General features: G+C 41.9%; 1 protein-coding gene across 1 annotated transcript; it reads left to right on the forward strand.

The window, feature by feature from the left end:
• The first annotated feature begins 26,744 nt into the window (after positions 1-26,744).
• On the forward strand, positions 26,745-108,696 carry LOC117554767 (ephrin type-A receptor 5). Its single transcript, XM_034229277.1, has 19 exons — positions 26,745-27,003; positions 33,176-33,240; positions 42,700-43,417; positions 61,758-61,913; positions 62,369-62,707; positions 77,946-78,070; positions 79,145-79,234; positions 79,791-79,860; positions 80,014-80,116; positions 84,624-84,691; positions 85,808-85,933; positions 93,900-94,085; positions 94,549-94,610; positions 97,679-97,746; positions 97,833-97,974; positions 99,510-99,659; positions 103,659-103,852; positions 104,939-105,103; positions 105,702-108,696. The coding sequence occupies exons 1-19, from the start codon at positions 26,904-26,906 to the stop codon at positions 105,811-105,813; spliced, it is 3,039 nt and encodes a 1,012-aa protein (XP_034085168.1). The 5' UTR covers positions 26,745-26,903; the 3' UTR covers positions 105,814-108,696.
• The last annotated feature ends 8,888 nt before the right edge of the window (positions 108,697-117,584 follow it).

Here is a 117,584-nt window from a genome sequence, read left to right on the forward strand (position 1 = left end):
TCCCCTGCTTTATAGCTCTGGGCCATGTACACTGGAGAAAGTCACGACCCTAAAGCAAAGAGCATGGTGTGAATAACAATGAGTTTTGGACTGAGATGGAGCATTTGTGATAGTGCATGTGTGTCTCTTAGTCTTTGTTTGTATGCAGGAGGACGGGCTCGTGTTAACGTATGGAGCACAGTATTCCTTTGGGAGCTGACCGGAGAAAAAAAACCAGAATGCTGAATTGCGACAATGACACACAACCCTGATACACAGCGAACCACCCTTGGAAGAAGTGCAAGTGTAGGGCAGAGCAAGGTGACCATGTTTAGAGCTGGAAAAAGGCTAAGCATCTTGGCACCTGCTTCCATATTGCCATGCCATTGTGTTGGAAATAAGTGCATAAAAAAGCTTGGAGATGTCCTCGGAACGTCTTGTTTTCATGTCTGACAATCCAGCTTGAAGAGGTGCTCTCATCAACAGGTTGAAAAAGAAATAGCAGCCACCATCTTGAGGTGTTGTAAAGCACAGACACAGTTGAATCATGTATCACATCCTCCATATAATTATTCAAACTTAGATGTACCTTCATACTGTATGTTTGAGTCTGACTCCATGTTGTTTTGCCCAGACACATTGCAACATGTTATCGCCTCCTAATCGTCTCAAACGGACATTTGGGCAGGACCTGTTGGCGATATCTTTTGACGCATTGCACCTTTCAACGTGCAGATCAACACATGGTTGTCATGATTCTGGTGTTATGTTTCTCAGGTGCCAAACAGAAAATACTTACTAAATGCATAGTCATTACTTCATGGTTTAGTTATTCCGCACCATGACCTGCTTAGTAAGAGCCCATGGCATTGTAATCCCATGAGCACATCTCTGTGGTTTGCAAAAGCTTCCTGATTCCTGATTCCTGATCTCTTTTCCATTTAATATGTTTCCATGTATACACATATTATTCTATGCCCTGTATTGTATTTTGAATGCATGCATATTGTATAAGTCCTCGCCTGTGTGCTACGCAATATGAAGACACTGTTCCACATTTGAATATTTCCATTTTCTGTTTATGATAATGTGTGTGTGAGACACAGTGAAGCATTAGGGAAAGTGCACTGTGTTTTTCGCTCATATTACAGTGTAAGTTACACATAACAGTGCTGAAAGTAAGCAGTGTCAGACTTCCGGTGGCTTCACTGAATGCCATTAAAACAAAGCAAAAAATAATTACTGTGATCAATAATCCTACATGACAATTAAATAGTCTTTGAATCCTATGGGAAATAGGAAAATATACATATAGATTTTAACATGTAGCAATCCTGCATTATATCTGCAATCGTAGCTTTCTTATGATGTCTAAGGTTATATGCCAGGGGGCTGTAATTATTTATGTTGGTGTTTTTGGGCTTGCTATTAAATTATAATTTGACAATGCTTTTATCAATAATTGTCAAGGACACTCATTACAGTAGGTCATCTCCAAAAGAGGCAGATCTTGGGGTCATCGTGGGTCATTAATCCTTAGAAAAGGTCACATGGAGAGACAGAATGCACCTTAGGTCACGAGTAAAACTCCAACCTTCACTTGATTTATCTTGTGTTATTTGAGAAGTGCTGTTTCTTCCGTCATTTACCTAAAAACCCTCGGATCTGCACTCAGCTGAAACTTTAGAGGATCCTCTGGCTACCCGCGTACCCATTTGGAATCAATAGCAGGAGACACTGCCACTAGATCAATAGAGGCACTTAATGGAGGCTTTTGGTGAGGTCTTCTTTTAAGTTTGGCGCTCCATCCTTTTTTGCATTTTTGCAGAAAAAAAAGACTGAAGTAAATATATATATAACAACCAATGATAATTGAAAACTAATTCAATGTATGCAGATGTGTATGGTTTGGGATATACATCTTATTTTTTTCATTATACTAGACTCTATATTTCACGTTTTATGACCAATAACCAATGCATTGAAAATGTGACATACAGTAATTGGCTTTGAAATAGAGTTGGCTGCTCTCCAAACTCTGCTACAGACTATAACCCCAGCAGGGTATGTCTTGCACTTAATAGGGAGTGAGAACACAGCTTTAATGTAATATGCTAGGTAAAATAAGAGTTTATTCTCTAAACCTCAGATTCATTTAAACAGATTTGCCTTTGCATCAGTGCATCCACACTCGGACAGGAGAAAGAGCTGATGGCGAACACCATACTGGCTCCTGCAGGGCTTTACTTGGTTGAACTCAATATAACATGGACTCGGACTAATTGGTGTGCAGTATGAGGTTTGTGTGCTTGTGTTTTTGTGTATTTGCGTGTATACAGGTGAGGGCCTATTGTTTTTAATTTGGAAAAATGCGTTTTTTAAGGTGCAATCTTTCAGACAGCCAGCAGGGGACAACTCATTTGGTGCAGAACAAAGTCTGAGTGTAAATAAGTCAATGAAAAAGGACTAAAAACGAAATACTTTCACAATGAGTTTATAGTCTCAATTGGTAGTTTCTAGTCTTATATATATATATATATATATATATATATATATATCCTATAGTCATATTACGAGAAAAATAAAGAAGTATAAGGGGATTTGCTTTAATGGGATGAACTTCTAAATGTAGAAAAAAGTATACACAGAGCTTCTTCATATCACGGCACAGTTGCGTTGAATCGTCGCCTCACTCTCACTTTCAGCTCTTTAGTGATGGTGTGTTTCTTCTTGCTGCATGATCTGCTTGGCTTCTCTGTCTTTGTTGTCTCTTTCCCTCTGTTTTTGTTATTTCCTCCCTGATCCCTGTGTAGAAGTAGGTTGGCACCCCCTCAGAGGACACTTCATGTAGCATTTCAAATGATGACTCAGTTGTCAGAAGAAAAAAACTCCCTTTTGTGTGTGTCAGTGAAGCACATGCACAGTGCAGTATGGATGTGTGTGACTGAGGTTGTTTTAATACGAGTGTGTGTGTGTTTGTGACTTGTGAGTGTGGGTACACTAATCGTAATTAGTTGTATCCTTCCTGTATCAGGCTGTGAAGTACAGACTCTGCCAAATGCCCTGGGTGTGCGCGTGTGTGTGTGTGTGTGTGTGTGTGTGTGTGTTTGTGTGTTCATCCTTAATGAAGCTGTCACCAAACCTAGTGACTTTTCACTCTCGCAAAAAATATTTTATCTTTTACCCGCTCAACATCCCATGTCTTGTCGTCTGTTTTTCTTTGAACCTAGATGGGTTACCCTTTTTCTTTTCAAGTCAATCTACTGTACCTCCTCTCCTGCTTCTTTTTGGTTTGTTATCTCATCTCTGACTTGATCTAATCCATCTCATCCCTTCCTCTCCCCACCATCATCTTCCTCTCAAAACCCCTCACTTTCAATGTCTATCGTTTGCTTTTTTGTTCAGTCTCTCCCTCTGCCTGACACTCAGACTCTCTCTGCCTCTCCTCCCTTTAGGAAAGGAGGGATTATGGAGATGAGAATGTGTATTGTTCGGGACAGGCCCTGTCTGTGATCCTCTGGTAAAAAAAATGTCTCAATGCAACAGTCCAAATGGAGAAAGCTGCATCACCAGGATAAACAGCGTGTGGCTGTCAGACATGCAAACACACATAGGCCTACTCATTATTATGCTGCTGTTAATGAATCCTCATATTCAAAAAAGCACAGACAGCGAAATTCATGCATATAAATCCAGGTATGGGTATACTGTATACGCACCAAGACTTCATTTACATACTTATGACAGTGAAATGTATACTAAAATAAACATACGTAAACAAACACCTCCTGCTAACAAAGCTGTCAGAGTGGCATAACTAGATGTGGCAACAAACGTGGGGGTATCAGACCACATGGGGCGGTTCTCTCTCCCTGCATTAACTCTTTTGAAGTTTTAATGTCCCTCTCCTCATGTGTGCTGCCGTGCACATGGGAGAGGAAACAAGGGAAGCAAACAGACAGAGAAATTAGATGTAGTGTGTTTTATTTAGTTACAGTTACAGGCTCCACTCATGTTATGCTGTATTTTGTAATCCAATATAATGTTGGATGATTAAAGACGATACACGGAACATGAATCTATAACCTTTGTAATTAGGTGTGGGGCTATTCTAAAAGCCATGAAACTGAATGTGATTGTACAGGAACATAAAAGGCCTCTAACAAAACATAAAAAGTTAAATAAATTGTACGCATTCACCAGAATTGGGCAAAGGATAAAATATGGAACACCATCTTCCAAAAATAAAAGACAAAATGGGGTAAAGTGAGTTAGAATAAAGGTATACGTTTAGGATGGAAATGAACAGTCAGAAATGCATTTGGTTATATTGCATTATTTTTTGGTCTACAGTACCTACAATTATTGAAAAAAGAGAAAGCTCATTAGAGTTTGCACACAGTTTTGTCTGAAGTGTCTAAGGAATGTAATCTGTAACCTTCTCACAAATATCTGTAAAGCTCAATTGCATGTCTTTTTGAGACGGCCCCTTACTCTACATCAGCACACAAGTTCCCATGATCTACTGTCAAGTCATCAAGGCTCCAATATCAGAACCGTAGGTAAAGAATAAAGCTCACTCATGTGTTGTATAATATATGAAAAGTAGGAAAATAGAATAATTACCTTACATTTTCCCCAAAACAGTCAACAGTGTAACAGGAAGTTGATATCAATGTCCTGGCCACAGTGTGTCTTTTGGACTCAACTGCCTTATGTTAGACTCAAGGCCTAAATGTGGCACTTCCATTTGATTCTACACATAATGACTAGTTAGTGTTATTGACACATTGGATCCATGGTTTGTAATACAGATGAATGTTCCCCTGGTGTTCAACAACTCTTTGTGCAACAGGAACTGTATAGTAAATCGGTTTCTGCATAACTGACTCTTTTTATGACAGCGTTTGGTAGCTGCAGTGCAGAACATAACGGAGGGCGACATAAGAGGGTCCAAGCTGGTATGTGAATTGTTGATGAGGCATTTAATCTTCTTCTCTCCTGTTCTTGTCAAAATGATGGAAATGAGCATGACATTCCAATTTGGTTTACATATAAGGATCAATAATAGAATCTGGCATGCTTAGACTTTTAATTTTTCGACGCTCAGACACGGTTTAATTCCACATGCACCCCTAATTAGAACAAGTAGAACCATCCATCTGTCCATTTTCTAATCCACATATCCTGTTCAGGACACACACACAAACATACACAACCAGTGGCAATGTTCTTTGTTGTTTTTGTTATTTATTAAGAACATATTGGACGGTAAATTGGAAGGAGAGCTCATCAGCCACCTCTTTTATACTTGGGTAGCGAGGACAGATCCCTGCAGAGGTTACATCGAGGGGATTGGAATAAGTTGAGAGAGGAGTATGGACTGTTGTAGCTGTGAAACGTTATTCTTTTATGCATTATTCCTGGCCCTGTGCGTATCTAATTCTGTTAATAATGGAGCTTAGATGTTGATTTTATTGCAAACCGCACTGCACCACATCATTGTGCAACGTCAGGGTAAGGAAATGTCTCAGCTATCTTTGTGGAAAGTAGATCAATAAACATTTTATTTGTATTTTCTTGGTTTAAAGGGTCTGTAGGTAATGTAAACGTTTCATTTTTCTCAATGTAAATACAGTTTCAATGTGCTATTTGCCATTTTGCTGTATTAGTAGTACCTGAAAGACCCAATGCATCTCATCTGGGTCAATGAAGGTTCCAATTGAAACCAGTGGTTTCAGCATTTTTGGGCCAGGGTGTCTCCCAGCACATGAAAGAAACATAAAGCCATGAGGCCTTTTTATGTCTCTTTTCATTGCTGTCCTATATGTCTGGGTGCAAGCTGTTCACCCGGCACCGCTGCAGTGTAGCCAGCTGTGCCGCTGCTCCCCTGGCACCGGACTGACGAGGCCTGATGAGACCAGATAGCGTCGTAACAGTGAGCTTTTTAAGTAAAAATGTGTTTTGCATCCCAAGTAGCTTAATTTGAATAATATATGGATAATATAATGTGTTATGGCATATGGCAGAAAGACAATATCAGAAACATGAGAGAAATCACCCTGTTGACCTTCAGGAATCCTTGACATGGCAAATAGACCAGTTAGTTGAAGCAATGGATTTCATTGCTGAAAAGACACTCCTGGAGAACAATGCCGTGCATAGTTTAATTATTTATTGTAGTGTTGAGTGTTTTCCAAGCCAATTCTCACCTTCAAAATAACCACATTTCTTTATGTGCCCTGTAGCAGCTTGTTCGACTATCTGTAAAGCAGCTGAATGCCAAGTAATGAATGACCTCTTGAGCACAACAGCCGTAATTTTTGGGTGCAATGAGAATCCAGTGAGCCCATATACAAGCTGCTGTGAGAGAGCCTCTAAAGTGTCAAGCAGCTGTAACAGCTCTTTTCTGGCAGACGGCATACAGTCACAAAACCATCTGTGTCTGCGGGCATCAGGCAGCAACACTAGCACTATATATATGTCCGCCTTTACACTGGCATGGTACCATTAATCCTCCACAGCCAGGGAGATAGAACAAACGCATTTTTTCATGCTGCTTATAAAGTCAAACAGTTAAGTACTGGCTCTGTCTTTTCTATTTTGGTTCAAGAACATTTCATATTTTTCACATTACATCATCAGATCAAGTGCAGTTTTAACCCGAAATGCTGAGACGAATATCCTCGTCCTTCTTATTTCTGGCAATGTAAGGTGGATTGAAATAATAAAACTGCAAGGCAAATAAGATCAGTTTTATTATATATATATTTCAAAAGCAATGCTGGGAGGTAATCTGCTGAAAAAGATTGCCCCTGACCTGGCTATAGTGGCCTTAATTACCGGAACTCTTTGCTACACAAAGGCGTGATGAATTCATTTTGCAAGGTGTGGAAAATATGGGTCCCATGTGGAAACGACAGACAATCCTGGATATGAGATTGGAGTTAAATCCCAGACTGTGACAAATTGTAGTCTGTTGTACTCAGGAGGCTCCCTGCATGACGTACAGTGCGCGTCCACCTAGTTTAGCAAATGTGCCTTTTGAGGGAAATTTCATGGGTTCATTGTTTTCAACTTAAAGTCATTTCCACTTTCTTTTTTTTCAGTATTTATTGTAAGAACATGAGATGTGCTGTCTGAATTCACACCTTGCATTTATTTTTTAGAATACTTTATGTCGATATGTGTTGAAATGGCTGGTCACTGAGGGACAGTTTAATGTATAAGAGAGCTAAAGCCTGTCTCTTTAACTTTTCAAATTCACGATTATGTTCTGACTTCCCCTACTTTATATTCCCAACCCTTCTTCTTTTCGCTGTAGATTTCATAACGTTTGGTCTTAAAGAAGCTCAAGATGTTAATAATAATACATGGAAATTATTTAGGTGCATACATGACACAAAAAGGATTATATGGCAGAGACACAAGTAAAAACAGGTAGTGCTACACTTTTTACAATAAATGGGGAGTAAAATGTTTGGAATCAGATTCAGTAAAAATATTCAATTTTAGATAACATGCTTTTACATTATTCTTTTATGGCAACTGGTTAGAAGTTCAACAATGTCTTAGCGGCTCGTACCAGGTTGTAGCACAGTAGAGGTTTCTCAATACTCTAATTTCCCCTCCTCGACTCCTTTCCTCGACTCCTATCCTCGAGACTTAGTGCCGCCCACAGGAGATGCGAGCGGAGGACTGAGGAGGGGAGCCGAGGAGAGAGGAGGGGAAGCAGCAGGCGGTTAGAGAAATGAGAACTGTCATGAAACGGTCATTTTAAAGAGACGTCCATCAATGATGACAGGAGGCACAACAGCCCTCTGTCTGATGGACAGAACAGAATTGACTTTTAATTAATTGACAGTGCGGTATAATGAGACAATAACAGGCTACAGATGCGGACATATACACACACATATATTTATATAAATATATACAATTTCAGAATCAAACAAGTATGAGAGCACTCTCATAATAACGTAACACAACCAGAGACTGGATATATCCCCCCCCCCTGCCAGTTAGATCTTTTTAATCCAGAAAGATAATACAATCACAATAAAAGGTAATTAGTCTTATTTCAGGTTTCTATATCTTATGCAATTGAGGCAATTTGTGTTAACCTTTTTTAAACAGCTGTCCCAAGTCTCCACATTGGGCGTCTGTGAAATGATAATGGGAGAAGGTGTGAGGGTGTCTTTTTATAATGGAAGGTGGGGCTTACTTATGGAGAAATTAGGTGATACATTTGAAACGAGTCAATCAATTGCAAAAATAGATGTAATATGTGGGCGCTTTACGTGTGTCATCTTCTAAACAACAGCTGTTCATCTCCTCCCATCAACTCCCCTCACCTCAACTTATGACTATAATTATGCACACAGGTCTACAAGCACTGGTGGGAAATACAAAAGACCCTCGAGTGGGACTGGAAGGCTATACTATGATATATGTTTATTCCCCAGGGAACCTCTTTCTCACACACACACACACACACACACACACACACACACACACACACACACACACACACACACACACACACACACACACACACACACACACACACACACACACACACACACACACACACACACACACACACACACACACACACACACACACACACACACACACACACACACCTTCTCAATAAAGGCCCGCATGTTTATGTAACATTCAAATTAAGCCGCATGTATTAGCAGGGGGTCGCTATGGGAGATAAATACTGGGAATGTATTTACGTGAATTCTGTAGGAGTTAGAGATTTGTGAAAAAATTACAGATGTGACTGGTCGGACAGAATATGCGTTTTTTTATATAGAATAAGGTTGCTGATGCTTGAATATAAAAATGAGTCCAGATAGTTACTCTACTATCACCAGTTATAAACACATGGTGTCAGGATTATTTTGTCATGTCACGTTTCTATGTCTAGGTGTGGGTGTTTTTCCGTTCTCCTTGTCATGTTTTCCTCCCTGTATATTGTCTGGTCTCTTTTCCCTGTGTTTTCATGTCTGTCTTAGTTCCCTGGTGTGTCTAATTTCCTGATTGTTTTCACCTGTCACTCCTTGTGTGTCTCCTGTGCTCATCAGTGTCAGCCCCGCCACTGATTGTTCCCACCTGTGTCTAGTTACCCTGTGTTTAAATTCCCCTGTCTCCCAGTGTTCAGTGTCAGTTCGTATTGTCTCTTGTCATGGTCAGGTCTATGCTCTTTTATGCTCAAGAATAGTTTTGTTCCTCACTACGTGAGCGATTTTCCTTTTGGTCTCATTTTTTGTCATCTCATCCTGAGATTAGTTAGTGACCTCCTGAGACACCGTTAGTGTTCATCGTGTTTTTTTTGGAAAAACAAAAAAGTATCTTACCAATACTTTACCTCTGTCTCCCTGTCTGCAATTGGGTCCAACATCCTAAGTGCCTGAGATCATAACAGAACGAACTGACCAGAAATGGACCCAGCAGATGATCCATTTGAGGTGGAGCTACAGCATTTTTCCTTTTGTTTGGCTTGCTGCTGTGATTGGTGGAGTGGAGCGTCCAGTGTTCGGCAGAGGGAGGCCGCTCTGGTAGAGGCGCACCGGTTGGCTATGGAGAAACCAGACTTGGTGAAATTCGTACCTGGCTGGATGTTGAACTTCCTCTGGATGTGTGATTTCCAGCCTGCTGACTGCAGACATCTCGGTGTGTTCCGTCTGGGGTCAACCCATGCTTCTGCCCCAGTTGCTGCTCCTGTCCAGGAGTCGTTTTCTGGAACTCGTCTGGCTTTTGGAGGTCCACGGAGCCTTCAGGCTAGCAGCCCGAGCCCCAAGAGCCATGATTCCGGTCCCAGTTCTGGCCCCAGCGGCCATGGTTCCGGACCCAGCAGCCATGGTTCCGTGCTCCAGTACCATCCCACATAGCCATGGTACCGTGCTCCAGTACCATCCCACACAGCCATGGATCCGTGTTCCGGTTCCTTGCCCAGCAGTCATGGTTCCGGCTCCAGTGCCGACCCCAGCAGCCATAGTCCCTGCTCCAGAACCGGACCTTACAGCCATGTTTCCGGCTCCAAAACCGGCCCACACAGCCATGATCCAGGATTCAGCTCCGGACCTTACGGCCATGTTTCCGGCTCCAGAACCGGCCCCAGCAGTCATGGTCCGGACTCCAGCTCCTCGTCACCTGTTGACTCATCGGCCGACGCCAGCTCCCCGAGTTCTGTCGGCATACCGGCCGACTCCAGCACCTCGTCTCCTGCTGGCTCTCCAGCCGACGCCAGCTCCCCGTGTCCTGTCGGGTACCGGCCGACTCCAGCACCTCGTCTCCTGTTGGATCTCCAGCCAGCACCAGCTCCCTGAGTCCTGTCGGCGTACCGGCCGACACAAGTCCCCTCTCCAGTCTCCTCTCAAGTCCCCTCTCCAGTCTCCTCTCAAGTCCCCTCTCCAGTCTCCTCTCAAGTCCCCTCTCCAGTTCCCTCTCCAGTTCCCTCTCAAGTTCCTACCCGAGTCCCCTCTCAAGTCCCCTCTCAAGTCCCCTCTCAAATTCCCTCTCGACTCTTCTCTCGAGTTCCCTCTCGAGTCCCCTCTCGAGTTCCCTCTCAGGTCCCCTCTCGAGTTCCCTCTCAGGTCCCCTCTCGAGTTCCCTCTCAGGTCCCCTCTCGAGTTCCCTCTCAGGTCCCCTCTCGAGTTCCCTCTCAGGTCCCCTCTCGAGTTCCCTCTCAGGTCCCCTCTCGAGTTCCCTCTCAGGTCCCCTCTCGAGTTCCCTCTCAGGTCCCCTCTTGAGTCCCCTCTCGAGTCCCTTCTCGAGTCCCCTCTCTAGTCACCTCTCAAGTTCCTACCAGAGTCCCCTCTCAAGTCACCTCTCAAGTTCCTACCAGAGTCCCCCTCTCAAGTCACCTCTCAAGTTCCTACCAGAGTCCCCTCTCTCGAGTCCCTTCTCGAGTCCCCTCTCAAGTCACCTCTCAAGTTCCTACCAGAGTCCCCTCTCAAGTCACCTCTCAAGTTCCTACCAGAGTCCCCTCTCAAGTCACCTCTCAAGTCACCTCTCAAGTTCCTACCAGAGTCCCCTCTCAAGTCACCTCTCAAGTTCCTACCCGAGTCCCCTCTCGAGTCTCCTCTCAAGCCCTCTCTCGAGTCCCCTCTCGAGTTCCCTCTCAAGTCACCTCTCGAGTCTCCGATCAAGTTCCCTCTCGAGATTCCTCTCAAGTTCCCTCTCAAGCCCTCTCTCGAGTCCCCTCTCAAGTTTCCTCTCGAGTTCCCTCTCAAGCCCTCTCTCGAGTTCCCACTCAAGTCCCTATTCAAGTGTCGTTGGAGATTCCACTGGGGGTCCTGCCAACTCTATGTCCTGTGCCGTTGGAGGCCCCGCTGACTACTCTTCTGCCGGGGGTCCTGCCAACCCTGTGTCCTGTGTAGTTGGAGGCCCCGCCGACTGCTCTCCTGCCGGGGGTCCTGCCAACCCTGTGTCCTGTCCCGTTGGAGGCCCCGCCGACTACTCTTCTGCCGGGGGTCCTGCCAACCCTGTGTCCTGTGTAGTTGGAGGCCCCGCCGACTGCTCTCCTGCCGGGGGTCCTGCCAACCCTGTGTCCTGTTCCGTTGGAGGCCCCGCCGACTAATCTTCTGCCGGGGGTCCTGCCAACCCTATGTCCTGTGCCGTTGGAGGCTCTGCCGACTACTCTTCTGCCGGGGGTCCTGCCAACCCTGTGTCCTGTTCCGTTGGAGGCCCCGGCGACTACTCTTCTGCCGGGGGTCCTGCCAACCCTAAGTCCTGTGCTGTTGGAGGCCCCGCCGACTACTCTCCTGCCGGGGGTCCTGCCAACCCTGTGTCCTGTCTCGTTGGAGGTCCCGCCGTCTACTATCCTGCCGGGGGTCCTGCCAATCCTATGTCCTGTGCCGTTGGAGGCCCCGCCGACTACTCTCCCGCCGGGGGTCCTGCCAGTCCTGTGCCGTTGGAGGCCCCACCGACTACTCTCCTGCCGGGGGTCCTGCCAACTCCTTGTCCTCTTCCGTGGGGAATCTTGCCGACACCTGTTCCACCGGCTCTGGTTACTGTCCGGTCAACACCGGCTCCTGCCCGGTCCCCTGAGAGCTGTGGTCTTCGCCCCTCCTCGAACTCTGCCTTGCCCCCGGGCCGTCCGCCCGAGACCCCCTTTTTGAACTCTGCCTTGCCCCCGGGCCGTCCGCCCGAGACCCCCTCCTCGAACTCTGCCTTGCCCCCGGGCCGTCCGCCCGAGTTCCCCTTTTTGAACTCTGCCTTGCCCCCGGGCTGTCCGCCCGAGACCCCATCCATGGTCTCTGCCGTGCCCTGGGCTGTCAGTCAAGGCCCGTCCTCCGGACCCCCTCCACCCACCCTGCTGGACCTTTTGGATTTTTTGTTTTTTTGTTTAGGTATGTCTAGTATCCGTCCCTTGAGGGGGGGGTTCTGTCAGGATTATTTTGTCATGTCACGTTTCTATGTCTAGGTGTGGGTGTTTTTCCGTTCTCCTTGTCATGTTTTCCTCCCTGAATATTGTCTGGTCTCTTTTCCCTGTGTTTTCATGTCTGTCGTTAGTTCCCTGGTGTGTCTAATTTCCTGATTGTTTTCACCTGTCACTCCTTGTGTGTCTCCTGTGCTCATCAGTGTCAGCCCCGTCCCTGATTGTTCCCACCTGTGTTTAAATTCCCCTGTCTCCCAGTGTTCAGTGTCAGTTCGTATTGTCTATTGTCATGGTCAGGTTTATGCTCAAGAATAGTTTTGTTCCTCACTACGTGAGCGATTTTCCTTTTGGTCTCATTTTTTGTCATCTCATCCTGAGATTAGTTAGTGACCTTTTGTTGTTCATCGTGTTTTTTTTGGAAAAATAAAGTATCTTATCAATACTTTACCGCTGTCTCCCTGTCTGCAATTGGGTCCAACATCCTAAGTGCCTGAGATCGTAACACATGGAAACATACATATCACTTTGTCATTAGCAATATTAGCTCTTTTATGTGCTATTATGTCACCACTGTATTGCCACATTATACTATATAAAGACATCATTATGGTTACGTTTATCTGCAGTAAACTCTATTGATTGTATTTATTTTTTGGGATTCCTCTTGATGCAGATACTCTTGCTGGCATCAATTGATAAAGGAACCTACTAAGCCAAATGAGCTTGTAAGGAAAATCTTTAAAATCAATGTGTTGTGTGGAAAGATGTCTATCGTTACTAGCCGGCGGCTAATAAGTGTTTTGACTTAGGTGATTGTCAATTCAAGGCTTTGTTTTGCATCCACCTCATCCCCTCTGAAGCTTATTTGGGGATGATTTCCAGCCCTTTGTACATTCTTACCTGTATATCGTATAGCCTTACTGTGTGAAGTGAAGGAGTTCCATCTGTTTGGCAGCATTAAACTGTAGAGACATTGTCAAAGTAGTGGAGCAGTGTATCCACACGTTCTCTTGGTACCTCTCAAAATCTTATGATGTACTTCAATGTACAAATCTGCTGTTTTCTGTCTGCCTCATACCTGGAAACCTAAAGCTAGGGATGCATCTGTTTGTTATATTTTCCAAAAAATATGGTATTTTGTTGAAAAGGTTTTGCCTAGAGACTGAGATGGACAGAAATGGAAAACAAAATAAAGAGAGAAGCTAACATTATGCTAACACTATTGGACTGAACAAACATTTAATTGGATTGCCCTAGACCCCCAGGGTGTGTGTACGTCACCAGCATGATGTGGAAGTTGTAGGTTAATAGGAAGAGGAAATACAGGTCTATAGGAATGGGAGGGTGTGTGTGCATGCTTGTGTGCACTCATGAGGGCTAAACGTACTCTCAAAGGGCTCAAATGGTGTAAAATATACACAGCGGCATAAAATAAAATGCTCAGACTTTCCAAGATAAAGATAAAGTAAATCTACATTTACAAGATTAACTGCATATTCTTCGAGATTCAAGTGGTAAATTGAAAAGAAGAAACTGCTTATTTGTCAAGTTTTCAAGGTTTGCACTTTGCCACATCATCACACCTCAGACTGCTTATGGTGTATCATATGCACAGGATGAACTATACATTTAACAATAAGGAAATATAAATATATATTATTAGCATATTTAAGCTCAGAGAAGATTCAATTGTTTTTTTCTGAAAAGTGAGAGTTTTCTTCTTGTACATTATATATGCCACTTTAATCCCATACAATGAATTGTGATTTTTGTGAACCCTTTGGATTCTCCACGCATAGCGTTGTGTGTTCCTTCCAAACAACTCAACTTTGGTTTCATCTGTCCACAGAATATTTTGCCAGTAGTGCTGTGGAACATCCAGGTGCTCTTTTGCAAACTTCAAACGTGCAGCAATGTTTTTTCTGGACAGCAGTGGCTTCCTCCGTGGTGTCCTCCCATGAACTCCATTCTTGTTCAGTGTTTTACGTATCGTAGATTCGTCAACAGAGATGTTAGCATGTGCCAGAGATTTCTTTAAGTCTCTAGCTGACACTCTAGGATTCTTCTTCACCTCATTGAGCATTCTGCGCTGTGCTCTTGCAGTCATCTTTACAGGACGGCCACTCCTAGGGAGAGTAGCAACAGTGCTGAACTTTCTCCATTCATAGACAATTTGTCTTACCGTGGACTGATGAACATCAAGGCTTTTAGAGATACTTTTCTAACCCTTTCCAGCTTTATGCAAGTCAACAATTCTTCATCGTAGGTCTTCTGAGAGCTCTTTTGTGCGAGGCATGGTTCACATCTGGCAATGCTTCTTAAGAATAGCAAATTCAAAACTGGTGTGTATTTTTTATAGGGCAGGGCAGCTTTAACCAACACCTCCAATCTCGTCTCATTGATTGGACTCCAGGTTGGCTGACTCCAATTAGCTCTTGAAGAAGTCTTTAGCCTATAGGGGTTCACATACTTTTTCCACCCTGCACTGTGAATGTTTACATGGTGTGTTCAATAAAAACATGAAAACATATAATTGTTTGTGTGGTATTAGTTTAAGCAGACTGTGTTTGTCTATTGTTGTGACTTAGATGAAGATCAGAACACATTTTATGACCAACTTATGCAGAGATCCAGGTAATTCCAAAGGGTTCACATACTTTTTCTTGCAACTGTATATATATATATATATATATATATATATATATAATTAAAAGAGCCTTTTATTATACGAATGAGGAGGAAGAGAACGGTGGATAAGAAAGGTTGGCATACAGTAGGAGCTAAAAATGTACTGTACGATTTATTTTTCTAGAAAAAGCTAAGGGGGAGCGAAGCAAAATGGCAGAAAAGTGCAGGGATGGAAGGGGAGGGGGGTTGCTGGTTGAGGAGAGGGGTTAGCTTGGAGGAGACAAAAATGATTAAACAGATAAAAAGGCTGCGAGAGCGGGGCATGCCTTTGGGAAATGGAGGCAATCGATGGAAAAAGATGCCAAAGTGTTAGGGGGAAACAGAAAGGGGGAGGATTTGAGTTATATAACTTCAAAATGGCTGCCCTGAATTTTAAAGTGTTCTGTATTCAGGAGCACACATACCCCAACCAAAGTTGACTCGCATCTAATCAAACCTCAGACACTGTCTCGTGTAAACCCCCTGAACCTGAGGCTCAGCAGAAGCAATGTTTATGTGTCACATGATGTCACTAAGGCATGCTTGACAACATTTATACAATGAGGGATTTCTGTATGGTAAATATTAAGGGGTCTGTATCAACTCTAATAGATCAATTTGATCTCACGTGTCTATGAAATGTGTTGAGCGATTGAGCAATAGATATTTTTTTCTTTATTTAAATTTAAATCCAGCTCAGAAGAGTTTGGATTTTGTCTTTTCTTCACATTTTCTTTGAAAATCAAACCAACAAGCAGAATTTACCTGACATACATATTATACATTTTACTATAGTATCTACATTAAACTCACATTTGGTATACGGTTATATTTAGATATAGTGCACTTTTTTCCAATATAGAACATTTCTTACATAAAATATAAGAAAAGGGTAAGAAAAATAGAAAATGTTTCCGTTATTGCCGATTAAAGGAATCCACCAGTATTCATGCCGTGGCTGTTGCCCCCTCAGGAGTTTCATTTTTTCTCTCCACGGATTGCACTTAGAATATGTTTCCCATCAGCCCCTTCACCCTCTTTTTCATTTAAAGTATACATTCTGTAGGTCCTGTAGGAGTTGGGAGATAAAATGTGTGAAAAGAGAGCTGTAGGATTTGGAGCAGCATGCAGGGGGGAGCAGCCAAAATAGAGAGAGAGAATATCAGCGGCGCTGCCTGCCAGCCTCACTGAGCGGCTAAGCAGGGCTTAACGACGCCCAGGGGGTTGTGTATGTGGGTCTACGACGTGCATGCCAGTGTAAGTGTGTGTACGTGTGAGTGTGTGTAATTTTTTGGGGCGCTTTCCGTCTTTATAAGCCCAAAACAAGAGCTTCATGTTTCGGGGTCAAATGGAGGCCAGAATCTGAAATGTAGAACTTTGTTTGAGGGATGATAACACGTCAAGTAGTTAGTAGGCTACACTGTAGAGGCAACTTTTTTTTAATAACGGCAAGATGATGAAATGAAAACGTCCTTGTTAAATACTTAATTTCTACCTGCTATGGAGTCTAGTGCATGATTTTCCTTGGCTCGACTCGATGCAACTAATGTATGATTGCTCATCTGATCTCCATAGCGACAGGATGTAAAACAGCTGAATCCTGTAATCGGCAACAAAACAGGGAAAATGCACTGTTATTCAATATGCAATTGTACAGTTTTTGGGCTGCCATTTTTAACAAATCTGGGTCAAGTAGATAAAGAAATTGCAGTTGCTATTGGCCGCAACTTGAATATTGAAGTTATACTGTGACGGTTATCTCTGACTAATCATTGGCCTGGTGTGTTTTTACCCTTGATTTATTGGCTTAGCTCTCTTGAAACCTTAACCAAGGTGACCTAAAGTGCAGTTAGTATCCACTACTTTTGTAAATGGAAAACCAAAAAGAGCAAAGTTGAGTTGCGTCAAGCAGTGCCATACCATGCAGTGGAAATACGGCTTTAGATTACATGGCGCCATATGGTGTCTTGCTGTGTAATCTTACAAAGAAGGTGTTTTTCACTGCAGAGACATGTTAGACTGACAGGAAAGACTTTCAGATGAGATCTGGTCAGATAATGATGTCATCTCCACGATCACCTCTAGTGTTCTCAATGAACCGTCGACAGGACCAACCAGTAGGAGTTGCAAGATATTTTTCTGAGTTCCCACTGCCATCACCTGCTTTTCACGTAAGGTATTTTCTCTCAAAAAGCACAGGTGTAGCTTACAACATGAATGATGGCTCTTTTTATTTGTAATTTCTCCAATAAACCCTGCCAGTGAGCCAGCATGCACAATAGCAGGGTTCTGCAATTGCAATGGGAATGGAAAGCTGCCACTATTCATGTTAGTAATTAGACACATGCTTTTTCTGCTATGAAATGCCAACATGTCTGCCAACAAAAGAGGTCCATCATGCTCTCTTGGAAAAAACAGGTTTGTAAACGTTTTCTCTGCCGTGCCACCCAAATATAACTCATTCAGGCTCAAATGATTAAAGCTGTGTTAGACCCAACTTGTTTCCAGTTCATTTAACTTGTTTAACTGTGAATTAAAATGTAAGCTCTGAACGCTGACAGCTGATTTAATTAAGTTGTCATATCAAGCAAATGAAGGAATAATGGTAAAGAATCAGGTATGGTTAGTGAAATGAATGGTATTTGTACAGTTTAAACCCTAACATGCTGATGGCTCCTGGGCACCAGAGGAACTAGCATCTTAAAGCATCTGATTCAGAGAAATAAGAGCAGACTTTTATCTGCAGGCCTTAACACATATTGGAGTTCTGGAAAATCCAAGATTTCCTAGCATCAGAGGCCAGCTGGTCAAGCCCCAAAGCTGATTATTTTGGGAATGGGGGTGCAGTGATTGTGTGTATGTGTGTGTATGTGTGTGTTAAGAGGGGTGTTGGGATTCCTCAACTCAAGGCCCATTTCTCCCCAGGGCTGGCTGATCTGAAGGAGTAGGAGTTATTGATCACTTCGCTATCACACTCCCACAACATTTACTATTTCATAGAGGAATCTGTAACATAAGTCAAAAATAAGTCAAAAATAAAATGGCAATAAAATGTGCAATATTCCAACAAGGCCTATGTTTACTTTATGTGGGTTGTTTTACCCTTCAACTTACTACATTCAAATCGGGCTAGTAGTATTCACATATGTTTGCTGACAGGCAAACAAAGTTGAAAAACAAAGCTTCCTTGGTGGATGCATGTAAATGAATTATTGCTTAAAAATACTATTGCGTTTATAATAGAAACCTTTTGAAGTACATAGTAATAGTATGTACGTGTGTGAAGTGTTCTCAGTTGGGGGACTGGGTCAGTTTTGACTTCATTATTATGCCACAGCCATAGATGTCCTTACTGCCAGAAACAATTAAGGTACTCCCTGGTACAAATGTGTGTGTACAGTATGTGTTTGACAGAGGGGGAGCTGCTTGTGTACTCCACTGCCCCTGCCTGACCTTGCTCTTCCATTTCCTCCTGTCATGAGTGGGCAGACACACAATCACAGCTGACTGTTCAGCCCTCAAGGTACCAGCTCATCTGATTGCACAAACCCTAGGTTTTGGGAAATGTTGCTGCTGGGTCTTATAATGAAAAATATAAAATCCTTCAGTCATTTTAGCAGCAAATAAAAGGGAAATGTAATGGGTAACATTTATTTTGAAAGGCATGCAGATTTCAATTTTAAATAATAATTGTTCAAATCCCAAAAATACATGATATGACCCTGGGTTGCCTTTATTTTTCTCATACTGCCTGTGCTGCAGCACCTATTTTCACCCTCTGTCTGAAACCAGAGCCCAGTCTGCTCTGATTTGTTAGCTGGCCGGCTCTGTTGTGATTGGTCAACCGCTAAGAGAGGTCCCGCCCCTTAGCCTATCATCAATGTGATGAAGCGCTTGCCAAAGTGCCAGTGTTACTTAGTGATGTCATTATGTTACAGAAGTAAACAAAGGACTACAATGATGGCACTTCAGGCAGGGGGAGAGTGTGCGGGAGAGAAACTCCCTCTGGAGGGAACATTTGGAATTTAGCCTATGCAAACCATTCAAAAAAACTATATAACACACTACAGTAAAGGGAACAAATACAAATCACATGAGGGCCTCTTTAATATTTGGGTTGACTGCTCTTATATCGTTTTTGGTCACCAAATGCAGTCAGACAACTGAATGTAACTTGCCCAAAATGGCTTTCACTAATACAGATATTGACATATGATTTTTATTCAACATTGGTATCACCACTGTTATCATGGGTCATCAGGTTTTTGATGTTGAATGCAGTCAGATAAGAGGTTTCGCTGTATGGTTTTCTGATGTATCCTTGATCATGTATCTCCTATTTCGTAGTGAGTTCCTATCTTTACCACCTGCCTTCAAAGTCAATTTAAAACTAATACCATCAAACTTCATTGTAGCAGATCTTGAAATAAAAACAACCCAAACATACAAAAGAACAACAAAAACACATCCCTGAAAAACAGAAAAACAAGATACTTCACAGATATCTGACTTGGTCGGGGGTGGTTTGAAGTTTGGGGGTGGAATTTTTATTGCACTTTTTCTCCGCAGACATTTTCATAGAATTAAGCCGACGACACCTCCACGAGACAACAACAGCTTCTGGCATCCCAGAACCACCTCCACACCCACTGTCAGTGCTGATCAGACCCCTACATGTCTACAATACACCACCACCAGCACCACCTCGGCAATACACCTACACTTATGGTTGCTAGCAAGTGTTTAGCATTTACTGTGAAAAAGGCAACATCTGAGATTTGGAGATGCTTTAAAAAAGAGGAGATGGGGATTTTAGCATCTATTGAGGTTGACAAGGAAGGTTGCATTTGCACAGGGTAATCACCCCGAGCCCTCAGTGATCAACTTAATTGAACCATGAAGGATGAAAAATGGGGAAAAGCTGGGAGAATGACATAAAGACAAATAGAGAGGAAGACAGAAAGAAAGGCTATAGGAAAGAGAGATGTAAAAAGAGACAAAATAACTGTGTGCAATTACTTTAATGTGAATTACAGGCTCAGTTAGATGGTATGAAATGAGAGCACAGAAAGATTGAAGAGAGATTGAGATCAAAGACAAGATGCAATCACAGAATCATCCAACATCATCTTACAGATTTATGATGCCATAAATAAAAACTAATTGAACACACTTTGAGGAAACGTGAGGATAAAACACTCCCTAATAGAGACTTAAAGTGGCAAGAGTGTTTTTACTTCAACACGTATTTAACAAGAAGAAGGCAGACAAAGAAGACGAAGGCATTCACAGTTATGGTGTGAAGAGTTGGCAGAAGGTATATGTGTGTTGGGGACGGGGGTGGAGGTGTATATTTAATTCATATTCACACTTCATAGATGCGTGCACCTACACTGTTATATAAAATTATCAAATGAGCCTTTGTGGAAACATTTAGTTTACTGTTAAAACATTTGAGAATAAATAATTTAGGTAATCATACAGAAGTGTATTCACTTTTATATTAGTTTGCACTTAGTTACAGATATCTCTGTCCCAATGTGAAGAGTCTTCTTGAGTCCAATGGCATCACAGGGAAGACCCGGATGTAATTCCATGGTTTGGCCTCAATTTTGTTTCAAAATCCAACACTTTAAATAGGTCTCTTGGAAAAAGGGATCTAGGGATCACAATTAAATGGGGTTTGCCTCAAAGCTTACTTCACAATGCAGTAAGTTAGAAAAAACAATAATCCTTTTTTTTTTTGGATTGACTGTTAAGGGGCCCAAACTGACACCAAATAACACGTCCCGAACAGCCAATCAGAGTGAGTTCTTTGGCCGACGGCCTGTAGCCGACAGCCTCCCGATTCAACATGTTGAATCGACTGCGGAAGGTGAAAACCACACAGCAAAACCTCTTATCTGACTGCATTCAACATCAAAAACCTGATGACCGGCAGAAAAGACACGACGGGGCGGGACACACCAATCTGAGTAGTAGTAGTACGCTTATCGACGGCCAGACATCTATCGACGCCGAAAATCGGCTTGGTGTTTAAGGACCTTTAGTCGGACGACAAAGCGTGCCCTGTCGCCCAAACTCAATTTGGTGTCTCCCGCACCGCACGGCCGTGCGTCGGCCACAGGCAGTCGGACAAATAAATCACTCTAATTGGCTGTTCAGCTAGCGAATCAGTGCATGAGAAGCAAAACGGTTGCTTGAGAATGTCTTCCACAAGCAACACTCCAATGGCTGATAGCTGCAGTACCGCACAAAACATGTTTTCGATGGACGAGAGTGAAAATGGAACGCACACGCTATTTTTTTTGTTTATTTTTTTTGTTTGTCTGTTCTGTTCTCTGTCTTCCGGTTGTTGCCTTTTTTGAATGACGAATACACAATACCGCCACCTGCTGGTAAGGAGAGTTATTGCCACTCACGCATGCGCATTTCGTACGTGCTTGGCTGAAGTCTTTGCGGTGTGTTCCAGTGCGACACATGGCCAAGACGCAGGAGAACACACCGACGCAACAGTTGGCGTCGGCGAGTTCTCTGGTGACTGCTTGGTGTGTCAGGGCCTTTACACATACAAATAATTTAAATGTAAATTATACAGTGTCATTACATTGTGCCTTCATATATTAGTATATTGTGGTGACACGTTATTGGACATAATTCACCTTGCTTATTGTGTTGCCACACGGACCCTTTAGTGGGGAACACCTGTAGCTTTAGCTGCTATTCCTGCTAGCTCATCAGGCAGAGCAGTGCATGTGTTAACCTCTCTGAAAGTAATGGATAATAAAGATTGGAACTCCATTCTTAATACACCGCCTCCGACTCTCTTTTCACGGCACTACACTGGTGACCCTGACTTTTCCGAGAAAGTTTCCGGAAAATTAACGAACATGGCTGAGCGCGATGTTTTCATAAAGCTGCCGGAATTCTGGGAGCACGCCGCGGAGGCATGGTTCGCACACGTGGAGGCACATTTCGCCTGCCGACAGGTCCGTGACGGGGACCTAAAATACTACCATGTGGTAGCAGCGCTGGGGAGCTCCACGTCGTCCAGGTTGGTGGGATTCATCGCAGCCCCCCCACATCATGGCAAATATGAGGCGATTAAGGCCTTTCTCCTTAAGACATTTAGCTTATCTGCTAAGGAGAGGGCCCGCCAGATACTTAACATTCAAGGCCTAGGAGACAGCAAGCCATCCCAGCTAATGGAGAAAATACTAAATCTGCTAGGGGGGGAAGATCCCTGGATTTTATTCACGGAGATTTTCCTGCGTCACTTGCCTCCCCGGGTACAGACGGCGCTGGCCAACACGCCTGTCACGGAGCCCCGTGCTTTGGCTGAGGAAGCGGATAGTTTTTTCCTGGCTACGCAACAGCCCGGGGCAGAGACGTTAGCCGCGACGCTCAGCGGCCCACCGGCAGTCAAGAAAGTGTGGCGGAGGCCGGACACGGCTGTGGCTAGCCGGCGTGGAGACGCCGGAGAGTGCGTTTACCACGCACGTTTCGGGACAAGGGCGAAGAGATGCATCGCTCCGTGCAGCTACAAACCCCCGGGAAACGGAGGGGCCGGCGCTCAGTAGTGGCTCTGAGCGTCGGCGGCACGTGCAGGCTCCTCTTCGTCAGCGACAGCGTTTCGGGGAGCTTGTTTCTGTGTGACACGGGCGCTCAACGGAGCGTAGTTCCAGCGTCGAGTGAAGACGTCGCCCGTGGGGGGCACGGACCGCGATTGACGACGGCTAACGGCAGTCCCATTCGCACGTACGGCGTGAGGCCTATGTGTTTGTGCATCGGAGGACAGCGTTTCAGCTGGGATTTTGTGACAGCGGACATTTATTTTCCCCTCCTCGGAGCGGATTTTTTGTGTGCTCATGGACTCTTAGTGGACGTTAAGAATAGGCGTTTGGTTGATGCCTTAACGTTTTCTTCCCTCGTGTGCACACTTGGCAGCGCAGCGTACCGTCGACGGGCTGTCAGGCTCGCTGTCAGGTGCAGACACGTTTCTCAGACTGTTGGCCGAGTTTCCAGACCTATCGCTACCCACCTTCTCTGCGCTTACCACTAAGCATGGCGTGGAACACCACGTCACTACCGGGGGGCCTCCTGTCTACGCCAGGGCCCGGCGGTTGAACCCTTCTAAGCTGGCTGTAGCGAGGGCGGAGTTCGCAACCATGGAGCGCTTGGGCATTGTCCGCCGCTCCGACAGTCCTTGGGCTTCCCCCCTGCACGTCGTTCCCAAATCGAACGGCGGGTTCCACCCGTGCGGGGATTACCGCCGACTCAACGACGCCACTACGCCTGACCGCTATCCGGTGCCGCACATTCAGGACTTTTCGGCGCATCTGGCCGGTACGGGGGTGTTTTCCAAGGTGGACCTGGTGCGTGGATACCACCAGGTGCCCATGCACCCCCTGGACATTCCCAAGACAGCAGTGATAACGCCTTTTGGACTTTTTGAGTTCCTGCGGATGCCTTTTGGACTCAAGAATGCCGCTCAGACGTTCCAGCGCCTGATGGATTCGGTGCTGCGGGACCTGCCGTTTGTGTTTGTTTACCTCGACGACATACTTGTCGCCAGCGCTTCAGTGCAGGAGCACCTGTTCCACCTCCGAGCCCTTTTCACACGGCTCAACGAACACGGAATAATCATCAATCCTGCAAAGTGCCAGTTCGGGGTGTCGGACATCGATTTCCTGGGGCACCGCGTCACCAAGGGCGGTGCGACACCTCTGCCAGCGAAGGTGGAGGCTATTGCGGCGTTTCCTCGCCCGCTCACAGCCCGGTCGCTCCGTGAGTTTCTGGGGATGGTGACTTTCTACCACCGTTTCATCGCCCGGGCCGCCGCACACATCATGCGGCCGCTGTATGAAGCGTTGAAAGGCAAGACCCCCGTCCAGGAGATCGACTGGACAGCAGAGGCGGACGGCGCTTTTGCTGAGGTCAAGACCGCGTTGGCTCAGGCGGCTTTGCTGGCACACCCATCATCTACGGCTCCCATCTCCATCACCACGGACGCGTCAGACTATGCGGTCGGCGCAGTGCACGAGCAGTGGGTGGAGGGCGCTTGGCAGCCGCTCGCCTTTTTCAGCCGCCAGCTGACGCCTAGAGAACGCAAATACAGCGCCTTTGACCGGGAGCTCCTCGGACTTTATTTGGCCGTGCGGCACTTCCGTTTCATGCTGGAAGGCCGTGAATTTACGGCGTTTGTCGACCACAAGCCGCTCACCTTCGCCATGTCAAAAGTGGCGGAGCCTTGGTCGGCACGTCAGCAGCGGCAGCTGTCCTACATATCGGAGGTCACTACGGACATTAAGCACGTGGCTGGCAAGTCGAACCTGGTTGCTGATTGCCTCTCCAGGGTCGTCATCGGTGCCGTCCAGTTGGGCCTGGACTATACTCGCATGGCGGCAGACCAGGTCACAGATCCCGGCGTCCAGGCCCTGAAGGTGGAGAGCGCGGGGCTGCGCTTGGAGGACGTGGTGTTCGGCGACGCGGGCATTACTCTCCTGTGTGACGTCTCTAAGGAACTGGCGCGGCCTGTCGTCCCTGCCAGCTGGAGGCGTTAAACCTTCGGTGCGTTTGGTAGCGGCGAAGTTCGTTTGGCAAGGACTGAAAAGGGACGTGAGGACTTGGGCCAGGGAGTGCGTGGCTTGTCAACGCGCTAAGGTGCACCGCCACACGAAGGCCCCGTTGGAGCGTTTCCTGGTGCCTGAGAGGAGGTTTGATCACGTCAACATTGACCTGGTTGGTCCGTTGCCTTCCTCTCAGGGGTTTTCCTACCTCCTCACCATGGTGGACAGAACGACCCGTTGGCCGGAGGCGGTTCCGCTCGTTTCGACATCAGCCGCAGACGTTGCCCGGGCCTTCATTGCAACGTGGGTGTGTCGTTTTGGCACCCCGTCAGACATTTCCTCAGACAGGGGCTCTCAGTTCACGTCCGAGCTCTGGAACGCTGTGGCAGGCGGTTTGGGGGTTAAGCTGCACAGGACTACCGCTTACCACCCTCAGGCTAACGGCCTCTTCGAGCGCTTTCATCACTCCATGAAGGCGGCCCTCAAGGCCGGCCTTACGGACGGTAACTGGGTCGACAAGCTGCCCTGGGTGATGCTGGGCCTGAGGACCGCACCTAAGGAAGATCTGCAGTGTTCTACAGCGGAGATGGTCTACGGTCAGCCGCTGAGAGTTCCGGGGGATTTCCTCCCAAATGCATCGGCTCCCTGGTCGGCGTGGGCCCAGCGGGCTTTCCTGCGTGATGCCGCTGAGGCCTTTGCTCCGATCCCTACTACTCAGCACGGTACTCAGGTGTCCCAGGTTCCCGCAGAGCTCCGCTCGGCGGAGCACGTGTTCATCCGGCACGATGCGCACAGAGGCCCCCTGCAGCCCCCTTATGATGGGCCTTTCCGGGTCTTGGAGCACAGGGACAAGCACCTGGTAGTCGACCTGGGTGGCAAGGCCGAGCACGTCTCGGTGGACCGGGTGAAGGCTGCTCACCTGGACTTGGACCAGCCTGTGGTGCTGGCTCGACCTCCGCGACGGGGCCGCCCCCCGGCCTCGTCCCCTGTCACGGATTTAAGACCTGTTGTTCCGGTCCCTCCCCTTCCGGGGGCCGCACAGGCGGGAGTCACTTTTCCGACTCCCGTGCTCAGGAGTTGTGGGGGTCGGCGTGTCGTTCCTCCCCGCCATGCTGATTTTGTTTATGTGTGAATTCTGGGGGGGCTTGTGTGGTGACACGTTATTGGACATAATTCACCTTGCTTATTGTGTTGCCACACGGACCCTTTAGTGGGGAACACCTGTAGCTTTAGCTGCCATTCCTGCTAGCTCATCAGGCAGAGCAGTGCATGTGTTAACCTCTCTGAAAGTAATGGATAATAAAGATTGGAACTCCATTCTTAATACACCGCCTCCGACTCTCTTTTCACGGCACTACAATATATTATATATTAGTATGAAGCATTTTACCGTGACTACACTTCAAATTCGAGGTGACATCGGTTGAAAGTAAAGACAATAACAAACAGTGAAAAGAATTAAGGGAGACAGAAAATGCTGCTTCAGATGTTTTTTTTTAAATATTAGAGAAGCTTTACGTCAATGATTATTAAAAGACTTCACGGCTCATGTCTAATCTCTTTTTACTGAGTCTTACCACTCCTAGATGACATGTTATTGCTCCCTATGGGAATTAGTTCTGCATTCAAGCAATAATTATCCTGCAATGTAGGTGACTGTCCGTCAGGGGTCCATTAAGGAATCATTTTTCTGAGTGATATTGCAATTACTGATTAAATGCTGTAGCAGTTCATTGTTTGGTTAATCTCTTCTAACCTAATCTGATGGTAATGAAATTGTAAATGTAAAAAAACAAACAAACAAAAACTCAAAAGTTTAAACATTTTTAAAGGACCAATCCCCATCCAACCAGTCAGGTGGGGGCGTGAACCTGTCAGTGCAAGGCTGTTCAAATGTCTCATATTTGTAACAAGGTTTGTAAGAAACAACCCTAACTCGTGCGTAAGTGCAATGTAAGGAGCTTGAAAAAGTAATGTCGTTACATTTGCAACGAAAGAGGAGTATTGGACTATCATTTGGGGTTCACCTGTGGACACTGTGATTGGAGAGACCTGAGCTTCACTCCGCCCCCCTCCCTCCGGCGGGCTCCCCGCCTCCCCAAACCCAGAGCGCACTCCGCTCTCACTTGCTTCCTCTACCCGCCGCAGAACATGAGCTCCCTTCTCTCTGAGCGGACGCACACCAATACAGATGGTTTCATTACGGCGTCCCGCTTCATGCTGACCGAAACTGCTGTTGTTTAGGATAGAAACTCCCCCCTGCCCTGTGACCGGTTGTGATTTTTGGATGCGCCATGCAATCTCGCTGGTGGAGTTGTGGAATTCGGCTGGTGGCATGGACGTGGGTTTGGAGTCTGGCGTTGCACGGAGCATGGTGCATCCCCGCAAATGAAGGTAAAACACGCACGGACACTTTGGGGTTGATGGCAGTTGTTCGGTGACACGTCTTTGTTTTAATTGCCACTGACAGGCACGAGTGGAGGTTAAGGGTCCGTGTCTGGTGCTCCAGCCCCCCGGTCTCTTCTATCCTGGCTGACACGGCTCTGACGCTGTCTGACCGAAAAGGAGGTCGCCTATACAATACATTTAAGCAGAGAATGTTTATGACAGCTGTGTCCCCGAAGTGTTTAATGACTGTTTGTTCCGAAATAGTAAAGGCTGAGATAAAAAGAGGACCTTTGATCAGAACATGCGTCTATCCAGATAACCGGTCCTTGGAGAACCGACAGACGCACAGTGCGCTGCAGACATTCACTGTGAAGATCTTACACATCTTCCGTTGCAACTCAAACTGCTCACTTGACGTTGAAGCACCCTGTGGTGGTGTTATAAAATAAGGTTTCTCGTGTGGAATTCCAATTTCCTTGCTTTGGCAATGAGTTTTAAATTACCTCAGGTTTCTAATAATAATATAACTTTAAGCGTTTCATTGAGACATTTCTCTGCATTCCCTTTTAAAGCTTATTTTTGGTTCAGTCAAGCATTCTGTCTTTTTAAATATTCGCATTGAATCCTTTTAACCTCTGATACTGTTGAAATGGCTGACAGCTAGTGAGTTCAGACTGTAGCTTGCAGTAAAGCTACTTATCTTGTCACATATTAACAGTTTCATTTGGCACCCCCTCGTAATTTGGCACAACATTTCCATAATGGTCGGTGCAAATTGTGATTTAATCCATTTTGATGTCTGAACTAATGCACCTGCAGCCCCCTGCACTAAATATAAAATATGGACATTTACAGTGTTGGTTAAAAATAAGAAAAAATACAATATTCCAATATTGTCCGCAGACTTGGTATTGTAATGGATCAAGATGAGTGCCATTGTTTAGGGCTATTTAGACAGCATTTACATCCATCAAACTGCTTATACTTCATGTGGCAGATTTATTTGGTCAAATGTACAATCACAAAAGTGTTTCCCAAAGTGTGACCACTCAGGGGTCCTGGAGCGGTTCGCAGGGCAGCCTTGGGGCAACATGGAGAAGAGTTAAAGTTTACCCAGGATGTATAGGTTCCCGTTTGGGACAGTGTCCTCTGAATTAAATAACCTCCCTAGGGATTTGTATTCTGGGCTTTATGAGATATAGCACATCAATATACTGGTGCAAACTGGCATATAGGTTCCCAAAAGGTGTGAAAAGTCTACATAACTTCTAAAAAGTGTTTGACATAAAATCCACGATAACTAAACACTCATAAGGTGTGTTGTCTGCAGCAGAAATATCCGTACTTTAAAACACTTGAATTCCTGCCTTGTTAAAGCCAAGCTTGAGGCTGTGAGAAAAAATCAATGGCAGACTGAATCACAACTTTGTGTTTTGACTCCAGTGATGAAAAGAGATATGTCCTTTATATACGCCTCCACATAATCCTCTGCTGTCTTTATTTATCACACCTATTCTTTGTTTGCTCTGCAACAGCACTTGTTTAAAATGTATTGTCTCTAAAGTGCTCCCAGTTAAATGTAACTGAAAAAAACATGTGCATAGACACCTTTCTTAAGATGCTTAAAGAGCCAAAGGCTGCAACCTTATGCACATTTTAGATTAATTTGGCTCATATTTGCATTGCATTGGATAATCATTGCATGCATAATTGGAGAGTATGGTGAAGCCCATAATTAAAACAGCCAATATTCTCTCATTGGGCTAATTTATTGTAATTGAAAAAGTAGGATTAAACAATTTTTCGGATCTTCTTAAACATCTTGGGAGGAATCATTAGGGACATTTCCCACTTACCCATCTCACATTTTGTTTTAGGCTATGCTGCATAATCTGTCCTCACATCACACTGCAGACTTACCTCATACGACTGTTCCAGGTTGAATTGTACCTTTCATTTGTGTTGATATACTATAAGTGTTTCCTGAAGTGAAGGGGAAATAAGTGAACAAAGAAAACTCCTGACACTTCCTTAATTATATTAAAATGACCTGCAGTATGGTTTCTGCGCTAATGGCAGACACTGAGGAAAACTGCACACACTGTGCCACTTTGATTAATTTCCTCTCTTGAGGCTAATCCATTCTTATTTAAATCGATCAATTTCTGCGAACATCTCCTCGATGCAGAGCCAGGTGCCTCACATCTGTTTTAGAGATTGTCATTCTGTTCGATTAATAATAATAATGTCTGGCTAATGAGGGGTTTGTGAGCAGACACTTTAGGGAGTCCATCACTTTTTCTTTTTGTGGGTAATGGCGTTGATCAAATGAGGGGTGGTAGATACAGTTAAACGCTTTGAAAAGAAGTGCATATCTGCCCGCTGGCCTGTGGGTCTGTTTTAGAGAGACAAGCCCGGAGCAATCCATGTAAATGCCACGTTCAAACACTTAAGATGGAAATGCGTTAAGGAAATACAAGTGGTTTGATTTAACCATTGGTTTCAAAACTAGAAGGTAATATATGGCTTCAGACAACATTGTAGGGGTCACTGAAGTCAAGTTGGACCTTAAACCCATCACCTTAGAGTAATTGAAAATAAAAAAAAGCTGCCTCAGAGCAGATATTCCGTTATCAATCAAAAAAGAATTGTATTCCCAATGCTAAAAATCCACTTACTTTTGAGCACCCTTGTAATATTTAGAGTATCCTTGAAGTAATGTCACCTTTCATTTTATGGTGATGACTTTTAATAATAAGTTCTGTAGATCATTGTCACGGCTGAGCTCCAACTTGTTAGGTGGTTTGATCCTTAGAGAGAACGCTAGAGAGTGAAAGAGGTAACGTATCCCTTATGATCTAGTTCAGCATCACTTATCTCTTCTTTATGGCCTAATTAGTTGTCTAATCGCCTCCTAAGGACATCTTTTATTTTTCTCTGCAGAGCAGCGGAGACAGTAAGACTAGTGGAGTGTGTGTGTCTGTGTGTTGGGAGGGGTTTACACATCGATTGTGTCTCAGTTAGTGAACTAGCTTCCACCTCAGATTATGTTCTGCCAACTGTGGATGTTCTATTCTTTAGTTGACAAGTCAAGATTTATATGAGGATTGGTGTTTTTATGACATGGCTTATTAATGAAATAATGCACTCAACAGCTGCTTTAAGACATGGATAGCATTTATGATACTGAACCTTTGGACGATTGATTTAATCTCTTCCATTAAGTATTATTGTTTGCTCTTCATTAATGTTTCACAGGACTTTCTTGTTGGCAGTTCCAAACAGAAATACACAAGAACATCTTCAAGGCTTATAGTTGGAAAGATGATCACTGGTTTATACCAATATGCCTTGTTTGTGATGCTTAATTACATTCAAGGGAAAATAGAAAGCAGATATCTAATAATGTGAAGACCATTGTCCTCTGTAATTAGCTGTCACTCACCGTTTTTCATTTGTCATAACACATTTCAAAAGTGTGAAATACACACCAATTATCGTGGATGAGGTGTAGGGCTGCTCAATTAATCGTATTTTAATCGCAATTACGATTATGGCTTGCGAAGATTACGAAAACAACGTAATCGAGATAAAACGATTATTTTGTTATTATTACTTTTTTTTTTAAATTACATTTTTTTTAAATTGGTTTTTCAGTTGAATTATACTTAACGTTCTGGGTGATGAACTGTTCAAAACATACTGTTCAACATTTTTTTCTCCAATAAATTGATGTTTTCAAAGTAAATACCCAAATAATCGAGATTATGATTTTTGCCATAATCGAGCAGCCCTAATGAGGCGTTGGTTAGGCATCTTAGATTTGATAGGGAAATAAAGTCACATTATTGAGCACGTGTTTGCATATAAGATGTTTTGAATGAGATCCCTTTGCATATGTTTTCTTTGTTGTTTTTTATCCCAGCATTTGAGAGCTTTGTGGACCAAGTTATGATAACAGCTACAGTTTCCAATGAACAGTGGTTAAAAACCTTTTGCACAACTTCAGGAGAAAGAGTGCCTGTACCAAGCCCCTTAACTGGATATACCATTAGAGCAGGGGTGGGGAACCTTTTTCCTCTCAAGGGCCATTTCAATTTTTACAACATCCTCCGAGGGCCGTACAAATGATTGACCTCTGCTTAAAAATACTAAAATCACAGCCCATTCATTTGGCCTTTCTTTCATGCTTTGCAAAGAAAAAGCAACCTCTTAATCCAGACATTTTACCATGACTCTTACCATGTACCATCCTTGGCTGAGACTGAGATTGATATTGAAAGTGGATGAGATTGTTGATGATGTTGGAAATTGTTGATGATATTGGTGATGTTGTTAATGATGTCAGGAATTATGTCTTGAATGGTGTTGTATTATTGTTGTATTGTTTGGACCCCAGGAAGAGTAGCTTTTGTCAAGAGCAAAAGCTAATGGGGATCCTTAATAAACATAAACCATGTGCATGGTTGTGGCATGACCACCAAAACAGAAAGATATGGACACAAGATGTGTGCAAATGTATTTAGTTTCCTATCCATGTGAACATGATTTAAGTGTGGGGGGGGGACCTAACCTCCTCTAGGGGGCATGCTCCCCCGGGAATATATATTTTTAAATGTTGAAGTTAAAAGCATCAATCTGGTGTGAGAGCAACATTAGGAGATCTATGGATACATCTCTCAACACCGAACTGTAAGCAGATTTTCTTTTTCTTTATGGATATTTTACAAATCACTCCCCTTTTAAACTGTATTCTTGTTTATTTAACAACTTTTTTTTACTGTCATATAGTATTTTATACCAGTTTTTCCTTTATTCTCTTGTTTTTTTATAACTATAATGATCATATAAAGATGTGCCTTTACCTCACTGGTTGTATAAAAAGCTTCTTATATTCGTTAGCATAGCTAGCTAACCAGATGCTAATAACAGTCAAGTTATTGCCTGTATGATCAGTATGACAGATGAACAGATCGCCACTGGGCTTTCAACTAAAGACACAGCCACGCAAAAGCTGCGGCATGTGTACGGCTCCTTATGGGTAGGCTAATTTTTGGAAATGCTGGAGCGGCGTTCTGGTGCTCTCCGGCTGAACGTCCTGTCAGACGAGACATATACCACGTGATGACACGTTAGGCTTGTGTTGTGTTCAAGGACCAATTATTACCAACTCATGTGTTCAACTCATGTGTTCAATTTTTTGCGTGTGTTTATAAATTACCTCGAGGGCCGCATCAAATGGCCAAATGGGCCGGAGGTTCCCCACCCCTGCATTAGAGGAACCTATAAGTGAAAGCATGCCGTTGCTGATCAGAGTTGCACTACATCACAGAGGGTTGGCCCTTGCTGTTGTAGACAAACCCAAACAACATATAAAGCAGGAAAATGTCTGTTCTTCTAAGAAGGTGTTCTCCAAGTCCCTTGATTGTTTCCTTGTAAGATTGAAAATATATGCTATACTATGCTTTTATTGGTGGTTTGCTCAATGTTTTTGCTCAAATTACAAATAGGGTAGATTGACATTGGAGCAACCAGTTTGACTTTCTCTTTTATTGTTTGAGCACACTGTGACAGACTAAGAACAAACCAAGTGTTATCACAGATGAGATAAAGAAAACTGAACTCCGGCCTGACAAAACTCGAGTTTAATTTATGACAGTGCATGTCATTGCAAATTCAGATGGGCTTTAAAGCTGTTGCAAGACAGATACACCATATGTTCACTCATGTGATTGACTGTGTTCATTGTCTGTGAAAATGCTGTTGAGGTATTTTTCATGTAAATGCAGAGAGAAATACCATCCAGTTGATGAAACGTACTTTGGAACAATTGTTATTTAGTCATAATTAACATTTTTGTGAACAGAAAATCTGTGGTAAAACGCATTTTAAAAGTTTTTCCAAAAACTCTCCTCACAGTTTCCTGTGGGATACACTTAACATTTACAATGGGACTTTGTTGTGAAAGGAGCATTTGGACACACGGATAATACAGAACTCAGGAGACTACATCGTCACCATTGCTGGAAAAGATGAGAAGGAAACATGTTCTGAGGAGTGCACTAGTCAGGATATTGCACTTGCTTACATCACAAGAAAACCTCTCAGACGTGTCCTTTTTTGTTTTGATTTATGTTTTTTTGCCTACATTTAAGACTTTCTTTCTTTTCTTTAACAGTGAACCTGCTGGATTCTCGCTCTGTGGTGGGTGACCTAGGATGGGTGGCCTATCCTAACAATGGGGTGAGTACAACCATTGTAAGATGTTTCAATTGTTGGCTGCATTTGGCAAATACCACACATTTATATTTGTCTTAGTTGATGTTGTCAGCGAACATAATGTCATTATTTCTTTATTGGTTGTCTTTTTAGAAACACATAGTTAGTCTTGTTTAGACATGGTTGCTACTGTAGTACTAATACCACTGCTATCAAACCACAACAACGCTTTTTAAAATATTGTTGTAGTCTTTCAATAGTTCCGTAAGACCCAGTAACCCATCATCAATGATCGAAATGAAGCGACCAAATAATTTTAAACTATACAATTATAAGTCCAGGGTTAGGGTTAACAAATCTGCTACTGCTGGTAAGCACAGTTGAGGTTGTAAACTCACTGTATGTGTATGACCAACGACACCTATGACTTTATTATTTTACACTTAAGCACATTTATTTTATCAAGGTTATAGTTCATTCAATTTCCAATCCCTCTCAGTTCATTATCGGGGTCAATTAAATTCATGAGTAAGATATTGAAAGTCATGATGGAATATATTATTCTCAAACCAGGAGTTGAGTTTCCATTACCAAGTATTCCCAGGGCGAAGGCTAATAGGAGAATGACTTACTGGAGTTGGGAAATAGTTGGAATTATGTATTTTAAAGAAAAAAAGAACTGGTGTTTAGTTTAGAAAATGTATTCATGTATTCTGGAGTTCCAACACCACCTCCACTCGTGAGACAGTAATCTGCCACCTTTCCTGGGAACAATTTAATTCCCCATCCTCCGGGGGATTGATTGTGTTACGGTTGGTTTTGTGTATCTATTTTATCCACATGGAAAATCTCTCATATAGTCATAACTGTTGGCAAACATTCAGCTGTACACGCCAGACCAATGTGCCGACCATGGCGTTTTTTCTCGGCTCTGGGTATTCAAATCACAGTCTGCTCTGTGGCTGTATGTAGATCTGAGAGATAGTGCTGACAAAAGCAGCTGTATGCGCAATCATATTAATGAGGACGTGATTAGGCCCATGGTTTCCACAATGCAAGTGCATAAATAACTGCATTCAGGCTGGACGAATAGGAAATAAAAGACGTGATAAGGATCTCATTATGACATCCTCTCTTATTAGCTGTTGTGTTTTTATTCAGCTACAGCTTAAGGTTATTAAAAATGTGTTTTTTCTTCCTTCTATTAAACCTGTCTGACAATGAAATGACAAACATGTCCCATAAAATAAATAATTGAATCACTGTTTGTCATTTTAAATAACAGATGTTATCAATGAAGACCATTATAATTCTTATCATGTTCAGCATATATTGGACAGAACCCAATCTGCAGCAAGCTCACACACACACACACACCACACACACACAACACACACACACACACCACACACACACACACCACACACACACACACACACACACACACACACACACACACCACACACACACACACACACACACACACACACACACACACACACTCAGACATTCACACCCGGTGGCAGCAGTCTTCCGTGGCTAAATAAGATGTTGAAGAGGCACAGATTTTTTTTGTCTCATGTTCCAGATGGTTTTTCCCATCCCTCCTTTTCTCCTCCTCCAACCCCCCTTCGTCCCCATCATCATCTCTTCTGTCATCCTTCACTTTTTTTCTGGCTCACTGCCCATCCTTCCTTGTCATCGAACATTCATCTTACTCCTTATCCCCATTTTCTTCTCATTCTTGTAATCTCCTTGTCTTTTTATCTCACTATCTCCTTTCCGCTGCTTTTCCTCTTCTCCCAGAGCTTCATTGTGCTTTTGAAAGATTTTGAAAGATTAATTTAAGCAAAAAGCAGATTGAGTAAAATAAGGGGTTTTAAAAAAGTGTTTCAGATTTGATGGACGACCTTGAAATGTTATGACACATTTCAATGAGCAGCATGACACTGACATAGTAGCTGAACTTGAAGACTGTAGATTAGGTTGTCACTGAAAACACTTCTCTCCTCGTCTATGACAAGCTCCTTGGAACAATATAAACGAAATGAAAAAGTGTCCTTTTTTAAGTCTACTTCAGAAGTCTGTCTTGAAGTTATAGCAAGCAGGAGGCCAGGGTAAATGTGGCTATGAAGCCTAGCAGGTTAGTTGAACAATCTGGAGACAGGTGTGTCAGAGGTAGAGATTGGAAAAAGACGAAGGGCTGCAGGCAGTCAGACAGCAAAAGCTTAAGACGGACAAAGTGTCAGAGAGAACTTGGAGAAAATCAGACTCGCTGTAACCTCTCGAGAACAGAAGTAGTCATGGGCAAGGAGCTTCTGATGAACTGGAGAAAGAGACAAGATTTTTTATTTTGTTCCAAGTTAAAAGAAGAGGCAATGTGTTCTGTCTCTGTCTCATTGTTGGTAGCATTAGGGCTGATGAGGTCGGAAATAGTTGTGTACAGACTAGAGTTGAATGCAATAATTACAGCTTGAAGATTTTCTGTAGATTATTCACAAGTTGTTTTGCTGAATGCTGATACAGAAATGTTAGAACGAAAACCACCAACAAAATTCAAGAACGTAACACAAGTCTTTATTTGAGCTATAGTTGGAAGACTCATGAGTTGGTAATAATTGGAATGTATGTTAGTTAATGAAAGGCTTAGCATTCATATTAATGTAGTGATGGAAAGGAAAGGGGACAAAGGGGATACAAATAAAGGTGAAGGAAAAAAACATAGCCAAATGTTGGTTCCTTGCCCATTTTGGACCATTTGGCTGTCAAGCCTTTGTCATCTAATAACTCCATTACTTCCTGTTCCAATTGCATTGGAAAGAGTGCTTGTTCGTAGATTGTGTGAGCTGCCAATCACATGTAATTTGGTGGATGCTTTTATCTGCTGCCTCCTCAAGCATCTTCAAGGGACAAGAATACAGAAAGAAAAGTCATCATGAAAAGATGCCATTAAAGAGATGGACCCCACAATATGGATCATTTTAGTGTCCATCTATCTCAATGACCCCCCATTTTGCTCGATCTTTATCCCTGCATTAGTAGGCAAAGTCCACTGGGCCTATAAGGACGCACACCAAGCCGAACTCAAAGAACCTCCCACTGATAAAGGATGGCTGTTGGATGGCTGTTAAAATGCTTTTAAATGTCTTGTTTTGTCCAACAACACTCGACCACACAAAGTTGTTGGTCAGTTTACAATCATACAAAACAGATAAAAGCAGCAACTTGGCACATGCTAAGCACAGCCAAATAATACTGTTTATTTTTACTTTTAAAAAACGACTTAACTGAGGACTTTTCCTAATAGTTGACAGTTAATTATCTGACAACAAATGGACTAATTGTTGCAGCAGTAACTGCGACAAATATTGAGAATGCAATTTAATTGGGATTAGTTTAAACATTTTAAAATAATTGAACCCTAGTCATAGTTGTGGTTGACATATTTGTCCGTGTGTAGTAAGGATAATGCTGCTGGGTTTGGCCTAGTGTGTCTTTGAATATATTGTCTTATGACATAGTAAAACTAAGCTAAAACAAGAATGGTTGACGACAGCGTAAAGATAACAAATTGGAGACCCCTAGTGATACAGTGGACAGTGGCACTTCTGCACTTAAAGCTGCTCAGACTGAAAGCTGATGAGCTCAAAGAACACTATCAAGTGCTATTAAATATTTGTCTGACAACTGTATCTGCCAGCTGTCTGTCTCTCTCCATTAAATCAACAACGGCTGAAATCGGTCATCATTTGGCCCTACTTTCACAACAGGCTAAAGTTTGTGCGATAGAATAAAAAAACTTAAAATTGTGAAATTGGTGTAATTGGATAGTCTTAAGAGTCGATAAGAAAGCTGTCAAAAAAACAAAAGGGCAATCTAGCATCCAAGGTGCTAAGCATATACTCAACAATGGCCTAATTATGGCTTTTTTGGTTCAGGATCCTAAAGTGTCTGTCCCTAATGATTAAGGCAAGGCAAGTTTATTTATATAGCACTTTTCAACACAAGGCAATTCAAAGTGCTTTACAAAAAATGAAAGACATTAAGAAAATGGCATTTAAAATCAGTCATTAAAAAGAAAAGCTAATAAAATAAACATTAAAAGAAAAAATACATGGATAAAAGTTACAGTGATAAAAGTTACAGTGCAGTCTAAGATATGAATAGTTCAATTAAAAGCAGCGACAAAAAGAAAAGTCTTCAGCCTGGATTTAAAAGTAGTCAGAGTTGCAGCGGACCTGCAGGTTTCTGGGAGTTTGTTCCAGATATTTGGAGCATAATAACTGAACGCTGCTTTACCATGTTTAGTTCTGACTCTGGGGACAGAAAGCTGACCAGTCCCTGAAGACCTGAGAGATCTGGATGGTTCATAATTTAGCAGGAGGTCAGAAATGTATTTTGGGCCTAAACCATTCAGTGCTTTATAAACCCGCAGCAGTATTTTGAAATCTATTATTTGACACACAGGAAGCCAGTGTAAAGACTTCAGAACAGGAGTGATGTGATCCACTTTCTTAGTGTTAGTGAGGACTCGAGCAGCGGCGTTCTGAATCAGCTGCAGCTTTCTAATAGATGTTTTAGTGAGACCCGTGAAGACACCATTGCAGTAGTCCAGTCTACTGAAGATAAAAGCATGGACAAGTTTTTCCAAATCCTGCTGTGACATTAGTCTTTTAATCCTAGATATATTCTTTAGGTGATAGTAGGCTGATTTAGTAACTGTTTTAATGTTACTGTTGAAACTCAGGTCAGAGTCCATGACTACACCTAGATTTCTGGCTTTATCTGTTGTTTTGAACATTGCACACTGAAGCTCAGCGCTAACTTTTATACGTTCTGCCTTTGCTCCAAAAACCATTACCTCAGTTTTATCTTTGTTTAATTGGAGAAAGTTCTGACACATCCAGTCATTGATTTGTTCAATGCACTTACTCAGTGTTTTAACTGGAGAATAGTCTCCTGGTGAAATTGTTAAGTACATTTGTGTGTCATCCGCATAGCTATGGTAACTTATTTTGTTGTTTTTCATTATCTGAACCAGTGGTAGCATGTAGATGTTAAAGAGAAGAGGCCCCAAGATGGAGCCTTGAGGAACCCCACATGTCATATTTGTCAACTCAGATGTGTATTTACCTATAGAAACAAAGTTGTTTCTGTCCTTTAAATAGGATTCAAACCAATTTAGAACTGTTTCCGAAAGTCCCACCCAGTTTTAAGAGAAGGGGCTCAACTGTTTGTGTTAGAGATTTGTTGTTTTGCAGCTTATATGCTTTTTAGTTGACTTTTTCCCTCGTTACACTTTACAGTACCATGAAGGTAGGAGGACAGGTTAGGCTAAAAGAGACAGGAGAGGAGGATTATATGAGAACGTGGAACTTAGCTTTAGAAGTTCTGACAGGAAGGCGGGAAGAAGGAGAAATTGGGGACAAGGAAGAAGACAGGAGGAATTTAGGAGCTGCAATTGAACATGGTTAAAGGAAAAGGGGGACCAAAGGAAGATAGGCTAAGACTTAAGATTAGATCATTAAGAAAATAATAGAGGACACAAAAAAATGATGATAGACATGGATGGCGTGAAAAGGCATGAAGCATGAGAACTGGGATCTTGGTAGTTATTGTATAGAGGCAGGGATTGGGGGTAGAGCATGGGGGAAGGGTTCTTCCATGGATAAGGAGTGACAGGGACAGTTCTGTCACAGTGCCATGATGGTCAGCGGTAATGAGCGGTAATAATACGTTGTAGACAGCTTTATAGACTTAGAGCCAGGAGGCCACTCAGCAAAGCCACATGGGGTCAGCTGAGTTGTGGGACACGCGGACGCACAGCACACCCACACACATTGTAGTCAACAAAACAAACATGCACACTAATGAGTAGCTGGGAGGATGCCTGTAGGGACAGTTCAGTTTGGAGGTGAAGTAGAGAAAAAGGTGGTGCAGAGGGTAAATATATACTAGGGCTGTGGGATCAGGACTAAAAGGAATGATACTAAGAACTTCTAATTATTAAGACTATTCAAGTGATTGAGACTGAAAACGTTCAATGTGTTGGCTTCTTGGTTTATCAGAGAAAAGCAGTAATTCACCCAAATCACAACAAAACATTTGTTCTACTTTTCTTTTCTATGCAGTTTTCGTTTGCCGTGTCAATGTGTGAGATATTTGCATCGTGTACAACGTGATGTGAGCGAATGACATCTTGATCAACCTTTGAAAAAAATATATCAGAAACATTCCTACTAGGAAACAATGTCCCAAACGTCACACTATGTGATCCCAACCATTTCTATAGGAGCTGCCCACAGCAAACTGGTTATTATCCTGAGAAACTGGGATATTATTTTTCTTGGAATTGGGTGAACTGACCCTTATGAAGAGGTTGTGAGAATTGCATGGTAGTGAGTAGGGCACACTGAAGCTTTTTTTTTTTTTAAACAAATGGATGGTGAATTAAGATAAAGACTTGACGTACTGTACAATTAACTCCAAAATATGTATTAGGGTTTAAAATGTTGACTATTAGTCGTGCATGCTTTTGCTTGTTCAGTGCCTCATGATATCATGGGTGGTCCTGACCCTACAGTGTTAGTATTTTACTCGCTTAACCGAGCCTTATGTTTGACCTCAGGAGGCCCCTACTTAAATCCAAGTACAATAGTTTAAAACACTGAGTGGAATAAGCACTTGATCTTCCAATAGAGCAGCTCATGCCTGGAAAACCAGGCTCAAAGTTATCACAATCCCTTCTTTCTGCCTGTCTTCTGTACCAAATCCGACCATTTCTCCATAAATATTAACTTTTGGTTCATTCATAAAACGGGAATGGAGGCAATGAGTTAATGAGACTCGAACATGGCAAGTGGCAAACACAAATAACTGTGGGAAACAAAATGCAGCATGTCCAGTGTTGATACTGATAGTTGTTAAGTTCTGAAAAAAAAGGAACGGAATCCGGTTGTCTTTGCGAGCGTTGCGCCAACAATAATACAGCTTCCAAATGCTAAGGATGGGTGGGGGGAAAAGTTGTTTATTTGTGTCATTTTTTATCCTTACTTTAAAAAGAAATACAACGATGAAGTAGGAATGTCATTTTGTTTCATCTCTTTAAAGCTTTAAATGTGTGAAATCTGTGCTTAAACTAACATTAATAGTGTAGTTAAAAGTGTGTGCTTCAGTGCTCTTTTCCAAGGGTATTTATATATTCACAACCAGTTCCATGATAGTTTGATGACTGATCAGTTGAATGAGTTAGCTTAAGCAAGAGTGATGTCAATCAACATTAGCAATCAAACAGTTAATACAGTAAAGCTGCACAGTAGGGGACTTCTCAGTGCAGACAACAGAAACCACGCTTTCTACACATACTGAATATTTGCTCCCAGGCAAACTTGGAGAAGGTCGCCTCTTTAACTCCCTGCTGGACTAGCAACAATGATTGGTGTGTGTATGTGTTGTGTGGTGTGTGGTGTGTGTGTTAAGCTGTGTAAAGCTCAGAGCAGGCTGGTGGATCTGTGTGATCTAACCAGTAAGAGGCTTAATGTCTGCACTGGGACTGACTGGGCTGGAGTCTTGGAGCGATAGGAAAAAGTCACACACAGATCTGTCTGTGCATCTACAGTATTCTTGTGAGGACCCTGGACAAACTGCATTTACTTTAACCCTAAGCTATGTCTAACCTCTACTCTCAAAACCAGGTGTCCACCCTGAAACAGCCTTTAAAAAGTATGAAGGTTTGTGGAAGTGGCTTCAAATTGGACTGCTAAAAGATTGAAGTATAAGAACACACTATAATCATATCAACATGGAGGCATTGAACAACAAACATGCTGTCTAATAACACAGAACTATGAGCCAAAAAAAGAAAATTCAGACTGAAATAGGGAGGTACGAAAAAGACAGATGGAGAAAAAGACAGAAGGTTTTACACAACGGCTACAGCATTGAGTAATATGGGCTATTAAGCTATAACACCAGATCATAGTCTGGTCCCTCTGGCCGTATTACAGTGACATGATGAAGCGCCTGTATTAGCCATGGGAGAGTGCTAGTGATGCAGATAATAGCCACGTCCCAGGAGACCTGCAGATGGAATTAATGCTGCTGTCTGACACACACACACACACACCCGCACACACACACACACACACACACACATACATACACACACACACACACACACACACACACACACACACACACACACACACACACACACACACACACACACACACACACACACACACACACACACACACACACACACACACACACACACACACACACACACACACACACACACATACACACACACACACACACACACACACACACACACACACACACACACACACACACACACACACACACACAAGCTTGAACACTGACGGAATAATTTGCATATATGCACACACAGGCAGGAATTGATACACACGCACACACACAGACATTATAAAGGTATGGCTACAGTACCCAGAGATGAACACACCTTTAAGTTCCTGTTAATTATATTTTTTGCTGACAAGAACTCCTCCCCTTATTCATGATAAATGCATATAAATTATATAACACTATCTCATTATATGCTGTCTGTTGCAATAGGATGAATCAAGGTGGAAAGGATGAGGATTATTCTGCCATCTATACTGTACCTAGCCACACACACACACACACACACACACACACACACACACACACACACACACACACACACACACACACACACACACACACACACACACACACACACACACACTTTCTGATTTCCTTGCCACTGTTAAGCCTTTCAACAAGGTTACTGTTGCTCATTCTTAGTCATTTCCCATGGTTCTCAATTATCTGTTTGTCAGGGTGTTTCGTAGTATTCCAATACTAGCACAGATTTGACAAGACAGTTTTTCGCATTTATACTTTTCAGTATACATTTTTTCTCTTTCTCACCTGCATTTAAAAATACTATAAACATGTTTTAGTAAACTAAATCCTTTTTTTGACAAAAACAGAGAGAACAATCTGAAATCTGCCAAATTATGATATAGTCTGAAATGATTTGATGAAAACATTTAAAGAAGATTTCACATCATAGCAAATGTTATGTTTTGGTCAGGGGTGGTGGAACGTAATCAAAAAAATGTGTTCAAGTACTATAGTACAACATTTCTCAAATATTTTAATTTAAATGAAGGTCCAAGGTACAATTGCCAAAAGGGAGTCCAAAATATGAATACAACTTTATCCATTAGAATTTCGTTTTTCTTCTTTGTAACCCCATGTATTAATATAAAAATGCTAAGATCCCTAGTTTAGGATGCATAGTACTAAACTACTTGGGTGTATACGAAGTAGCTAAAGCTAACTCCACCTTTGCTTACATATTTATCAGAGCCCAGCTCTTCTTTATGTTACCTAAGGGAAGGCATCCATATGTGTTTCACCATTACCTTTTTTGGCACTCTCTTAATAATCTCCCTCTGTTCTTTGCCTCAGTGGGAGGAGATCGGGGAAGTAGACGAAGACTACGCTCCCATCCACACCTACCAAGTGTGCCGGGTGATGGAGCAGAACCAGAACAACTGGCTCCACACCAACTGGATCCTGACGGAGGGCGCCCAGCGGGTCTTCATCGAGCTCAAGTTCACCCTGAGAGACTGCAACAGCCTGCCCGGGGGGGTTGGGACCTGCAAGGAGACGTTTAACATGTACTACTACGAAACGGACGAGGGCGACGAGGAAATTGACGGAGAGATGAACGATGGGACGGGGATGACGGAGGAGGTGGACAGGGCGATGAAGGAGAGCAGATACTTCAAAGTGGACACCATAGCAGCTGATGAGAGCTTCACAGAGCTGGACCTCGGGGACCGCGTGATGAAGCTCAATACCGAAGTCCGCGATTTAGGCCCCCTGACCCAGAAGGGCTTCTACCTGGCGTTTCAGGATCTGGGGGCCTGCATCGCTTTGGTCTCGGTGCGTGTTTTCTACAAACGCTGCCCGTTTTTGGTGAAGAGTTTGGCCGAGTTCCCCGACACCATCCCGGGCTCAGAAGCCTCGCAGCTGGTGGAGGTGGTGGGCCGCTGCGTCAATAACTCTCTGCCTTTATATGAGCCTCCCAGGATGCACTGCAGCACGGAGGGCGAATGGCTGGTGCCGATAGGGAAGTGTGTGTGCCAGCCGGGATTTGAGGAAATCAACGGATCCTGTCAAGGTAAGAGGGAAAAACGTGAGCGTGGAGTACTGCTTAAACAATCAAAGTCAGTTAATGATTGATACAAAAATGGTAATTTTCATAATCAGTTATTCATTTATCCAAGAAAAAAGCCAAATTAATAATTTGACGTGAGAATTGCTTAGTTTTGACCCCCTTGAATCATTACCCAGTGTTAGCATTTTGGTCTTTCTTTAGGTTTCAGGGTGCACAGCCTGTGTGTTTGCTTGTGGGTTGTCATCTTCCTCCAGTTGTTTATTTTTATACCCATGAACATGTTTGTTTTTAGTATTGTGTGTTTTGAGTGTGCGCACAGATCTGTTTTATTCTTTTACTTAGAGTGTTTCTCGCTGTGACTGTGTCTGTGTGTGTGTGTGTTTCTCCCTAGCTTAGTGGAGGGTATTCCCTCAAGCCCTGCAGCACTTTGCTGCTCTCACACAGCCGTTGTTCTGCTCCGACTCAAGCCCAAACATCCCCCCTGCCGACCTTAACTGCCATTTCCACGGGCACCCAGAGCCTCTCTGTTTTTACTCTCCTTCACTCCTCTCCAATCTTCCTCTGCGCCGTCTGTAATTACTCAATTTTCAGACTCTACTACTCACTAGACGCTAGAGAAGCTCTGAGTGGTGCGGCGAAATTTCAGAAAAATACCAGACTTTAAAATGTGTGATTATTTGCTAGCACTCCAGTGTTTCATCTGGTCACACAGTGCCTTACCAATCGAGTGTCAGGCAATGAACTAAAAGATTGATGCTCAACCACAAATAGCAAACTGTTGAAGAGTACATGAAGAGAGATTATCTTTTGCTTTTCAATTTTGCACGTCTATGAGTTGGTATGTGCACTATTGTTCTGAATTCTATAAATATACTCCATTATAAAAAAACATTATGTTTCGGGCTTCTGTACTCAAAGCCCATATGTTAGTTTTAGCTCAAAACTGGGCCTCAAGTATTAAAGGGGCCCTATTATGCTAATTTTCAAGTTCATATTTGTATGTCTACTGTCAAATGTTTCCATGCTTTAATGTTCAAAAAGTGCAGCACCTCTTTTCCCCCTCAGTCTGAAACCAGAGCCCAGTCTACTCTGATTGGTTAGCTGGCCAGCTCTGTTACGATTGGTCTACCGCTTAGAGATGTCCCGCCCCTTACCCTATCATGTACAATGTGTTGGCCTGCTAGAACATAGGAGCGGTGTCACCATGTTGCAGAAGTAAACTAAGGTGTCCAGTCAAGGCATTTCACGCAGGGGGTAGTATTAGCCTTTGCAGACCTGACGTGGATGGCAGAAGTGGTTTTCCATAGAATTTGTCACACAATGCCTGCAGAATTAAATCATTGCCTTTTTAAAACAGCACCCCTCTTATTAGCTCAGTAACTTATAATCACATGGTAACACATAGCTGTGTAACAAAGTGCGCACTATCTCTAGCTTAACTTAGTCAGACATGGAGTCTCTGTGGGGAGATCATTAGCAGTAGCTGCCAGTGGCCTGCCCGGAGTCATGCTGCCACCGACGGTACAGTCACATAGACTGTCACATATCTGACGCTGACAGGGCTAAAATATAACTCTGGTGTTCAGCAGTAATAAACAAGAGCTCATTCTGTACTGGGTATATCAGCGCTGCATGGCAACAGGTTTTGGTCTTAAGTATTTCAAAATGATGACTATATTTGTGCAATTTAGGAAAGGGACCTGTGTTGTGTGTTGCACAAAGACTGCATGGTATTGCACCACTGGATGAATAATATACTCATTATGTAAATACCCAAGAATAAAAAAGCGTAAACTTCAGAATTAATTATACCACAACAGGTACTGTGGATTGATGACAAAATAATGCAATCTTGTGACTTTTTGCTGTATTGGACTTGTCTTACTACATTATTGGACATATGATTTCAACTTCTTCCACAATAATATGATTTGGTTTGAAAATGGAAAACCTTTCCTACATTTATGCCTAGAAGCCACATTATTGTAGGTGTTTCCTTACTTAGACGGAAACATTCAAAAACACTATTGTTGCTATTTTAGTTTGAAAGCTCCAGGTTTGCTTTTTAGTCTGGACGGACAGAACCTGACCCCTGACCCCTTTAAAAAAAAAAAAAAAAAGGATCACCCCTTGTTTTCGATTCTTTACAACGTGTCTTCCCTTCTTCATTATCATGTTAAACTTCTCCATAATAATTTAAACAACATCATGACTACTTATGGTTAACATAGATACCAATCTACAGATGTCGCTGACTTTGTTGCCAGTAATTCTCCAATAACAGGTTAGCTATTAGCATAATATCAATAAGGTTAATGCTAATGCTAAAATAAAAAATGTGGACTGCAGTTTCTCTTTCTCTTAGAGGATGAACCACAATGGCCGTGTTTAACATTATGCCTTTCATACTTTGGCATGGTAGATATCTAATATCTATAAGTACAGCATCACAGAGCTGCTAGCATGGCTGTAGACTTTTACTCTCGGTTGTTCTTAAGAGTATGATTCTTTGAAGTAAAGGGAACATACTTTGATGGTGCCAACATTCATGCATTATTTACCGTACATCAGCTGCATTGCATCATCAGCATGTCAGCAGCGTGTGCACTGCCTGTGCAGTTTAAGAAAGATGTGTTTTAAGAAACTCTACAAACTATGAAATCAAGCAATTAAATTTAGATGAATTTATTTTAACAAGGATATTGACAGTATTTTGAGTAAGTGTATATTTTTTGGGGGGAAATGTGATGTATTATCAACATTATCATCTGCAAACTGTGCAAATATGTGTCAAAGATCATGGAAGAAACCATGTTTCCCTTGTTTTTAAGTGGGAAGACGCTTAATAATTAGTAGTTTGTGTGAAATCTGTTTCCACTTATCTATGGACAAAAAAAGAGAGAAGGGCTTCTTGAATAGACGGCAGCGAAGATTACAACTGTTTTTTTGTTTGAAGAGACATGAAAAAAGGCAGCAAAGTATTTTCTGGTGTAGACCAACCAAGCATAAAAGAGAGAGACACAAGTGGCATTCCCTTTGTACTCCTGTTCACGGGCTGTGAGACCGCTATTTTGTTGAGACTGATCAAATCTGCCAGCATGTATTTCAAGAAGGTAACAGCACTGTTTTCCCCGTCCGGTAGCAACAGAATAAAGTTAGAGGTGCTTTAACTGATTTCCATTGAAATGATTTCAGACTGTTGTGCATACTGTGAAGATGCAGGCCTAGTTGTGTGATATGCTAATTTTCCATCCAATGGTTAAACGTTTTAGAATAAAAAAACGGATTGATTGAGTTTTGTGTATAATGGTCCTCTAAAAGGAAGTCAACAAGCTCAGTAGAACACACTCCCAGCAATTAATGAAGATTTTGCTTTTTTTTTCAATTTTGCATGCAGATGAAACTGATCTTTGAAGTGTCTACAGAGAGAAACATGGCAGGACTTCCTCTCTTTCTTCAGCTTTGTAACCAAACGTGCTCGCTGCTTTGGAAAACACTTGTTCATGTTCATTTCAATCAGTAACGGCGGAATTCAGTGTTGAATTCTGTTTGTGAGACGTTTAAAACGTGCCTGGAATACATACCCAAGGCGTTCTAGTATTGGGGCTTTTTATATTTGTTTGGCTGTCCGATGTTCTGGTACTAAATATCCAGCAATATGGATGTGAGAACATGTACCAGGTTTTTAATGTCCACTCTATTATGTCAACTTTACCCTCTCTGTGCATGTCAGTGGGATGTTCCAAAGGGTAGAGCTCTTTTTAAAAAGACTCCATTGTTAATAGCCACATTTTATTTGATGGCCTGTTTTGTTGTGGGTTTTTAAGCATGTAGATGTTGTAACAGTGAGTTGCAGGTCATACTACATTACAATGTGAGAGAAAACGTCTATATCAGTGGATCCTGGCTGAATTGGCTGCTTGTGCTGCCTAGTAGAGCATGATTTAACGCAGCCATTGTGAATGTAGGACAAAACTCGTTACGGACAGCTATTTCCCCCCCCTCTTTGTCTTTTTTCTTCCCGTCATTTGTACATCTCCTGTTCTTTGTCTCATTTGCTTTCTCTTTTTTTCAGTCTTTCCCCTCCTTTTCCTTTGCTCATTTTGTCTTTAAGTGACTGCCTATCATTCATTGCCTCTCCCTCCTTCTTTCTTTCTATTCCTCTTTATTACTGCCACCTACATCAGCACTCTCCTGTCTTTTATACACGTCTGGCCTCATTCTTCTCCTCTTTAAGTCTCTGAAAGATCCCTAAATGTTTCTCCGTCAACAATACAATTCTGTCTTATTAGCCTCCTTCCCTTCTCCCATAAACTCACTATGTTGTCACATTGGGGAAATATTGGAAAAAGGCTAAACAATACATTTTCCGACAACTGTACAGAAATGGATTGTTGGATTTGGGTTGTTATTCATTGCTTTGTTTTGCTAGGTATTTTGTCTTAACTTGAGTTTTTTGTTTATTTATATGACATTATAGGAAATTAATGACCTGTTTCCATATAATTTGTTCACGGTTAAGAGTCACGTAGACGGAAAGTGAATATATTCACATGTAAAGCACGTGGTGGTCCTGTCTCGTTATGGAGATTTATGATTTTGTGTCGGGTGACATCTAAAGATATTGTATGTGCTTGTGTGAGATGTATAGACGCAGGCACAACTTTAGCTGGGATAATTGGTGGTAGCCTGCAGCACTGTCAGCACAGAGAGAGTGAAGAGAGGCATGGGGGAGGAGGGGAGCGCCTCCGTGGGTACATAGATGGATGGAGAGAAGGAAAGATTGGAGGATTACGGAGAGCAGAAGTGATGGCAAAACAAGGGGACACAAGATAAATGGAAGGTTTCTCGCCACAGGGTGTGAGGGCAGAGAGAGACACAGAGATGGATGAGTGTTGTTTCAGTGGTGATTGCGATATAGAAAAGGATAACTGAGGATAGAATTGGCCAGATGGATGAGGAGATGGATGAGAAGGAAGGGAGGGGGGGGACTGTAGATTGAGTTCAGCCTCGCAGATGTGATTTAGGCTGAACGAAGTGAATACTAGAAAGAATGTGAGAATAATGGCTGAAAGGAACATTGGAGTAATGTTTGAATTGAATGTGGAGGAAAAATATCTGAATGGCATTTGCATGGCACTTGAGAAACGTGGCTATTTATAACATTTTGTACATCGATGCGAGCCATTTTCTGTCATTTACTACTCATTTGTGTTTGCTGAGCAGTTTTGAGCATGTAATATGACAGTATTTTCAGGCCATTATAGGAAGCATTTCATATACATTAAAGAGCCAGAGGGGTTCTATTCGGAGACACACAGAAATTCCTTGATTGAAGTTGTACATTTCTGAGAGGAAAACACATTGATATTCCCTTGAGGAAAAAAGTGGTAAACCTAAGAGAAAAAAACATCACATTTACGAGGAAAAAAAGGATGTACAAAATCTATTGCCCCACCCAAATCAGTATGTCATTTTCTTCAAACAGTACGGATGCTTATGCTGAAATCACTAAGCTAAAAATGTAATGTTCTATTGCTGAATGCTATGCAATGTATCATTTGATACATTGTGTTGAGGTTGTTCCTACCTTAAGATAAGTCATGTGGTTCTTTGACTCTTTATGACTATTCTTTGTGATACATTTGTGACTTTGAACTAAGAGAATATCCAAGTACATTTACAAGGTAAAACTCTACTTTATAACTTAAGGATATTTTCTCTTAAAGAGGGCAAATAATGCTCATTTTCAGGTTCATATTTGTATTTTGTGTCTCTATTGTGACATACTTACATGCTTTAATGTTCAAAAAGGTCTTTATTTGTTCACCCTCTGTCTGAAACCAGAGACCAGTTTGCTCTGATTGGTTAGCTGGCCGGCTCTGTTGTGATTAGACTATCACACAGTAGAGGTTTCTCAATACTCTAATTTCCCCTCCTCGACTCCTATCCTCGACTCCTATCCTCGACTCCTATGCTCGACTCCTTTCCTCGACTCCTATCCTCGAGACTTAGTGCCGCCCGCAAGAAATGCGAGCGGAGGACTGAGGAGGGGAACCGAGGAGAGAGGAGGGGAAGCAGCCGGCGGTTAGAGAAATGAGAACTCCTCTACTCTGAGCGGTCATTTTAAAGAGACGTCCATTAATGATGACAGGAGGCACAGCAGCCCTCTGTCTGATGGACAGATGTGTTCATGACGACTTATATATTTACTTTTAATTCATTCACAGTGCGGTATAATGAGACAATAATAGGCTACAGATGCGGACATATATACACACAAATATTTATATAAATATATACAATTTCAGAATCAAACAAAGTATGAGAGCACTCTCGTAATAACGTAACACAATCAGAGACTGGCTATATCCCCCCCTCTCTCTGGTCGCTGAAATGGGGAATTGCAATTACGGGCCAAAAGTTGTATTTTGGCCCATATTTGTATGTACTTGTACAAGTATTGGAAGTAAGCATAGGACACCAAACCAACTGAGACCCGTCTGTCCGCGGCATCTATGCACACACACACACCTACAGTACACACTGTACCACACACACACACACACCTACAGTACACACTGTACCACACACACACACACCTACACACTGTACCACACACACCTACAGCTCCTAAAGCATAATCAGGCTACAGCCGTTGTGTATTTTATTATGTGAAGCACTAAATGATCTTAGAAAAATATCGACTCTTTGTTTGTAGATATCTACTAAACTAAAGCATACAAATACAGAGAGTAATGTAGGCCTGTTATCCTGAGTGATATATATTATACACACTGCTCTGCTTTCTGCACGGACCTCACAGCTGTTCTCACTGTAAACATCGCGTCGCGATGAAAGCAGTTACTAAAATAATATCCAGGGGATGCATGCAGAGCTGTGATTGGCTGAGATAAGTCCGGCCGTGCGTCACGACTCTTTGAAGCGTCTCTGTTCCCAGAAATGCATCCGTGGAGGAACCATCAGTATCCTCGGTTATAGCTCCTCCAGAGAGCCTCCTCGATGCTCGGCCCTCGAAGTGCATTTAGAGAAGGGAGATGTCCTTCAACATGGTGCGCTGAAATCCATTTCCGGGTCACTACCGGAGGACCGAGGAGTCGAGGAGGGGAAATTAGAGTATTGAGAAACCTCTAGTGTGTTGAATAGTGGTTGGTCAGAACTAATGTAAGATATTTGAAAGTGAAAGCAGCATAGTATGTTTGCATTTGCTAAAAAAATCCTTCGAAACCATACATCATACAAAACATTATAACGAGATAGAATAAGAATGTAAATGATTGTTTGACGATAGACTATAGTTGGAAATAGTGCTGCTATAATGGAAGAAGAAGCGAGAAGAGTGAACAATAAGGGTTTCTTGAGTGATTCAATAATGGCGTATGATAGTAAAGGAGCTAAGTGACACACTTGAATGATGGAATAAGGGCTGGATTTAATGCGGGAATAAGGACTAAATTATATGTTCGGAAGTTGAGCTGAATGTCATGTTGGGAAGAAGAAATAAAGGCTGAATGGAATCCTGGGATTGACAGCTTTGTGATGTTAGAAATCAGGCTGAGATTAATTCATGTGACAAAAGAAAAGACTTGGAGGTATAAGATGGGCAGCGAAGTAGGGGGAAGAGAAGTGGGGGAAGTTGGGGGAGGGTTGGCAGAGAAGAAGAAAAAAGGACGACAGAAGATGAGGAACACAATGGGAAGAGGACGACTGATGTTATCATCAATTAAAAGAATTGTGTGGCATGATGAACTGCTGCTCAATGGTAGGATAATAACACCGTAGGGTTTCGTTCCTCGAGTGTCGCGTAAGTGTGTCATGGGTAGTGCTGCATTTCCCATGGCAATACTTTGTTTGGATGTCAGGACTCCCCCGATGTTCCTCTGTTTGCCTGCCTGTCAGACGTCACTGCAGCACATGTCAAACTCGATCTGGTCACGGTGCCGGTGGTGCCATCACAAACTCTCTCTCTGGCGTCGTAATGCGAGGAAGCTTTCTGGCTTCACCCTCGAGGGAATTATGAAATAGCGAACAGGCAGCTCACACTTGCAATGTGGGGCTTGTGGTGGATGGTGAATAGAGACTTACAGTAGCTTGCGTAACAGAGATTGTGACAGCATCAGCTAATTCGAAATGATTACCCGTGTTTGCTGATAAGGATCCACTTAGTTCTATAACCTCTTTGATTTATTTTTCTTTGTGTGGAAATTTGACTATGACTTGACGGAGATCCAAATAGATTTGAAATCTTTGCATAGACTTCAGTAGAATGGAGAATCTTTCTGCTTAATTGACACCGTTTTAATATAGCATTGCACCTTTGTGATGTCACAAGCAATGTATTCCTTTTGTGAAAGATTTGGCCCATTCCTCAGGGGATTTACAAGACACAGTAGTGGAAGACATCTCCCAGCAACTAATTCAAAACTTAAATGGCGGGAATTTTGAGTAAAAATGACAGTAGTACAAATGTAACTTTCATTTTTTTATTTATTTTCCAATTCAACCATCATAAATGTTTGATTATATATTTAAGCAAATCAATATAAATGTTTGACCCGCTACCATACATGAAGGCCTAATCGATTGATGCTTCATTTTGATATGAACTAACTGAGCTTTAATCACGTCGCCAGTCAGATATTTGCTCCCCTCTACCTTTTGCATTTTATCATTCGAGTTATCAGTATTCAGAAAGGCTTACTCATCCCTGAGTTGCTCGCGCGACAGAGCAGCACGGTGAATGATGGCGCCAAAATCTGCAAGTGGCAGGAAGCCTTTTTGATTCCGTCATCTCCTGAAATATGAATCGACTGGATCTATTGCCGAAAGAGCCGCCATTCATCTTTCCAGATCCTGTTCAATATGAAGCTGCTGCTCCGGCTGACTTCTTTCACTACATTCTCTCCTCCTCCATCTTCCTCCCCACCCCCCTCCCCATCACCCCATCATCTCAACGTGGCAATGCTGTCATGACAACTAAAGTGCTTCCTGAGTGCTTGTTGGGTAAACTGACTTTCCCAGAAGTGCTTCCTCCCTTTTTACCCTTCCCCCTGCCAACGTGCACACATATTCACATGTTTTTTTTATACTTGCGAGGGGCGTTCTTGACACAGCCAAGCCCCCCCCCCTAACTCAAGACATAACCAACATACCTAGGTGCTTAACCCCATTTGACCCAAACCTAATCCTAACCCTCAACCCCTCAAACACCCCTTTGAAGAAATATGGGCCAGTCACAATGCCCTCATAAAGATATAAGCACACACACACACACACACACACACACACACACACACACACACACACACACACACACACACACACACACACACACACACACACACACACACACACACACACACACACACACACACACACACACACACACACACACACACACACACATTCCTGCAGTCGGTGAAATATTAATAAAATGCTTCACTCAGCACAGCCAGCGTCTTTCCATGAAAGCACAGAGGTGGCTGCTAGGACTGGTTAGACTGGTTGTTGTGAACCCTTTCGTTGTATTTAGGTCAGGTGACAAGTTTCTCAATGATTCAGTTTCACAGCAGTCACACATCAGCAATATGTTTTTCTTTGCAGTCTCTCTAGGAGTCTGGAAAGAGGAGATGGTGGGTTCATGCAGACATAGTTGGAGATGGAGCATGAATTGTGTGTGTTAATGTGAGATTAACAAAATGGTATGTACAGTACAGTACTGTGTCATCCCACACCACTCCGCTCCTCCGCTCCCTTCACTGGCTTCCGGTAACTGCTAGAATCCACTTCAAGACACTGGTACTTGCTTACCATGCTGCGAATGGATCTGGCCCTTCCTACATCCAGGACATGGTTAAACCGTACACCCCAGCGCGTGCACTACGCTCTGCATCAGCCAAACGACTCATTGCGCCCTCGCTGCGAGGGGGACCCAAGTTCCCATCAGCAAAAACACGTGGGTTTGCTGTCCTGGCTCCAAGATGGTGGAATGAGCTCCCCTTTGACATCAGGACGGCAGATAGCTTGCACATCTTCCGGCGCAAACTGAAAACTCATCTCTTTCGACTCCACTTCGAGCGTTAGAACTATTAACGAAGCACTTTTATACTAATAAAGGACTGGATTACCTAAAGCCAGTTGAGTAGCACTTGAAATGTTTGGCTCTATGAAACCTGATGTACTTTATGATTCTGTTTTCTTCAAGGTTGTGTCTTCCTGGTCGAATGTACTTATTGTAAGTCGCTTTGGATAAAAGCGTCAGCTAAATGCAATGTAATGTAATGTAATGTAACTATATAAATTATCAAAAATCATGCATGAACTGATCACTTAATAAAAAATATCTTTTAACAATAACTTTTGTTGTTGTTGCTATTTTGGCCGATTATTGGTAATGATCTACTCTGACCTCAAACTGATCTCCAATTTGATTGAAGGAAATGGTACACCATTTCAATATTGTATGACCCCCCCCTAATTCCCCACCACACTGCATATATTGTATAATTCATATTCAATGCACAGTTTACAGAAAAAAACAAATAACTAATTTGTTTAGCTAATTTCAAATAATAGATTAATCTTTGAAGTACGTTTTTATACAAAACATGACAGAAAATGCTTTTAATAGCCTAGCTTCTCTGGAAATGTCCTGCTTTGCACTGTTTTGGACTGACAAAGCAAGACATTTAAAGACCCTTCTTGACAAACATGGATCGACATTTTACACTATTTCCTGACATTTTATGATCAAATAATAAACCGTGAAAATAATATGCAAGTAAATCTATAATAAATAGCAGCCCTAGAAGAATGTATCGCCACTGTAAAATGATCTCAAACCATTAAATCCTGGCTATATTTTTTCCAACGTCGGAGAGAAAATTGTATTTCAAAACCTGTAAATAACCCCATCATTTCTTTATTTATGGAGCATCTGGTGAATTGAAGGCATGAATTATACACAAACCACATCTGCAAGGGAAATAGAACAATGTAATATAAATGTGCACACGTAAACAGATTATTTTATTCATTCTTGTATTTAAATAGGTCAAAAGAAATGTGATTCACCACCATTTTATGCACACTCCACATGTCTCACGAGTATTTGAATGGTGCGACATCCTGACCCTTTTTCACCTAATTTATGCGCTTGCAATTTGTGTTTGCATGTGTACATCCATCAAGTAAATACAAATGCATTTAATAGCAATATATTATGTAGTGTCATTGATATTCAGCATAGTTTGACACTTGATGTATCGTTATGATGTATGGGTTATGTTTGACCTCTGCCACCAGACTCTGACCGGGCAGATAAATTGTTTTATGTTCGAAAGCCATTGTGACCAGTTTGACCTCTTTGTGTCAGCTTGTGGCCTGAGAATAATTGGGTGCTGAACAATGACCCTCCTCTGCCACCCATCAGACAGGAAAACCCCATTGACTGGGTTGTATATTGTTATGGTATTATCACCTGGCTGTGTTTGTGTTCTCATACAAGCATATACAAATATGAGCATACTTGGCCACATACACACAGTTATACAACAATAATGCACGAAGGCATGACACCATCATGCATGCACACACACACAAACAGACACACACATTCAGTGTTTATGTTCCTTTAGGCCAGTAGCTCGCTGTGGGACAAATACAGGAAGAGGATATTTACTGTGTTTCCTTGCCTGGTTTATTGGTTCACAATACTATCTGTTCACAGAATAAGCATTGTGTTGAAATTCAACTGCTTCATTTTTGTGTTTCTGCTGTCAAAGTTTACTTTCATGTCAATCCTGACGATTCTGTGTACAGCTAGAAGAGTCACAGGAAAAGAGGAAATATAAGTGGATGTCACGTAGGGCAAAAACTGTGCAATTTGGCTTTTTAGTCATATTTAGTAAAATCTTGTTGTGGTGGAACATAGCTGCAGTAAGAATGGTTTAGGTGTAGTTACTCAGGAAGTTTAATTAGGAAAATGTTGATCTTGCATTTCCTTGGGTAGTTGCAATGTATCTTCTTCATAATTCTACTCCTAACTATCATTCAAAACCTGCACAAAAATGGCATTACTTTTGATAACAGTAACAAACATAATACATGAGATTGTTAGAAGTTCCACTTTAACCACTTCAACATAAACACGCTACTTACCTTATAAGTTCATAAGTAGGGCATTGGGAAACAAAGAGGCTGTTTCAAAAAGTGAAAAATAATGTGTGTTCCCTTCCTGTGAATCAGTTCTTTCTTGGTCCATATTACGCCCTTTCAAAAAGCTGGCAAATCAGTTTCCCAAATCCAGCTTTCAGGCAAATACAAATAAAAAAAACAACAACAATATTTTCGTTGCATTTTGCATCTGGATATCAGAATAACACAGAAACCAAAAATATTCAAGTAACTTGTGGGAAAGGTGTGGAGCAGATCTGAAAGACAGGCAACATAATTCAACGCATTATTTTTCAATTATGACACTTTTCTCTTGATACCCAGTATGGGGCCCTTAACTTCTGTTTTATACGCCCCTCCCCCCTTTGGAGTATGTCCCTCTCCCTCTGCCTTAATCGCTTTCTCCCCCTAATCCCACCAAACGACAGCCAGTCATATAAATCAACATGTTTACAGTTAAATGTTTCCAATTAAAGAGGACGCTCGTTAAGAAGCATCAATGGACACCGCTGGATCCTTAATTGCCTGGGATGCCAGTGTGTGATGCATATTAATTACGTATTAACCTCACACACACAAACGGGCACACACACAAATGCATAACAGAGCATTAAGTGTGTATTGCATATTAATTACCTATTACCCTTTGTGCTGTGCTTTAAGTGCTGCGTGGCATCAGAAAGACAGCTTGCCCAAGGGCACACACACACACACACACACACACACACACACACACACACACACACACACACACACACAATACCACCAACGCGGTCTACTCACTTGCATTCACAATGAGGAATGAGCCATTTCAGTCAGCCAGCCATGACCATAACTAATCTCACCACAGCAATGTGTGTGTGTGTGTGTGTGTGTGTGTGTGTGTGTGTGTGTGTGTGTGTGTGTGTGTGTGTGTGTGTGTGTGTGTGTGGTGTGTGTGTGTGTGTGTGTGTGTGTGTGTGTGTGTGTGTGTGTGTGTGTGTGTGTGATTGTGTGTGTGTGTGTGTGTGTGTGTGTGTGTGTGTGTGTGTGTGTGTGTGTGTGTGTGTGTGTGTGTGTGTGTGTGTGTGTGTGTGTGTGTGTGTGTGTGTGTGTGTGTGTGTGTGTGTGTGTGTGTGTGTGTGTGTGGTGTGTGTGTGATGTGTGTGTGTGTGTGTGTGTGTGTGTGTGTGTGTGTGTGTGTGTGTGTGTGTGTGTGTGTGTGTGTGTGTGGTGTGTGTGTGTGTGTGTGTGTGTGTGTGTGTGTGTGTGTGTGTGTGTGTGTGTGTGTGTGGTGTGTGTGTAGTGTGTGTGTGTGTGTGTGTGTGTGTGTGTGTGTGTGTGTGTGTGTGTGTGTGTGTGTGTGTGTGTGTGTGTGATGTGTGGATGTGAGTGGGAGTGTCTTTCAAAGATTATTTAACGAGTAAAGCACCTGATCCAAAGATCTAACAGCCTGACTGTCCTTGCATCTGGAGAGCCTTCATCGTAGGACATCTATTAAAATAAAAGATGATTAAATTAAAAGAAGAAAGTAGTCACTGAAAAAGGAGATTATTTTTAACGCTTTCCAAAAGTAGATATGTTTAATATTGTATCGGCTTAAAGGTTGGAGTGTATGGTAGACTCTATTATAGAGATATATTATTGAAAATGGTTTAATACATTTCCTGGTTTTGCTAAAAAACAAATGGGAATGTCTCAATCAACTTATTTGTACAAGTATACAGCTATGCTAACAGCTTAATTAACACTGCATGTTTAGCTTAATGCTGTATGTACAGTGACAACATTTTTATTAGCATTTGTTTACCGTTCCCCCTTCTGGGTGTTTAGCGTGTTAGCATGCGGACATTTGTTAATGACGCACAAAGTATGTTCTTTTTTTGGGGGAAATAACCTTTCATTCTTAAATCTTTGTTTAAGTTTACATTAATGCTAACCGCTTCATTCACGATGTATATATATATTTTTTTACTTAATGCTATACTCGCGTGTTTATCAGCATATGTTCGCTAGCTCACTCCCTTAGGGGCGGTGGTGGCGAAGTCGATAGGGACTTGGCTTGGCAACTGGAAGGTCACCAGTTCAAGTCCCGGCAAGACCAAGTGCTACCGAGGTGTCCCTGAGCAAGGCACCGTTCCCTACACTGCTCCCCGGGCGCCGTTCAAAATGGCAGCACACTGCTCCTAACACAGGATGGGTCAAATGCAGAGAAACAATTTCCCCACGGGGATTAATAAAGTATATCAAATCACTTCTTGGTACGTAGCGTGTTAGCATGCACAGATTTCCTAATGACGAACAAAGTAGCTGAAGCTTATGGTAATTCATTATTTTTGCTATGATGATGCCTTTAGATACCATTCACAGAGCCACACAAAAATAGAACTCAAAACGAAATGTTTTCTTCATATTTAAGCATACACATTTGACTATGTATGTATCTCTATCATTTCTATTAACAACTGTTTATTTCGCTGTGGCGGATGGTGTGTACAGTTTCTTGTAATCACTTATTCACATGTGCACTAATTCAGTTGCCATTTAAGTGGCATTTAGTCAACTTACGTGTTTTTGTCCTATCTTGTCCTGACAGCCACACCATTGGCTTTAAGGCCTACCCTTCAGCTTTTTAGAGTCCATACTGAACACACATGTTCTCTTTCACTCTCTGTGGCATTTTAATCGCTTTATCCTAGTTTCTGCCTTCAGCCGGCTGCCCTGACCTTCATGCCCCCTTTTGCCTGCATGTGGTACATCTTTAAAATGGAGAAAAAACATCCAAAAAGACGCATGATATAACCATGTAGTCACTCACACTCATGCTGTCAAGTCATGTCCAACAATACATGCTTACAGTTGATTACCACACATGTTCATTTTTCCTTCAGAGCATGTGTAATCTATGTAGCCTGAATGGAAATGAGCTGGAATTAATGGTAATAAATAACCTAACATGTACGCTATTGGTGCATGTTAGTGCACTGGAATTGGTTTTCATTCAAGTGGCATGCGATGGATTTTTTTTCACACCAATTTGCACATTTTAATTGCAAATGTTTATATCGTTCTCATGATCATGTGCAGATTCCAGAGGAAATGGATGCATTATATTAATTTAATCAAAACCTGTCATATAATCTTTGACACCACATTATTAGCCAATGTGTATTTGTCTATTTACATATAGACACACATCTACTTCTATCAGGCTAGCTGTGTCTTTATTCAGCAATGCAGTTTGGTTTTTACATATGCCACATTTTTACTAATCCGTCGTTTCATTCTCTAGGATTGTATAGTTACTATATTGCCTCATATATGTTCCTGTTGTATGTGGAATAAATACTAAGTAGTTACCCTCTGCAACAGACAACAAATAAACAAAAACTCCAAAACAATAACAGGACATCCAAAAAAGGAGCCACCATAGTACCATTATGTGCCCACAGCATGCTGTTTGATTGACAGGTGGTATTTGGTATTGCAGCACAGGCACAAAACAGCAGGTGAGAGCTAAGCACCAAATGTAAAAATAAACATAATCAGTTCTTCTTTAATGCTGCTTTTTACTTACTCCTCTTCACTTCACTGGCTGTCAGAACCACTTACACAGATAGAAGGATATCTCTTTTATGTGTTCAGGGGAGAGAGGGGAGATTATGGCGCATTAAAAACCATCTCAATGTGAGGGACAAACTAAGACAGGAACAAGGAAGTGCAAGTTTGGGACCAAGGTGTGTGTGTGTGTGTGTGTGTGTGTGTGTGTGTGTGTGTGTGTGTGTGTGTGTGTGTGTGTGTGTGTGTGTGTGTGTGTGTGTGTGTGTGTGTGTGTGTGTGTGTGTGTGTGTGTGTGTGTGTGTGTGTGTGTGTGTGTGTGTGTGTGTGTGTGTGTGTGTGTGTGTGTGTGTGTGTGTGTGTGTGTGTGTGTGTTGCCACCCAATTTGTATTGCTTTGACCATGGGGGGTTTTGGAGGATGAAATGACTATGGCAATAAATCTGTATGTATGCAACCATAAATGTGTGCGTGATGGCGGGCAAAGGCAGACAAAGGATCTGGTGTGTCCTACTGCCCTGAATGCTGCAGACCTTCTCTCACACACACACACACACGTAGAATGTAATGAGGCTGTACATCATCGTTGGCTTCATCGAAGTATAAGGAAGTAAATGTAAATGTGTTGGGATCCATTTTATTGTATTCTACGAAAAATGTAATGGCAGCAACAACAAAAAAAGTCCACATCTTTTCACATCTGAAAAAACCTAACCCCCAGGGCATACGATACTGTCAGTGTGCTGTTGAGCATAACATTATGTCATCAACTGTATGACTATCTGCTCATTCAAAATTAGGTCATCTTCACAAATTCCTCCACATCCTAGTTGTGTGTGTGTGTGTGTGTGTGTTGTGGTGTGTGTGTGTGTGTGTGTGTGTGTGTGGTGTGTGGTGTGTGTGTGTGTGTGTGGTGTGTGGTGTGTGTGTGTGTGTGTGTGTGTGTTGTGTGTGTGTGTGTGTGTGTGTGTGTGTGTGTGTGTGTGTGTGTGTGTGTGTGATGTGTGTGTTGTGTGTGTGTGTGTGTGTGTGTGTGTGTGGTGTGGTGTGTGTTGTGTGTGTGTGTGTGTGTGTGTGTGTGTGTGTGTGTGTGTGTGTGTGTGTGTGTGTGTGTGTGTGTGTGTGTGTGTGTGTGTGTGTGTGTGTGTGTGTGTGTGTGTGTGTGTGTGTGTGTGTGTGTGTGTGTGTGTGTCAGAGGTGAGAAACAGAGCGATTCAGGGCAGAGGGAGAATTTTTCAGGCCTAATGTTCCATGACAAAGGACCAAGGTTCCGTCAAGGGGAATCAGAGCCATTACGCCAAACGCCTGAAACACACACACACAGACACACACAAATCTCCCCTTATATTCCTCCTTTGTCTCATCCCCTCTACTCTTTTTCTCACCGTCCTTGCTCGTAAACTTGTCTCCCTTCTTCCTTCCCTCTCTCCCGCCATCATTTCCTTTTTACCTTACCCTTATTTCTCCCCTTATATCCCTTTGTCTTCTTACCTGCAGTTTAATTATGTAGTTGTTAATCCCAGTTGCAGCCTGGATGGGCTTTACAGCAGGCACATTTATAAAACAACAGCTCCTAACCTTTAAGCCCTTGGAGGACAAATACATCGCCTCTCTTTTGTCTTATACTACTCTCCCTCCCTGTCTTCTCCTTATGAAACATTAATTTATCTCTGACTATAGAAAATCTATGGGCATCTTTGCAGCCCTTCTTGTAAAAAGTCAAAACGCATCATAATTTATTCATGTGTCGATTTGTATCTGCATGGGTGCAATGGCAAAAATCAGCAGGAACAACAATGCGACGATAAGTCAGTCATTGATTGGCTTTGGGGCGTAACCATGGAGACGGAGGTTGATTATGTATGCTTGTTAACAATGTGAGTGTGTAACCCCGCTGTTTACCTACTCCACTTAGATCTGTCTGATCTGAGTGTATGTTTGTGTGGGAGGAAGAAAGATTATGTCTGTTTGTATATGTGTCACATACTGTATGGGGGCTCGGTGGGGACAATATTGTGCAGCAGATGCACACAATTCTCAATAAGGTTACAGTACATTAGATTTAACTTATGAAAAGCGACAAACAAAACAAAAAACAAGATTCCTGTGAGTGCATTAGCTTTTTAATAAGCAAAAGTACTGACGGGATGCTCCACGAAAGGAAATAAAAAAGTCAGAAAAGTGTTTTCTTTGTTAAGATAATACAACTTGAAGACGAGAGCAGGGTTTCACAGGTTGGATAAAAGCAATACTCCCTAGAGGGGAGATAAAAAGACATCAAAAGGAACAAAGAAGGAAATACAAATGCGACACAAACTAGGTGACAAATGATTCTTTTAAATTAAACACCGGTATCTCTGATGAGGAACCTCAAAACAACCAGAACCATCCAGGCAAATTGTTTTTGGTTTTGATGCTGACCTCCTTTTTTTCAAAGGAACTAACCATGCTGTCTTGCTTTTTCTCTTCCCCCACTTTTCTTTTTTTTTACCTCTCTCCCCATGACCCTCTTCCCTTTCGTATTTGTACGTCTCCTCTTATCATCTCATCTCTTCTTTATCCAACCCCAAACACTCCATGCCACCCGCCCCCCTCCCCTCCTCCTCTATCAGTCTGCAAAGTGGGGTTTTACCGCTCGCTGCTGGAGTCTCCGGCCTGCAGTAAATGTCCCCCGCACAGTGTGGCCAGGCAGATGGGAGCCACCGCCTGCAGTTGTGAGGATGGGTGGTATAAGATCGACTCCGACCCTCCCAACATGGCTTGCACACGTGAGGATAAAGCTCCTTTATATTTGCACATGCTTAAGTCTTATTTATTTTTGGACATAGAGTTGCAGAAATAACATCACGTTTTTAAAGTTTCTTGACTGTTTTACAAGACGTTGACTTTGGGGCTCCTGAGGTAGAGCTGCCGTCCACCAATCAGAAAAGTAGGTGGTCTGATCCCCAGACCCTGCAGCCAACATGTTGAAGATACATGACCCTACATTTGTCCAAGTGGAATCCAAAGCCATGGCAATGTTTATGGGAGCAATTCAGGTTTAGAAGACCAATTTCCACGTATTCTTTTCAGGGGTTTGGATTGAACCACTGGCCCTCTGATTGGTAGATCAGTCATTAAGCCCCTGAGCCATAGCTGCCCCTGCACTTTTAAGAAAGACTAGATAAGTGCTATATAAATGCAGTCCATTTACCATTAACATGATTGGTCCTTCTTCTCTCAGGCCCTCCATCTGCTCCACGCAACGCTATCTCCAACGTCAACGAGACCAGCGTCTTCCTGGAGTGGTCCGTCCCCATGGAAACGGGTAACAGGAAGGACGTGTGCTACAACATCCTGTGCAGACAGGTCCTGCCAGAGGGGAGGGGCTTGGAAGAATGCGGCCCAAACGTGCGTTTCCTGCCCCGACGCGTCGGCCTGTCAAATACGTCGGTCATGGTGGCCGACCTGCAGTCACACACCAACTACAGCTTCCTGCTGGAGGCCGTCAACGGGGTGTCAGAGCTGGCAAAAGAGCACGCCAAGCAGTATGTGTCACTCAATGTGACAACCAATCAGGCAGGTATGTTGCAAGCGATTTGTCACATATGTCAATACTTGCTTTTTCTTTCCCCCAATCACAGCCTCCCCATGAGTTCTCCAATCTGCACCACAGCTGTCCTGTTGTAGCAACTGAATTTCACAACAAATATCTCCAACTGACTCTTTTTCTCCTTATTGAGACTTCCACAGACCAACCTGATGTGTCAGATTCCTGGCGCGAATATCTGGGTCTGAGAACAAAGACGCCAGATGATCATATTATAACAGCATTTGTGCAAAACGTCGCTTCTATTATTGTTTTTTTCGTGTGCGCCATCCATGCTGTGAATGAGGGAACATTGCACAGTGGAAAGCTTCTTTGTTTTTGCTTTTGCATCCAGATTTGTCATTGAAAAAGCAGCTTGCCCCCCTCGACTAGTCGGTGCATTTCATCAACAAGATTTGCAGGAATCTGGGTTGTAGTGAAAGCGCTTGATTTGCAGGCTGCTGGTGTGTGGGGTGTGTTGTTTGGTAGCAGGTGTCATTCTGCATGCCTATCAAAGTTTAATCAAGCTGATGACATTTTATTTTTAGAATGGGAGGTGTAATCAACTCTGAGCAAAAAAGAAAACTTGAGCTGGTATAATGTGTTGTAGCTGCTGGCAATATTCTGTTATCTGCAAGCCAGAGTGATTTAGAAAATCTGTGTGACTATAAAGTATAATTGAGCAAGGCACTAAACTCACTACACTAAAGTGAGCAGCACAGTGGCCAAACATAAAGACCACTCTAATATTAGACAATGAAAGACTCCAGCTACTGTAAATAGCTCCATAGCTGTAAATATTGGAATGTTTGCTGGCTGGCTGTTTTTAAAATGGAGATACAAATTCACACGGGCTTTGGGAAACCATTTTCATGTTTACGGGAGTTGTTTTATCTGCTCGTAATGAAATGGTAGCACACGGTGGAATGAAATGAGAAATATACAAGATTAATGCTTTCCTTCCCAAGGCTTCCATCTCTAGAAAATGTTTCCTGAAGGACTGTGTCTGTTTTTTTAACAAATGGTTAATTGGCAGTCAAGTCATAGTAAGGAGTAGTGGGATGGGCAGGCAGATGGTGGTCTGACATTGGAGGGTACTGCCGGCCCTTTAACTGTGTTGTCATTGTGGCTGTCAGCAGACTGAGTGGATTACACTACCCAACAGCACCCACATTCAGTTTATTAGAGATGCAGCTAGATTAAAATTATCCAGTCACTGGGCCCAATGGAGATTAGGGATTACAGATTAGATTACACATGGCTGGCAGAGTCACAGACAGGAAAACCGGGCTTCCCTTTGGCATGCATGTGATACATGCCGGACATGTCCATGCCGGACATGCATAGACAGATATACAAGCTTACATTTGAAAATATAGTCAAAAATATGCCATACATCCAGGAACTGTTGAAAAAAACATCCACATGAATTCCTAAAAACATAAAAGTGCTGTCAAGTCCAAAAGAAACATTTGTTCCTAAATATAGTGGAAGAGTAACTGGTCATTTATGTGTAAACAATTTTTTTTTTAAAAGCCCTGTTTGTAAGGTTAACAGTTATGAAGCCTCACAAAGGAGGTCAGGTTAGATTAGATTGATTTTATTGATCCCAAATTGAGAATTACATTACATTACATTGCATTTAGCTGACGCTTTTATCCAAAGCGACTTACAATAAGTACATTCGACCAGGAAGACACAACCTTGAAGAAAACAGAATCATATAAGTACATCAGGTTTCATAGAGCCAAACATTTCAAGTGCTACTCAACTGGCTTTAGGTAAGCCAGTCCTTTATTAGTATAAAAGTGCTTCGTTAATAGTTCTAACGCTCGAAGTGGAGTCGAAAGAGATGAGAGAATTGTTTTTGTTATACAGTAGCAGCATGTCAACAGGGCATTGCACATATGTTTATAATACAATAAAATATAACGGCAAACCCTCTGACGTTAAATCGGGAAAGCAATGTTTTTGCCATGATTTTATTCCATTTAGTGACCTATAAAGCCATTACAGAATAGTATAGTAGCATGTTTAGCTAACGACTTAACATCATATTATTTTAACTCTCTTTCGCTGTCCTTTTAATTATGCCTATCAATGTGGGTTATCATTTCATAAATGTTCTTAAGAGACTATAATAGCAATTGATTCAATTGTCTTTTGGGGTAATCATTTTATTTTAGGAAGGGTAATAAAGCAAACCGATGATGAAAAGAAAGATAAATACTTCATTGGATAATAAACCAAAGCATTGGAAGCCTGTTTTAAACAGCTGGGCCAGCAGTGATGTTAGGCTGTTCCAAATCTCTAAAATACAGATTGCAGAACATGTGTGCAAACATATGTGCTGACATGCGAATGTTTAGAAGGTTCAGTCGAGTCATTTACACTTAACTCTAAATACTATAAAATATGTGCTGTTAAAAAAAAAGAAGGTATTACAACTGTAAGACTGCTAATTTCTCACCTGTGGTGTTACCCATCAGTTCAGTTTCCAGATGGTGTCCAGACTGTTTGAGTATAAACGTTATATGAATATTCAATTAATGTTTTAATTATTACAATTTCTCAAGTTATTTTTTCTGATCCGGGGCCTCTCCAAGGGTCACAATATAATGTAAATGTAGGGTGACCAGTTGTCCCACTTTTTGACAGTCACCCGTCTAAAACCTGGCTGTTTAGCTTTTCATCATAAGCTGTTTCGGATGTTAATCAATCAACAACGGCTCGAAATGTATTTACTAATGAGTGTAGCCGGTGGAGGGCGATTCCCAGAAATGTCTTTGTGACATTTACCATAGTTTATTTTTCAATCATGCATGGACTGGAGGTGAATACGATTTAAAGCAACACTGCATGAAACTCACAAGAAATGCCTGGCTCAAGACAAATATTGATCTATGGACACATTCTTACTGAACCAAAACAGGATTACCAAACACAAGGTTTTAGCAGCTGAAATAATGAACATTTCCCACTCGGTAATTTTTTCAGACTTAGACATAGTAAAAAAAATACGGACATGTTGGCGATGATTGTTTGTTGTAAAAAGGAATCCACTCAAACCGAATATATTTTTATAAGTATTTTACTATTTTTGCAAACAATAAACCTAGTCAAACGTTGTCAAAAATACTTATAAGCTAATAGTTTCAATATCATTTTTTATTTGTAAGGGTTAGATGGACAAACAGCATTGTTCCACATGTGGATTGTTGGAACCTGGTCACCCTATGTAATGATACACCTGGAAAGATAAAGCATGAAAACTCAATTAATTCATTTTTTTCTAAATGTCCCCAAATATTTACTTTTGTTTTTTACCCCTATAGACCTCCAGAAATATGCAAATGAAACGATCTGATAATGAAAAAGCACTCTGCTCACTACTCAATTACATACATTCACAAGTAGCAACTTCTTAATATTAAGCAGCACTTACACTACAAAACTAAATGTACCTGATATGACTTGTGATCATATCAACTTTTGCTCCCATCTTGCTTCAAGTTACTCCTCCCCAAATCCATTATAGTGCCTGGTGAACATATCAAGTGTCATTGACAGATGTTGCTAGAAGTTCTGCTGCACTGTTAACCACCCAGCCGTGATTTCGAGGTGTTCACACCCTGAGTGCATTTATAGAAATCACTATAGCGAGGTTAGGACTTCAACCACCGGGGGTCTTTCCTATCAAATGATTTCGCAAAGTATTCCTAACAATCCTGTTAAACAATAATCCTGAAGCATTACTCGTAATGAACAGTTTAACACCCTGCCTCGCCTCTGTGTCACACATGTAATTACCCAATGAGGGCTTTGATGAGCGCTGTAAACATCTGCATTGTGTGACTGTGCTTCTGCTTGTGAGGGTAAAAGGGTTGAAAGAAGATGGAGGGACGGGGGCGGCGGAGGGAACTCAGACAGACAGAGACTGAGAGAAAGAGGATCTGCCGTTTGATGTGTGGGAAGTGTCACATTCCATAAGGGATCCGTGAAGTAGGTGATTTCACAGTGTCCCTGCGAAGCCCTGCTGAATAATAAAGTGTTGGTACTCGTGGAGAGGTGAAAGGCAGGAGGGAAGGACAGAACAACAGGACGGAGGTAGAGTTAGAAACTGTAGAAGTAGTTGGGGAAGTTGTGATAAAAGGTGAGGGAAGAAGCAGTAAAGTAACAGGATATAAATATAAGGTTCACAGTTGCTCTGTGTTAGTTCAAAAAACACTAGAGGTGTGGTGTAGCTTGGCAATTTAATAATGGAAGTCATACATTTTGCTCCACTTTGATGTTTTTGTAAACAGAAAACACATTTTTGATAAGGTAGCTAGCTATAGCAGCCACTATTAGGTTCATGAATTTATTTAAAGTTGCCCTATTATGCTCATTTTCACGTTTCATAATTGTATATTTGCCTCTACTGTGACATGTTTCCATATTTTAATGTTCAAAAAGCTCTTTATTTCCTCTTTTCACCCTCTGTCCGTTAGCGTTTCATTTATAATGTGTTGGAGCGCTAGCCAATTGAAGTGTGAGTGTTACATCGTGATGTCACTATGTTGCAGTGGCGAACCGTCAGGGCCTTCAAGGTATTCAGAGAACACCCTGGAACACTCAGATAAAACAAACAAAAAATCGATTTAATTATATAAATAAAATGTATGTAAATGTATATAAAATGAATAAATGAGATTTGTGTTGTTGATCTGTAATATTACAGTGTTACGTTGATTTGTTTGTCCTTCTCGGACCATGCACTACGCATTTCAGTAGAAAAGAAAGCAACCAATCAGATCTTGTTCTGGGTCTCTGGGTAGAATATCCTTCAACCAAGGTATTCTACATCCTTGATAGAATGCCCTGGCCGTTGCACTGAATGAGAGCGTACGTTTGGACTGATAGTTTGATCAACCAATCATATATTGATTTGTAGCCAATGGGCGTATTCTTTCAGAGTTCCCCTCGGTTCCAGGGTATTCTAGAAGGCCCGCTAGTTAACTGGCTCGAGACAGAGGATCTAGATCAGGCCTATTCAAATGGCGGCCAGATGCGGCCCAGAACCAACTCCCGAGTGGCCCAGCTAGCCTCCCGTAGCCAAATTCCTACACTAGTACAGACCATGAACGCAACACTCCGCGTTGCATAGAAACCACTAAACCACAACGCATCTAGTGGTGCTAGTAACGGTGGTCCTATGATAGCAACTCTAAAACATGTCTCTCTCAACTCTGAAGCATAAACAGAGACAACCCGGTCATTGATCTTGTGGAGCAGATGCGTGCATTCCAAGTCAAGCTGCCGCTGGACCTTTTCGCGACCGACTTGAGTACGGGTCAGAAGCTGCATTTTCCGACGCTCCTCAAACACATCACATCCCCGGCACAAATCACGGATGTGATGACAGATTTCATTGCGAGGTTGAAAGAGAACTTTGCCGGTCAATTGGATGGACTTGCTCTGCCCACAGAGGTGATGCCAGAGACCCCTTCACTGTTGCAATAGACGGAGACGTATCAACCAGAGCAAAGGAAGTGGTCCCCTGCATCGACGAGGGGACATTTACACTGGAACTTATTGACATGCATTCATTCTGTAACCATGGCACAAGAGCAGCACACTAACGGGCCAGCGAAGTTTTGGAGTGATGTCAAAAAACAGCAGTTCTCATTCATAACACTCCGTTCGATGTCTCACTATGGGATGCGCCTCATCGCGGAGCAAACAGAAGCATCAATCTCATTACGCCAATCCTGATTGGCTGGAGATCTTGACGTCAGCGTCAGGGAAATCACCCCCTATAAGTAGCTTGCGCCACAACGCATGCGCCATTCAAACACCTCTTCTCGCTTCAGAGCACATCTCTATGGTAGCCGGACAAGCTTCACGGTCCACAGACTGAACCCAAATATCCATTTCGGTCGACGGGCGCTTGCCGGCTACTCCTTCTGCTTCGCAGGAAGACGGTAATTACTAACGCTAGTTATTGTTGAAATCGACCTCGCCGCTCTCTTTCCCCGGAAAGTAAGCTAGGTCTGATTTTTTCAAGCTAGCGTTAGCTTGCTCCCTCACTACCGACACCACGGTAGCGAGGAAGTCTTTTCTTTTCTCTTCCCCACGGAGGAGGAAAGGATTAAAAGGAGCATACTGCCACACCAGTCAGTATTCTCTGGGAATAAAAGACCCACACCGTCCTTTTCTCCGGATTAAGGACAGGGTGGTTACCTCTTTTTCTCCCAACCTACCTGTTGAGAGCGGGTCCTCTCCACGCCACGAGGCGAACAAGATGGACGCCCCTCTCCCTCACACCAGAGGAGTCAGGGACTCGGTGGCTCGACTCTGCGGCTGCGGGTTGAAGATCTCGGGCACAGACACACACCAGGTCTGCTCGTCCTGCCTCGGGCTGGAACACGCCCGAGGCGCTATCGACAACCCCGGCTCGTGCGGACATTGTGTCCGCTTCACCGTAAAGAGCCTCCGCCGACGGCTAGCACGCCAAGCTAGCCTGTCGGAGCAGGAACCCCCCATGTCCTCTGACCTGCCGGCCGGCAGTCAAGACGCGGGGGCATCTGCCACAGAGAGTGAACCCCTCTCCATGTCGGTCTGGGGCTCAGTATCTGCGATGGCCGCAGAACCGGATTCCCGCGCCCTGGCAGGCCGGGACCCGGTGGCGGCAAGACACGCGGGAACGGGACCCCACGCTTTACCGAGCTGGGGCTCCCAGTTAGACCTCACCATGGTCTCACCCGCGGAGGATGTCCTCGAGCTGGATTACGACGAGTCGGATGAACATGAAGAGGACATCTTCATGTCATCGGCTCAGGCTGCAAAGCCTGGAGCGAGGGCTGCTCTCCCAGACGATAGCATACCAGCTTCGCCCTGTCTGAGTATGGACCTGCAGGCCGTGTGCAAACGCGCTGCGGCCAGACTCGACATCCCGTGGCCTGAAATGGCCAAGGAGACCTCCAGGTCCCGCTACGAAGGGAAACATTTTCCCCAAGCAGCGCGGACAAAGAGACAACTCCTTCCGGTCTTCCCGGAGATGTTGGATAAGGTGTCGGTCTCGTGGAGAGACCGGCCCTTCAGCAACAAGGTCCCAATCCAGGGTGCCTCCTCCCTAGACTGTGACGGAATGGAGAAGCTCGGCCTGCTCCGCATACCGCCCATGGAACCGCTGGTAGCAGCCCACCTCCTACCGAGGATGGGCCCGTCACCAAACAGGAACCCCACGCTGCCGGCAAAGTCGGACCGATTTCAGTCGACAATGACTGAACGGTCCTACAAAGCCGCAGCGTTGTCCGCCAGGGCCCTGAATGTGGCCTCGCTGCTAACCGCTTACCAAGCGGAGCTCTGCGAGGACCTGTCGGGTAACCCGGGTGCAGCCACTCTGGACGAGATGGCGGCGGTCACAGACATCTGTCTCCGTGTCCAACGCTGCGCCGTCCAGGCCACGGGTAAGGCAATGGGGATCATGGTGGTGCAGGAAAGAGCGAGATGGCTCAACCTCACCAACCTCCCAGACCAGGAAAAGGAGGATGTGCTGGATATGCCCATCGTTCCCGAGGGAATTTTCGGCTCCGCTCTTGCTTCCATGCAAAGGAGGTGTGAGTCGAAAAAGAGGGAGGACGAGGCACTCCACCTCTGCCTCCCTCGAAGGGTCCAGCCGCTGCCTTCACAGCAGCAGTCCTTCGCCCAAGCTGCCTTGAACCCTGCTCGGTTTAAAACACCGAAAACGCAGAGGTCGCAGCCCGCAGCCCGCCCCGAGTCCCCAGCCCAGGCTGGAGACGAGGGCGAGCTGGCCCAGAAAATCTCCGGTTCCGGCTGCAGCTCAGGCGCAGCCAACCCAGAATTTCGGCCAGCAGGCGAGGAAGAAGAAGCGAGCGGCGTGACAGCCCCTCCTTCTCCCCTCCGTGACGGAGCTGGAAGTCCACGGTTCCCCAGCTCTAAATGTGTTCCCGCCGCCTCGAGAGATGCCTCAACACCATCCTCAAGTCCGCAAAAACACATGTCACAAATCTGTTTGTTCCTCTGTCATTAAACATTTGCCGCTGACGCATCCAGGCTTCAGGCCGAGGGCGCAGCTCAAAAAAATGATAAGAAAAACAATAAAACCAATAAACAGCCCGCCAACTGTTCCCCTTCTGAGAGCAGCTTCGGCATCTCTCAAAAGGCGGATTACAGGCGGGTCTGTGAAGGCACCACCGTCACGCGCATGCGCAGTGCCGGCTGGGGTTTTAAAAGCACCGTCACGCGCATGCGCAGTGCCGGCTGGGGTTGTGAAGGCACCACCGTCATGCGCATGCGCAGTGTCGGTGGGGATTGTCGAAAGGGGGCACCACTGTGTTCAGACACTAGAGGGCCCCATAACACAACAAATAGAGACTCAGAGGGGAAGATACGTGACATCTCCACTGGCTCTAAGGAGCATGCAGTGGAAGATGCTCACATCATCTGCTTGGGTTTTCAAGACAGTAACACGGGGCTACAGACTCCAATTCGCTGTCACCCCCCCTCGCTTCTCGGGCATTCTGCATACGCAGGCCCGAGGAGAGTCAGCCCATATTCTGGAGAAAGAGATTCTCTCTCTCCTAGAAAAGAGGGCTATATCTATTGTACCCGCCGAGCAGAGTCAGGGCGGCTTCTATTCCAAGTACTTCCTCGTTCCCAAACGGGGAGGGAACGGAATTCGGCCAATACTTGATTTGAGGGCTCTGAACAAATATCTAAGAAGATATAAGTTCAGAATGCTCACTCACACATCTCTGCTGCGGCTCGTGCGACAAGACGACTGGTTTACATCAGTCGACCTGAAAGATGAGTATTTTCACATCCCAGTATATTACCCAAACAGGAAATATCTGAGATTCGCATTTCAGGGGATCTGTTATGAATACAGAGTACTCCCCTTTGGTCTGTCTCTCAGTCCAAGGGTGTTTGTACGATGTATGGAAGCCGTGATAGCCCCGTTAAGACAACAGGGTATTCGCCTGGCGACCTACCTGGACGACTGGCTGCTTCTCGCACAGTCGGAGCAGGAGGCTGTTACGCAGACAAATGTCCTCGTAAAGCACCTGCTCAACCTGGGTTTCATAATAAACACAGAGAAGAGCATGTTGTGCCCCGCGCAGACTATACTCTTCCTGGGTTTACGCCTGAACTCGGTGCCCTTTTCAGCTCGCTTGTCAGCGGATAGAGTGAAAGCTTTCAGAGCTTGTCTCGCTCTTTTCCAGCTGCGCAAACATGTTCTCTTCAGATCATGTCTGCGATTGCTGGGGCTCATGGCGTCAGCCATCCTGGTCGTACGACTGGGACGCTTACACATGAGGGAGTTTCAGCGCTGGGTGGCCGCCCTAAAACTAAACCCTGCGCGCCATGGCGCGCGGAGAGTGATGGTTACTGTGAAATGCGTAATAGCACTGCGCCACTGGCTGCACCCGACTTTTCTAGTACGAGGTGTGCCTATGGGTGCTGTCCTTTCACGGAAAGTGGTCACCACGGACGCATGTCTGACAGGTTGGGGAGGTATTTATGAAGGTCGCCCGGTGAGGGGTCTCTGGAGCAGAGACCTCCAGCGGGCGCACATAAATTACCTGGAGCTTTTAGCGGTGTTTCTCACCCTAAAACGCTTTCTGCCTTTCCTCAGGGGACATCACGTCCTCGTGAGGACAGACAATACGACCACAATATCGTATATTAACCGCCAAGGGGGTTTGCGTTCTCTCCAGTTACACACACTGGCGCGCAAACTTATCCTATGGAGCGGTAGGCGTCTCCTCTCTCTGAGAGCGACGCACGTACCGGGAGTGAGGAACCTCGGGGCCGATCTACTGTCCAGAGGTATACCACTTTATGCAGACTGGACTCTACATCCAAGGATTGTGAGCCAGCTGTGGGTGCGTTACGGCAGAGCCGCGGTGGATCTGTTCGCATCGAAAGACAACGCTCAGTGTCAGCTGTTCTTTTCGATGAGCGATCTAAATGCACCGTTAGGCGTGGATGCACTCGCGCACAATTGGCCCCCGGGCCTTCTGTACGCGTTCCCACCCCTGGCTCTGATACCCCCAACTCTGGCCAGAGTGAGAGAGCAACGCCACACACTTATCCTGATAGCTCCGCACTGGCCAGCTATGTACTGGCTAGCGGAGATATATCAGCTGCTGTGCGGGCAGCCATGGCAGCTCCCACTACGCAGGGACATACTGTCCCAAGCGGGGGGGGCGGGGTGGGTGTGTCTACAGAAGGTCCAGTTGTGATAGCCACGGTTCGCCACTGCTATGTTGGGGAAGTAAACAAAGGACTACGATTGAGGAGGGGGAGGGAGTGTGGGAGAGAAACTCCCACTTCAGGGAACTTTGGGATTTTAGCCTTTGCAGACCATTTACATGCACTAAAAGCTATAACACACTACAGGAAAGGGAAAAAGCATAATAGGGCCCCTTTAAGAATTCTCCCATTAGTCTCTTTATTTTAGATATGTCGTCGTGCCTTGTGAATAGATCTTTAAAATGAATAAGCTTTATATTGAGAACATACATGAGGAAATGTCAATTCTCAGTGGAAATCAGAAGAACAAATAATGTACTCTAATTGGCCATTAATCGCCAATAATCAAGGACAATTCAGTCTTTGCTAGTCAATGATTATTATTTATGTGACAAATGACTTCCTGCGGTAGCTGAGCTCCCTTAGGCCTTTTATTTCTGCCTGTTTGTTTCTCTTGGTGTTCACAGTGTGGGAGCACTGTGTGGTTACTGCACACTAAATGCTCCCATACGTTATGTTTGCTGTTGTTGGCTATTAATCAAATGATTTGTGATACATTACCTTGTGGGAGGTGTACAATAAAAGCAGTGCACAGCCTGCAGCCTTACTTTTGTTTTTAGATATACAAGTGGTGGGTTTTTTTCTCTTTTAACTGAGATGAATTGAGCATGGAAGTTCTATTGAGTTATTTTAACCATCATTTTGGAAATATATCATCTTTAGAGACATGTGTTTTTTCGAGTCTACAATTGTCCTTTTTGAGGTCATTTGTTGTTTTTAAGAAGTTAAACTTTGATACTTTCTCAAGAAACTTTAGTAAGTTTATTTTGGGCATCTGATTTCTTCATATTGTCAGTGTGGTTCAGCCATTTTTTACTTTGGGTGTGACAGCTCAAATGTGTTTTCTCTCAAACAGGTTGAGAGGAAGACGTTAAAGAAGATAGATGAGACACTTTGTAGCTCAGAGAAGATATGTGAAAGGATTGTGTCTTGGAAAGAAGCTGACTGTTGGCCACATGGTCGTTGTGTTCTTCAATTTGACTTTTAACATTCAACGTGTTTTGGTAACTTTCCACTTGCTGATATATTCTTCTGTTCAAAATCCACCTGCTTAAGTTTCAGTATTTTTTTTAAATGCATTATTGAAAATTAAATAGTATAAGGGCAGTGAAGAGATGACGGGAAATGAGGGGGGAAATAAGGAGCGATCATTCAATAAAGTTCATGGTCCACCATTTAAACAGCTATCAAGTGGTGATTACAGGACGGGGGACCAAGAGGATCATGGGAAATCAGAAATACATACAGGTCTGCAGTTTAATTAGACGACTAACTGATTACTCGATTGATACATTATAATTAGCAGGGAGAAAATTGCGTTGTTGGCATCTCAGGTATGGAGATTCCCTGCTTTTGTGTGTTTTATACCATATTACTCTGAAACACTTTAGATTTTGGACTGACAAAACACACATTCAAAGACATCACATTCGACATTAGATAGACCAAATGATAAATCTCGGAAATGATCTGAAGATCATCAATGAAAATGATCCGGATTTGCAGCCCTACCCCTGATACGCTGGCCGATTGTTGGTGGGGGGGCTCGAGGCGGGTGCAGTTTATATTTCCCTTCAGATATGCCCCTGACCCATAGGCCAAAAAAGTTTGTCATTGTCCTTTATCTTTCTGTTACAACTTATGAATTCCTGATTGTGAACATTTCTAATGATATAATGCAATATGTTCAGATGTGAAATCACAGTGTCAATGAATGAAAGTCCCATAAAGTGAGCAGGTAGGTAGTGAGTATAACAAAAAATAATATGAGAGTACTTTACAACCCTGATAAAGCGATCTCTTTCTATCCCTGTGTCTCCTATCTCTCTTCCATTCTGTAGCTGTGTCTCTCTTTCTGCCATTCTCCGGGGGTAGTTAAAGGATAATAAAGCCGATAGCTGAAGGTCTGTATTGATTCTGGGGATGCTTCAGACAGATTGTGGTCTGAGAGGCTTATGTTCTTCACGGTGATAACGGTTGCTCTTATCTGAGGCCAGAGTTGTCACACTGCAGGGCTGCACTCCCTTTTTATTGTTAACCTCTCTCAGCATGGCATGGAAGTTTTTAGACAGAAAATGGCACCACAAGCATTAGGAGTGAATGTGTGTTCTGTATTACCGTACTGCGGGTGCTCATTAGCAGATGTAACACGCACAGGAAATGGTTAAAACAGAGTGTGATTCCACTATCTTCCCTGAGGCTAAAATAAAAGTGTTGCTGGGGCGCTGTCTAAACACTTTCGTCATGTCTTCCATTCTTTGTCTCATCTCTCTCATTTTTTCCTTTTTTGTCTACCTTCTCGCTTGTCTTCCCCCTCCTTTAGCACCCTTCTGTCTTCCCCCTCCTTTAGCACCCTTCTGTCTCCTCTGTCTCCTCCATCGCCTCCCGTTCTCTCGCTGCGTTTCTCAGATTCGTCAGGTTTTATAACACTTGTTTGTTTAGTCTCAGTCGTCAAGTGGTGGCAGTAAAAGTTATCACATTGTGAAGCTCCTGTTGACTAAAGCGTTGCGTTGGGTGTTATCTGTGGACGTCGTACGGTCAATGCAAGATTATAGCTGAGAAGAAACGGGCAGAAATGATCTGAAGACCGTTGCTTTTGTTTGTTAATGTGCTTTAAATATAGACTTTAGTACAAGTGTCTTCGATGCACAGAACACAGCACAGTAAAAGTGCATTTAATCAAAAATGATGGGAGCTTCAAACTTGCAACCTAAAAACTTTATTTTATTCAACTTTTTGAAAATAATGTTTTTGAATACAAGACAAAAATATACAAACTTATTTTATGGTATATCTTAAATCACTAATCTTTTTTTTAAACATGAATTGAATAAATATATAAATAAATATGATAATAACTAAAAACCAACAAATATTAAACTACTACACTTAAAATAAATTTAAATTAATAAAATGACTATTCTTGTGATTTTCTCACAATAAGAAATGGGAATAGGCATGGATTTCTGGATAAAAAATAATTAAAAGATAAATTAAACAGACTAATAATTCAAGTCATTTTTAGCTCCTCAAATGTCAGGATTTGTGATTTTAACATATCTGTTAGGTACGCTTTTTGGTTTTGAAGACATTCAATCAGGTTCTTGGAAATTGATTGTATTTTTCATTATTTTCTGACATTTACTAGCAGTTAAATCCATTATCTAAAACAAAATATTACTTGCAGCTTGACTTGTAAGACAAACCTTATGTGGTATTGCACATCTAAAATGTTTTACATAAACACATTTTAGATGTGCAATACCAAGGTTTGTTTATACGACTCTAAATCCTAAGTGTATAGACCAGATTCCTTATGAACCCTCAAGGCTTTGATTAAATATAGCATGGCAAACTGCATCCATTTTTGGAGGATTTCAACTTAGATGTTGGTGTATTGTTACCCGTTAAGCTGCTGGGAAAGGAAAAGAAGCCCTCTTTCATCATTGCACCCTACGTAGCATTTATACCATTTAAAGTGTGGTGTGTGTGTGTGTGTGTGTGTGTGTGTGTGTGTGTGTGTGTGTGTGTGTGTGTGTGTGTGTGTGTGTGTGTGTGTGTGTGTGTGTGTGTGTGTGGTGTGGTGTGGTGTGTGTGTGTGTGTGTGTGTGTGTGTGTGTGTGTGTGTGTGTGTGTGTGTGTGTGTGTGGTGTTGTGTGTGTGTGTGTGTGTGTGTGTGTGTGTGTGTGTGTGTGTGTGTGTGTGTGTGTGTGTGTGTGTGTGTGTGTGTGTGTGTGTGTGTGTGTGTGTGTGTGTGTCTGGTTTCAGGCTTTTAAGATGTTGCAGATAACACTTCTGTGCGACCATCCACTCAGGATACAGTTACTCTGTTTGTAGCGATGATTTATTCTCTGTGGAGTTCTGCTGAGGCTATTGAAACCCAAACGCTGTTTTGCATTTGCAGTAGAGGCATACATACACACACACACACCACACACACACACACACACACACACACCACACACACACACACACACACACACACACACACACACACTATCAGGATATTGCCTGAGGGAGCGTTTTACCCAGTGAAAAGCTCTTTATGTGTCAGAGACTCTCCAACTGTCCCTCTGAGAGATTGGCCCTCAGTTCAGGTTACAAAAAGATGGCTCTGTGATTGATGCAAACAACAGCGCTCATTTGACTTCAGACTTTTCGTAATAACATCTTACAATGAAAATGGAAACTTTGCAAAGACCCAAAAGTGAACAATAAGTACTCTAACATGTCTTAAAATCTGGATACTGCCAATATTTGTCCTGTAAAAATGCGTGTGGCAGATGTGTGGAGTCGTAGCTGACTTCATGGGCTCCTCTGCCAGCCTCTACTGAATAGCCTGATATAAAGGGATGGTTTAATTAGGCACCTTGTTGCCAGATTGCAGACATTTCTTTGGAGGCGAAGCTGCTTTGGATCCAGAAATAATCTCAGTTGTTGAGTCGCAGCTCAATGGACTGCGCCAAATAACCTCGGAGGAACTTCGGTAACTAACAAACATGAATTCCAAAGAAGAAACTCTGGGGGAAATATGTTGTTTTCTTCACCTAGCTTGACAGAAACATAAAAGACACATGTGACATAGTGAGCCCCCTTCTTCCCCACAGTCATTTTCCATCTTTTTTTTTGCGATTTTCTTCCTTGATCATCAGTTTAATATTTCATAATGTACAACAACCACAAAAAGAGTTACAATTAGCTCTGCGCTTGTAAACATGAAAGCATGAGCAGTCCCTAAAATAAGTTTTTCTTCTAGATGCTGATGGTACCCTACATATCTCATAAGCATTTATATTGTTTTAATCGCTATTCATTGCAATTGTATGTTAGATATGTTATACATTGGAATAGAATAATGCACTACAAATACATTTTGGTGCCTGAAGTTGTATTATGTCTCGTGTGTGTGCAGCGCCGTCCCCGGTGAGCGTGGTGAGGAAAGGTGTGACGGGGAAGAGCAGCATCGCCATTTCTTGGGCGGAGCCTGACCGCCCCAACGGCATCATCCTGGAGTATGAGATCAAGTATTTTGAAAAGGTAAACAACAGTTTGAAAGAAATGTTCGTATAAGAAGTTGCTCTGGTCTAAGGCTCACATTCTCATATTCTCAAGTCTCTAGGTTTTGTATGCACTCTTAAGCTTAGTTTATTTAATATACAGTAAGCCAAGCTGGAAATATGCCAATCCAGCTTTATAATTGTCCTTTTGGGAAACTTTTAACTACCACGTAAAATAAATCCATACAATAAATGCTGCATATAAATATATAAATGTGATTAAGATTTAAAGTACTTTTTCATTTGGTGTTTATGGTCAATGCTATGTTCGACTGAATGCACACGCAGTACCACACAACAACTGTGTACTCAGTTGTGTATGAAGAAGATATCTGGTTGAAAGTTAGTTAAATAAAGGTTATAAGACTCCACTATTGAATGGATTTATGCTTTTATCACCCCTGTGCTCCACAATTCAAAAACGTTATATATTTGCAGAAACGTATTGATTAAGATGAATTAAATTGGCCCTCAGAGATACATCTGAATAAACATTGAATTCATTTTAATTTTACCGTTCCGCCAACCTTGACCTTATACAGACTCTTTCATGTGGCAGAGAAAAGGAACACTCGGATTAAGCTCTCTTTTATAAAACTAAGACTTAGGTAGAGACGGCAATGTGATGCTTCTATTCAGGTCATTGTTCCTGTGCCCTTCCTCTTTTCTCTCTTTAGTCCTCCGATGTCTTCCTTCCTGGGAAGGTCAGAGTACATGTATACAGGGGAGCAGAGCAGAGCAGGGTTTGTGGTCAGTGGTTAGCTAATGGCTTCTGGCTAATGGAGGGGCATTTAGCTTTGTTTAAACCTGATGCGGTTACAGTCGTGAAATTGACCCTTACACACATGCAACCACACACACACACACACACACACACACACACACACTCACATACTACAGGTTGCTTAGACATACAAATGTGTGGGAGAAAAAGGGGAACTTGTGCCTATCATAAGAAAAATGTGCAAAATCTGAAACAAAAAAACGTTCTAAAATCTACAAATATGTTACAAAAGTGAATGTATTATAATAACTTCTCCCCTTTCTTCGACAGGAGCAGGACTCCAGTTATACCATTATAAAATCCAAGGAGACTGAGATGGTGGTGGAAGGCCTGAAGCCCTCTTCAGCCTACATCTTCCAGGTCAAACATGGGTTAAACATTTTTTTTTAACAGTGTGCAGAACAAAAGCCCTTTAGTGTAGTCTGAGAGGAGAAGATATTAATAAGCAATTAGAAAGACATATTTAAATCAATGTCATGTATAACCAGTCGTGGAATATAAATAAGCATACTTCCAAGTATTATTTTAAAGCACAATTACATGTTTGACTTTATGTTCCTTTATACTCTTGCTTATATTCATTATTGACGACAACAGAAACATATTTCCCCTTTCCTTTAGTGTATTATATATGTTTCTCTGCGTGTCAAAGGTACCTTTTCAAACATTAAAGTATTTAAACATGTCATAGTCAAATAAAATAAATGCAAATATTAACCTGAACATTTGCATAATATGGCCCCTTTAAGCATATTTTGCTCATCATATTTCTATACCTTCAATATTTTAGAGTTCTTTTAAACCATGGTATTTCTACTTTTATATTAGATTTTAGTTCTTTGTTCATCCCCGTGGGTAAAACATTTGAATATACAGTATATAAAACTATGGTGTGATTATATTTGTTGCATTACAGGTGAGAGCCAGGACCTCGGCAGGCTACGGCGCATTTAGCCGACGTTTTGAATTCCAGACCAGCCCTTACTGTGAGTACACCTCAGAGAGAGAGCCTGAGCGTATCATTTCAACTTGTACACGACTCCCATAGACTTTCTGGAGGCTGCACCAACAACAGATCCCAGGTGTGCTTTTGTGTGTTTGTACTATTTGTGTCTTATCCCACCTCTTCTCTTTGGCAGTAACTGCAACCAGTGAGCGTGCTCAAGCCTCGATCGTAGCGGTGGCCATCACGTTGGCTCTGGTCCTGCTGGCGGTGGTCGCTGGATTCCTGCTAAGTGGACGGTAGGACATAAATACACACCAGAACGAACATAGACACAACCTGGAAAGCATGATATCCAATCTCTGTGCAGGTGGAGACAACATTTTACCGAGATGAGACATTTTCATGAGTTTTTATCATTAAATCCTAGAGAAATTGCCATCGAAGATACTTTGTTTTTAGTACAAGCCTCAAATGTTCACATAATATATAATTATAGTAGGGTGATGCGTAGAGTTTATTGAAAGACCTACAATCTTTGAGCAGATAAGGGGGTCTTTACATAGTGAAACCCTAATTTCTTTGTTCTTCAAGACGCGCAGCAAAGGACTCATGTGGTATGTGTATATATAGTAATTTTTCCTTCGTCAGAGGCCATCCCTTTGTCCTAATCTGACCTCTTGATGACTAACAAAATGACCAGATGTCAAATCTCCTTTGTGACCCAGATATTTCTGTGTTGAAAAGCAGCATTATGGGATTAAACGCATTGGTTTGAGGCCTGTGTGTAAGAGGTTAGGATTAAGGTTGGCTTTTTTAGGTTGTGGCTTCAGGGTTAATGCTTGATTTGTGAATCAGGAGGTCCTGAATCACAGAGGAACAAAGCACACAATGCATGAATCCACAGTGCCTTGAGTACATTTAACAATGCCTTAGTGGTGGCTGTTGAAACTTAACATAACTGTCATCACAAACAAGCAAAAAGCATTATTTATTTACATGTGTTTATTAATCAGAGCATTCACAATAATCATGTGAAATCAGCAGGTTTGCATCTGTCTCACTTCTGTGTGTAGATTGCTACAACGGGGGGGGAAATGGAAATACCCAGGCTTGCTAAAAAACAGTGGGATATTCTGTCTTTCTTTCTGTCCAACAAGCTTTTTGACTAATTTACCTAATTACGCTATACTAATTTTACCATTTTACAACGCTAACACCTTCTAATGGCAAGAGGTGCCAGATTCACGCAAATAAGTGTAGCTTTCAAATTGCTCCATACATTACACTCTGCGTTCATGTTGTATTTGCATGCCTCCAGACTAATACAACAGACAATTAACCTCGTCTTGTAATTGTTACAAGCATATTTTAATATGATTTCCAAACATCAACAGACAGTATACAGAAATGCACGGTGGCCGTCAGGTGCAATCGCAAGATTCCTTCCTTCCTTCCAGATCTAACTCAGCTAATCTACTTATTTCAAATATACTGACAAAACACTTAATAAAACAAACCAACTCTGCCAACATTTACAGTTGGCCAACTTTACAATGTTTCAGATGTGTTTTGAGCTTCTTGCAGCATTCTTTTTATTGGCAACGTTTTATTTATTTTTTATTTATGTGTTGATAATTCTTAATTCTCATGTGTTTTGGCACATTTGTTGTAATTTTTGAAACTGCAGCACATTTCTCCTAATGGAAGTGTTTTGGGCCTTTGAAACACGTTTTCACCTGTCGGCCACCGTAGAAATGCAAAAGATGTATATTGTGAAAAAAACCACATGCAAAGAAATGCAATCACTCTGTAGTTTTGAGAAGACAGTCAAACTATTTTCGTCGGATGAAATCCTTTGTCTCTAAATAAAGTCCCTAAATTCATTGTACTATTTAACTTTTTAGCCTGAATATTCTGCTTAACAGCATTATCTGTGATATGTAAGTTAATTACCAGATATATGCCTGAATGCCTTTAGTGAACCATAACTAACAAAGCTAAATGCACTTTTAAAAAACTCAGGGTGATTGGTGAACATCCTGCCGTCTCCCTATTCGTTAATTTGTAATATTGATCCTCAACCCATCTATACATGGGGCTGATCATTCACTTTTTTCACCCATGCTTACACTTCAATTTGAACTCTTCCCCTTTAACTCTTAGGTCATCATTTTAGTAATTTATTTCATACTGTATTCGATGATTTATTCATATGCTGGTGAATATATTTGACAGAATGATCAGATGGATGGACAGTGGAGGATCTGGTGAGGATTAAAAAGGAAATCGGAAATACCCAGTGGTGGTTTTGGTTTAGCCAAAACAGGGGATGAGGATCGCTCTAGTTTTCGTGTGGGGGAGGAGACATGGAGGAATGCCAGATTTTCCATTGATTTGGAACACAAGCACCACAACCCCCCTCCAACCACTGTATCCCCCCTGCCCGACCCTCCAGACTCCACCCGCATGCATAGACATCCAGCACACATGTGTGTCACACACATACGCGCAGATGCATCGTACGCATGGTTAACGCACACACATAGGAAGTAGGAGGGGTCTGGCTGGGCATGAGTGTTATCAAACCCCTTGACTCAACAGATCCAGCAAACTAAACCCCCCCCAGGCATACACACATCCAGACTCCCCTCCCCCAGACTATACAGCTGCCCACACCAAACCCCTCTAGCCAAGCTGGGCTATCCTACAGAGATTGTGTTGTGTGTGTGTGTGTGTGTTGGTGTGTGTGTGTGTGTGTGTGTTGTGTGTGTGTTGTGTGTGTGTGTGTGTGTGTGTGTGTGTGTGTGTGTGTGTGTGTGTGTGTGTGTGTGTGTGTGTGTGTGTGTGTGTATGTGTGTGTGTGTGTGTGTGTGTGTGTGGGTGTGTGTGTGTGTGTTGTGTGTGTGTGTGTGTGATGTGTGGTGTGTGGGTGTGTGTGTGTGTGTGTGTGTGGGTGTGATGTGTGCTGTGTGTGTGTGTGTGATGTGTGTGTGTGTGTGTGGTGTGTTGTGTGTGTGTGTGTGTGTGTGTGTGTGTGTGTGTGTGTGTGTGTGTGTGTGTGTGTGTGTGTGTGTGTGTGTGTGTGTTGTGTGTGTGTGTGTGTGTGATTATCTTTCGATCCCATTTGAATTGTGCCACGAATTACACATGATGTTTGTCAATTTAAAAGATAATTTTGCAAGTCAAAAAATATAAAAATGTGCCGTAAAGCTGTGAAGTAACACATTTTTTTTGTGTGAAACGCTCAATGAACTACATCTGCCGTCTCGCACCAACACCAAGACGGCCGTGACCTTGGCACATTTCATTTCTTCCTTTCAGAATGAGGCGAAAAGTATTAAAAGAGGTAAAAATCACTACAAGTCTGGGCATGTTGAGAGCTGTACATACACAAAAGGGGAGTTAGTTGGTTCCGTAAGAGCCAGCATGCGGGACTGAGATTATGGGATTTGTAGTCTTTCTTGTTGCGTATTTTTCATAGTCTTATATTTCAACAGTTTTACGACAAACTGTGACTTTTTTGACATGGAAATGATTCTTTAAGATTGACAAACATCATATGTGTAATTCGTGGCACAATTCAAACCGGAACGAAAGATAATCTTTCTCTCCCCATTGACTTCAACACGTAATTTTTCCGAAATAAGGTCCCATGGGGCGGAAGTAGATGGGCGTGACTTCGCCACTCTATAAAGATATGGGCATCAGAGAGAATGATATCATGGATGCAGACAGCATTTATTTAATTTCTCTTAATGTTGCTCTTTCCTTTGGTGCTTCCTCCTCTGCAAAGTGGTCAGAGTTGATCTGTTGACAAGGCTTTTGTTAGAAAATGCTTTTTTATAAACTGCACTCCTTTGCTAATATCTAAAAGGCTGGTGGTTTTCAGTATTTTCAGCAACCTACGAGGAAATAAAATGCTTAGTTTGCACTTGGATCCAAATATGATTTTGCCATGTGCTTGCTAGGTTTAGCTTTTTATTGTCTGGGTCATTTTGTGGTACCTTTACTGGGATCTCTGCCTGTTGTTGTTTCTTCCCTCTCACTGAAAATGTAACTATATGCTCCCTAGGATGTAAGGCAATATTTTGTGTTTTTTCATACTATAAATGTGGTAATTTGTGTAAGAAAAATTACATCTCTGGCTTTCAACAGCAGGTCAATGTAATGAAGTGTTCTCGTTTGTTGTTGGTGATTTGCAATTCAAACAAATGTAATTGTAGGATCCTTTGCAAAGACAAAACACTAAAGTGCCGTAAAAGTACCTATATTAATTCATATAACACCTTTTGTTCAAACTTGATTAACAACGTGCTTTAACAAAACTACTATACAACAATAGGATGATTATAGCGTAGTTAGAGAGGGTAGATACAGATTATAATGTGTCAGGTGATTAATAAAATGCCAAAACAAACATGTATGTTTTAGGACTTTTGTTTTTTAAACTATCCACAGATTTGTTATGCCATTTGCTCCTTTTGGCAGGCTATTCCAACACGACCTCCCTATATGTCTTTGTCCTCGCCCTTGGAATAATACAAAATGTGTTGTTAGAGGACCTGAGTGATCTGGGGTTAGCATACATTTAGAGCTTGTAATCCATTTATAGACAATTTGTCTATAAATGGCAGCATATAAAGACTAAACCTCACACGTCCCAGGATAGAGCCTTGAGGAACCCTACACATTACGCTAGTGTCAATCAAGGAGTTGTAACTAAGGGCGACAGAATAATCTGTAGTTTTGACATACAAAACGTTTTTGACATTGATTGATGTACTTGTGTGTTCTGCCTCTCAGGCGGTGTGGCTACAGCAAAGCAAAGCAGGATCCCGAAGAGGAGAAAATGCACTTCCATAATGGTCACAGTAAGTGGTTATGTGTGTGTGTGTGTGTTGGGCTTGTTGGCGGGTGGGCAAGTTCACCCTGAGTTTCCACAACAGGTCATGTACAGTAGAGGGTTCAGACAGCGGTCATGTCTGTATTACTTTGTTTCATCCCTGTCGGCCTACACACGTGTCTGTGTGTGTGTTCAGTTGATAGTGTTTTGCACTCTGAGCTATTCTTTAAATGACACAGCTACAGGCCAGACCAATGGCAGCCATGTTGGCAGAGGAAACACAAAAGCTATGATGATTTATAAGGGGTGACAACCTAATATATTGGGCTGAATTTTGGCCGTTGCAGCATGCCATCCATCTGCTGGCATCAGAAGCCACCGTGACGGGTACATCAGTGGATAGCAGTGCCAGGATGTGTGGTACACTGTCATATTGATTCATGTCATGAAAGAAAATAAATGTTATTTACTTATCATGGCCACAAAAAGTGACTGAAATAGTGTTTAGCGTTGGGATGATTAAAAGGTATGAATCATTGTCAAAATGTTTACATTTATATAGAATAGGCACCAATTCTTACATCATTTCTCATAAAAGATGTTTAATAAAAGAGAGAGAGAAAGGGCAAATACGGGAAAGTGGAAATATTTTTTTAGCCAAATACATTCACCTGCCCACCCAGCAATGCTTGTTATTTTTACGTTATATATTTTGGAATGCATCAGTTTATCGTAAAAGATAATTATTTCTAGGTGGAATTTCTCCTGTTTTGCTGCAGCCAATAGGAGACAATGGTTGTTGAGAAGCAGTCAATTGATCGTTTGCCTTTGATATTTCCTGTAAAATCAGTTTTAAGATTTATAAGGACTTTTTGAGTTAGCTTCTTATATTGCAATTACAATATAAGAAGCTAGAAATTATGTTGATAAAATTAGAATGACATCTTTTATCACAGATTTGATTATTTAATGTATTAATATCATAATATAGAACATTAAGTAGAAATGTATTTGAAAAACAAACAAATCAAGCTACTCTTGAATTCAATAGGGATGTATTCTGATGTGAATACAAGCCTGAATAAATGTTAATGATGGTAAATCACATCTAAATGGTAATGAAGCAATGCCTGTGTGTTCACAGTAAAGTTCCCTGGCGTGCGCACCTACATTGACCCGCTCACCTATGAAGATCCCAACCAGGCGGTGCATGAATTTGCTCAGGAGATCGACGTCTCGTTCATCTCCATAGAGAGGATCATCGGAGCTGGTGAGTGCCTGCCTGCCTGCCTGCCTGCCTGCCTGCGTGCGTGCGTGCGTGCGTGTGTTTTTTCTGATCCTGAGCATCGTCTGGGGCTGATTTGGCCTGATGTATCACAAAATATATTATTGTTCATTTTAAACTGAATCTGTGTTTACACACACTCAATGTACAGTTGTAACTGTAATTCATTAAGCCTCATTGTGTCATGTCAAAATTCAACCATTTTCTCATTACCTATACTGAATAAAAAGGCATCATATACAGTTGCAAGAAAAAGTATGTGAACCCTTTGGAATTACCTGGATTTCTGCATAAGTTGGTCATAAAATGTGTTCTGATCTTCATCTAAGTCACAACAATAGACAAACACAGTCTGCTTAAACTAATACCACACAAAGAATTATATATTTTCATGTTTTTATTGAACACACCATGTAAACATTCACAGTGCAGGGTGGACCCCTAGGCTAAAGACTTCTTCAAGAGCTAATTGGAGTCAGGAGTAGGCCAACCTGGAGTCCAATCAATGAGACGAGATTGGAGTTGTTGGTTAAAGCTGCCCTGCCCTATAAAAAATAACACCAGTTTTGAATTAGCTATTCTTAAGAAGCATTGCCAGATGTGAACCATGCCTCGCACAAAAGAGCTCTCAGAAGACCTACGATTAAGAATTGTTGACTTGCATAAAGCTGGAAAGGGTTACAAAAGTATCTCTAAAAGCCTTGATGTTCATCAGTCCACGGTAAGACACATTGTCTATAAATGGAGAAAGTTCAGCACTGTTGCTACTCTCCCTAGGAGTGGCCGTCCTGTAAAGATGACTGCAAGAGCACAGCGCAGAATGCTCAATGAGGTGAAGAAGAATCCTAGAGTGTCAGCTAGAGACTTAAAGAAATCTCTGGCACATGCTAACATCTCTGTTGACGAATCTACGATACGTAAAACACTGAACAAGAATGGAGTTCATGGGAGGACACCACGGAGGACACCACGGAGGAAGCCACTGCTGTCCAGAAAAAACATTGCTGCACGTTTGAAGTTTGCAAAAGAGCACCTGGATGTTCCACAGCACTACTGGCAAAATATTCTGTGGACAGATGAAACCAAAGTTGAGTTGTTTGGAAGGAACACACAACGCTATGCGTGGAGAATCCAAAGGGTTCACAAACTTTTTCTTGCAACTGTATTCTTCAACCAGTCACATTTATAATTGGGCGTCATTGTATAGAAGCAGGTTTGTACACACTGTTAGAGATTTAAAGGGATATCTGATCCGCTTTTCAAATCTCCGCGCGTCCCTATCAAGCTGGTTAATACAGGAAGGAATCCAGAGCTACCAAATAACCGTTAAACAATAATCTACTTTAATGATAATATGACAATGCAATACAATCAATACAGTACAAATTTAATACAAATTACCCTTGGGATCCCGAATTTACCTGCACGTGTGCCAGCCAGAGGAAAGAGGCTGAACACCGCGTGTGTGTCTGTTTATACTCTTTGACAATGGGAGGAGTTATCAGATCCTCCCATTTAGAGCTCATTGATTGGCAGCCCAAATATCACAGACACCTCCGACCTTAGGTTTCCCAAACCACTGTAGTTAGATAAGTTGAATGCAAATCAAGACATGCTCTCACCTTCCCCCCCATCTTCCTTTGTCCTCAAAAACACATGTCAACAGGCCCCACATCCAGCTCACAGTTTTACCCAAATTATTCTCATTTTAAGCGTATCCATAGTTTGCTAACATGAATAAATCCAAATATAACTCTACAAATCCCCCTATTTATCTCCTTCTCCAGAGATAAACTTAGACAAGGCATTTTGAAATATACCCACTGTCATTCTTTTCTACTGTGTCCGTCCCCCAAACATTGTATAAATCCATCCGAAGCTGGTATTTAGAGTACTTGAAAACTTCATGGAGACAGAACACCACTTTCCATGGCAGTGAAGGAACCATGAGGGGGCAGCTGAGTGCTAGAATCATCAGCCCACCCCCCCCTCGGAGGAATAGCCCACAAGGACAGCTAATAGGGAGGGGGAGATGCGGCTTTCTCTTCACGGGTGGAACTGATCAGAGAGAAGTAGACTCCTCTGCTGCCTCGACTTGCCGTGTCTTTGTCCCCCCGATCCGCTGACAGCAGCTTCTGGGCTGCCTGCTAGAGAGATGTCTTCCTCCTCCTCCTCCTCCGGCCCGCTGATGGCGGCTTCCGGGTCGATGCTGTAGAGATGTCTTCCTCCTCCTCCTCCTCCGGCCCGCTGATGATGCCTCCCGGGTCGTCTGCTGTAAGGATGTCTCCAGGGTCCTGCTCCTCCAGTCCGCTGCTTCCGAGTAGTCCACGTCTGCCAGGGCCACGTCCGTCCTGATGTCGTCCCCTGGTCCTAGTAGGTGGTTTCCCCGCCGCACACTGGCTCCTGTGGTACGAGCTGTCCTCCTTTTCTCCCAGGCAGACAGCATAAGAGGTCCGCTGGATCACTCGGTCGGGGCCGGAGAGCCTGGGGTTGAGCCACTTTGTCCTGATGACTTTCAGCCCGACGAACTCTGCTGTGTCGGCCTCGTGCTTCTCGGGTCCCCCTTTTGGCGCCAGCAACCTGTGTGGAGAAATCTGATACAACTCCCTCAAGCCTACGCTCAGCTGTTTTGACCCACTTGGAGCCTCTTGGTGGGGTGTCTTGAAACAACAGCCGTCTGTGAACAGGTTTTCCAAATTAATTGTAGACCTCCTATCTGCCAGTGCAGCTTCAGAATCTTAATACTTGGATTGTGCCAACTAAATAAGAACCCCAACATCTTTAGGTAAACTAAATAACATATTTCAATAGCTCTGAATTTCTGACAAGCATCCGTGTTTATTTTTAAATGAAATCCTATTTAAAATCCAAATATAATATGAACTGCTAATGTTTCTGGTAAAGAAACACACTAATGTTATGGACTCAAAAACAACCAAAATCACGATGCTAACAAAGTGAATGATTTCCTGGTGATACTGCTTCTACCTGTCAGTGCTTAGATATTATCACGCTGAAAAAATGAATACAGAATTCCAACAAACTGTCATCAAATGTCTTTCTATTATAAATGTAGATGAAATGTATATCCCCATAATGACCTAAACAATAAAGTCTATGGCTTTTACTTCTTTACCAGGCTAGTTACATGATGTTGTCTAAATTAAATTCTGTCTCATTACATTACTATGTTTTAGCTTTAACTGTAATATGTTCTTTCTACATTTCAAACCTCAGTTACTCTAATGTCTGTTAAAATCTTACAAAATTGTTTCATTATCACAGGTCAACTTCTTCGGTTTCACAGTAGCCCCTTGGCCACTGCTTCTTTGTTACCCGTTATAATTCAAATCAATATTTAGAAACATCTCAACATTCATCAAACAGTATCTTATCCCCAGATATGGAGCAGGTTAATTACATTCAATGCTCAGTTTGAACATCTGGGTTGGGGCGGAAGGTTTCTGTCAATCCTTAAAAGAAAAATTTAAATTGTGAATTTTACAGCCATGTTGAGATTTATACATTATACTCACTCCCCCCTTTTACACATGAAATCATGTGTAACAAAACCCTGTAATGGGAGGGGAACAAAAACTGTCAGGTAATTGGTTAGGGACATAACGAACATTATTTACAATTTGACATCCATTATCATTATTTCCACAGTAAACACTTCAGTGAAAATAAGTGTTCCTCTCCGTCCTTCAGGCCTAAAAGAAAGAGAATCTTCAGATTTTAGTTTTACATTTGCAAACCGCCAACTCATGTGAGAGGAACCGGGTCACATGTGCGGTTTCCCCTTTTTATGGAATTTTTAGGAAACCTCTCGTTTCCCTTGGAGCTCCAAAATAATATGTTAGTCCAAAAACATGCTTGGTTGGTTATTGTGTTAGAATCATGCAGTTACACCGATCACCTGCCGGCATTCATTCACACTCACACTGTCTGGTTGTCATGTCAAGTTTGGTCAGCTTCACCCCAGAGTCAGTCATCCACAGTGCCTTGTCAAGTGACACTGTCGGTCAGGGTCAAAGGTCAGTTGGTCTCCGTCTTTTTTGGCCATGTGTCGTGCTCTGCAGAGACTTTGACATTTCAGCATAGGCCAGTATCCTTTGTCTACAAAAATATGTCACGATTTCAACTATGATTTTCAAGATGATTCTCACTTGTCATTGGGACTTCTGCCTCCCACTTTTCCTGAAACTTGGTACAAAACTCACTTCCTTCGAGTACTACTACTACTGCAATCCATTTACACCTAATTAGTATTAAAATGTCTAATGATCTATTTCAGAAACTTGTGTACAATAACTATTATCTTGAGTCAAAACATTACTAGGATCTGTGTCGCTCTGCATTTCATAGCTCATCATACTCATTTATCTTTAATTCTGGTCTACTTAAAAAACAATGTTAAACTCTTTAGCAGTGTGTGGAACCTTGGGTGTCCGAACATGCAACAATTACTCCCTCCTTTATCAAGGATTTAAACCTATGGTAATAACTATGCCACAATGGTGAAATCAACACTTTAGATTGGAATTTTATATGTGGCTTGGCACCAGCTCTCTCTTTAACATTATTAATACAAATAAAGATTTGTCTTATAGAGTGGTTCCTAAAACTATCCTTTTAATGGTGATCAATATTGTAACCAATGAGATCGCTACTTTATTCACACGTGAATAAAAATCTCTTAAAGAATGATTTGTTAACATGATGAAAATATTGAAGAATATGGTTCTACTCTGTCAGTGTGTTTTAGGATGATTATCATTTTACTTTAATAGTTTCCTCTTTACTGCTATTTTGAATTTACCAATTGATTAATAAATCTTTCTATCTTTACGTATTTATGAAGTCAATTCAAGTTATTTAAATGTGCGTTTTGTGAATAAGTGTGTTTATGTGTAACTCACTCATTCCCGTTCTCCTTTTCTCCTCCCCTGGTTTTCTCAAGCCGTGACCCCGGCCTCCTCACTTCTAATCGACCATGCCAACTCCTCTGATTCTGTCTTCTCTTCAGTCCATCAGCTGTTGAATCCATCCGCTGTAACTTTTTTAGGCAGCCATTGGCCCAGTCACATCTGCAGCCCCATCATGCCACTGTTGTTGCACTCCTCCTTTACAGTCTCTCTGCTGTTTTTATGGAGGGCGGATTCTGCTCTCATGTCCTGTCTGAGGGGCTGATGAGAGTATCTCTCTGTATGTCAGCATGCTGTTTGGTTCTGGATGCCACAGGTGGAGATAGTTCTGGCTGCAGTCTTGATGTAGTCTTGTTGTTGTTGTTGGTTCAGCTCTGGTTCTCTGTCTGTACGATGGAGAAGGAGGAGTCTCCTGTTGGGTTAGGTCTTTTGTCTGCTTGGAGGGTCGGGATCAAAGCCTTTCTAACTCAGAGGGGGAGTCCAGGTCTCGGGACACCTTACCTATTGAAGTCTAGCACACTGATGTTAAATAAATCCAACCCTTTCCACTCTGTCTCTTTCTAATCATACTATCTGTCTTAGTTGTTAAATGCCATCTAAACAACATAATTAATGTCTACTAATGATATTACAAAAACTCACTCCAAAAATTGTTTCATCCATTGTTACATATTTACCCAACACAACTCTGAAATACTTACATGTTTCCAGCATCACATATTCCACACACTACGAACAAAAAAAAAAAAACATCCCCATATTTTCTCTCATTTTAAATCCCACTGTTACTTCGAACAATAGTAAACCTGCAGAGCACACCAATCGGATCACAGTAATGAAATTTGAATCAAGTGTAGGCCTATGTCTACTTTCTGAACATTTATTTATATTGTCTAAATTCCTTGTCTCTGATGTGCAAACAGTTCGAGTGTAAAATGTGTTTTTCACAATGTATTTACACTCTACAGATTCTTGAGTTTACCCATCTCCTGGTGCTGTCGTTGTAAAAAATGTTCAATTCCTTATTGTTTTGTACCAGTTTTCCAAAATCAGTTCTAATTAATATACTGGGCTATTGTCGTTGTTACTATTAACGTGCTTCCCGTCTTCAATACCGGCCAGCAATGTAATGAAAAATGTCAGGGGTGTGCTACCCCCTTTCAGCCACTAGATGGCAGCAGAAAAATGTCAAGGGTGTGATACCCCCTTTCAGCCACTAGATGGCAGCAGCAGAGGTCCGCAGACAATTGCTCACACAGGTATTTTAGGTATAAATCACACCGATTTATTCCCCGTACAGTTTGTCCAGCTTTTATAATGTGATGTTTATTTCAACAGGCTAGTGTACCTCGAATGATGAAACACAGATCGTGAAGAGCCCTTTATCCCACGTTAGCTTTTCAAATTAAGTTTACAGACAAAGGGAAATGCTCTCCCTCGATTTAAAATATAACTGACCTCTGGCTTTTAGCTTTCAGCCTTGGTCTGTTATTTAACCCCAGTTATAAACGGCGACCCGATCTAAAATATCGTGTTTCCAGGTTTTGTCGTGCAGGAATCAAACCTCGCAACCAAACAAACTGCACCGTCTCCACGCCACTCAGGAATAAACTACCTGCAGATCCGCGCCAAACTGCTCTATTTACGTTACGCAGGACTTTCCGTCTACCTGGCGATCAACGTTCACGTTTTGTATATAACTTTCCTAACATAGTAAAATATGCATTGTATATTCCATTTAAACTTCCTGGTCGTCTGGATTCTTCCTCAGCTTCGTTATATCTGGTACGTCGAGATCACCACTTGTTAGAGATTTAAAGGGATATCTGATCCGCTTTTCAAATCTCCGCGCGTCCCTATCAAGCTGGTTAATACAGGAAGGAATCCAGAGCTACCAAATAACCGTTTTAAACAATAATCTACTTTAATGATAATATGACAATGCAATACAATCAATACAGTACAAATTGAATACAAATTACCCTTGGGATCCCGAATTTACCTGCACATGTGCCAGCCAGAGGAAAGAGGCTGAACACCGCGTGTGTGTCTGTTTATACTCTTTGACAATGGGAGGAGTTATCAGATCCTCCCATTTAGAGCTCATTGATTGGCAGCCCAAATATCACAGACACCTCCGACCTTAGGTTTCCCCAACCACTGTAGCTAGATAAGTTGAATGCAAATCAAGACATGCTCTCACCTTCCCCCCCATCTTCCTTTGTCCTCAAAAACACATGTCAACAATTAAGCTAAGCACTGTAAGAAAGTGACAGCTCGTAAGGCTATAAATGGTGTTTGTGCTCTGTTGAAAAAGGTTTTCATTTGCAACATCCTTAAGCTTTCTTGCTGAGCAGAAGTGAAATAGATCTACTTAGTAAAACATTTAATTTGCTTTCCAGGCTCCTATCTGTAGTGATAATTACATTTTTGTTCAGTGGTGCTTGCCCAGTACAGAAGTCAAACATTTGGTTGTTTTGCGATTCTGATGCCAAACAACATAAACTACGGTGGCCGACAGGTCAGGAAAAACATTTCCTGCCTGAAGCTCAAAACACAACGGAAATCAAGGGACACTTAAAAGTGATGCACACAGCTGGGACCGGAAAGCTAGTTGATGTTTGTGATTATATTTGAATTGATTCTGAAGTTAAAGCACCTTTCTCCAAATGGAAATGTTTTGGGCTGTGGTAGCACGTTAACCTCTGTCAGCAACCATTATAAACAATGGACAGCCATAGATGGATATATTAGCTTAGAAATAACTGAAGATGCCCTCATAAGAAAATTAGCATTGTTCATTATTTTGAAACCTAAACATTTTTGTTTATGTATTTTGTTTTTGTTCTTCTGAGATTCTATAGATAACTGATCAGCAGTAGCAACTCAAATTCAAGATTAGGTTTGCCGCCTTAAAATTCAATTTATTAGTTTTAGGTTACTATGAAAGCTTTGGTTTTAACTGAAGGACTGCACTTCTGTGACGTGTGAGACCAAAGTCATGCTCCATCTCTTTGCCTCAGGGGAGTTTGGTGAGGTGTGCAGCGGACCACTGAGGCTTCCCGGGAAAAGAGAGATCCAGGTTGCCATCAAGACCTTGAAAGTAGGCTACACGGAACAGCAGAGGCGCGACTTCCTGTGGGAAGCGTCCATCATGGGCCAGTTCAACCATCCGAACATCATCCGTCTGGAGGGCGTGGTCACCAAGAGTGAGTCATCAGCATGTCTGTTTCTCGTTTGGAGCCCAATGTTCACCTTGTGAGATTTATAACACATGTCACACTGCAGATTACTGGGACTTCTCATGTGGCAGTTGTACTGTGTAGATGTAGACCAATCTGAAACTCTACTTCAGTCTTTAAGCTGGTCTTTGTCACGGTTGTTCAACATCCATCAGACTCAACTGCTCTTCATCAGTCAGGCTCACATGTTTCTCTGACAGCTTCGACTGTGCTTTATCAAGCTCAGTTGTACTTCTGAAATGAACTTTTACTGACTTGTACATACCATATATGTGTTCAAGTGGTACAGTACCACATTTAATTGCATATGTAAAACAATATAATATAAATAGCTGATACCTAAGTGAGAAAATAATACAATTACAAATGATTTTATTTAATGTATTATTGTTTTTGTGATTAAATTAATTCAGAATATTTGTCTTCTTAGGCAAGCCAGTGATGATCATCACTGAATACATGGAGAACGGATCACTGGACACTTTTCTCAAGGTAGGAACAAGGATGTTTGTGGGGAATCTAGGGAGAAGGATGTTATGAGTGAAATAGGATGAAAGGTGGCGGGGATTATGAGGAAAAGTCCGATAATAATTATATGAAGGAGACGGTTGATAAAGAGAAGGATGAGAGGGAGAAAAGGGAAACAGAAGGGGAAGCAGAGGAGGAAAGTTAACAGACACAATTGATTCTCAAAAATCAATACAAAAATAATTGTTACGCAGCATATTTGTGGTACATGAAAATGAAGTGGACTGGGCTCTCCGACATAAATAAGTAGTGGTCTGTACTGAAGTAAGTGGCACAGGGAGGAGAGTCACCAATGCCAAATTAGAAGGACAACAATCACAGGGGTGAAAGAGATGTTTAATCCTCTGGAAAGGAAACATATTTATAAGAGCTGTTTGTAGAGTTGATACACCACGGAGGGAGAATATGTCCACCAAAGCTATCATTAGTCCAATTCAATAAATAATCATTCTACACATCCAAGCAGAAATATGCGGGGAAAGAATATGTTATGGATAGACACATTTTTGAGTGTAAACAACACAGATGGACTGAAGTTGGTAGGTGCTGCATTGACGTCTTTCAAGGGGAAAGCAATGTTACATTTTGCATTCAAGTTGCCACGATTCCTCTTTCTCTAAAGCATTTAAGACAGAATTCAATCTTACTGAACAATCCGAGGAGCCCAGACACTGCGTCTATATACTTCAGATTTTAAAACAATTTTGAAATGTGTATTAACTCCATCGACAAGACGGATCACTTTGCCAGAAAATATGAAAGACATCTGAGCACTCAGGGTCTGGAATCACGTCCTCACTGTCTAGACAATTTGGACTTCGCTGAGAGGGAGAAGGTAATGAAGGCTGGCAATCCACCTGAATGGAGTGATCCCTCTCCAGAGCACTTAAGTCCATTCACTGGTTGCAATTGCAAGATGCTCAGTTGGCGGACAAGGCTACATCCTGCATGAAAAAGAGTCAACCTCCGGCAGCAGATGGCTAATGGAGAGATGATAGAAATATGGTCGTACGATTGCATGAAGGTAAGGGCATATTTCAGAGCATGGAAACGTAGGAAAGGTGAGAATAATATGGGGGTGTGCTTGTAAGAGAATGCAGACTGGAACGAGGAAAGTACTTTGCCTGAACAAGATGTTCTGCGATGGGAGGAAGTTGCGAGACAAAAGAGGAAGGATGTTCTGTGGTCACTTGGAAAACTGCTGACGTAACTGCCCTGTGTGCCATGGGGAGTAATCAGGGATGGCAAAGTGAGGCAGAAGAGTTGGGAGACCAGCAGGCGGAGCAGCATGAACAACCCTGTGAAGTAATTACATGGATGGCTGGTATATTGAGGCCGGTGCAAATGACACAGCCGTGAGAGAACCAGTGGTTGGACTGGCTCCCGGATTAAGGGTCACAGCTACGGACAATGAAGTATGAGGCTCATAACTCACATCTTTGGCTTAACATCTCATTTCCCATGTTAGTGGGACGCTCTGCTGCTGGGGATGAATGGGGAAAGAAGTAGTTGCATTAGTGAGAGAAAACATGAGAAGGGAAGAGAGCTACATTTCTACTGTGGACATGTGGGAAAAGGATGAGTGGAAGGTTGGATCGTTGACATTTGGATTGGCCGAAGCTTGGGCTTTGAGAGCTGTCATTGAGAGAAAACTCTGATTCGAGTCAGCCTGGTGGAAAGGTTTTCCATGGGAGAGGAACAAGTGTTTGCCAAGATTTAAATGTGATTTCATCAATGTTTTGTTGTAAGGCTAACACCTTCTTATTAGCTGTTTATTGGGCAGAAAAACCTCCTTTCATTTGAGGTAGTGGGTTCCGCCAGCTATTCCAAAACCCAATAGTCGAAGAAATGTCTCAATTTAAGGAAAGCCCATTTTCTTATCAGCCGGTAATCCCGAAAACAGGTGGCCATTGTTACGCAATTTCACACTCTACCTGCAGTGAGCAAATGGCTATATTATAATCGTCAATACGTTTTTCTGGCTATGGTGAAGGCATAACCTGATCTATTTGGCCTCTGGTTGGCTTACCCTGGCTTCCTGTTTGAGGTTAATGGTTCAAAGCTACATTAGCTGTAACTAGCATAACACCCTAAAACGGGTTGCATGCAGTTGCATTGTGGGTGTTGGTATTGACAAGAAAGAAGAATGTCTGGGATAAAAAAGACTTAAGAAATCTTACGTTCTGCTGCATCAATTTCTTTAAAAGAGTAACAGTGTTATAAGAGTGCAATGCTAAATCATGAGTGGAGAACTCGTTTACATCCCTTCAAGGAAATACCTCCTGACAAGCATACAGTGGCAGAGAGAAAGAACATTCTGTCCTTGGCAAAAGGTTCTTTGCCCCATAATCATTTTTTGCTTAGTTATTAAAAAGGCCTAATTACTAACTTGGGGTATGGAGATTTGAAGGTCCCACTAGAGGGAAAGAAGGAATGAGAAAGTGGCCGCGACTTGCTCGAGGGCAGGGCGATTTAATAAAACATGCTGTGACTCTGGACAGCAGAGCAGCAACGACCTTTGTCTGTATTTGTAATTATTTGATTATTTGTAATTTTTGGGAATGAGAGGCAAGGAGAGTAAGATGCAATAATGTGTTCCCCCTATACAATCTTTCACTCCCATAAAGCTGTGAGTTGAAGTTGGATGTTTTTGCAGAGGTCTGTGTTGCGATACTATTACTTACAGTAATTGGCTTTGTGGCATGAGTGGCTGTGTGGCTTTATAGCTTGAAGGCACTTTTTAAACGTTGATAATGGAATGCTTGGCCATCATTTCTTCAGAGGTCATACATGATCTCTATCTTTTTTTCTTTTTATATTGCAAGTTGAGCTTTGCAGGCTAAACATGGGAAACATTATAGAAAATAACCTGCATTGATCCACATTGTTACCCAGCAGTTTTCCAAACAATTCTGATGTCAAACCACTTTTGAACTCATTATCATGACGTGGCCATTACTTTGAACTGTTTTCATAGACTGTATGAAGTTGTTTATCTAAAGAAACAGCTTTCTTTCTGTTCTTACCTTCAGAAAAACGATGGCCAGTTTACTGTAATCCAGCTGGTTGGGATGCTGCGGGGAATTGCCTCTGGCATGAGGTACGCAAACACACAATGTATTACTGAATGCATCCTTAGGTCACAGTGCTTGGATTTAAACCTCTCCTTTGTCTGTATACATGCAGATATCTCTCCGACATGGGCTACGTTCACCGTGATCTCGCGGCCCGTAACATCCTGGTCAACAGTAACCTGGTGTCTAAAGTGTCAGATTTCGGCCTGTCCCGAGTCCTGGAAGATGACGCAGAGGCTACGTACACCACACGGGTAAGACTGAGCATGTTGTTGTATGTATAATAGGGCTGCAACTACTTGTTATTTTCATTGTCAATGTATCCATACATGATTTTTCAGGTAATCCAGCCTACAAAAATCTCTGACCAAGTTTGATCCCAATTCAGCAGGACATCAAAGTTCTGAAGTTCATTGTAGAGATTCATCAATTGCAATCTTCTTGTCCAGTTCCCCTTTTTGAGATTTGAAAGTCCTACCTGCAGATACAGATTATTTCCAAGAGCTATATTTGGTATAGACAAACATTTTTGAAACGTTTCTGTGAGTAAGGACAGCTTTTTTTCAACTTGCAGGTGTTTTAAACTGTGGACTTCATTCTTTAGCTTTTATCCAGCAGGTACATTTCCTATCTATAAACCCAACCAGATTCATTTCTGCAGCATTAACTCCACTAAAGCCAAACCGTTGTAAGTGATAATTACAGTAGAGTTTTTGTTGTTTTCTGTTTTCTTTACTCGCACTCAAGCTCTTTTACACTAAGTTGAAGAATTTGATTGTCATGCAAGTGGATTTTTGAGACTAATGTATAGATCTGCACATCAATCATTTTTGAGCAGTAGTGTTACAGAGAGAACAAGTCTAAGTACACTACACGACCCCATGTTGTGTCTTCGAGGTCATTTTATATTCAATCTGGTGTGTATCTATGTATGTGTACAGTGAATTGCGATATAACAAACTTTTGATTACGTTGAAAACTACAACCAACACACACATATATTTGCATTCACACATACACACTCAAAGGCGGCAGCAGCGGGTTTTAAATGAAGCTGTGTGTCCCAGGCCTAGTGGAGTCCTGTCAGCCAGAGACCAGCTGCTTCCTGCAGGAGCCAATTAGTGCTCGCTCGGTCTCTGCAACTCTCAATTAGCACCGAGTCGTGCTGCCTTAGCGCCCAAATATCCTGTCATTCACCTCTCACTGTGGCGGGCTACATCTCTTCTTCTCCTCTCCCACTCTCTGACAGAGCAGTGCGAATAACGTTATTCACACCCTTCAAATAGTCAGACCCTGAGATATCCCGCTGCTGTGTTCATCAATACTGCATCAAGCTAATTTCACCACTCATCAGCCGAACACACATTTTCTTCTGGAAACTCAGCAGTCATCCTGTGAACTTTTCTATCTTTCCTATGAAAGAGCGATAATGAAGCAGAGGAATGTCACACCCCCCTAACAGTTGGGACAGGGAATTTGAAAGTGAATCTCTGCTTCATGAATGTGTTCCTTAATTGGTATTCATTAGTGTAATCGTCGGTTGGACCACATGCAGCAGAAGTGTCTCAATTAAGGTCTGTTCTTTGTGCAACAAAATGTGAAAATGTTCAATGCCTGCAGCTGTATGTCTTTACCAAAAGATCGTTTTTGTTGTACAGCACTGAGTTGATGTCGATGTAAACGTATCAGAGCTATTCATTTCAAGCACCAAAACACGTAAGAGTTATATTTTCTAAACCCAGTTTCAGTATTTTTTTTTTTAAAGTCATCTCGTTACATTTTTTCAAAGGGTGGGAAGATTCCTATTCGCTGGACGGCTCCCGAGGCGATCGCTTACAGGAAGTTCACCTCGGCCAGCGACGTTTGGAGTTACGGGATCGTCATGTGGGAAGTGATGTCATATGGAGAGAGGCCATACTGGGAGATGTCCAATCAAGATGTAAGTTTGATTTGATTTCGCTGTATGATTCTTCAGTTTGAACTATTCACCCCATAATTCAAAATCGAAAGCAAGTGTTCAACCAGGGGTGCATGCAAAAAAGCAGGATTATACAATAGCCATGAAACATTTTAGTAACTGTTTTGCTGCTTTTCAATCCAACCAGATCTTCATTGGCATTGTCTTTCCTCTAATTAACACAATATCTTGTTAGTTTAATCCATAGAAATTCATTGTCAATTTCACGTTTTACATGGGGATTATGTACCGGACTATACTATATAACTTCCTAGAGTTGCCTGGCAACCTTTCAAGAGCCAAGAAGACATGGTCTGGCAATTAGCAAATGAAATATATGGTATATCTCATTAGTCACTTTCAGAGGTGCTGGTAGACACTTGTTACCATTTGACAGAGCCAATTTCACTCGGTCTCCCGGCTGTGGCTATTGATCTTCTCATCTAATTCTCCGCCAGTAAACGAACGAGTATATTTCCTGAAATGTAATTTTTTTTTTCCTGAAGAGTCTTTCAAAAGACGTTGTTTGTCTGTTTTCAGCAAATTAAGTTTGATCCTCAACTAGGACAGCCTTTTTAGCCTTGGGGTTGAGACAAGAGTCATTATTGTTTTTTTTGTATTATTATAAAGATTTTCACAGTGGGTACCAAAAGTATCTAGAAAACAAAAAGTATTTACAACAAACATAAGTAATACTTCAATCCATCAATCAATCAAAGACAAAAACGAGGAAAATCAAGTCTTTGTTTTTCATGATTACAGGTATATTGATATTTGTTATATAGTTATCATTAAATAAAATATATGTTTAAGCTACTGTTATAGTGAAATTAGTTTGTTATATTATAATGATGCATGGGACCATTTGAAAATGTCTTATGACAATAAACCTGGCTGCAATTTAATATATTATCCCAAAAAACATCCAAATATACTTTAAAAAATGATATATAGTGGAAAATATATATTTATTCAACAAACAATTATCAAGTTATTGTGTTAAGTCTTTTTTGATCTGCGATACAATGATAAATCACTTATTCAAAACTAAATCAGTTTATAAGTTGACAACATCAAATGATTTATTTCTATAAAAGTAAAAAAAAATTACGCAAAACTCCATGCAATGTTTTATTGGGAACTTATGAATTGCCGACGGAGAAATAGGAAGAAAAATACCTGTAAGGTGAAATATAACGTGTTTCCTGTCAGAAATGGAGGTTGAAATAGGGAGGGCTATGCGGGAAGCTGTTATTATAAATATATTACTGCAAAGTGTGGACAATGAGGAGGAAAAACCTTAATGGAAACAAACAGCGAGACATGGCAGGGTGTAGGGAAAGGAGGGAGACAGGTGAAAACACATGGAGGTGCTGAGCTAAGCAGAAAACCATGAGCAGGGGAAATAACAGGCTTTCTATATATATATATATATATATATATATATATATATACCCATTATCCTTATGGGCAAAACTGTTGGTAAAATGGAACAGGAGGCCTTTCTTTCATCCCGGGGTGTATATAGCCACAGTGGGTATTTTTGTTGTTTATAGCACAGCAGACACACATGAATACTGTTTACACCCAGGCATACATTTAATTATGTTTTGATTTTATAGGTATTTTTGGAAATGGCATTCATCGTTAATAACTTATCGGATAAATCTCTTTTTTTTTTATCATGTTGTGTTTTTGTAAGCCTCACATATTTTAGAATGTTGTGTTTTTTGACCTTGATTTTTATTCATGCAAAGTCAAAAAAAAAATCTCACGACTTCATATTTTTTCATAAAATCCCCCACATTTTATTTTTAATTATATACATTCTTTACCATATTAATATTTTGTACTTTTCATATTATGTTATACAACATTTGTGCATTCTCTAAAGGTGTGTATGCTTGTTTATGTGGGTTAAATATAAAAAAATATATATAAATAATAGGTTTATATAACACATTAGGGTCTAAGGACAGAGGGTGTCGTATTATCATACTGATATTCTGTACAAACTGTGAAGTCCACTGAGACAAATGTAACATTTGTGATATTGGGCTATATAAATAAACATTGATTGATTGATTGACATTAGAGCCTAAGGTTTCAAGAAGCAGCAATTTAAGAAATATTTGGCAAAATGTAAATGTGTTACTGCTGGCAGTTAGTTACTCAGCAAGATGAAGAAGAGAAGGTGATGAAGACAAACGGGGGGCAGGTAGCACCTACTTCAATTTGCAGCCCTGAGGTCATTTTAATGAGGAAAACTGCCATCCTGTCACTAACCGATGAGTGAGAATGTAGCATTTCCCACCCACCCACCCTCTCACACACTCATATGTACGCATACCCCTCCGGTGACCTCCTCATCCCCTCCTTCAGGCCCCTCCCTCCTCCTTCTGGTTATTAGGCCGTCTGTCTGAGAGAAGTCTGGAGAGGAGCTGAAGATGAGAGGAGAGCAGAGGAGAAGGCGTTTGATGTTTAATTGAAAGCGTTATGCTGGATTTTCTCTGATCTGCGGCAGAAAGTCTCTGGCTCTCACACTCTCTTTCCCTAAGCTCTCTCCTTCTGTTTCCCATTTCTACCCCTTTTTCCTCCTCTCCTTCGCCCTCTCTTTTGTCTCCTAAAATGTGCAATCTCTGTCTGTTTTCTTTTCCTTCCTTCTCGCCCACTCTGTCTTTTCTTTACCTCCTCTGATCTTTCCTCCCTGCCAGTCAGCATGTGTAGTTCTTCTCCTCTCTCAGCACGATGTGATGCTTCTCTCTCGTGCGCGCCTTCCTTCGAGCTTACGTTCCCTTTCATTTCGTGTGTGAGAGTCCTATCACATCTGTCTTTTGTGAGAATTTGACTCAAGCAAAGGCTGTCATGAACTCGACAAATCAATTCCCTGCAGTGTCTTGCTCTGGCAGAACTAGGCTGAAATAACTCCAGCCGTGCTATCCAATGCGGGGTCTAACAGAGAGAGCCGCGGTTTATTTATTATTCATCTAAACTCAATTTTAGACCCCCCTCCAAAAAAAACAACATTTCTGTGATTCAGTGCTGCATCTTGCGGAAATGATTAACTGGGCCATGCAGCGGATCAAATACACGAATGATGCTTTGTTGATCCTCGCAGGGGAGTTGGTTTTAACTTCACGGAGGTTTCAGCGTAGGGTCAGATAGAAGGCAGCAGCATCCCTGAAGCAAAATACCCGGATTCATAGGAGATGTGGAAGTAACTCTACTTTACTAGTTTGTTGTGGTCCTGCTGGGAAAAAGTTATTACATGGTTATGCGTCAAACAAGATCGGTCCTCTCCATGCAGTAGATTTCTCAAACTCTTTTTCTTTCATCTTTTCAAAGGTAATAATGGAGGTCTCTCTGGTGCATGTTGCATCATCGTATGCCCTCAAAAACACACAATGCAGACTCAAATTGGGGACACTTCTTCTCTTAAATCCCAAGTTTTAAACACGCTTTAAAATCCTTTTGTCAGATTTGAAAGATGTAACAGCTGCATGGCTAAATATTGCTCTGTGATGATAACACCCTGTTTGGTTTAAGTTGAACAGTGAACAATTAGTATGTTGCAGTTACAGATACTATTAAATGCCTTTTATATTATAGATTTTATCAGATTTATTTATGAACTATTGACGCAAGAGAAATGCTATTGTTTTTATTTCATTTGGGTTTGTTGACATTGTGTGTAAGTGTTGTTTTTAATGTAGACCCGAGGAAGCATATGTTAATGTGGTAATAAAAAATGGGAATCCGAAGTATAATTGTTTTTTGTAAATACATAATATGTTTGGAGGAGAGGGTTGAGACATGACAATTGAGGTTTCACGGATATGTCCAACTGAGTGTTACTCTTTATCCTTCTTAGCTTGAATGACGACTCATTTGTTAGTACTTCTTTCCTGATTTATTGTACCACTTTTTCTTTTTAAATCCTGACCCCTATTTGTGTTTCTCTATCCCATTTTTCTCTCGCAGGTAATAAAGGCAGTGGAGGAGAGCTATAGGTTGCCGGGTCCTATGGACTGCCCCGAGGCTCTGTACCATCTAATGATGGACTGCTGGCAGCGAGAACGCAGCAACCGGCCCAAGTTTGATGAAATCGTCTGTCTACTAGACAAACTCATACGCAATCCCAGCTCATTAAAAAAACTGGTCAACTCTTCACACAGGTAAGGTTTCCCTGCACAATATATACAAATATAATATGATATTTGAATAACATATACATGTCTTTAAATGTTAGCCTTTTTGTGAATATTTTTTAATATTTCAGGACTTATTTATCACTCGCACTTCTAGTAAAAAACCTTTCAAGAAAATATGAATATTTGTTTTTTCACAGGCTTTTTTATCTTAGAAAATGCATTGTTTGAATTGAACTTTTCATTCTTAAACCCAGGTCTGCAAGCTCATAGATGTAGCAATTCAAATTAAATGTAAAATTAGTCTCCATTGAAGACTTGTCTGGCTGCATAATAAAATCGGATGGACATAGTCTCTAACGGCAGCATGCCGGCAAAGAAGAGGAGAGAAATAAATGAAAATTGCTCAATTTCTCAGCAACTCCACATTAGTGTGAATTGGATGTGTGTTGTATTCAGTGGGGTATCTTCTGATAATCGTAACAGTGGAATATTCAATTAGTATTTCCCCACTATGTACATGCATTACATTAGTGTATAATGGCATGAAACGGCTATAAACGCTAGGACATTTAGCCAGACAGCCTCATTACTATATTTCCTTTGTACAGATAATGAAGTGATGTGAAATGTTTCTCTTTCCCACTTACACACACAAACAGACACATGAACAGGGTTAATAATGTAATGCCATAACAGCCCATGCAATAACATGTGACAGTTAGCCAGATTAAAGAGACGCCTGTCCTTGTTCCACACTTCTCTCCTGTCCTAGCTACAGCGTGGAGAATGCTGTTAGCTTGCATGAGCGTGTCTCTTTGATAGCGTGGAGAGTGAGCGGAATCACAAAGAGTTTTGAGTGGACAGCGTTTTCAGCTTTGCGTGATGGTGCACAACTAGCATAATGAAGCATCACTGTCAGGACTTCGGAGCTCAGCCCTGGGCCTCAAAATGTATTTGATTGCACCGTTCCTTAGTATTTATATGATGATGTTAAACAGGGCTGGTGCGAATGAAGTCTTTAAATTGTGCCAATGAATACTCCCTGAAAAAAAGCATGCTTACATTTGATTACTGTCTTACGCTTTCTTTTTCTGCTATTCATCTTCTCAGGGTTTCCAACCTGTTAGTGGAGCATGCCAGTGTGGAGGGGAGCTGCAGCGCTCGGAGTCAGACGGTGGGCGAGTGGCTCGACTCCATCAAGATGGGGCGCTACACTGAGCTCTTCATGGAAGGAGGTTACTCTTCACTGGAGACAGTGGCTCAGATGACTTCAGAGTAAGGCCACTTATACAAATACAAGCATGAAGAAGCACTAGTATGTATTTTTAAATAAGCTAATACACCTCTTTGTCATAATCTTTTATAGGGACTATTTATTTGTGGTAGGAAGTTGATTTTAGAAGTCAATTAGCATGATACAGACTAAAATGCAGCACTTAGAAAAACTGAAGTAATTTATCATTGCTGCTTTTTTTATGTAGAGGAGCAATAAACATTGTCAAAAAAAGGTTTCTGAAGGTCCGAACAATATGCACAATGTACAGATAGCTACAGTTACTCAGAATGACTTATCAATAACTTGATAACTATGATAACTAAGTCTCAGTATGACTTATAAATAATGGCATTATTTTATATTGCTATTATCCCGATATCTGAGAGCTTGCCTAATAACACATTTATTCTCTTGCTTTTAAAAACACTGTGCTACAACATCAATATAAATAGTATCAAAATGCTGATTGTATAAAACCTTAACATCACTTTTTTTGTAAGTAAAGGGATTTTCTTATCACTTGCATTCTGTTGTTTTGTATTTGTTAGCAGACTGCTTGATAAATAAGGGCCTTGTTTTTTCTGTGCTGTTTTTCAGGGATCTCCGAAGAGTAGGAGTGAGCCTTGCCGGTCATCAAAAAAAAATTATCACTAGCATTCAAGAGATGAGAGTCCATATGAACAGCACCAACTCTACTGTAAACATCTGATGCATATGTACAGGCATGCGCACACACACAAATACACACAGTATATGGACCTAGTATGTGACGAAAAAGACTGAGATTTGCAGCTTAGCACTTTCTACGGACAAAGGCACCCGATGTTTATGGATCTAAACTGGAGAATCCACACATTTGTGGTTGGTGTGTGTGGAGTTTGCTTGTGGTGTCATCGGGGGGATTTGACATTGCAGCAGTTAAACCAAACTGAACTGAACTGAACTGAGTGGTGCTTCACCGAGGAAAGAGAGCGTGGGGCAACATCATTTTAAATATTCAGTTTCTGTGACTCTTGAGCATTGTGAAGTCTCTGTTTGGATTCTCTCAGATCAAACATGAATCATAGCCTGCAGATCTGGCTCTGAGAGCAACCAGCACTTTTTGGCTCTATAACAAATATGGGAGTTTCACGCAGCAGGCTCAAACTGAACTTTCTCAGCCTGTTTCAGGTGATTTGAACCCAGTGGATCTGAACATTTTGTCTGACAATTCTCTCTGGAAATGGAGTTCCATCACGAGTCATTGAGCTGATCGCCATTCTCAGGTGGGGAAAATGTAATAATGCATCAAGAGCAACGTGATCATTAGCTTCAGTCTTTGCTTTGCCATGCTGATGTGCTTTGGATGTTGTTTTCCTGACTCAGGCAGGTCTTCATGCGACAGGACTTCATTTTTAACACAGCTGTACCAGACTCATATTTAGCATCATATACGCTATTATCTTCTAAAGCAAGACAAGATTACAAAATGAACAACTTCGTTGTTGAAAGAGACTGAATATATATAATAGAATAGTCTTTGACAAGTGACCCGTCTTGGTCTAGCTTTGTCCAGAAAAGTTTTGGTTTTATCGAAACAAAGTTAGAAAAACCATGAGAAAATACAGGTCTTTACGAATAATGACTCCTCTGGCTGAATGTATAGCACTACACAACACATTACGCTTGGTTGCAGCATCAACTTGGTATTCAAATGCTATCGAATAGGGCTAGAATGTGAGGATAGAACCATTCTGGTCCTAAATCTAGCTTCTGAATGAATCTGATGATTGTAGAAGACATTGAGCTGGCATCCTGTCATCTTTGCTCTGAAACTGTAGAAATTCCCAAAAATACCTTGATGGGTTTTTGAAAAACTCATTAAGTTATCAAGTCCTAAACCACACAGATTCTGATTTAAAATGGCTTCATCTAACTGTATACTTTACGCATGTTTTATTGGGAATTTCACTCGGATGCCGGTCAACCCTTTGTTCTAGCAACATCATCAAAATCAGTCAGCTTCACCTCGAGGTATAGAAAGAACTGAGATCTACTGGAACCAATTATCTGATACTGATAGATCCTTCTCCTAGATTCTGATAGACCTTCATACACGTTCTACAATGGACATTGAAAATGCCATGTTCTAATGGAAATATCACGTCATGTTTCAAGGAACTTCAAGGAGGATTCAGCTGGGAGATTCATATGGAAATGCAAGTACTGTTTGATCAATCCGGATGAACGATTGCTCTAGTGATTGATTAAGGAACTTCCATTCAGATTCTCATGGAAAGGATTGCCCCGATTCTGGTGGTACTGTTTACTGTCATTTTTATGGAACCCTTCGCTCAGATTTTAATGATATCTCTACTAGGATTCCAATGCAGCCTTCACTCAAGAGTGCACTCAGATTTTATGGAGCCTTCACTTACAACCGACAACCTTCAGGTACCGCAGGAAACCCTCAGCAATCTGTTCAGTTCACCAAGCCGTAGTCTCTCTCCACTACCTGTCTGACACATCACAATACACCTCATTCTTATGGAACTGCTGAAGAAAAAGGAGGCAATATTGATAATCATTTATTTATTTATAATTGTTTTTAAAAAATGAGTAAAATGGTGTTTGTTTCATCGTTATACTCTCTCTTGGACTACTGAGCAGCTCTGCCTACATGTCTTTCATGTATATAATGTATTATATATTTAAAGCAGGGAGCATTGTTCTTCTGTCTACCATCCTGTGGACAAGTTGGTATTGATCAAGCATCTCATTAGTAAATAGTGACAATTATTCTGAATCAGCATTCCTGCTACTCTGGCACTCTGAGGTGGGGGCAACCAGCACATCTGTCTTCATATATGGGTGCCCAAAAGGGTAGCAAAATTATCAAATATTCATGTTTTGTTGATGGTAATTGTGTTTCATTTCAAGTTTTGGTGAAAGACCTAGAAATATTTCCAGAGGCCCTCAATGAGACATACTTGCAGGTGTGGGCACAGGGATGGATATATGTACTTCTGATATGGTTTAAAGGTATACAATGATGTCAATGACCAATCCCTTGCTTTACTTCTCTTTGGTATGTCAAAAATTGCTACTCGGTGCTTTATTGATAAAACGTAACCCTTCCCCCTTTTGTTCATCTGAGCGGCAAATTAGTTCTGACGGTATATTTATCTTCTTTGCAGATGACATACTAATATTTTTCTTGGTAATACGCAGTGTACTGCTAGTGCTGTGGCTTAAGAGTGGAAACGAAATGAGATTGTAAAGTTAGTTTTTTAAGAAGTGGTTTCTCCTGACTGTTTGAAGAGTATAGAAAAGCACAGAAGAAGATTGTAAGGTTTTAAAGGGGGTATTTCACTTTTTTTGGAGGAAATGTCCCTCGAGGAGTTAAATAGAGGGCCTCATTGGTGGAAAAAAGCCACCTTACTTGCCACCTGATCAAGATTACATTGCATTTAGCTGACGCTTTTGTCCAAAGCGACTTACAATAAGTACATTCGACCAGGAAGACACAACCTTGAAGAAAACAGAATCATATAAGTATATCAGGTTTCATAGAGCCAAACATTTCAAGTGCTACTCAACTGGCTTTAGGTAATCCAGTCCTTTATTGGTATAAAAGTGCTTCGTTAATCGTTCTAACGCTCGAAGTGGAGTCGAAAGATCATGGTCATGTTTCTTGACTGGTTTTATAACAGATTGTCAGTGAGGAATGGTCACAATTCGTATTCTTTATGGGCATCTGTTTTTAAAAGTCAAAATGTTCTACCAAAGTGAAAGTTTTCTTGAAAGATAAACATCTGCATAGTCATTTTAGTCTAGAAGTATCACTTTGGAGGTTTGGCGCCAATGTGTGTGGGATTGTACTAGATCCTGGGAAAAATGGCTGCCAAAATAGCTATTTAGCATCAAAATATGTGGGTATGTCCCTCTATTAAGCCAAATTGTACATTTTTATTCAACCAAGTTTCCTTCTAAGACTCAAAAGTGAGTCCTACTTTTGGCATTCAAACATGTATCATGGTTATGCAGATCTTTAATTGAGCGGGGAAAGCATCAACAATATGGTGAATCTTTTATAGACAGTAATAGGCATGTACAGAGAAAGTAATTGTGCTGGCTGATCAATACCGCAGGCGTTAGATGACGTTTTCACAGTGTTCTGATCCCTCCCAAATGTCATGTTATTGGCTTTTTTACAACAAACTTAATTTCAACTTAAAGCCCACACCTGGGTTATGAACAATTGGTGAATAGTACACACTTATAAGTGCCTCTCATCTTACGAGCACCATTTATTTTCCTCCCCTGCCAAAATGCTATGCCCCAATTGTGCCCCAACTTTCTATGTAATTTGCTTGTTGCCAACAATATCTACAGGCAATAAGAAGAATGTCAGACATGTTGGAACTAATTTAATTTGCACTTTATTAGAAATCTTGTGCCCTTTTTGTTTGACTAAAAATGTCTATAGGTGACTGAATTTTCAGTGTCAAAGTTTTTCTTAATGATTTAATATATAGATATAATTACAGTATTCCCACTTCATATTCTCAATGCTTCCCATAGTTTTAAATTTGACAGTTAAGCACAAAGCATTGGTGATATTTTTTAAAGACAAATCAGAGCTATATATATGGAAAAGCGTTATTGATGTAGAGCACCATTTTCTTGTGTACGGCACAACGATACACCTTCAGAACGTAAGCACAGGGTCGGATAGGAATTTTAAAGGACGGTGAACCAACGATATGACTTTGTACACGCGTCAATAGCACTAGCCCTCGATGTCAACAAACTGTGGTGTTTGGCATTTTTTGCATTACCACTTGTAAAAAGCAGGTGTTGATGTGTCACTGGAAACAATACAGCTTAGTTGATAGTTGTTGCTGTGTGAGACATCTTCATTAATTCAAGTGATTTACTGTCAGCACTTTTGCAACGACGTGATTTTATTCTGGTCGTCTCTTTGTTAAACAACTGGAAGAAACAAAGCACAGCCAACCAGCAGAGACTTGTAAAGATTGTTGGTGTGTTGTTTCTCTACAATGACTTCCAGCTGTATCTCTCATCAAACATGCAGTAAGGTGTTATGCAGGAGCCCGTTTTTAGTGTCAAATGACATTACCAACATGTTTAATGTTACATCTGATTCAACAACTTTGTAGTTTGAATATGACTTTCAGAAGAGGGTAATCTAATTTGTTCACACCAATATAAACAGACATTTCCAGAACAAGTACTTGCAGGTGTACTTATTGACATTTTTGATTGAAAGCACCGCATAAACCGTCGAATAGGAGGTTTGACTGGATTCTAGCAAATGTACAAAAGCAATACTTAATTTCTTGTCTTTCAAAAAACATATGCACACACAAGTGCATGGCAATTTAACAACCATAAAAGGTTGCACTGACATCTGACTGGATTTTAAAATTATAGTGTTGGTATCTTTAAAAAATGTTAAAAATGGGTACATTTATTGGCTCATGGAAATGTGGTCAAAGTGGAACATGTGCAGCTTTCACTCAAAATATCAACATGCAGGTTTGCAGTTATTAGGTTTTCCCCAGGTCAAAGACAACAATCAATTTATCAATAATTCACTCATAAGGTTTTATGAATAACTGTTTTGTGATTCTTTGAAAGCACAGTAAAGATAATATTGGTGTGCTATTGGTTTGTCTTTGAGACTGTCATGTATTATGTTTGTGTTGATGTTTTTGTAGTGTGTTATAAAATTCTATATTTTTGCAATAAAACTTTTAAAACATCAACTGTTGAGGTAGCTGTTATTGTCTTATAACCTGACAGTTAGGGTCCCTGCATGATATACACAACAGGGGTTTCATTAGATATTGTTTTAATCTATGCATATGGAACCATCCTAACTAGGGCTAATGACCTAACATAAAGAAACGTGTGCTCTGAAGTTGTACTAATATCTATTAAACACACAGATATGCCACTTGACAACAAGTCATGCTAGCAGTTTGGCTCTATGTCTGACAATGAGTTGGTCACTTAACTTTGGAGCAGAATGAAATATTTTAACATCTGATGGATAGATTTTGCTCAAATTGGGTACAGCCATTCGTGGTCTCCATTGGCTGAATCCAACTGACTTTGGTGGCCCATTGACTTTTCATCTAGTGCCACCAGAAGTTCAATTTGTGTACCTATCCAGTAAAATATCTTCTTGGAACAATTGGATGGATCCCCCTAGGATTTTGTTCAGACATTCATATCATTTATATAATTGTATCATTAAATGTGATAACTTTGGTGATCCCTTCACTTCCAATTTAGTGCCAACATCAGGTCCACATTTAAATATTTCCGATACTTTGTTTTATGACCAAATATTTTTAGAGCATTTTCTTCAATATCGTAGTTATTTATTTGGTGCTAATTAGTAAATGGTGAGGTAATAGTAAGGTAATGTTTTTTCCATGTAATGGTATATGTGGATGCAGCTGAGTGCAAATCGTATCCCTGTTACTGTTCCGACTGTTCATTTTAACCAGTTAATAGACCAAACTACATAATGTGAACTGTTTTGAAGCCTAACATACTTTGTTGGGATTTGTGTTTCGTCTGTGTTTATATCCCTTGTTCGTTACTATGTAATGAGCTATTCAGCTAAACAACATAATTCCGGAAAGACGTTTCCCGGCAATGCAATTAGGCATGGTGTATTGATCGAAATACCAAATTGTCAGGGTAACAAATGGAGAATAAAACCCAGAGGCAGTTGTTGATCCACCAAGCAAATCCAATACTGCCCTGGTAAAGTAAAGAAGGCTAGCCTCAATAACATCGTCCCCATATATGTGCTGAGCTATTTGGTGAAATGTATTGTCAACGGTGCTTCATAGCTGACAACACAATCGAGTAGAATACAGTTCATGGTGGGGTTACAGTGATTATAAGCAGTGAAGTATTGTAAAATGCATAATGTTTTAAACCTGATGATGCAAGACCCGGCAATGATGTGTCTGTCAGATGCATTAGCTGCTGATGTCAGCAACTCGGGTTGTGTGCTCGCTCAAGGGTGAAAGCGTTGCTAACAATTAGCATACTATACAACACTGGTATATCTGATTTTGCATACAAATTCATACCGTGTGGTTTATTGCCACTATGTAGGATTTCTTTTGGCAGGTTTTACAATAGAAAATAATCGCTTAATGGCCTTTGCGAGAAAGAAAATCTCAAAATCACACGTTTCATGATTTGAGCGTTAACCTTGAATCATTTGTGAAGGTTCTGACAGTGCTACAGTAGTTTATATGTAAATATCAGCACCAAGTGTGTGTGCGTGTGTTTTTATGATGTCAAATCAAGCCTGGCTGATCTCTGGGGGAATCCGCTGCCTGCATGGCTCCAGGTGATTATTGCACTCACACACACATACATGTATGAAGGTGAAATTAGCCATTGCACCATCAGTATGGCTATTACCAAAACCTCTGTATCAGCGACATGAGGAAAAGAGTGTGTGTGTGTGTGTGTGTGTGTGTGTGTGTGTGTGTGTGTGTGTGTGTGTGTGTGTGTGTGTGTGTGTGTGTGTGTGTGTGTGTGTGTGTGTGTGTGTGTGTGTGTGTGTGTGTGTGTGTGTGTGTGTGTGTGTGTGTGTGTGTGTGTGTGTGTGTGTGTGTGTGTGTGGTGTGTGTGTGTGTGTGTGTGTGTGTGTTGTGTGTGTGTGTGTGTGTGTGTGTGTGTGTGTGTGTGTGTGTGTGTGTGTGTGTGTGTGTGTGTGTGTGTGTGTGTGTGTGTGTGTGTGTGTGTGTGTGTGTGTGTGTGTGTGTGTGTGTGTGTGTGTGTGTGTGTGTGTGTGTGTGTGTGGGGATCGGGATTGCACTGGGGCCATATATTCCCACTGGTGCTGACTGGGATAGTTCTTGGATAGATGGACAGGCGTGTGTTTCCATACATGCCTGCTTGTTTACCTCTCTGTGTTTTGACTGTCTCCGCCTGCCACACGCCTGTAAATCTTCATATCTGCATGACATTCTTTTTGTGACTCTATTAGGTCTCCCTGTCTGGCTTTGTGCTCTGTCGAAGTCTGCTGCTCTTTACGGTCTCGTCGTCTACGCCACCGTCACTGTGTCAGTCTAAAGTCAGGTATCCCAGGGCGTGATAAAGTAATTTTCTATTGAAGAGGTGTCAGTGGTCCACGCGTCCCCAGGGTCATTTGAAAATTCATTGCAGGGGTGTCTCTTTAATCATTATGAGTGACCTTCAGCAGAACCTTAACTGTCAGTTTAGGCGTGATAGTGTGAGTGTCTGTGAATCTATGGGTCTTTGTGTAAGTATGTCAGAATGTAGGCGTGTGTGTGGGTGCGCTTTTCTCTATCTGTATGCATTTGTAATTATGCACATCTACACCTGTCTGCTTTGCTTGTTTGTTATATATGGGCTGATTATGACATTTATGCTATTTTTATTTCTTAAGATGCAGGTTATCGTAGGAGTTGTGCAGGAAAGTGGGTCCAGGAAGTACTTTGCAGTCAAAGGATGGTGCTGATGCAGTATTTAGTGGGCTGCTTGTTTAAAATGGAAGTGCTGTTTTAAAGCAGGCTTCACCTTTTATATTGTTTTGGTATTTTTTCCAAGAAGGAATCATTTCTGAGTTGAAATATTAACTGCTTCTCTTTGCTTTCCTACTGCAAAAATACCCTTAAGAGCAATTCCCTTTCATTACAATCTCATTACAATACATATTTTTGAAATTGCAATGTTTTTGTCGTTGTTTTTATTCTTTTTAATCATCTTATAAATGGATTTTGGGAGTGTAAAAGTCCACTTTCCGTTTGATAGTTGCTATCAAAGTTGATATTGTTATTGATAGAAATGATCCTTTTCCACTTTAATAGCAAATATAGATGTTCTTTATATTCTCCTTATATCCAGGTCCTGGCCTCCTGGCTGTCAAAACGTAATGTTTTAAATCACTTTTGTGAGCTCAAGACTTATATGGCCAGATAAAACTACTCGCTTTCTTTTTCCTCCGTATAGCAGCCACACTCTACACCCATTAAACTGTAACAGGGGGTATGACCCAGACCAAATAAGCTGCTGGTAAATAGCCTTATCCATTCTGCTACTGATCCAAGAAGGCTGCCATAAGAGGGCCGTGTGATGTCAAGTGGCTGGCAAGGACACACATGTACACACACAGACACACACTAGCAGTCTGGCAGGTCTTTGTGTAGTGCTGGAGATAACTCAACACACACATTGGCGCTTGCTCTCACTGTCTCGCACACACAGTATCTTTCTCCTTCATACGACGGCAGCCACAGGGACGTATTTGTCACTTGCCCAGATGTTTTTCCAAGGTCCTTTATTCGAAGCAGTCAATCATATGAGCAGAAATGCCCCTAATGTGAAGTCCCTGTGGTGCAATGGCCGTGTGGGTGTGTTAAAGTTTGTGTGTGTGCACCCATGCATGTGTGTGGAAGGTCCGTCAAGGTGAGATGAAAGTGCATTTGACCTGAGACACAGGGGGGTAATATATTTATAACAACGACAATACAGCGTACACACTCATACAGTTGCTATTTCTCCGGCTTAATGAGGTCTGTCACTCTGAAACACACACACATATATACACACACGTTTTAAGTGACTTGGGCAGGCACACACTCTCTGTTGCTATTTCCTTCATGAAATCAAGCATCTTGAATGCTCACAAACCCATTTCCAGTGATGAAATAATGTGCAATGACTTAATGAAAATGCATGTGAGTTAATGCATAGAAGAATATGTCAAAATCATGGCTAACATGTCAGATCTGTAAATAAAAAACGTTGTTCATGTTATGGTGAGATCATATTTTTCTATTTTATGATCAAGAAAAATGCAAAAAAAACTGAGAATAAAGGTGGAAAGCACTTGAAGAATTCCCTGTCAAAACCTGCATGCATGATGTGCCACATTTGGAGGTTGTTAGCCCCCTCAACCTTGCTCCATAATGAAGAGGTGCTGCCTGCCCACTGGGCTGTCTCGTCTGATAATTATTTTGACATTACCCACTGAGAGCTGGAAGGGAATTATCCTCAGCAGTGTCTGCCTGCCATACAGTACATTCCACATAATCAGCCTCGCTATGCATGGGTTCATTTGTGCACGAGTACAAAGTGTGTGTGCATGTGGAGCAGTGTTGAGAATAGCATGTTACAAATGGACTACAATCACTTTACTTTTTGTTGAAATAAATCATAGCAGTTACTTTTTAAATTGTGAAACTCAACACTTAAATCTGGAGGGTTTTTCAAAGAGGCCCTTTTATGCTTTTGGGGGTTTTCCCTTTCCTGCAGTGTGTTGTATATATTTGTGAGCATTTAAATGGTCTGCTAAGGCTAAAATCCCAAAGTTCACCCCAGAGGGAGTTTCTCTCCCGCACAGCCCCCCACCCCCCTGCCTGAATCGCCTCAATTTGACTACTTTGTTTACTTCCATAACATACTGACATCATTATGTAACATTCATGCTTCTATTGGCAAGCGCTCCAACATATTGTGCGTTATAGGCTAGTGGGCGGGACATTACTAAGTGGTCAACCAATCACAACCGAGCCGGCCAACTAACCAATCAGAGTAGACTGGGCTCTGGTTTCAGACAGAGGGTGAAAAGAGGTGCTTCATGCAGCGTGAGAAAAATAAAGTATTAAAGCATGAAAACATGTGACAGTAGAGACACAAAATACAATTATAAAAACTGAAAATTAGCACAATAGGGCCCCTTTTAAGCATCTTCTTGCTCTCATCCAAATTAACTGCTACTTTCCACATGCAAAGCCCCAGAACTTTGTTTACCAAACATTTGTTATCCCTCACAGTGATGCTTGCACAGTGCACCTACTCATTATTCTGGCTGGGTTTAGCACGTCGCATGCAGTAATGCAAAGCAGCAGCAACCCTCTGTGTAAGCACCCCGAGAGAGAGTACTGCCAGATGTTTCTCAGTTTGAACATGTCACAACATTTTTGGTTTGTGAAGCTGAAAATCTCTTTTTTTCTTTTGTAGAATTTAATTATTCTATGCAGTTTATGTAATAAATCTATGGATCTTTTTGGGAGCTTGAAATCTCCATAAATATGTTCAATTAACCCCATTTTTTCCAGTTTAGATAAGTTCAGTGAATTGCTGTGAATAGTAATTAGGTTCATTTCTGTTTATTAAAATTCAATCAGTTCCAATCAGTAAATAACAAAGCCTTTGATCCCAGAAAGTGTTGAACTTAAAATTCCAATTTAAATAGAGCACAATAATATGAGGTAGAAAATATATACCTTTTATGTTAAAATGCAATAATACAGAAAACAGGAAGCATCTTTCTGAAGAACTTGATATGAGAATTTGTGGTTTTCCTCAGATATGTATAAAGTGGAGTTAATGAGTGTCTGGGGGACCGTGACAAACACTCCATTTATCTTAATATTCGCTGCGCTCTGCATAGACAAAATAATGACTGCAATGCATCACCTGATATTGTATTTCAATGAAAAAAAAGCATGTGGATGTATGTGTATGTGTTTGAAAATGTTCTTTCTCAGTCAGTCCTCATGTACTGTATGAAACCTGCTCTATCATATCATATATGTGCAATACATCATATATGTGTAATGAAGAGACTCTTAGTCCAACACTGTCTCCTTGGAATTCCTTGCAATTAATTTAAATTGTGTGTTACATTCTATGGCCAATGCACATTATTGGCCAATGCAGAGCGTTTTGGGATACTCATGTAGCCCAGTCAATGAGTGCAATAACTCTACAAATAAGTCTTTGAGCAGCACATATTAAATTCCATTAACCTCCATTACTTTGGGATGGCAGGAAACCTCGTAAAGAAAATAATTTTGAATCCAAAAACTAAATAATATGTGTGCATAAAGACATTATCTTTGTATCCCACCAATTTAGCAATGAAAGGTTGACAAAAGCATGAATATCTGATCTGCTGAACCAGAGATATCTTGTCTTTTTTATTTCACAAATTCTTCTTTCTTGTGATAACTTGACACCTAGATAACCCCCATTGCAACTCAATCGCTAAAACTTTGGTTAGAGATTTAGTCGTGTTATTCTAGTAGCGCTAATGTTAGCTTTAGCTGATACTAGGAGTGTGCTACAGATGTCAGATTAGCTCACTTCTTTCAACACACCCAGGGGCGGACTGGGACACAAAATCAGCCCGGGAAACTCGACTGGCCGACCGGCCCAACTCTTGGTACCGCTAGTCATTCGTCAACGGGGGGGGGGGGGGTGTGCTAGTGAATTGTCCGACCGACCCACTTCGGTACCGGTCAGGGGCCAGTCCGTCCTGATCAACCTTGACACAGATACCTCTGCAGCATTTAAAAGCTTGGTACTAGTACAGTATACCATGGTTAATACTATAGTTTACCGTGGTAACATTTATTATGGGTTAACACATATTTTTCCATTTTACTATGCAGTAGTACCCGTGAGTGT

Source organism: Gymnodraco acuticeps, unplaced genomic scaffold (assembly GCF_902827175.1).
Source record: "Gymnodraco acuticeps unplaced genomic scaffold, fGymAcu1.1, whole genome shotgun sequence".
NCBI classification, from domain to species: Eukaryota; Metazoa; Chordata; class Actinopteri; order Perciformes; family Bathydraconidae; genus Gymnodraco; species Gymnodraco acuticeps.

Excerpts from the sequence above, each read along its gene's own strand:
- LOC117554767 (XM_034229277.1), top strand. The coding sequence starts at position 26,904 with ATGCAATCTCGCTGGTGGAGTTGTGGAATTCGGCTGGTGGCATGGACG. Across the intron at positions 94,611-97,678 it reads CACTGGACACTTTTCTCAAG|AAAAACGATGGCCAGTTTAC; the intron begins GTAGGAACAAGG and ends TCTTACCTTCAG. Across the intron at positions 105,104-105,701 it reads GTGGCTCAGATGACTTCAGA|GGATCTCCGAAGAGTAGGAG; the intron begins GTAAGGCCACTT and ends GCTGTTTTTCAG.